A 144,179-nucleotide genomic window follows, 5' to 3' on the forward strand; every position below is an offset into this window, starting at 1 on the left:
CCTACAATATAAAACGCCAAATTTCCATGCAAAATAATTGTACCGCTTTCAGCACCTAAAATCCGACATAATCATACTGCCAGGGAGGTTAAGGAAATGACTTGGTGCATGGTCATGCTGAAAACAGAAGGACCTTCCCCAAACTGTTGCCCCAAGGCTGGTAGGGCACAATTTCCTAAAATTACTTTGTATGTATTACCATTACCAGTACCTTTCCCTGTATACTACTGAACTCAGTAGTTTGGAGAGATGCCTACATACTCTTGACCATATAGTAGGTATGATGACAGATCTTCACATACCTTTGAACGTATAGGGATTGATTTACCAATAGCAAACAGGCTGTTTTTTTGCAAGGAAAGTTGAACTTTGCAAGATAATATGCCTCAGAGCTTAGTGAATGCGGTGAATCACTGCTGACTTCTTTCATCCAAACAAGTGCAAACAAGAATACAATTTATTTTTTTCTACCTTGCACGTAATGGGGTATTCTTTGCCAAGTGAAATTTCACCACATTGCCTATGCTCTGGGGAAAATTTCCTTACAACTTCCTTTTGAAAAGTGAACAAAATATTTACCTTTATTAAATCAACCCCATAGTGTAAGTGTAGCCAAGTCTCTGACCTCTGACTTCTCACTTAACTGTAGCCTCCCTTTCATGTAAACCCAACACTAACCCTCAAAATACTATTTACCTTGGGAACGTCCTGCAGCTACAGAAAGATACCTTAGCTTTGTAATATACTGTACATGCACTGGTGTGAAGATGGGAAAACCCAGTAAATGCAAACAAATCAAAATATAGAACCCCCCCCAATGCCAAAAAAGTTGGGGTGCTGTGTAAAATCTACAAATAGAATGCAATGATTAAGGCCCCTTTCACACGGACGGTTGTTCTGCAGCAGTTTAGCATGTTTATTTATTTTTTTCTGTGAAATTCAAGACTCCAGGCACAGCTGCATTTGTACAGTGCAATTACCTGCGTTTATATGCGTTTCTGTGCAGTTGCGTTCAGCTGCAGTTATCTAATATAGTCGTTCCCATAGCAACCCTTTTTTTTTTTTTGGTCCCTTGAATCCCTTCTCACGCTGCTATCCGCAGTTGACACAAAAGACTGCAATTACCTGTGGTTATGTGCATATAGCTGCGCTACATCACACCTGGAGCCATTCAATTCTATTTTTTTTTTATTCGCACTGAACCGCATGTAACAAAATTGCAGCTAAACGCTGTGTGTGAATGGAACCATAGGAAAGCATTGTGTGCTTTTAGCTGTGGTAGAAAACTAGAAAATCCGCAGCTAAAAGCACCATTCTATCTGTCCGTGTGTAAGGGGCCTTACAAATCTCATAAACCCATGTTATTCATAATAGAAAATAGAACACATATCAAATGTTTAAACTGAGAAAATGTACCATTTTAGGAAAAAGAATAAGGTCATTTTGAAATTGATGGCAGCAACACATCTCAAAAAAGTAGGGACAAGGCAACAAAAAGCTGGCAAATACAACCCTGATTCCAAAAAAGTTATGATAGGGCCATGTTTACCACAGTGTAGCATCTTCTCTTCTTTTAACATCTGGGAACTGAGGAGACCAGTTAATTGAGTTTTGGGAGGGGAATGTTGTCCTTTCTTGGCTCCTGTTGCTCTAAAACCTGGATATATCTTTCAGCATTGCTGGTGCCTTTCCAGACGTGTAAGCTGCCCATTCTATATGCACTAATACACCCCCATACCATCAGAGATGCTTTTGAGTGCTGATCCCTCTCCTCCTTAGTGCAGAGGACGTGACGTCCATAGTTGCCAAAAAAGAATGTTGAATTTCGATTCATCTGACCACAGAAAGTTTTCCAGTTTGTAGCAGACCATTTTAAATGAACTTTGGCCCGGAGAAGACAGCAGCATTTCTGGCCCATGATCAGATATGGCTTATACTTTGCACAACAGTGTTTTAACTTGCATTTTTGGATGGTACAGCGCGCTGTGTTCACAGACATTGATTATTTAACATTTGTTTTATTTTTTTCTTTATTTAAACTTATTTCTATCATAAGGCAGCTAACAAGCCCTCTATGTAGTAACAGGTCCATGAAGACATGGGTAAGCGAGTTTGGGGTGGAGGAACTTGACTGGCTTGCACCTCAACCCGATAGAAAACTTTTGTGATGAATTAGAGAGGAGACTGCGAGCCAGGCCTTCTCATCCACATCAGTGCCCGACCCCACAAATGTGCTTCTGGAAGAATGGTCAAACCTTCCCATAGACACACTCCTAAACCTTGTGGACAGCCTTCCCAGAAGAGCTGAAGCTGTTATAGCTGCAAAGGATGGGCCAGCTCAATATTGAACCTTATGGGGTAAGACTGGGATTCTAATAAAAGTTCATGTGCGTGTAAAGGCCCAATACTTTTGGTAATATAGTGTGCATACAACTAGGGCTGAAACAACTAATGGACATGATAGATTATAAAAATAGTTGTCAACTACTTTCATTGATTAGTTGGCCTGCATAGAGAATGCATTATTTATTTACATATCAGGAAACACAGTGCAGCACAAATACAGCTGAGTACACCATCCATACATGTCAGTAAGTGCCTGAGAACTTGTGAATGTATGAGGAGCAATGCTTCGTGGGACATGTAGTCCTAGGCAGGAAAAGGAAGTGATTTAAAGTGAGTCGAAGGGCAGACTTTTTTTTTTACCAAAGCATTAAGGCCTCTTTCACACTGACGTCCCGTTCAGGCCCGCCTGTCAGTTTTTCAGGCGGACCTGAACGGGTGTTCCATAGAGGTCTATGGAGCGTCGGATGTCAGCGGTGACATGTCCGCTGACATCCGACCCGCTCCGATCCGCAAAAGTGTAACGGAGGAAAAAGCTATTTTTCCATCCGTCTGCGGATCGGATCGGGTGACGACGGGCACTGCGGTCCGTCGTCATCCGATCTCCCATAGGGGAGAGCGGCGCTGTGACAGGTCCGTCCCTGCGCAGTGTGCAGAGACGGTCCTGTCATCTCCCTGCTCAGCGGGGATCGGCGGAGTGATCCCCGCTGAGCAAACGGACATCCACGGGGCGGATCAGAACTGATCCGCCCCGTGTGAAAGGACCCTTAGGTAAAAAAAAAAACTTCTGAGACCAGCGCCCCCAACCCACTCAAGCAAGGAATCGCCTGCAGCATGCTTAGTGGTGTAGCGTGCTAGCACTGTACAGCATTACAGGCCTCCTCCTCACACGAGTGTCAAGAGCTCTGTGTGCGCCATAACAGGTCTCCTCAGACAACCGTCCAGAGCACTGTGTGCATCGTAATGGGTCTCCTCAGATGATCCTCCAGAACATGATTGCACCATTACAGGCCTATTCAGAGGACCGTACAGAGCACAATGTGTGCCATTACAGACCTCCTCAGACCACTTTCCAGAGAACTGTGTGCATTACAGACCTCCTCATGCCATCCAGAGAGCATTGTGCAGTATTACAGGCCTCGTCAGACCATCCGCCATTACAGGCCTCCTAAGACAACCATCCAGAGCATTGTGTGTGCCATCACAGGCCTCCTCAGAGGGCCTTCCAGAGCACTGTGCAGCATTACAGGCTTCCTCACACCATCAAGGGAGCACTATGTGCATTACAGGCCTCAGACTATCCAGAGAGCACTGGGTGTGCTATTACAGGCCTCCTTAGACCACCGTAAAGAGCACTGTGTGCGCCATTACAGGCCTCTTCAGACGGCCATCCAGAGCACTATGTGCATTATATTACAGGCCTCCTCAGATCACCATCCAGAGCACTGTGTGCGCAATTACAGGCCTCCTCAGACGACCGTCCAGAGCAAGATTTGCGCCATTACAGTATAATTGCCAACATTGTAAAAAAATGTATAGGGACCCTTGTTTGTCTGTAGGTGGAGTCTTATTATAATTAGGGGGTGGAGCATCTGTTTTTAGGCGTGATGCAGCAGGGAAAGATAGTCAGTGCAAAGAATGGGCGTGGCTTAAACTAACTGGTGGGGGTGGCTTGAGTCTGAGATAAACAAGGGATGGAGGGAGAAAGAAAGAGGGAAGGAAGGAAAGAAAGAGGGGTGGAGGGAGAGCAGGCCCAGATCCTACACCACAATAGAAGTTTGCGTATTTCCGAAAATTTTACAATCGGCAGATAAAGATACTCCAAACACCAAACGCCGCTGGGGAGACGTGCGGACTGGCCCTTCTCCCTGGAGTCCTTTCAGCTGCTGGAGAAAAGAAAGGTTGGCTGTGCTCACTTTATCATGCTGTTGGGGATCTGGGCCAACTGCCCAGCATCCCTGGGGTATACAGATGGAGACTGCATCTTTTGTTAGTTGAGGGCAGAGGTCAGCAGCACTCGGCCCTGTTGCCAGCCCTTCTGCTGGGTTGCTGGCATCATTCTGGGGTGCCATCTGCTGCTAGGAAGGAAAGTCGGCTGCTTGACCTCCCTTACCCTCATCTGGCTGCTGGGACGACATGTCTCTGGTACTGTCTCCCAGGTGCATGGATCGAAAGACCACCGCCTTCTCACCCTGGGCCTCTGGAACTGCTACAAGTATAAGGCAGAGGTCTTGGACCATCTGTCCAGTTGTTAGCGCTCCAGGTGGCTGAAGCTGCTCTTGGTCCTGGGCAGAGGGTAGCTCTGTTGTTAGCACGTTAGCTTTGGAGACGGCAATCTCTGGAGTTTCCACTGCCGATTCTCTGGCATGCTGCTGAACACGTTATAGCAGTTACCTGTATGCAAATTTCCAGATACTGTTCCTTACTTAGCAAATAGACCAGATCAGGTTTAAGCTGAGACCCCTGCAAGAGCGAGCCTGCCTCTCTGTATTCTCGAAGGTCCTCAAAGGTAGGTTCCCTTTCATTGCCAAACACAAAACGATCTGTAAGGCTCTCCTACAGCAATCTAGGGCCGCCAAAGCCATATCCCTCCGGAGAGCATTCTGTTGTCTCCCCTAAATATCCCTGTTCTGCGTGCCATTGCAGAGCCCGATAATGATTGTCCAGCTCTATCTCCTGCTGGACCAGCTTGTCCAACTCAGTCACCCATTGCTCCTAGGGTCGCTCTCCCAGGAATGCCACCCCCAATGCCCGCTGGTCACTGGCCCATTGCTCTGGGGTTGGAAAGCACTTACCCTGTTGCATACCAGCGACCTGGAGGGCTCCAATCCAGTCCTACCTGAATCTGCTGCCTGAACTCCAGGTATTCATCTGCAGATACAGTCCTGGTGTATCCTGAAATGATGATCCGCAGCAGCCCTGTGACCTCTGATGCCAGATCCATATCTCCGCTGAGGTGACCAAAGTATGCCGTCCTGATCTTAGATCCAGTTGGAGGTTTGGATGCCCCAGACTGCAGGAAACATCCCACTGCTTGCTACCAATGTAATGAAAGGTCCCACACTTGAGTGCTTTTGTCATATACCACTTCCTCACAGTCTGAATATAGAGATCAGATATTCCAAACCATTGACAACCACAAACTAGGCAGTACTCGTTTGCTTGCTCAACATGAACTGTTTATTGAAACGCAGGTATTCCTTGGGACAATCCCCCCCCCATCTTTGAATCCCTCCCTCCTCACAGCAAACACACTTGCACAGCCCATAATACCCAAGGCAGACAGACACAATAGAACAATGGAATACAGCCACACCCCAAACGACACCAGCAAAGAGTACACAACAAAATACTAATATATATATATATATATATATATATATATATATATATATACACATACACATACACAGATATACAGGGCTGCCATCGGGAGGGGGGTACAGCTGATACACATGCACCGGACCCGACTTTTGGAGGGGCCCGGGGCCTAGCGGAAACCATTAAGCGTGCAGGAGAGAGGAGCTGAAGGAGGAATAGTACAGGAGAGGCGTAGTAGGCTAAGCACAGTAAGCTGGCAGGGCTGGGACTTGGGAGATGTTATGAGAGAGGGACTTAACAGCCTTTCAGTTGCTCATTGGCTGAAGAGGCGGTGGGAGGCAGGCTGCTCTGCCTCCTTCTGCGCCAATAGGTACACAGGATGCACTGTCCATCACTGCAGAGCCTCATGCTTCTTGTGTTGGTGGGAGGGAGAGAATTCCTCTGAAAAGAAGCTGCTGTTCCAGAGATCGAGGTAAGTGAAAAAAAAATATAAAAAGTGTTTCACCTAAGTGGCTAGAAGACATTGTATATGCACAGCCTCTGCTCCCCTGTTAATATCAATCACTGTATTACCAGCCCTAGGCTGTCCTTTTAGCAGAGTGAGAGTAACTTCACACGTGCAGCATAGGTGTCAGCTTATGTCACCATGTTAAAAGGACAGCAATATGGGTAGTATTACAGTAACTATTATTAGTCCAGGTTCACTAAACTAGCCACTGCTCTGAAAAGCAATCCATGCGGATTGCTTTTCAGGCCCCATTCCACATGAGTGGTCTGATTGGGTCCTCCTTTCTGTTTTTGAGGCAACCTGATCGGACCACCCATTGTTCTCTATGGATCAACAGATTTAAATGGAAATTTGTCCGTTTACACCTGCCTACCACCAATCTGATCTGGCAAAAAGAAAAGATGCAAGGCCTCCATTCCCCTCCATCTGGCCGGATCAGGCAGCATGAGTGTACACAGACCTGCCAGTTGCCCGCTCAGCTCAGCAAGGGATCCACGGACAGTTTCCCTGCAGAAAAAAAACTGGATTGACCCGTGGGAAGATTGCAGCAAGAGTGCAGATAAGGCCAGCCATAGACTCTTTGAATCTCGGTCTGTTTAGAAGATACTGGCCAAGATTCAAACTATGTATGGGCAGGCTGAATGTACCCAAGTTAATCAAACGATCAACTTGGAGTACAACCAGCCTGTCATATTTTACATACAATTATTACTAGTGGCTACAAGAGCTTCTAGCGATAATTACTGTGTTCTCCTGATAGAGGTGGTTTTCTGGCCCCCCACCAAGAGAATACAATGGCTCCACAGCAGGGATTCCCCCATCAACACTGTTGATAGGGGAAATTAAGCAATTTACCTGCAACCTGTGGGACACAGATAGAAGGGAAAAAAAACGAATGGGGTTTTAACTATTTCATAATTTGGCTAAAATGGGAAAAAAAAGGTGCTTGCTGTATATATACTTTAGGATTATACATAAACAAGAACATCTAACAGGGTTATGTCATTGCATGAAATTTCCCCTAACTTTCTGTCTTGATGTCACCAGAACAGGAAGTGGTGGAATCTCACTGTGGGGATATAGCCAAATATTATTTTTAATATATATATATATATATATATATATATATATATATATATATATATATATATATATATATAATTAAAGGATTAGCATCAAATGTAGAGCTTGAAGGACACTGGCACTCGCTGGTTCTTCTTTTTAAGGGCTTTGTTTGCCCATTTTATTATTAAAAGAAAGTCCATTATATTTTTTGGGGGATATTTATCATAGCAAAAAGTATATTGCGTTTCTTTTGTCGCTCTTTTTTTTGTTTATAGTGTAAAAAATAAAAACCGCAGAGGTTATCGAATACCACCAAAAGAAATCTCTGTCTGTGGGGGGGAAAAAAAAGTAAATTTTTTGGGGTACAGCGTCGCATGACCGCGCAATTGTCAGTTAAAGTGCCGCAGTGCGGAATTGCAAAAAGTGTTCTGGTCAGGAAGGGGGTAAAATCTTCCGGGGCTGAAGTGGTTAACTGTGTCCGCACACAATTTTTTGTGTCCGCATGTTCTTGTGCCAGCTGGCCCGGGGGGTGTTGCGTACCAGCTCATTATGCCTTTGTGTTGCAGGTTGTTTTGTGGTTTTACATCCACTTTAAAGTTGGGTGCCCCCTAAAAAAATTTTTTGTAAAAGTCAGCAGCTACAAATACGGCAGCTGCTGACTTTTAATAATCGAACACTTACCTGTTCCAGGGTCCAGCGATGCGGGGGAACGAAGCCTCCCCTCGTGGCACCGGCATTCTTACTGTGGGCACCCGGCTGTGGCTTCACAGCCGGGCACCCACTGCGCATCGACGAGCAGCAGCGGGCGCCGTGATATGCCGCACGGTCATCTGGGACATGTGACAGGTCCCAGATGACTGTGCGGCGTGAGGGGAAGTGATGTCACCAGCCTGGGCACTGAAGAAGTCAGACTATGAGGGACCCCCTAGCAACAGGCATTTAGAGGTGAGTAAAAAAAACAAAAAAATTTCCAATTATGTTTTTTTATTTTTTTATGAATTTTCAGCTTAATTTTTTTTGCACCCCCCAATTCCGTACCGTAAACTGCCCCTCTTCCGAGCGCCACCAAATCCTCCGCATTACCGCTAAATAGCCACCAGAGGGCGCGGGCGGGCAGTCGTGAAGTGGGCGGTGCTTGTCGTGACGTCAGGGGAGGACGTAGAGGAAGGGTGTCCAGGACGTGGAAGTGGAGTGTTCAGAGACCGGGAGGAGGGAAGCGGCGGCCTGGAGTGAGCGGCGTGTGGAGGAGCGGGGGAGGTGAGCCGGGAAAGGGGGTGCGGGGACGTCTCCTGGTGCTGTGTGTGTATTGGAGGAATGGGAGTCCCTATGCTGGGATTTGTAGTGCCATGGGGGGGGGGGAGGGGGAGAGAAGGGGCCCGGTCTGGGCTGTACAGACCCCCCCCCCCCCCACACACACATACAATGGGGGAGTCATATGAGGTGAAGGAAGCCTGTGCTGTAAGGGGGGAGGGGAGACCTCCTTCTACAAATGCTGGTTCCCTGGCTCTCCTTATGACTGGTATGTGTGAGCTGTGGCCCTGGAACAAGCATGCAGCAAGTGAAGGCAGAATACATCCCCTGCACACTTATTCCGGGTCACCCGCTCCAATACTGGCATTGGATGCATGAGACTGCCAGGCAGCCGGCATTGTACAGCCAGCAGAGGGGGCCGCTGTGCTTCCTGTGCCCCCAGAACCCCCGACTGCTGACTGTGTGTATGTGTATGTGTGTGTGTGTGTGTGTGTGTATATATATATATATTCTGCATGATTCTGGCCAAAATGAGAATCAGTTTTTTTTTTTGCTTAGAATAAAAAGATCACTATTCTCACAGCGTAGAATCTTTCACATTATACAAAAAAAAATAAAAAAAAATTGGGCTAACTTTACTGTTTATTTTTTAAATTTTTTTGTAAGTGTAAATCTTTCCCCAAAAAATTGCATTTGAAAGACCGCTGCACAAATACAGTGTGACATAAAATATTGCAACAACCACCATTTTATTCTCTAGGGTCTCTACTAAAAAAAAAAAAATTAAATTTATTTTTATTTATATATATTCTAAAAAATAGATATATTCTACAAAATTACTTAGAACCCCCCCTCAAAAAAAAAAATATATATATTTATATATAATATGTGTGTGTGTTCTAAGTAATTTTCTAGCAAAAAACAAACAAACTATTTTTAACTTGGAAACCAACATGTCAGAAAAAGGTTTAGACCCCTTTCACACCACACCGCACCTTGCGTCGGCAATAAAACGCCGCTATTTTTAGCGGCGTTTTGCCGTCGGATTTGCGGCGCATTTCGGCCGCTAGCGGGGCACTTTTACCCCCCGCTAGCGGCCGCGAAAGGGTTAAAACCGCCGGCAATACGCCGCAATAGCGGCGTTTTGCCGGCGGTATTACAGCGCTGCCCCATTGATTTCAATGGGCAGCAGCGGTGGAGGAGCGGTAAACACACCGCTCCTTCACCGCTCCAAAGAAGCTGCTAGCAGGGCTTTTTTCTGACGTCCTGCCAGCGCACCGCTGTAGTGTGAAAGCCCTCAGGGCGTTTTGCAGGCGCCATTTCTAACGCTATAGCGCCTGCAAAACACCCTGGTGTAAAAGGGGTCTTAGTGTTTAAGTGGTTAAACTTCCCTCATTTACACGCCAAAGTGTATTCCTTTGATCTAAAAGCGGTTCTTCACCCTAAAGGGGAAGTTCCGCTACTATTATCCCTCCCCCCCTCCGGTGCCACAATCGGCACCTTTCGGGGGGGAGGGGGGTGCAGTTACCTGGATAATCCAGGTATCTGCACCCACTTCCGGCCAGACCGCCGCATGGCTCCGCCCACCCCCACATGGCTCCCCCCCCTGTTGTGTTATGGGAAACGCACAGTTCCCAGAGACACAGCGGGGGACCATAAGAGAAGCGCAGCGCAACTCGCGCATGCGCAGTAGGGAACCGGGCAGTGAAGCCCTCATGCTTCACTTCCCGATTCCCTGACAGAGGATGGCGGCGGTGGCTGCAGCGAGACGAGCGATCGCTCGTTATCTGCCGCCGACATCGCTGGAACCTGGGACAGGTAAGTGTGATATTATTAAGGCTGGGTTCACACTGCTGCGGGGGGGAGATCCGGATGTGATTCTCACCGCAAATCACATCCGATCTCCGTAGTGATGCGAGTTCAGCCATACAGATAGTATGGCTGAATTCGCATCGCTCCCGCAGCAAACTCGCACGGGACCCTTTTTTTGGTCTGCAACAGAATCGGATCGCATGGGGGTTCACACCATGCGATCCGATTCCTGTGCGAGTCGGCAGATCGCACTGCGATATGCGGACGGATCTGGGGGTGTCATTAACATATCATTGACACTCCCAGCCGTCCGCATAGGGCAGTGTGAACTGCAGGCGGGAGTAATGCGATGCGGGAAAACGCCGCAGATTTGCGGCGTGAACCCGGCCTTAAAGTCAGCAGCTGCAATATTAGTAGCTGCTGGCTTTTAATATTTTTTTTTTAGGTGCAGCTCCTCTTAAAGGACATATTGTTACAATGGTAATACTTAAGTTCTACTGCAAAAGAATGTTGTGATTCTTGGCAAACTTTTTTTTACTAGTTATGTCGGCGATCAGCGATTTTTGTGACTGCAACATTAAGGTGGACACGTCGGACAATTTTAGGGACCATTGTCATTTATACAGCAATCGGTGCTATACAAATGCATCGATTCCTGTGTAAATGACACTGGCAGTGAAGAGAGTTAACCACTAGGCGGCAGTGTGGGGGTTAAGTGTGCCCTGGGGAGTGATTCTGTGTGTGGGGGGGGGCTGTGTGTGACACATCACTGATCTCTGCTCCCAATCACAGGGAGATATGCTCACTGTCCTGTCACTAGGCAGAGCGGGGAGATGCTTGTTTACATCAGCATCTCCCTGTTCTTCCTCACTGTGAGACAATTGCGGGTATCCCCACAGACATAGAGTCTGTGGGACCCGCGATCCGACTCACAGAGGTCCTGGCTGGCGATGGCATGGCAGCAAATTTAAAGGGACGTACAGGTACGCCCATTTGCCCAGCCGTGCCATTCTGCTGACGCACATCGGCGTACGCCAGTTGGGAACTGGTTAATCACGCAGCTCATATATAGGTGTTTTAGCACTATAAATAGTACCTGTAAAGTGGCCAAAACTGCCTCCCATTCTCTACAATGAGTGCTTTCACACTGGGGCGGTGCGCTTCAAGCAGCATCTTTGGGGCGGCTTGGGGAGCGCTCTACACAGCGCTCCAAAAACGCCCCGCCCATTGCAATGAAGGGACAGCTCTTCCGAAGTGCCACAACACTGGAGTTTTTAACCCCTTCTTTGGGGGTTAAAAGTGCCCCGCTAGTGGCAAAAAATGCACCACTAAAACGAGCCGCTCTTTCAGTGTGAAAGCAGCCTTAAAGTAGTACTAGAAGCGTGCTCTGTATTTATAACACTTGTAATATATTCAACTGTTGCATTTTAAATCGCCCCATTCCCGTCAGCAGGACAACATACCCCGTGATTGTTTGTATGAGTGTAGAGCAATCCTGATCCACCTGCCTATAATGCAGATTCGTGTCCATGTTGAGGTGGATCCATAGAGACCCTTTTAGTGAACAAAGTCGCCACAAAATTGGATGTCAGCTTTGGGAATAATCCGTATCGATCTCTAGAAGAGCGGATGAGCGGCTGCGATATGAATGTACAGAACACGTGGAATGAGAGCTTTTGATCTGGGTTTAGAAGCACATTGCTTGACGTGTCTTTTGGACATTTATTTAACCACTTGAGACCCGCGCTATAGCCGAATGACGGCTACAGCGCGGATCTCCTTTGCCGGGACTACGTCTATTGACGTCGTCCTGTGCACGAGCGGCCTGCGTGCCCCCTGAGGGGCGCGCGCTCTGTGATCGGCGAGTCTATGAGACTCGCCTGATCACCGATCCGACCCCTTATCACGTGATCAGCTGTCAGCCAATGACAGCTGATCATGTGATATAACGGAGCCGGTAATCGGCTATTATTCCTCCTCGCGCTGACAGCGCGAGGAGAAAAAAAAAGAGCCGATCACCGGCGGCTGTGATCGGGACATCAGTCCCAATCACGGCCAGCCCTGCCAGTGCCCACCTGCCCCCTTATCACTAAACATCATTAAAAAATAAGTGCCCCCCATCAGTGCCACCCAGCAGTGCCCACAATCTGCCTCAACAAAGGTGCTGCACCTCAGTGCCACATATCAGTGTCATCTACCAGTGCCCATCAGTGCCCAGCAGTGCCACCTATCAGAGCCACCTATCAGTGCCCATCAGTCCCATCTATCAGTGGTACCTATCAGTGCCACCCATCCGTGCCATCTTATCTGTGCCCATCTTTGCCCATCAGTACCGCCTTATCTGTGCCCATCGGTGCCGCCTTATCTGTGCCCATCGGTGCCGCCTTAACTATGCCTATCAGTGCCCACCAGTGCAGCCTATCAGTGCCCACCAGTGCAGCCTATCAGTGCCGCCTCATCAGCGCACTTCAATGAAGGAGAAAAATGACCTGTTTGCAAAATTATATAACAAACTATTAAACATGATTTTTTTTTGCATCTTTTTTTGTTTGTTTAGCAAAAAATAAAACTCCGAGCTGTAATTAAATACCACCAAAAGAAAGCTCTATTTGTGGGGAAAAAAATGATAAAATTTTCATTTGGGTACAGTGTTGTATGCCCGCGCAATTGTCATTCAAAATGCATCAGCGCTGAAAATTGGTCTGGGACTGAGGGGGGTTTAAGTGCCCAGTAAGCAAGTGGTTAAAAACATTATGGGGAGGAATTCACTAAAACTGGAACAGATAAAATTCTGAAGCAACTGTGCATAGGAACCAGTCTGCTTCAAATCTCAGCTGCTTCCATTGAGTTTTAAAGATGAAAGCTAGAAGCTGATTGGTTGCCATACAAAACTGCTGCAGGTTCTGTTCTGTTCCAGTCTAATGCTGGCCATACACTATACGAAAAAATCGGCCGAACCCATTTTCGAAAAAACGAACATTCGGCAGTGATCACAAATGGTAATGCCGTCATGTAATGACCGATAAATCGTTCAGTGGATATAAATGAATGCATTTTTTGTTTATTTTTTTACATATACCCAGTGCAGACAGTTCAGACGGGAAACACATTAACCTTTCAATTTATCGTTCATTCAGCAGAAAATTTACAAACTTGTCCTTCGTTTTTTTTATCGGCTCAAAAACGTCCCACAGATTATCGATTTTATGAACATTACCAGGGGTTGACAAATTTGCTTTGAATTTAGGAGCCAGTTAAAAAAGTTAGGAGCCAGTTTTTTTTTTTTTTCAGCTCCCGGGGTAAGGCCACTGATTTTCACCCCCTATCCCTAACTCACAATGGAGCACCCAGTCAATAACTCCATTGAAACGCTGTTACATCAGGGGTATGGGCTGACCAGAAAGAGTAAGGCTGGCAACAGATGGAACTGGCTGGCACTGGCAGGTGGCACTGGTTGCCACTGGAAGGCACGTGGAACTGCCAGATGGCACTGACAGGTGACACTAGTTGGCATTGGCAGGTGACACTGGTTTGGCACTGGCAGGTGGCACTATTGGCACTGGCAGGTGGCCCTGGTTGGTGATGGCAGGTGGCCTTGGTTGGTGATGGCAGGTGGCCCTGGTTGGCGATGGCACTAGTTGTCACTGGCAGATGGCACTGATTGGCGGTGGCACTGGTTGGTGTTGGCAGGTGGCACTGATTGGCGGTGGCATTGGTAGGTGGTGGTAGGTGGCACTGGTTGGCGGTGGCACTGGTTGGCGGTGGCACTGACTGGCGGTGACAGGTGGCACTGGCACTGGGTGGTGGCACTGGGTGGTGGTTGCAGGTGGTATTGATTGGCAGTGGCACTGGTTGGCACTAGCAGGTGGCACTGATTTGCGGTGGCAGATGGCACTGGTTGCCGCTGGCAGCTGGCACTGATTGGTGGTGGCACTGGCAGGTGCCACTGGTTGGCACTGTCACTGATTGGCGGTGGCAGGTGGCACTGATTGGCGGTGGCACTGGTTGGTGGCCGGTGGCACTGGTTGGTGGTGGCAGGTGGTATTGATTGGCGGTGGCGCTGGCAGGTGGCACTGGCAGGTGGCACTGGTTGGCGCTGGCAGGTGGCACTGGTTGGCACTGGCACTGGTTGGTTGCAGGTGGTATTGATTGGAGGTGGCACTGGTTGGCACTGATTGGTGGCACTGATTGGCACTGGCAGGTTTCACACGGAGCACTCTGTTACATTTCAGTAACAGAGGAGCTGGCGGGACCCTGACGGGTGTGAAACTGACAAGTAACAGAGAGGTGGATATGTCAGATTTCAGCCTGATGTCGGGGTGCGCAGGACCCGGCCGGGGTGGGCGGGACTCAGCAGCTATCAAACACCAGCCAACGATTGGGCTGCTTAAGAAAAGGGGCGGGCCATATACACGTGGCGGCCCACCCAGATCCCATTGGCTGGTGTTTGATAGCTTGCTGGGTCCCGCCCCCCCGACATCAAGCTGACAGATCCTCCTCTCTCCATTGTCAGTTTCACACACAGCGCGGCGCTGCAGAGTGTGAAGGAGGGAGGAGGATGGCAGTCCGTGTTAATGCTGCTGCATTGGCGACCTGGCGCCTGGGGTTTGTCGAGCCCTGAACATTACCTGGCCGAAGAACGAACCAACGGTCTAAATTACAGAATTTCGGCCGATTTAGTGAATCCCCCCCCCCCCCCTATATGTCATCTGAGTGAAAGGGGCTTCTCTGTACAATATGGGTGCGGAATGTGCCAACTCTACATGTGAAGGGGGCAGGGGCGGACTGACCCGAGGGCCCGTACCACTAGGGGGCCCCATCAGGGTTGCCAGCCTCAGTAAAAACAGGGACAGTATGTAAAAATGTTTTGTTTTTTGTTTGTAGCTGTCCCACCTCTCCAGTACCTTCTCAGCCAATAGAAACATGTCTGTGTATACTGTGTGATTGTGTACAGTGTGTTTGTGTATACTGTGTGATTGTGTACAGTGTGTTTGTGTATACTGTGTGGCCCCATAATCTCTGATTGCCCGGGGGCCCCATGAGTTGTCAGTCCACCCCTGGGGGGGGGGGGGGGGGTAGCTGTGCCCTCTATCACTGGAAGAGCAGGTGGAGAATGGAGTGTGTGATGACAACTTATATTTTCTGCTATCTACCAATTTTAGTTTATTCCATTAGCGTCTCCCCCAGGTTCCTTCATAAGGTGCGACGTTGTCCTCAGTTCTGTTATCTGCACAGTGAATGCCTCTGAGCTCTGCTTCTTCTGTTTCTTACTGACAGCAGGCTCTGTTGTGATTTAAAGCAGGCATGTTAGACAAAACTCTACTACTAATAATACACCCTAAATAAAGACAGATCAGCAATTTATAGCTCATGCCGCTCACTAGATGTAATGAGTCCTTTTAGTTCCCCATGTTGGGAATATCTTGATTGGTTCTCAGTAGTTCCTAACCGTCGGATCCTCTTATAGCCAAAGGCAGCAGAGGCAGGCAAAGACCTCCTGAGGGATCTGATAAAGGAGAAGTGTCGTATAGTAACCAATTATGCCGAACTTACAAAGGCAATAAGCCAACGTTTGTCCCTGAAGTATAAAATGATTACGGCACCTTTACTCTCCTTGCAGAGCAACTTCCTGGACCTCGCTGAGCTCTAATCACTACCTGAACCGCATGGGGCTCTGTTCAAGCAATTGAAATCCTGTAATGACTGAGAAGTAAAGTCGGTATGGTGTTATCACGTGGATATAGCTGGTGGCATATTTATGCAGACATGTTATAGCAGTGGTCATCAACCCTGTCCTCAGGGCCCACTAACAGGCCAGGTTTTATGTATTACCTTGGGGAGATGCAGACTGGAATACTACAATCACTGAGCAGCAAATGATATCACCTGTGATGTATTTCAGTTATCTCACAAACCCGACCTGTTAGTTGGCCCTGAGGACAGGGTTGATGACCACTGTGTTAAAAGATAAGTTCACCTTTTGTAACATGTTACACCCATATTCAGGCTACAAATGCACCAGCCCCTGCACCCTTTACACTGCGGCCCGTCTTCACCTGATCTCCCATAGGGGAGAGCGGTGCTGTGACAGGTCCGTCCCTGCGCAGTGTGCAGAGACAGACCTGTCATCTTCCTGCTCAGTGGAGATCACTCTGGCGATCCCCGCCTGAGCAAGCGGATATCCACGGGGCGGATCAGCACTGATCCACCCCATGTAAAAGGACCCTTACAATGATCTTCAGTAGCTTTGAAATCTCCTGCCAAGCGGCTGCACTGCTTCATTGTGAACATAGGAAGCTGTTCGCTTGGCATGGGTGCCAGTTTAGGAACACTTTGCATTTTCTTAAAGGGTTAGCTCACCTTTACAAAAATACTGCCTATGCAGGCAAGTGGCGTTTGTAGGTAAAAACGCTGTGCAGCTCTGACTAAAGTTGAATAGTTACATAGTAGGTGAGGTTGAAAAAGACACAAGTCTATCAAGTCCAAACTATGGGTGTGATTGTATGTCAGTATTACATTGTATATCCCTGTATGTTGTGGTCGTTCAAGTGCTTCTCTAATAGTTTCTTGAAACTATCAATGCCCCCCAGTGAGACCACCGCCTGTGGAAGGGAATTCCACATCCTTGCCGCTCTTACAGTAAAGAACCCTCTATGTAGTTTAAGGTTAAACCTCTTTTCTTCTAATTTTAATGAGTAGCCACGTGTCTTGTTAAACTCCCTTTTGCAAAAAAGTTTTATCCCTATTCTGGGGTCACCAGTACGGTATTTGTATATTGAAATCATATCCCCTCTCAAGCGTCTCTTCTCCAGAGAAAATAAGTTCAGAGCTTGCAAACTTTCCTCATAACAAATATCCTCCATAGTGTGCTTGCTATAGGTGTAAGCCATTTACATACCTTCCAAAGCCTGTCTAGAATACACCGAGGATGTTGCCAAGTGAGGCCTAGTCATTACTGCTCACCTCCACCATCACAGATCTGAGCTTTTTCTGTGATTCAAACCCTCTCACATGCTCTTTCTCTCCCCTGATGCAGTACCTCTGAGCTCAGCGTTTAAGAGCTCACTCTTGTGACGGAGGAGGTGAGCAGCGATGACTAGGCCTCACTTCACAACATACTGGGAGTATTACAGTTAGGCTTCAGGAGGTATGTAAATGGTCTATACCAGTGGTCCTCAAACTGCGGCCTGGGGGTCCAGATGTGGCCCTTTGCTTGTCTTTATCTGGCCCTTGGGACATTATTTCACCAACTGACACAATGATGGAGCACCATTCCCCCTATTGACACCATCAGTGGTGCACGGCTCTCACGGTTCTTCTCATTGATATCACCTATGGGACGCACTATTCCTCCCATTAAAACTGATGGGGCATTTTGTACTCCCACTGGCGAAAGTTCGGTCCCGCTAAAGCTTGTAGGACAGTAAACTGGCCCTTTGCTTAGAAAGTTTGGAGACCCTGGTCTATACCCATAGCAAAGGCATTATTCTACTGTAGTCAAAGCTGCAGTAGTTTTTTTATTTACATTAATTTATTTTAGGTGCAAAGTATTCTCTGAATGGTGCTTATGTCAAGCGAGCAACTTTCTTTAACCACTTACAGACCGGACCATTTTGCTGGTCAAAGACCAGACTACTTTTTGCGATTCGGCACTGCGTCTATTTAACTGACAATTGCGCGGTCGTGCGACGTGGCTCCCAAACAAAATTGACGTCCTTTTTTCCCCACAAATAGAGCTTTCTTTTGGTGGTATTTGATCACCCCTGCGGTTTTTATTTTTTGCGCTATAAACAAAAATAGAGCGACAATTTTGAAAAAAAAACGCATTATTTTTAACTTTTTGTTATAATAAATATCCCCCAAAAATATATAAAAAAACCTTTTATTCCCTCAGTTTAGGCCGATACATATTCTTCTACATATTTTTGGTAAAAAAAAATCGCAATAAGCGATTATTGATTGGTTTGCGCAAAAGTTATAGCGTTTACAAAATAGGGATAGTTTTATAGCATTTTTATTAATAATTTTTTATTATTATTTTTTTTTACTAGTAATGGCGGCGATCAGCGATTTTTATTGTGACTGCAACATTGTGGGGGACCCATCGGACATTTTTTGACACATTTTTGGGACCATTGTCATTTATACAGTAATCACTGCTATATAAATGCAGTGATTCCTGTGTAAATGACACTGGCAGTGAAGGGGTTAACCAGGGGTGGCAGTGTAGGGGTTAAGTGTTCCTAGGGGTGTGTTACTAACTGTGGGGGGGGGGGGGGGGTGGGCTTTCATTTAGTGAACACTGATCTCTGCTCCAATCACATGAAGCAGAGATCAGCGTCACTAGTTGCTAGGCAGAATGGAGAAATGCTGTTTACACAGCATTTCCTCCATTCAGCCGTCCCGTGAGACGATCGCGGGGATGCCCGCGGCGATCAAGTCCGCGGGTCCCGCGACCGGACTCACGGGGGTCCCGACCAGCACGGGAGCGCGGCGGCGCGCTCCCGATGGCAGGACGGCATTGAAGATTGGACGTACCTGTACGCCAATATGCCTGCCCGTGCCATTCTTTCGACGTACATCGTCGTGCGCTGGTCGGGAACCGGTTAAGCAAACGTGCACCCACTTAGCATGGGAGACCCGAAAGCCAGTGGCAATCAGTGTAGTCGCTGTGTCTACTGTGTTGTTTTCTAGCTTTTCCATAACAATTCAGCTTTAACCACTTCCCGACCGGCGCACGCCGATGTACGTCGGCAGAAGGGTATGGACAGGTAAATAGGGGCACAGGTACGTACCCGCGATCGTCTCATGGGGAGATGCTAAAGTAAACAAGCATCTCCCCGTTCTGCCTAGCAACAGTGTCACTGATCTCTGCTCCCTGTGATTGGAGCACAGATCAGTGATGGGTAAAACACAGCCACGCCCTTAGGACACACTTAACCCCTACACTGCCCCCTAGTGGCTAACCTCTTCACTGCCAGTGTCATTTACACAGGAATCGGTGCATTTGTATAGTACTGATCGCTGTATAAATGACTACGGTCCCAAAGATGTGTCAAAAATGTCCGATGTGTCCGCCATAATTTCGCAGTCACATCGCCGCCATTACTAGTAAAAAAATAAATAAAAAATTAATAAAAATGCCATAACACTATCCCCTATTTTGTAATTCAGTTCCACATCCCCCCCCTCCCCCCAAAAAAGGGGGTAGTCCTCTCTTCCCTTCCCATCGCCCCCTCCACTCACCTTATCCCATCCTCTCTGCCACCCCCAAGAAATCACATTATTCAATCTCTATTGAAAAGCGCTCCCATTTTCTAAATTTTTCCCTAGATTCCTCCTTTCTATTTTTAACTATGTGTATCCATCTTTCAGCCTCCATTATCCTATCCACTTCTTTCTTCCATTTTATCAAAGTTGGTTGTGTGGTCTGTCTTCATAATCTGGGTATTAATAGTTTTGCCGCGTTTAATAAATATGGTCTTATACGGTACTATCCTTGTATGTTCTAGCTGATGTCATTGTCCCGGGGAATAAGAAGTTTAGGGGCGTTAGTTCTATTGTTTCAGGGGATAACCTTTCTGCTATAATGAATATCCCCCATTATAGCAAAAAGTAAAAAATAATCCTTTTTTTTTTTTTTAAACTGTCGCTTTTTTTTGTTCATAAAAACCGCAAAAAACAAAACAAAACCTCAGGGGTGATCAAATACCACCAAAAGAAAGCTCTACTTGTGGGGGGAAAAAAAGACGTAAATTTTGTTTGGGAGCCACGTCGCACGACTGCGCAATTGTCAAAGCGACGCAGTGCCGAATTCGCAAAAAGTGGTCTGGTCATTGGCCAGCAAAATGGTTCCGTCTGAAAGTGGTTAAAAATATAAATAGGGGGGGACTTTAGAAGTGTATTATCTGTGTCTTCTCCTCAAAGATAGTGAGACAGTTTAAGGAGATGCAGTCCGTGTGATTGGTTGAAAGGTGCATAAACTATATTTACTATTTGTCTCAAAACTATCCCGTATATGTTCATTTGTAAGGCTTCTATTTTAACATTTGCATGACATTCTGCTTTCTGTCCCCAGGCTGCTGGCACGGATCGGATAAAGCAATCAGACGAGGTGTGACCTACATACGCCACCATGTACTGCTTACAGTGGCTGCTTCCTGTCCTTCTGATTCCGAAGCCACTGAATCCAGCGCTTTGGTTCAGTCACTCAATGTTTATGGGATTCTACTTACTGAGCTTCTTATTGGAGAGGAAACCATGCACCATCTGCGCCTTGGTCTTTCTGGGTGCCCTCTTTCTCATTTGCTACAGCTGCTGGGGCAACTGCTTTTTGTATCACTGCAGCGGCAGCCAGCTGCCAGACTCTGCCAATGACCCCGCTGTGGTTGGCACCTAGAGGGAGTACACCCCACCCTGTTCCATGGATTGCTGCTTTTTGCCAAGTACGTGACACAGCTTGCACAAGTTTGTTTCTTGAAGATGAAACCGGTATATCAGGGACACCGTGTTTAAGTAAAGAAGACAGTTTGGTGCAATGGATACCCTCGTTCCCTGATACCATGCAGCTACAAATGGGCATAGACATTTTCCATTGCCATTCCCTGGCCTTGTGGTGCCGGGGGGCTTTTATTTGTTTGTATTATGGAGACATTGCCCCTCCACGTATCGGTTTTCTTCAAAACCATGCCTCCACATTCTGTCTGTCCCCTGTCATGGCTAATGGGCACGTTTTTCTGCTACCCTTCAGACTAGGTCAAACATTGTGCTGATCCTCAAATCTTTGGTATTAATGAGATGATTTGGTTATACTTTTTTTTTTTTTTTTTTTTGTTAACGAGAACAAGACGACAAATGGCGATATCGCCGCAGTATGTGCAATCAAGTGAACCTGTTTGCTACAAACAATAGATGGTATTTGTGGTCAAATCTACTATTCAGCTGATGGCTGCACTTACAGCTAATTATATTGCTAAGGCATACTGCTTCAGACCACAATGGTTGCTTTTGCCACTAATGGGCACAGATTCAATAGTTTTAGTTTTTTTTTAATGGCAAGAAGACATTCTTGATTCTGAAGTCTCAATGTTAAAGCGTCCTGCTGTTTGATCTCTTGTACTTTTTGGAAAGGAGGTAGTCTAACAGGCTGTGTGGACCTGCATTATACAATTTTCTTGTACAACTTTCCTTTAGACTTACCAAAACCATATAATATGAGGTCAAACCTAAACACTTTCAATTTGTCTACATTTAGGCAGGCCCTTGCACTACATAGTTGAAGATAAATCTAAAGAAAATTGCATAAGAAAATTGTATTGTGTATAGCCAGCTTAAGGTTCCCCGTCTCTGTTTCCAGAGATTTTATTCTTTGTGTTTGGAAGAAACAAATAAAGCTTTATTATCATTTATATTTGTAAAATTTGCAATTTTTTTTTCCACTGCTCAAGTTTAAAGTATAGGTAAAACTCCAACACTAAGGGGTAGGTTTACAAAAACGGGTGCACTCAGATTCTGGTGCAGCTGTGCATGATAGCCAATCAGCTTCTAACCTCAGCTTGTTCAGTTAATCTTTGGCAATAAAACCTGGAAGCTGATTGGTTCCTATGCAGAATTAAGCCTAAGGCGTCTTTCACACGGCTGATCCGTTCAGGTCCGCCTGTCAGTTTTTCAGGCGGACCTGAATGGAAGCTCCATAGAGCTCTATGGAGTGTCGGATATCAGCGGTGACATGTCCGCTGACATCCGACCCGAAAAAGTGTGACCGAGGAAAAACCTATTTTTCCATCAGTCATTGGATCGGGTGAAGACCGACTCTATGGTCCGTCATCACCCAATCTCCCATAGGGGAGAGCGGTGCTGTGACAGGTCCGTCCCTGCGCAGTGTGCAGAGACAGACCTGTCCTCTGCCTGCTCAGCGGGGATCGTCGGAGCGATCCCCGCTGAGCAAGAGGATATCCACGGGGCGGAAGGACCCTAATTTTGCACTCTCCAGCTTTAGTAAATACATCTAAGCCCAGGTTTACATTGAGGGCAGGTTTGAAATCGCACAAGTTCAGCCCAGCATTTCAGTCTGACTTCAGGGGCGATTTGACAGACATCTGTTGCGGGTTCCTGCACAGATGTCTATTGAAATCGCCCCTACTGTTGGGAATCGTACGCAAAGTCAACACACTGATTCGGATGGTGCCATTGGAGGCAATAGGGTCCGATTTGGAATGTCAAATCGGCCCAATGTAAAGGTGAACTCGATCCCACATAATCTTTACCATAGTATTGTCATTTTTAAAGTCCTTTTTTTGGTATTTTTAACTCTTCAGCTTTTATTAAAATTATTCCTGATGACCCCGCGATAAAGGTCCTTGTTCAGGCACAGCTCTCCATCTCTAAACTATGCTCCTGTATTGTCACCCTGTCGCACGCTCTTCCGTCAGGGACTACAGGTCACTATCAAGAAAATCCACTCAGAACTATGCAGACATGGCTGTAATACCACCGGAAGTGGCTACAAAGATCCTGCAGGAAATCGGCAACACCGAGTTATAAGAAAGAATCAAAAAGGTCAAAACTAGTATGTAAACATGAAGTCCAGGTATGGTATATTTTTACATACCCTGTTTCCCCTAAAATAAGACCTAGCGTGAGTGTCGGTGATGGCTGCAATTATAAGCCCCACCCTCTTTCCCTGAAAATAAGCCCTACCCTGAGAATAAGACATAGAAGGACTTTAACTAGGGCTTATTTGGGGGGTAGGGCTTATATTGCAGCCATCGTCGACAATCACGCTAGGTCTTATTTTAGGGGAAACAGGGTAGTTGCATTGGTCCAATGTTACTATTTATATACCATTTTCTAAATTAATGCAAAAACATTCTCTGAATTGCTGATTGTGATGATATTTCCTGCACAATGTTCCTTATAATCCCTTTTAGCTGCTGAGTGATATATTTCAAGCAGTTCTCTTTCAATTTTGAGGATTATGGATTATAGCTAGTGAAAACTCAAAATTAGAATATTACACAAGACCAATAAAAATAAAGGATTTTTAATACAGAAATGTTGGCTTACCGAAAAGTATGCCCATGTACACTATAGTATGCAGTCTATACTTGGTCGGGGCTCAGTTAGCATGACATAACTGCATCAATGCATATGGTATGAAGGCGATCAGCCTGTGGCACTGCTGAGGTGTTATAGAAGCCCAGGTTGCTTTGATAGCGGCCTTCACGTCGTTTGCAGTGTTGGGTCTGGTATCTCTCATCTTCCTCTTGACAATACCCCACAGATTCTCTATGGGGTTTAGGGTCAGGTGAGTTTGCTGGCCAATCAAGCACATTGATACCATGATCATTAAACCTGGAATTAGTACTTTTGGCAGCGGGGGAAGGTGACAAGACCTGCTGTGAGTGCTTACTGTCCATAGAGCATCCCTTTTTTTTTTTTTCTTTAAGCCCGTGATTGCACTGTATAGCATGCTGCGACCAGCTCATTACAAGGAATAGGTCGGTGATCACGTTGTTATAGTAACACACGGATCCTATAACAGCCATGAGATGCTTTGCCTATTTGCTGTCTTTCCTATCGTGTCACAATCACATAGTGCTGAATTGCAACAACAAAGCAGTGGGAGACTACTCTCTACAAACAAACAGTGTTTTGCTGCATCTCTGTTTTCTTATCTACAAAAATCCAAAGGGTCATTCACCTTTGCGCCACAATTATACGTGCGTTTGCAGTCAATAGGTTTGGCAGGCTGAAGTTGTCTTTTTAAAAGTAGTATATTGGTTAGCGAGTGCATCTAAATGTACGCTTTAGCAGTGATGGCAAACCTTTGGCACCCCAGATGTTTTGGAACTACATTTCCCATGATGCTCATGCACTCTGCAGTGTAGGGGAGCATCATGGGAAATGTAGTTCCAAAACACCTAGGGTGCCAAGGTTCCCCATCACTGCTGTAGGGTATATGCACATGGGGTGTATGATTTTATACAGGATCTGACATGAAAACTTGACCATATGCAGGTATCATTTGTGCTAATGCTACATGCCTACAGCACAAATGTACCCTATCTGCTAAGATGCATGCAACTCCTGCTGCCTAGTGTCCCTTGGTTACTAGGAGGCAGGCAGCCCATCATCCTTAGTATTCAGGACGAATAGCATACATCTTTGCTAAAAGTATGTAAAGCAGGGGTGTCAAACTCAATTTGATCATGGTCCACATCTGCATCTATGGTTGCCCACATGGCTGGTTGCGCTGTGTACAGAGTTCAGGCCGTGCACAACTCCAACCCAACTATACCCCCTCCCCCCTGGTTGGAGCGCTGGAGGAGGTGATCTTTCATGTTCTGGCTGCAAAACTGGGTGCAAGGGTCACCTGACAAGGCCTGGTGCGCTGGATTTAGCCCGCAGGCCTAGTGTTTGAGAATATATAAAGTTTAAACACAAATACAGTCCATAGCCAGGACTGTAGATTCAGATTTTAAGCTCCAGATTTGCTTTGCACATGAGCCATTACCATAACATACAACTGCATTACACAAGTGCACGAGTCCTAAGAATTATTGGAGGTAAAAAAAAAAATGGTAAAAAGTAGTGAAAACAAACACAAAGTAGCATTGAAGGGTTTGTAAGGCTAATCGCTAAAAGCTCATGTGAGCGTGAACATTTTCAATATTGATAAATCTGCAGCTTTCCTTTAAATACATGGTGATCCTGCCATAAAGGTCTTGTTCAGGTACTTCCTGCAACAGAGTAACTCTGTCCGTGCCTTCCAGTTGTGCTCCTGTATTGCGATTTTCAGACAAAAATTCTAGTGCAGTCTATGTGTCACTATCAGGAAACCCATCCCTTTGATAAGACGTGCAGCTATTATTATGGATGTAGATAAGAAGAAGTAGTGGCAGGAAATCAGCAGCATTGACATGCAACAAATGATGACAAAAAAAAAAAAAAAAAAAGTAGAGTAAATACTAGTTACTTATTGAAAGAAGGAGTCAACTGTTCATGACACACAGTGCTTTAGCAAACAATGGGGGGTTATGAAAGGCAAATCCACTTTGCACTACAAGTGCACTTTGAACTGCAGTCGCTGTAAATCTGAGGGGGTAGATCTGAAATGAGGGGAAGCTCTGCTGATTTTATAATCCAATCACGTGCAAACTAAAATGCTGTTTGTTTTCCTTACATGTCTCTCGGCTCTACAGCAGCTGCACTTCCAAGTGCACTTGCATTGCAAAGTGGATTTGCCTTTAGTAAATAACCCCCAATGTCATTCGGGTTGGGTTTTCATCATCCCATGCAGATGTCAGCGCCGCAGGGCCATGCCTAAGTTTACAAACTGCACCATAAAGCTGATGTGTAAGTATCTTAATCATACAGCACAGGCTGTATATTCCTGGACCATGGGTTATAGGCCGATATTTTCCAGGGACTGGACACTGGCACTACGCATGTGATTTCACCATTGCTAAAGTGAGGGAATCCCCAGAGGGGTCTGGGTCCTATCCGCAAAGTAAACACTGAGGGTTGCCGATCCAGAAACCATTGGATAGCCCATGGCACTAAGAAAACTTCTATCAAGATCTGACTGCTTAAGAAAATAAAAAAGGAATGGTTAAAGGGGGACTGCTTTGCTCATTGGAGACAAAATATCACATATGTGCCTATTCAGTTTATGCCCAGCAGACACGGGCAGCTCCCCATCAACTCTATGGGCAGCTGGGTGTAAGAGCGGACTCTGCTGTTTCTTTATACCTCTGATATGGTCCACTAAAAGGGAAAAAGGGCAGTCTTTTTTTTTTTTTTTTGGACCTGGACAGACCCAAGAGTAAGCGGGTGCAACTGGACACGGAAACATTTACATCCGCCGGTCCATGAACCTTCCCTAGTCAAGTTCACCTATCCGTTTCTCAGGCGACCCTGATCAGAAGGTCCATGGAGCCCTACGGCGCAGCCAATGTAAATGCCTGTTCAAAAGGGACCTAAGAACACTAGCAAAAAACTGGGGTCTTACAGAGTGGGTGGGGCCATGATTGCCCTGCCCTAGGGGTATCCCATCACCGGAAGGTAGCCTGCTATGGCCTATGACTTCAAGTCCTGTGTCCTGCACTGTACCATTAAGATTAAAGTTTTGGCTATACACACACTCGGTGAAATCAAACTGAAAATTCCCTGCAAGAGAAGAAATACTTTCTGGTAGCTGGCATGTTGAATCTTATTTCTCTTACCAAAGATCTGGGCCCTGCTGTTATTCGATCCTTCCTTGTATGTGGGATAGTGCCTCTTCTGTTAGGTGCCGTGCTTTCTCCTCCCCATCCCTGTATCCTCTAGTAATCTAGGGCTCTGAGGGAGAAACCTGCAGGGAACTTTCAGTTTGCTTTAGTTAGATAAAGGGCATGGTTGATTTAAGGGGAAACTGTCCAGGAAAAAAAAAAAAAAAAGTATCATTGCATTTTTTTTTTTTTTCATCATCTGACAGTCACCTGATCTGGTGGTTTCTCGAACCCATCCTTCTATAGTCAGGATGAATATGCCCAGCAGGTGACCCCCCCCCCCCCCTTAATGAACAGCAGAAATGAATACACACTGATTATGCAAAATCTTCATATTAACACTTCATATTAAAAAGTGTTAAAAGATCATTTAAAATGTATTTTTTTTACTTAAGCATTAGAAGATTAAAAAACTTCACAACAGAATGCCGCAGCCACAAAGGAGAGTGGGTGTGATCAGCACAGGGCCAATCAGCACCATCCAGACAGATGGGCAGGGGTCCTGCAGCCTCGAGAGCAGCCTCCTACAAGCTTTAACCAGACACTGATAAAAGTCACAAGACTGCTATATACTGCTGATGAGAAATGATATTTAGCAGTTTATATTTGCTAAAATAATTGCATTTCCGTGTACTGTGGGAGACTAGATATAGTGAATGCAGGCTCCTATGTTTAGTAACATATTAAGTAGAAAAGGGATGATAACCACTGAGGTTTTTTTTACCCTGTGTGGTTTTCACTGGGGAGATTCACCCTCTTAACCCCAGCTGAGCACATATACCTGGCAGCACAGCAGTGAGCTTTAATGCCAACCTGCCATATATCCCTACAGATGGTGCCTCTTGTTTGTGCTGGAAGCATGCTCACCCAGCAATGTGGCCGCATTGTCACAGACTGCTCCTGGTCTCGATTTATGAGCAGGAGTCGGTGGGGTGGGGTGTGTTCCCAACCAGGTGATCGCTACGATAGCCTCCAGCGTTAGGAACCTTTAACCACTTCCCACCCGGCCAATGCATCTATACGGCCGGGTGGGAGCCGTCTACTCCTGATAGGACGTTCCTGAACGTCATTCAGAAGTAGCGGGATCGTGCCCGCGTCACCCGGACACGGCACATCTGAGATCGGCAGGAGGGCTCTGTGATTGGCCCTCCTGATCACATGACGGCCGTGTCCAATCACGGCCGTCATGTGATGTAAACACCCGGCCAATGCATCTATACGGCCGGGTGGGAGCCGTCTACTCCTGATAGGACGTTCCTGAACGTCATTCAGAAGTAGCGGGATCGTGCCCGCGTCACCCGGACACGGCACATCTGAGATCGGCAGGAGGGCTCTGTGATTGGCCCTCCTGATCACATGACGGCCGTGTCCAATCACGGCCGTCATGTGATGTAAACAAACAGCCGGTTGCTAGGCAATCGGCTCTCCTCTCCGCACACGGAAGTCATCGCTGAGGAGAGGAGAGCAGAACGCTGCAGCCGGCTGATGATCAGTGAGTATGGGCTGCTTTTTACAGCTTTTTACTCACTGATCATCAGTCTAGTGTCAACACACAACACACCACACAGTACAAACACAGTCCCCACATATGTCCCCAAATAATAAAAACACATGTCCCTAATAATAAAAACATGTCCCCCACATATGTCCCACTAAAATCACATGTCCCAATGATTATCTGCACACATATGTACGTGATCACCTGCACACATATGTACATGATCATTTGCGTACATATGTCCGTGATCACACAAACCAATTATTATACAGTTAACGGAATTTTTTTTACCAAAAACATGTAGCACATTACATTTTGGCTTAAATTTATGACAAAATTTGATTTTATTGGATTTCTTTTTAAATAGAAAATATTGTTTTTTTTCCAAATTTCCGCTTTTTTTGCGCTTATATCGCAAAAAATAAAAAACGGAGTCGTGAATAAATAACACCAAAATAAAGCTCTATTTGTGCGAACAAAATGATAATTTCATTTGGGTACAGTGTAGCATGACCGCGCAATTGTCACTGAAAGCGCGAGAGCGATGAAAGCTGAAAATTGGGCTGGGAAGGAAGGGGGTGAAAGTGCCCTGTATTGTAGTGGTTAAAGAGTTAAAAGAGAGCGACTTATTTTTTTTTTTAAGTGTCATTGGACCAGAAGGCGAGGCACAATCTTCCAGGGGCACATGAACTTAAAAAAAAAAAAAATTCTCCAGTGGAGTACAGGTGGAAAAAAATAAATAAATTTTTTTAGCTATAGATACACTTGAAATTTATTAACAAAAAGTGCTGCATGCTTTTACCACTAGGTGGAGCCAAACTTCTCATTAACCTGTACTCTGTATTTGAAACCGAACTCCAGTACACACTAATCAAAGTAATTGTGCGACCGCCAAAAAACACATTAAATGGATTTCTAAAGTAATATAATATCAGCCTCTTGTTATCCCTTGTACAGAAAAAAAAAAAAAACAAAGGGCAGCACTACAAGCCAAGCGAGTGTGGGCGATGACAGGAGAAATGATGAAAAGTGGAAAGAACAAAGAGATGACGTCATACAATAGTGGCTGCTCCTTCATTGTCCAACCAGCATGCTGGAGGTGTACCAGGAGCTGCTTTAGCTTCAAGTCCCAGGCATGACCATTTCACGTGTGTGTGTGTGTGTGTGTGTGTGTGTGTGTGTGTGTGTGTGTGTGTGTGTTAACAAGTTAAGCATTTTTCATTCTGTTCAAACGCTTGAGTGAGCCGTTAGCCTGGAGTTGAGCTTTACTGTTATTCCCAAAAGCATGCATTCTACGTAGACGCAATTTCACAGAAGAAATAAAAAAACACAGAGCCACATATCCGCCTCTCATCTTTATTCACCGTACCATTTTTCATTAATTTATTGCTACGGAGATATAAGCAGAGGTGCCAGTGTTTGTGTTAACAAGGTAAACCGACCATTTTATCCCCTTTTCTCAGAGGGCAGTTAAAGGGGTGCCCCGTCCAGCTTTATATGTCACATGATTTGCCCATAAAAACTGCCTCCAAAAAGCATAATTGAAAGACACTTCATATTGTAGAGCCGAGATTTTTATCTTTCTTTTTTTTTTTTTGTATTTCGTTGTTGGACAGCCCATAACTAGAGGAGCACCCAACAGCTGCACCTTGGAGCCCGTTATCTATAGAACATTCTACATGGACAACCCATTAAATAATACAAGATCAGCCCTACATATCTAGGTTCATCACCTGCTTTAAAGTAGAAATGTGGCCAGGCTTTGGACATTAAAGTATTTAGAAGATTCTTAAGACACAGCAAAATTAGCGTTAAATCAAGTCCCCACTGACATCTACAGCAGCAGGCACTGTGAAGCAAATCATCCTCAAGGTTCACAGCACCAATGTCGGTTTTCTCAGCAACTCTGCTAATCCCTCCCCCACCCAGTGACTTGGCAGTATTACAGCCTTCTAATCCCTGATGCTCCAATAGAGAAGCGGGAGCTTTTAAGTGAACAACTTGAAGGATTTTTGCGGTGAACGCCGTAGCAAAAAGCATTACAGGGCAATGGGTTATCATAAGCCAGTGAGTGCTGGTTTTGAAGCTCATTAGCTGTAGGTTAACTCCTTGCTGATGCCTCCTGGTGACCATTTAACTAGATCTGAACACCAAGAGGTGGCGCTCCAGCTCATGTGACCACTGTTATTGTACGTCACCTGATCAGGAGCCCGTCCCACTGGACCCAGATCATTAAACGATGGCCTCTCTCCACAAGAGAAGAGCCCCAAGAACACATACACTATGTGGCAGCACCCGCTATGCTGCCATATATATGCATTGCGCCAATGAGAATCGGTCAAGGATCTATAAATACTTCTATGTTCATATCCTGGTCACAGGTCCACATTAAAGAGGAGATCTGATCATAAAGTTATGAAGTACCTATTGAACTTCCTTATCAAATGACCCTTTAAATGGGTTTTGGAAAAACCTCAGATACTATAGACAGATCTGTAACACAGTCCTACATACAGTGTATTTAGATAAGCAGTCACAATACAAAGTTTTGCCCTTTGCATGGTATATAACCACTAGGAAAGAAAAAAAACATTTTTTTTTATATATATACAAATTCATTTATACGTTCCATTGGCACCATAACATGAGATCTTAATATTTACTTTGTATCTAACCCAAATCAACTGCCACCTACAGCAGCACCAGGGTGGGTTAACCCAGTACCAGGGCAGGTGCAGAAATATACTGTCCAACGTTCTATGATTGGCAACACAATTTTGACACCATCCCATCCCTGAGAAATATTTAGGATTTTACCCCTCCCATTCTGGCAGTGTTGCCAGTGGTATTAAACAGGACCAGGCATTACCCTCCTATACAGTCACTCCGAAATGCATTTGTACCATTATCAAAAACCCTACTGAAAATATTTAACCAAAGTGGACAACTGTCCCTTGTTGGCAACGTTTATGAACTGTAGCGTCAAGTGTTAAAAGATGTACACATGTTAGGTCTATTATGAGGGGTGTCCTGGCGGCAGTGGAAAATTAGAATTCTGACGTACCTATATGCTCCATATCTTTGAGTACAGTGCAGGAGTGGATTCTTAGACCATGGCTTATATACAACTATCCTCAGATGGACACTGACAAGAGCTCTGCCCCTGTGTATCTATACAACACCTGCCCTCTCTGTTTTGGAAAGCAATAAGGAGAGTGCAAGAAAAAGAAGGATGGGGAACCTGTACTTCAAAATATAGAATTTACAGGTACTTCAACATTTCTGTCATCTTAAAAGTACAGTACAGACTATGGGATGTCTTCAAGCAATAATTTGAGGGGTGGGCATCAAACAAACAGCAATAAACACACAGGAAAAACAATAAGGCCGCGTACACACGGGCGGACTGTTCGCTCAACTTTGTCCGCTGAACAGTGTTTGGGCGGACAGTCCGCTCGTGTGTGGGCTTTCAGCGGACAGTTTCAGCGGACAGTCTGCTGAACAAAGTTTTTCGGAAATTCCGAAAAACTGTCCGCTGAAACTTTGTTTCAGCGAACCGTCCCCTCGTGTGTAGGCTTGTTCGTCAAACTAAGTTCCGCGCATGCTCAGAAAGGATTTACACGCCGAAGTTTGCATTGCAGTGTATAGGACGTCGTATTTTTCGTCCCGTCATACGTGCCATTCACGTCATCGCGCACGGTTTCAGCGGACTGTTCGTTCGTCGTGTGTGGGCAAGTCCGTCCATGCTAATTTTGAGCGGACTGTCCGCTGAAACTGTTTGACGGACAAAGTTGAGCGAACAGTCCCCGCGTGTGTACGCGGCCTAAGAATCAACAGAACTGAAAAGAATTGACAGTAGAAGCAGATTAGTAGAGGTTCAAACAGCCACCTGTCAAAAAAACTTTTTTGAAAACGTGGATGGAGAAAGAGATGGTGTCCCTGCAAACTGAGAAAAAACAAAAAAAAAACAGATGCTTGATGCCGAAAAAAAGGCCAAAAACCCCATCATCTTTGGGAGAACCGGCAAAGGTATGGAAGGAGTGCGTTGTTTCCTGAGCGCAGCACTACAAAAAAATAAAAAAAAAGGTGCAAGAGAAGAGAGGAATCCTATAGAGCAGCCTTTCTCAACCTTTTCAACACAGAGGAACCCTTGAAATAGTTCTCTGGTGTCGGAGAACCCCTGCTAAAAATTAGAAATCTACAACTCATGATACATTAGTGTGATGGTCAGTGGGAAGAATGGTCCTTACACTTTTGGTCATTGGGAAGAATTACCTCCTTACAGGTAGCTAAAAAGATCAATGGTGTCAGTGGAAACTTATCTGAGAGGCAGAAATTGCCCAATGCTGAAGGAACCCCTAGCTACCTCTGGAGGAACCCTGATTGAGAATCAATGCTATAGAGAGTTCACCTCATGAAAATACTGATATGCCTTCAAGGCAGGACATGGAGAAGAAGAATGATGTCCCCACAGAAAGAGCACCAGGGCTTCCAAGATACATTATCCCCATGCAGCGTTAGGGAAAAAAAATAAAAAGGGGCAGCAAAGGCAGAACTATAGCTGCCAAGGGTAAGGGAGTGAAGAAGGCTCAGCTCTGATTGGGTACCACCACCTGAAGAAGGCCCCAGAGAGACACATAAGGTTGCAGCAGGGGACGAAGAGGAGCCATGTCTTGTAAAGAAGAGTGGACAAGAGCCAAGGTTTTAGGAAGAAAATATACAAGTTCGAACCAAAACCTCCAGGGTGTCAATGGCAAGAAGTTTGGCGATTCCAAAACAGAAGTTGCAGGATGAGGAACGGAAGCAAGTTCTAAGAGAGGGCTTCCGAGCATTATACTAGGCAAGAATTACCACACATAATAAGTTGCAGAGTATATGGGGGGGGGGGGGGGGGGGGATTACCTGCTCAGCAATCTGCTACACATGTTGTGCGTCTGTGAGGGAGTCCAAATCAGCGGGAGGGATTGGTGTCGGGATAAGACCTTGCTTCAGAACAGAGGAAAAGCTATAAACCTGAAAGGGGTTTCTTCAGGTCCTGCAACAGGAATCTTGCTAATTTTCCCACGTGCTCACACTCCAAGTGCCATCGCTCAGTCAGGATATTCAGTTGTGGAGTACTCACAAGAAAGATGCGGATTGAGGGGGGTTCAGCATGTCTGGCGTGAATGAATGGCAATAACCCTGGTGCTAACCAAGTTCCTGCGGCTCGGTCTCAGAGGTGTCTCAGGCGACAGCAAACGATCAGCTTGGGTTTGTAGAAGAGAGCAGCTGGAAGTGCACAGTTAGGAGGCTTATAAGCACTACATTCACTAGCCAGAGAGGAACCCAGTAGTGGGATGGAAGAAAATGGGTGAATGCTAGAACATTGCCTAAAAGAGTCAAGCAAGACAATGAACGCTAGGGGCAATACACTTAGCTTACCCCATAACCTGTGCCTTCAAACGTACATGTGTGCTCGGCCCTGCGGTGCGCCTTGTAGGATAAAAGCAAATAATTTAGTGTGTACTACAAATCCCAGTAATGAGCCAAGAAGACATATAGAGCCAGGAACTGGTATGTAAAAAGGTACAGGGAAACCCTGTCTTTCCATGTCGCTGGTGCTATGCAGAGTTCACCCCCTCCCCTTGCAGTGGGCAAACCCCTGAGGGGGCCTTTATGCCATAAAAATGGATCACGGTTCCGGACCTGCATAGCATCCTGCTAACTCACCTGTGCCAAGGTGAGCACCAAAATTCAGAACCCAGTGCCTGAAGCAAGCATTTTAGGCGGGCCCAGCTGCTGCACGGTGCAAGGACGATTTCATTGGTCAGTCTTGTAAATGTCCCTTAAGTCGCTGGGTGAGCAGGACCTTTTTTTTTTTTTACTGAATCAGAGGACAGTCCGGTGTTCTATGGGTAGCAAATGAGTACAGGGGATAACTGATCTGGAAACCGCTAGTGAGCCATGAGGTAATAGGCAGTCATTTCTTGTCAGAAAGGTCAAAAGGAGGAGAGAGAACAGGTGAGAAAATCTGCCACATGAGACGGGCTCCATCACCTATATCAGGGATATGCAATTAACGCAAGTCCCATAAGGCATAGCAAGATTCTGACAGCCACAAGCACGACACCCAGAGGCATGATGGGACTTGTAGTTCTGCAACAGCTGGAGGTCTGCTAATTGCATATCCCTGACCTATATAGACACCAGGAAAAAAAAAATGGAGCCTCACAAAGTGGGCAGGGATACTGTTAAAATACAGATGTTAACATCGGTGTGAACAAGGCCCACAAGGCTGCAACCCGTTAACATCTCCTGCATGTAAACATGTCTTTTATGGAGAACTATTAAACCTTGAAGATTTTAAAGACCAAGTAAGGAGTTGTGGATTGCTTTTTCCTAATACTATGCTTGCAGCTTTGTGACTGCTTATCCTGCACCCGACTGCTCAAGGATATCTCTCCAATTTTATTTGGGTTGTAGCAGTAGAACTTTGCTGTATGACCCAGCAAAGCTTTTGCCAGTGCCCAATTACCTGAAGGTAACATAACCCGTGGTCGATGAACAAACTCCTGTGTCCTGTCCATTTAAGATAGCTGATTTATTTGCATTTTACAACTGATTTTAATGCAAAAATCCAGGAAGACCAAAGATTTTCAAATGCTTGCCTGGAGTTCCGGCTTACGCCCTTTCCCAGTTTCTCCTGGGCTAAGGAAACGGCACTTGTAAATCTGCACCATCACTCTTTTGTAATCATTATAGAGTCGGTTTGGACATTTGTATAAGAGTCAAAAAAATAAAATAAAAATTGGGTTAGTTTAGAGCAACAGATTTCATCCGTCACTCTTGTAGTGGAGACTAAATTGTCCAAGGAGTGTTTACTAAGCAGACTTTTTTTGGGCTGAATCCGGTGACAATCCGGTTATCTATTGGGCAGCATAGGACAGCCCAGAATTAGTGGTAAAAGCCACTGACTAGCCTTGTCCTATACCTGCTTTTTTTGGCACATCTTCCACAGCTTTAAAATAAACTGACCCAGGACACACTTGTAAGGCGAATGCAACATGAATGCAAGTCCAAATGTCCCCATAAGCCTATAACCAGTTCAAAAAAATTAAGCTTGGGGCTCTTTTTGGTTTCTGTAAGTAACAGAGACCCAATCCTTTCAGACACATTAATGCTCAAGTCAACCAAATAATTTTTTTTTGTTCTGGACAGAGTAATGCCGCGTACACGCGAGCGGACTGTATGGCGTACTTAGTCCGTCATACAATCCGACGGACAGTCCGTCATACTTTCGACTGAACGGACTTGACCACACACGGATGCACAAACAGTCCGTCGAAAGCTTGCGCGATGACGTGTACAGCACGTACGACGGGACTAGAAATAGGAAGTCGAATACACAGCAAAGCACCCTTCCGCCGTGTAAATCCTTTCTGGGCATGCGCCATTCTTAGTCCGTCGAACTAGCCTACTGACGAGCGGATTGTCCGCTGAAACCAAAGTACGACGGACAGAATTTCGAAAAATCCGAAATACTTAGTACGCCAGACTGCACGCTGAAAAAGTCAGCTGAAGCCCACACACGAGCGGACTGTCCGCTGAAATGTGTTTTGACGGACTAAGTACGCCATACAGTCCGCCCGTGTGTACGCGGCATAAGGCAGGGTTGCAACCTCTATCAGGTTTTACTTTCATGCAGAGTTCCCAGTGGGGAGATATTCCTTCGCTTCCTGTTGGGACAGGAAAGCTTTCCAGCAAGGAGACAGACTTTTCTGCAAAATGAACAAGAACCTCCATCAGTTACTGCGGTCTGTGCCATCCTGTCCCAAGTGAAGCGAAGGTTCCACCAACCAGGTCATAGACAGCAATACACATTAGACAGAAGTTTTTTATTCTTCCCACTCTATCCAAAACTTAAAAAAAAAGTGTTGGTTGGAGTTGGTCTTTAATGCATGATGAACTATTAAAAATTGAGGTTTACTTGAGAAGAGTCCATTTTGTCATCGGAATCACCCATTGGCTTCTTACTCCAGCAGTGCGGTCTGCCACAATGTTTTATAATCACACAAAAGACACCAGGAAGAGCGAATACAAGATAATTCATCCCATAAAATCTCCACCAATAACCAATATATCAGGGTTGGATGTAACACGTAGTTCAGAGTTTTATTGCTCTCCCGTAACCTACTTGACTTTTTTTATGTAAATATTAATTTTGTTTTCTGTGCCTTCTGCTGCAAAATCCACTCAAAAGGGAATATCTTTGAGACTAAAGTAAATAAAATGTAAAAGGATAACTGTGGTTATGTACAGTAATCCTTCAACTCCCCTCCCCCTCTACCCAACACAACTGCAAAGTCTTACAGCTTTCTGTCCACATTCATGGCAGATACTCACTGTGCATCCCCATGGGAAGCTATATAGCCACCCCTCCAAGCTCTCTCAGCTGGTCCCATACTACTCTGTGCATGTGCTGAAAAATCCCATTCATTTCTATGGAAAGGCCATCAATGCATCCCAATGACAGACATCCTCTCCTTAGAAATTAAAAGTATCTGCAGAGAATCAGGACCAGCAATAAGAGTCTACAAAGGCAGATGTGCAGTTTTCTGTGTGTGCCGCAAAGCGTAGATTTGGCTGAAGCGTGGACAAGAAAGTAGAAGGCTATGGGGTTGTGCTAGGGAGGGGCTTCAAGTACAGTTATCCAACAAAGTTCTTGACAACTCCTGCACAGGATGCAATATTACAACTGTCATACCGTAGATCAGGATGCTATAGGGGGAACAGTCAGTGTCAGGCCATACATAAAGAGTTTGTGATGGTACAAAGTATCTAGGTAAAGTCTAATCTTTTCTTTATATAAAAAGACAGGTCCTCTACATCATGAGGAAGGCAGATGGGGGTGGAAGACAAGTGGGACTTTGGCCCTCAGGAAGAGGTCTATAGAGTTCTGGAAGACCCCAAAAACCACCCACAGCTGAACATACAAAACACAGAATTTGCAATCATCCAAAAAGTCTGACGTTTTCAACTGCTAGAAGTCCAAGAAAAAGACAGACGAAGGAGTGGTATTTCCTCCTGCGCAAATGTACAAAGTAGTATTTTTCAGACAAACAGGTGAATTGAGATTGGTCAACATACTGACAGCCAGTTTCTGATTTGTGGATAAAAAGGAAAAAAAAAAAAAAAAGGAATAGGTGTACTTATAAAAGGATTCAGCAGGCAACATTTTTCAGGAGCAGCAGATGTCGATCTGGGACCAGAATGCAATGGATGTCAGGCAACGTCTACTGTGGAATCATGGAGGCAGAACACTGAAGGAGAAAGCGTTTTTTTCTTGTATGGTCACCAGGTTGGACCAAGAATTCCCACTTCAACCTATAGCTCAAAAAGAGCTAAAAGCCTGCAGAGGATCTGGAAAGTATTGCATCTGTGTCTGACATCTCAGGGGCTGTAAAACAGTTACCTAGAGATCACTGTGTAAGCTCCGATTGTCTTCCCTAGAGGTTGTCCCCAGGTTGGTATTGGGGCTCGGTGGCAGTGAAATAGTCTTCTAAGAACGCCTGTAGGTATTCAAACGTTGGTCGCTCTTCTGGGTCTTTTCGCCAACACTGCAACATCAGGTCATGGAGGGATTCAGGGCAGTCAGGAGGGCAGGGCATTCGATACCCACGCTCCACTTGGTCCAGGACCTCTCGATTCACCATCCCTGTGGGGCGGAGCAAATTAGATGTAAGGAAAAGCAGATGGGCAAAGGCATCCTTCAGTGGCTACACATTAAACATCATAAAAACATAGGTTAAGACACTGTCACTTTGGCCTTTCTGGCCATTACAGATACCCTTTTTTTATTATCTTCTCAGATTTTTAGAAATATATATACATATACATATACATACACATACACATACACATACACATACACATACACATACACATACACATACACATACACACACACATAAGAATGAAGCGCCACACATAGCATCATCAGGTGTATGCAGATAGGAGCATATGTGGAAGCAGCACAAAATACGCACAGCATTTACAGTAGACAAGTATTGTGGAAACGCACCTGGACAGTAAGAAGAGGCCTATTAGCTATTCCACAAGTAATTACAACATAACAGTAACAATTACGGAGCAAGGGAACATCACCTCTATCTGGTTAGACCAAATTGCCTCAAATTTGCGTGAGGCATTATGTAGGTGATAATGTATGGTTTTCAAACGTTAAATTTTTTCCATTTCTGATATCTATTCATTCACAGTGCGAGTGTTGCAGACACCAATCAGGAAGCAATTAAAGGGATATTAAATAAATGTATTCATGATTTATATTTTTTATATACATAATTTTTCCCTTTTTTGTGTCTAAAATTGCCTTTAAAATCCCATTTGAGGTTTTCTATTTTTAAATATACTTAAAATGTATACTCTGTATAAATATAATATATGCTAATAAAATAGGGCGTGATGGACCACAAGGTCTTTTTCTGCCATCACTCTTCTTGGCTTCTACATATTTTCTATATCCAATCTCAGGTTATACTGACCAGGATATGGCACTCTTCCTTTAGTGGTCAGTTCTGTTAGAAGAATTCCAAATGACCAGACATCTGATTTAATAGTGAATCGTCCATACAGGGCAGCTTCTGGAGCAGTCCATTTAATAGGAAACTTGGCACCTAATAGAGAGAAATGTGTACATATATTTTTACAATGAGATGTTGTAGTTATTGCTAGTTACCTGTCATGTATTCAGCTATCGAAAGGGGATGCATTCTCAACACAGTGACTTACAGGCAAATTATTATTATATAGGATTTATATAGCGCCAACAGTTTACGCAGCGATTTATAATATAAAAGGGAGACAATACAGTTATAATACAATAAAATACAATACAAGAGGATTAAGAGGGCCCTACTCAGAAGAGCTTACAATCTAATCGGGTAAAATTATCTATGCAGGGCAAAGCAATAGGTTGCCTCTCTCTCCCACGTAACACATACTCCCCTTTTCTCTACTACCGTGCCGTTCAGCTGCCAGGATAAATGAAGGCCAAGGGTAAGGTGCAAGTCCGTCTAGTCAAAGCTTACACAGGGTTGAGGACTCTCTCGCTGCCCTCATGTTAGAGCTGTCTCAATCACCATGCACCAGTGCTTTTACACAAGAGGAAGAAAATAGTCATATCAACCTCTACAACTGGATGTCAAGGGGACGGGGTGGGGGTCTTTGATCCTGGCAAAGAGCGGTGAGGGAGGGGAATGAAAAATTATTATAGGAGTAATCCCCCCACCATTAAAGCAAATCTGTGAGCAGGTCTGACAGCTGCCATATCAGTTCACTTTATTTGTAGGCTCCATTTCTCAGACAATGGTTGTGCCTTACTTTTCCTCAGATGGCAGTCAAGAGGCTAAAGCTGGCCATAGACAGTTGGTTGTGTACAAGCAATCTGTTGGATTTTTCTGGTGGCTACTGTAGTCAGTGTGTTCACAATGAACACAATGGGGGTTATTTTCAAAAAACAAATCCACTTTTCACTGCAAGTGCACTTGGAAGTGGAGTCGCTCTAAATCTAAGGGGTAGATCTGAAATGAGGGGAAGCTCTGCTGATTTTATCATCCAATGCAAGATAAAATGCTGTTTATTTTCCTTGCATGTCTCCCTCAGATCTACAGCGACTTTACTTCCAAGTGCACTTTCAGTGCAAAGTGGATTTTCCTTTAGTAAATAACCCCCAATGTCTCTGCGAGAGGGAATCCCCCATCAACAATGACTGGGTTGATGGCGGACTTGAGTGTCTATAGCCAGCTTTATTGACTAATGAAATACAGACAACCACTATAGGAAGAAATACAAATCTGTACATGTAAACCAATCAGTGCACTAATGTACAGCAAGCATTTAAAAACAGGGAAGTGAATTTCACATTTCTTCATGCGGACGGATATGGAGGTAGACTGGCCCGAAAGACTACTATGGGGCTTTACTGCACAGGACACAGGGGACTTGTGGTGCAAGATGTGAACAATTTCCCGTGCAAGTAAAAGATGCATCTCTGGGTAGAAGGGGGAACAATTAGGGCACCTACCGGGATAAGTGTGCTTTCTATAAAAGTGCAAATATCTGTTGAGGACAGAAATATGGGGAATTTGCCACTGGCCAGTTCATATCTATAACAGTTCCAGGGCTATCATCTTGATAAAAAAATAACAAGCTAGTGAGTCACTGGCCTGGAATAAGGCTGCTGGTAATGACTTCAAATATTCCAGACTTCACTGGTTGCATGCTTTTTTAAATGACCCAAAGCAAGGAAGCAGGATGACCCCCTGAGGACTGTACTTTAAAAACCACGTCAACCCCTCCCTACACTTTTTCTTTTGCAGTCTGGTATTGGCTGGGGTCAAAGCTTAGAAGAGGTAGGCAACCTCAGCCCTCCAGCTGTTTTGAAACTACAAGTCCCATGAGACATTGCAAGACCCTGACAATCACGGGCATCACTCCTAGAGGCAGAGGCATGATGGGATTTGTAGTTTCACCACAGCTGGAGGGCCAAGGTTGCCTACCCCCAGCTTAGAGGGAATAGTGATATCACTCCTAGGTCACATGACATGCCTCAGGCCTAGAGATTTGCTACTTTGTCTGGGCATTGCACGGCATCATGAGAGGGGGGTTACATGCTCCCCACATCTGGAAGCATTGGGTATTGTGCAGTAGCAGGGGGTGGGCCTTACACAAGTCCTGTCATGTCACCCTGACTAGACAAAGTGACAGGGTCTCCTAAATGCACAGACTCCAAAAAATAAGGCAAAATATCTGCTCAGTAAAAGCAGCCTAGAGTTTCACTTTAAGAAAAGAGTATACATGGTGTTTTTGTAAATCTAGTTTAGAATGCTGGGTAAACAGAAAAACAGCTGGTACAGCATAATGATATGGAGCAGCCCCGGTATATAATTAAGTGGCATATGTGTATAATTATGAGCAAACCGCTGTGGATGGTGATTCAGAGATCGTGGACATACCTTGTCTTGCTGTGTATTCATTATCTTCTATCAGACGAGCCAGTCCAAAGTCGGCGACCTTACATACCAGGTTCTCGCCTACGAGGATATTGGCAGCTCTGAGGTCACGATGTACGTAGTTCATCCGCTCTACATACGCCATTCCGGAGGAAATCTACCATAAAGAAAAGCCAAGTGATGACCTATACATTGAAACTATTTTTGAAAAGCTCAGACTAACTGAAAACGTCAAACTGGCTGTCTAGTTTACCCTACACCAACCCTTTAAAATAAAATTAAAGCCCAACTCCAGGCAAAAAATACAAATAAAAAAAAATTCCCATGCAGTAGGAATGTGCCTGCAATGCATGGGTCAATTGCTGCTTTTATCCAGGGGTGCACAGAAAGCTTATACTCGCCTGATCCTCTGCTCCAGCGACAACTGGTGCTCCCCCATGATCCAGTGGTGGATTGCTCCCAATGTTCCCACGTCCAGAGTAGAACTATGGGCTTGATGGTGTCAGGAACAGCCCACTGCAAAAAACCCAGGTCCCTGCCGGAGCTGCAGGGACCTGGGAGGGAAAAAAAAAAAAGGTATCTGCCTTCTCCAATCCACTGAACAAAAACAGTACACAGCCCAACTGCAAGGGAAAAAACTTATTGTTTGCTTGGAGTTGGGCTTTAACATTGAACATCTGGCAAATGCCTGGTTAAATGGCAGTTGGCATGCTGAGGAAGTCATGTCCACTGACGTAACGCGTACAGGTAGGGGGGGAGCCACGCTGTGGCGTCATCCAGCCATTTTGACTGAAGTTTGCTGTCATTGCACACAAAAGTGACGTTTTATTTTGTAAGTGCTTTTAAGCTATCGATTATTAAAGTGGTTGTAAAGTGATTTTTTTTTAAATAAAAATAACAGGTTATACAGCCTGGATTCTCCTCTTCTCAGGTCACTCTTCTGCTCTCCTGGCCCTTAGCTCCTGGTGAGTACCCCCACAGCAAGCAGTTTGCTATGGGTGCACCTGTGCCGAGTCACAGCTCCCTGTGTTTATTCAGGCACGGAGCCGTGACCCTGCCCCGCCCCCTTTCTCTCCTGATTAGCTGACTGACAGCAGCGGGAGGAGCCAATTGCGCCGCTGCTGTGTCTCAGCCAATCAGGAGAGAGAGAGAGTCCCGGGACAGCTGAGGCACTTGCAGATAATCGCTGGATAGATATGGGCTCAGGTAAGTATTGGGGGGTTGCTAATGCATTAAGATAAACAAACCTGACTTTACAACCACTTTAAACATACATTACATACAGAGAAGTAATATTTATTTTCTTTTAGCTTCTACATATAGCCCAGCTGTATACACAGTTGGGAAGAGTGTGCAGATCCCTTCTTATTCTGGTATTTAACCCCAAAAGGGGAAGTAGTGCTTTTTGACCCTTATTGAGCTATAGGTTGCACTACACATGATCGGATTTTTTACATGCCGCGTACACACGATCGGATTTTCCAACAACAAAACCGTGGATTTTTGTTTGAAGGAAGCTGGCTCAAAACGTGTCTTGCATGCACACTGTCACACAAATGTTGGCCAAAAATTACAAAACGTGGAGTACACGGTGACGTACAACACATATGACGAGCCGAGAAAAATGAAGTTCAATAGCCAGTGCAGCTCCTCCTGCTTGATTCAGAAAATGCGTGAACTTGTGTGATGGACTTGTGTACACATGATCAGACTTTCCAACAAGTTTTGTTGGTGGAAAATTTGAGACCCTGCTATCAAGCATTTGTTGGCGGAAATTCCGCAAATGTTCCATGGGGCATACACACAGTCGGACTTTCCGACAACAAGCTCACAATGAACATTTCCCCGTCTAAAAATCCGACCGTGTGTACGTACGTGGCTTAATACGGGCATATATTCACCAATTGAGAGTGTGGTGAGATCACTGTCAGTGTTTTGCTTGCAACCTATTTTATTTTGCAGTTTACAATTTTGTGATCACATTGCATTATAATTGTGCCAATTAAATCCCCATGTTTTATCTCTCGCATGATTGCAATAATTTAATTTCAATGATTCAGCCCTCCTGGAGGAGTCTTTAAATGCTACATGTCTTATTTAAAAGTGGTTCTCACTAAACTATCGACTTTGTTATGATCAAACAAATATTCACAAGGATATATGAAGAAGATGTACACAGCCTATTTACTGGCACAGACCAGGCTTGCTGTATTTCAAAGACCTTACTGCAAATCCCAGCACTTAGGCTTCACATTGCATTACATACAGAGGACTGGGGACCATATGTTCAGCTAACATTTCTTGTGACAACTATAGACCACCATACCTACTGAAATTCAGATTTTACCAAAGTCCACTTAAATAAAAAAGGTAATCAGACGTACCTGTGCAGCCATATCTACAAGCTGTGGAAGTCGGAGGTAGCTGCCCATATCACTTTTTAGATAGTCCAAAAGACTGCCTGTGTGGGGAAACAGAAGAAGACACACTAAGACATTGATGAAGAAAGGGAAAACAGATGTATGGGTCCCACCGATGCCTTTAGTTTCACACTCAGACACTTGTTGGTAGGTTAAAAAAAATTCTGGTAACAAGCAAAACCAATTTATTTTAGCCTGATAAACAGAAAGCTCTAAAGTGAAAATTCCCTATGTTGCAGGGAACATCTAGAAGTGTTAATTGTGCCTAAGCAGTACCCGGAGAAATCTACCTTTATCTTGAATTCTTCCTGAAAAATAATAGCACGCTTCCTGATTACAATCTCCTTTCAATTTACCAAAACTATATAATAGGACGATATACCTTCAATCCAATCACTCTGTATCCAATCAGTTAGTACCCTGAATTACACTGATTGATTGTAGCTTTTAAAGGAGACTGTACAATCAGATTGTATAGCGTACGGTAACCTTTACAGGCTTCCGCGGATACACTTTTCCTGTTTTCAATGCAACAGCTCTGTTCCACATTGGCTGTTATGTGATCACTCAGCTCCAGCACACTCTGCCAAAGGAAAGATCTATGCAAGAAGATGGCAAGGTACCAATCGATTGATCGGTAGAGGAAAACACCGGCTTTGTATTCAGGGAGAACAGTGCTCACTGACAATGTCTGCATGTAACTACAGAGGTGGGCAGGAGGGGAAGGGCAGGTGCAGGATGTGTGAATGAGGTCAATTCTTGAACTACTTCCTGTTAACAGTTGTCCTGTCCCAAATACCAGGAGGAATAGCAGAAAAGAATGGAGGAGAAACTGGAGGCTGGAGGTTAAAGCCTGCCCTAGAATATAGAAAAGGTTTTTCTTTTCTGAAATAAAGGTACATTAAGGCTGGGCTCACACATATGCAAATTGGATGAGTTTTTAACCACATCCAATTCTATAACATGTGAATGTGACCGGCTTTCAATTGAGCCAGTTCACAAATGTGCTGGGCTGCCACGGTGAGGTTTTTAAAAGGGTAGTGTTCATTTTTTGGTCGGTTCAGGTGCAAATTCGGGTGAAAATTAGCACCCGAACTGGTGAACAGAAAAGCACCGGACTGCAAACCGCAGTCGCATACGTGTAAACCGAGCCAACATTTTTTTTAAGGCCAAATTGGGTTTCTAAAAATATGCATAAATACAGACCCACCTAAGTTATAAACAGTATTTCAGCATTAACAGCGCTCTAATCCATTAATCAAATAGATATGTGCCAAAAACAAATATACACCAAACATTAGTGCAATTAAAAATTCATAAAAAAGTCCAAAAGGTTAGATCAAAGTTCATAAGAGTGAAGTGCTCCAGAAGCCATCAGGTTAATAGGAAATCCTCAGAGAGAATACACACCACACCATGCAGGTAAAGAAGACCTCGTGCTCAGTGTGAGAACCGGCGCCCCCCCCCCCCCTTTGCTTATGCACTTACCCCTAAGGGGTTAATCTCAGACACTGCAAATGTTTCACTGTGTGTTGCTCACAAACTGCACTCATCCGCCCGTCAGAGGAATATCCAACCCGGAGCTCTGCTCACACCAGGATTAACCCCTTAGGGGTAAGTGCATAAGCAAAAGGAGGGCTCACACTGAGCACGAGGTCTTCTTTACCTGCATGGTGTGGTGTGTATTCTCTCTGAGGATTTCCTATTAACCTGATGGCTTCTGGAGCACTTCACTATTCTTATGAACTTTGATCTAACCTTTTGGACTTTTTATGAATTTTTAATTGAACTTATGTTTAGTGTATATTTGTTTTTGGCACATATCTATTTGATTAATGGATTAGAGCGCTGTTAATGCTGGAATACTGTTTATAACTTAGGTTGGGACTGTATTTATGCAGATTTTTAGAGTTGATGTATGATTTATAACAGCAGCTACTTGTGCAGATAGAGTGCAAGTCCATTTGTGCGCTAGGATCAGCATTACAATTCTATTGTGTTACTGATAATTTCTTTTGGTAATAGATATCTCCTTAATTTATTTTTGATTATCAAAGGAAAACTACCACAATGATAGTGTAAAGAGGTTAATATAATTATATATATATATATATATATATATATATATATATATATATATATATATATATATATATATATATATATATATATATATATATATATATATATATATACATATACATATACATACACATACATACATATATATACATACATACATACATATATACATACACACACACACACAATATATATATATATTATATATACATACATACATATACACACACACACACACACGTACATTTCTTGCTATTACCATAACCCAACACCAAAGAACCCCAAAAAAAAAAATAATAATAATATTAATAATGTCTTTACTGCGACTAATACTCCTATTCCTGGCAAGCACAAAGATACCCCGTTTCCCCGAAAATAAGATCTAGCATGATTGTCAGTGTTGGCTGCAATATAAGCCCTACCCTTCAAATAAGCTCTACCCTGTTTCCACGAAAATAAGCCCTACCCTGCAAATAAGACCTCCTATTTGGGGGGTAGCGCTTATATTGCAGCCATCACCGACAATCACGCTAGGTCTTATTTTCGGGGAAACAGGGTACCCAAGAATTCTGCATGCTCTGGACCTGTAATGGGAGTCCCCGAGCATCGTACAGACAGGGGTGCTCCCTCACCATCCGGCTTAAGGTCTCAGTATCAAAAGAGAAGCAATCTACTCCATCTTGTTTAGTACTGCTGACCAAAATGGACTTTAGGTCATTTCCTGGTGGGGAGGGTAACTGTACATGCAAGCAGAAAAATGTGAGTTTCAATGCTTTTCTATGGGGAAAAAAAAATAAAAATTCTTCATAAATTCACGAATCTGCCTGATTTGAACAAAAGTAGCTCCAAATTTTTTTGGAGCTTCAGGTGTTTTGTAGTGCAGAAGTGATCACCATAGAGATGCATTGATTTTTTTTTTTTTTCTCCCTGAGCATTTGAGCTTCAAGCTTCGTACTAAAGAAAGCTCAGGTGTGAATGGGGCCTGTGTATTTGCATACTACATTGGCAAAAAAACAAACCAAATCTGGCACACGGGATAGGATTGGCATTGACTCACTAGGCACTGTATAAATTACTTGTACAGAGGAGTAAAGAGGGTGGTGATCACCAAGTACAGAAAGACAAATGGCCCTTCTGCATTTTACCGACATAAAAAAAAAAAAAAAAAAACACACACACAACATTTTGGTGGGTCTGGGTACCCACTGCAAAGATTTTCCATTAGGTAAAAAGGGAAATCTACCCAATGGGGGTCACCAACTACAGAAAAATATAAATAAATTAAAATATGCAGCAAAAGCAACATACTAATGGTTAAAGAGTTCAAACATGCAAAAATCGAGTCCTGATGAATGGGGGGGGGGGGGGGGGGGTGTACTGGAGCCTCAAAAATGCACTGGCTGTTTAAATTTTTCCCAATATGAAGTAATGAAGGCTTATTTGGATTCCATGACCATTGGTTTGGCACTCATTACATCTTTTATCTTTGGATCTCTCAGTTAGCAGCACCCTGGTTCACAAGAGCAGCCTCGCCAGAGCTAGTGAGCTATACACACCGGACTGACTTTTCACAATCATAAGACATAAAGGAAAATCTGATGCTTCGAAGACTAGTGCCGCGTACACACGAGCGGACTGTATGGCGTACTTAGTCCGTCATACAATCCGACGGACAGTCCGTCATACTTTCGACTGAACGGACTTGACCACACACGGATGCACAAACAGTCCGTCGAAAGCTTGCGCGATGACGTGTACAGCACGTACGACGGGACTAGAAATAGGAAGTCCAATACACAGCAAAGCACCCTTCCGCCTTGTAAATCCTTTCTGAGCATGCGCCATTCTTAGTCCGTCGAACTAGCCTACTGACGAGCGGATTGTCCGCTGAAACCAAAGTACGACGGACAGAATTTCGAAAAATCCGAAATACTTAGTACGCCAGACTGCACGCTGAAAAAGTCCGCTGAAGCCCACACACGAGCGGACTGTCCGCTGAAATGTGTTTCGACGGACTAAGTACGCCATACAGTCCGCCCGTGTGTACGCGGCATAAGAAAGAAGGTTTTGGCTAGACTTGGGTTTTTATTTTCAGTTTTAACTGGAACATTGCTTTAATTGTATAAACAGTCTATGTGGAACTACAGACAGAAATGGAGGTGAAAGTGATCTGTAAAGACATGAATAAATAATATAAATCCACTAGTGTGGCTGAGGGCTCTACAATAAGTTATAAACCATACGTATGTGCCTTTCAGGCTTACCTCTGTTCATGTACTCTGTCACAATATAGATGGGCTCTTCGGACACCACTGCATACAACTGGACAAGTTTCTCATGACGGAGTTTCTTCATGACCTGTGCCTCCTGCAGAAAGGCCTCTGGGGACATAGTGCCTGGTTTTAGGGTTTTAATGGCCACCCGTGTAGTGCCATTCCATGTACCTAGAAATAATTGAGAGAAAAGATTACAAAAACCCCTATAACCTTCCTCTTCTTGGTAGGTCAATCCATACTTCTGCGATATGAATGTATGACCAGGTCTTCCTGACATTTATAATTCATGGTTTATTACAGGCCGTTTTGTCTTTCCATCCTTGTTCATGGGCACCAATAGCCCAGATCCAGAGATGTTTCTTAGCCCTTTAACATTACCAAAGATGTTCTACATGTATGGCGCTGTAGCATGCATGGTTGTATACACGAATAGTCACTTCAGTGAAGTTATGGAAGATGTGGTATACATAGAGAATACTTACCCATCCAGACCTCCCCAAAGCAGCCTTGTCCCAGCTTGAGCTCAAGGCGTAATGAGTCTCTAGGAATTTCCCAGGCATCCTTTGCCAAACCTTGAGTCTGTGGCTTGGACGTGGGACACACAGTGGTCAGCCGGTGACACAAACCATCTGCATGCTCTGGGGAGAAAACAGAGAAAACCTGTTAAGGAGGGGTATGAAAGTGTTTTTTTGCTAAATGAAAAAGCCATTTAATATATGTAGGTAAAATCTCTTCCAATCGGTAGTTTCTGGCCTCATGCACAAATACCTCTTGGACTTATTTGCAAAGAGTGAAGACCTGCCATCTTGTTCAGAAATTATAGAAGTTTTAAAGAGTATGTGATGCCACAACTTTTTTTCTCTTTGTTTTGTATACAGCAAGGATGAGTTAGAACCTCTGTCAGAGCTTAACTGCTTTCCGAGTCTCCATCAGAGAATTTTACCCTAGTTTATGGTCTCGCTAACATTTTACCAGACAGGATGTCAGGAGAAATGTTCAACAGCAACACACACAGAAATGAAAATGCTTTTCTTCACGAAAAGTAGGAGAAGGCTAGAACTCCTATTGGACTTGTATTTCCATCTTTGTCCTTTTTGCAGATTTTTCCTTTCTTCCCATCTGGTGAAAGAAGAACTGGAAGCGAGAGTAAACCTTTATAGTGGTGGTCTCCAAACTGTGGCCCAATGGCAGGATGAAGCCCTTTGCTAGCCTAGATCGGACCTTGGGAAACTATTCCTCCCAATGACACCAACAGTGGGGCATAACTCCTGCCATGGACACTAATGATGGGGCACGATTCCTCCCCCTACTGACCACCAACTTCGAGGCTATGTATTTTCTCACGGATGTTGGGCCATGGACATTTTCCACCTCCCACTGGCCACAATCCAGCCCCCCCCCAGAGTCTTAAGGACAGTAAACTGGCCCTTTGTGTGAAAAGTTTGGAGTCCCCTGCTCTATAGCAGAAGAACATAAACCCTGCAGAAGTTTGAACCTTTCCCACTCTAACCAAAACCAGAAACGTTTTTAGCCGGACATACATTTTGCCTTAGTACCATGAAAATGCAACATTTTGCGTTAAGGTAGAACTAAAAGGCAACAGTCGTCTTTCTCCCCCCCCCCCCCCCATTTTAGATAGAGTAAGGGAGGTAACCCTTGTCAGTTTTTCTTGGCCATCTGGGGCGATTTCCCTTCACTTGTCCCATAGCCAAACAAGGTAGCAAGAGGAAATCCCTCCAAAGTAAGGGATTTCAGGGTGACATCAGGGTAACAAGGACTAGTGTCCCCACTGGAAGATTTCTCCTCGATTACTGTGCTGTGTCAACCCAAATTTGGGGATTTTCCTTTACTTTAATTTTCAATGTTGATGACAGTAAACAGGACAAATAAAGAGGGTGAATCTCCCAAACAGGGGCACAGACAGTAACAAAAACTAACTTACTCCCCCCCTCTACATTATCCATAAAGAGACAGTTTGCTTTTAGTTACACTTTAAATTCTGCTTCAAAAATACCAGTCCACTTCCTGAAACTACTGCCCAGGCACTCCTTTTTCTGCAGCCTCATATGTAAATATGCAGTGCCATCATCCAAGGCACTGCTGGTTTCAGAAGATTTAGAGTGAGATTTGGTAATATCACTTTTGTTCTGATGAATGTTCTTCTTGCTCTCCTGGACAGCAAGTTGCACCTGAGGACCTACAGTACAAGTTTATCCCAGCATCTGCTTAATATGAACGTGTGCTTCCTCTAACACGCCTGCTGCTGCTTGCTCATTACTCCCACTAGTCCTCATGAGGAGGCAAAGCCCTCGATCAGAATGGCCCCCTCCACAGAGACACATATTGGAATAAGGCATGGTAACCTAGCAGACATTGAATCCCGTTAGCCTATTCCAGGCAAAGCTAGAGGAAAATAAAAATAGGAATGCTCCGATAGCCTACACATTTATTGAGAGTAAGCAATCCTACGCTAGCTTTTCAATTTTGGGTTTAGATACATTTAAAAATCTTGCGCTCATTTTTGCCTTAACAACACCAATATTTAACCTACTGATGGCATTATATGGGCTAATTGAAAACCCAATGGCAGGGACTTCTCTTTTATATCACCATTGCTGTGACTTTGACATTGAATTTGTGCTTGGGAGCCGATTATAATTAAGCTTGCTAGCAAATATGACATGAATAAGGCATCTTAAGACATAAAAAAGGTAAAATAATGGTTTTGCATCAATCCTTTTTGTCTTTTTGCATCAATATTTAACATCTTTTTAAAGCGTTTTTTTTTTCTGTTTCAATATTTTTCACATGTTTCACAAAAAAGGTAACCAAAAGTGTTCACAAAGAACACGTACAGTATAAAATACATGCTAAAAGGATGGATATCCGAACATTTTTAGACAAGTATGACACCTGCAATAGGCGCGCTTCCCAATAGAGATCTTTGCTGGCCATATAGTTTGCATTATCTATGTCTTCATGAGCCCCCGTACTCGATTATTCCAAATGCAACATTGCCAAAATGCATCTCAATCACCATATACCGTCAGCGAGAGTACCTCTACCTTTTACTAACTCAAAGTAAATGTCAACTTATGATTCTTAGTAGATTGAATCACTGTATACTTTAAAGAAGGGGGTCTATATCTCCATAGAGAGTGTACCCCATCCCTCGTCACGCTGAAATCAGACGCCATACTACAAGGGAATAATCCCCATTCAGGGTTGTTAGAGACTAGGCCAGAAGACCCAGGAAAGAAGGAAAGGGAGAAAAAAGGGAAAAAAAAAAAAAAAAAAACAGAAAGGAAGGAAAGGAAAGGAAAGGAAAGGAAAGGAAAGGAAAGAAAGAAAGAAAGAAAGAAAGAAAGAAAGAAAGAAAGAAAGAAAGAAAGAAAGAAAGAAAGAAAGAAAGAAAGAAAGAAAGAAAGAAAGAAAGAAAGAAAGAAAGAAAGAAAGAAAGAAAGAAAGAAAGAAAAGAAAAGAAAAGAAAGAACCCCGCGCTCCGAATCACACAGCCCGAGGCCAGTCTAATCGGGGATAGATCTAGGACAGTGATGGCGAACCTTGGCACTCCTGATGTTTTGGAACTACATTTCCCATGATGGTCATGCACTCTGCAGTGTAGCTGAGCATCATGGGAAATATAGTTCCAAAACATCTGGAGTGCCAAGGTTCGCCATCACCGATCTAGGATCTCCAGTCAGATACCTGACCCATGGGTCCCAGACTTTCTTGAACATCTTCATTCTATTAGTTAAGATCGCTGTCAGGCCGCGTACACACGTGGGGACTGTTCGCTCAACTTTGTCCCCTGAACAGTGTTTCGGCGGACAGTCCGCTCGTGTGTGGGCTTCAGCGGACAGTTTCAGCGGACAGTCTGACGAACAAAGTTTTTCGGAAATTCCGTAAAACTGTCCGCTGAAACTTGGTTTGAGCGGACAGTCCGCCCGTGTGTAGGCTTGTTCGTCAAACTAAGTTCCGCGCATGCTCAGAAAGGATTTACACGCCGAAGGTTGCATTGCAGTGTATAGGACGTCGTATTTCTAGTCCCGTCGTACGTGCCGTTCACGTCATCGCGCAAGTTTCAGCGGACTGTTCGTTCGTCGTGTGTGGCCAAGTCCGTCCATGCTCATTTTGAGCGGACTGTCCGCTCAAACTGTTTGACGAACAAAGTTGGGCGAACAGTCCCCACGTGTGTATGCGGCCTCACTCTCATTAAGCATAATCCAGGAAAGTTTGTGCTTGAGCTGTTTAAAAATGCACTACGGCCGATATAAATATAAATGTTATGAGGAGTCTCTGGGATTTCGACACTGTCTCTACCTTGCAGCCTAGCAAGTGCCCGTCTCGGAGAAGTGTTTTTTTTTTTTTTTTAAATCTGATGTTTTAGATCAGTTTTTATATGGACTAATCGAGATAGAGATATTATATAGCTCTATCTATTCACCAGCTAATAACCAATCACAATTTTTTGTGGAATCTGGTATGCAATGATCAAGGGTCCACCAGCCCTTCCGTGATTTGTTTCACTCGTTTTATTGTGAACACGGCATCACAAAGGTCAGAATAGACAACAGTTTGGAGCCTTGCAGGGTGCTTCCTCACAATGATGTGATTAGGTCTTTGTGCCGCCATGAGGAAGGGACCCCTGCAAGGATTGACCTACAGTATGTGATGTTACTAATGTCACCAATATGGCAGGAGAGCTGGCGACATCCTTATTCTTGATTTAAATCTCACATGGCACCATTCAATCACAAAAAATACAAGCACCCACATACAATACTGATCTCACACTGTAGGGAGCGTGGCTCGAACACGAACTGTATGGCTTGTAATGACGACACATACAGAGTGAGAAAGTCAGCTCCCGAAGCCCCTAAAACACGTCCCAACTTTAACACCCTTTCTGCCTTCTGAAGTGCTTCCTTTGTCCTCATTCCGGTGCTGGGACACTTGTATATGCAGGGCCAGCGTGAAAAACAGCTGCTTCCTGAGCACTTCAAAGGAAACACGAGACCGTGAAATGGTCTTCCAAATCCTTTTAGCCTCTCCAACAGCATCACTGTAGAAAAGACAACACATGGTCATCTAATCACTCCGTCTGCTGTCCAGTCTTGCCACACATGGCATGTGTCTTTACTAGCACAGCAAGTGAATGGAGTATTTTTGGGGCAAAGTTTATGGGTAATTTGTCAGTTACTCAGAGATTCAACACAAACAAATACATTTGCTAATAAAATAACTGGCTCCAGGTGGTTAAACTGTGTAGCTAAACCCTTAGGCTGCATTCACACCATATTAGTGAGTAAACATAACACAAAACACACACAAAAATAAAAAAAATAAAATAACACACAACATGTCACGCTTGCGGTGCCATTCTTTGTTAATTAAACTCACAGTTAAAAACTGAGCAAAGCTTGAAGCTAGCTCTTAAAATGTGCATGAGCCAATTGGCCATGGGGTGACCTAAACGTAGCGAAACGATGCGCAAAAAAACAAAACAAAAAAAACCCCACATGTAAAAAGATTCACCTATCAGAGACCGCTTAACATGCGCTGAAGTTTAATCCTTTATGCTTCTAAAGCTCATTAAACAGCTATTAATGTTAATATCTATATGGAATGTGTAGGCCTAAAGTGGACAAAAAAAGCCTAACAAAATCTATTCTTAAAAATTTTCCCTTGCCCCTCCTCAAAAAAATAAATAAAAATGGATGTTGGTACTTCTGCAGGGGAGAGGAGGGAGCACCGATAATGGCTGGGCGACGCCCCATCTCCCGAAATTGCGAGCCGTTTACTGCTCCTTGAGCAGGACCAGCAGGATCACATGACCAGAGTGAAGCGGATTAAAAATAGGTAAACTGCAGATTTTTTTTTTTTTTTTTTTTTTTTAAACAGGTTAGATAGATAGGAGGAAAGGGAGGGAACATTTTTAAGAATAGTTAGACCTAAGCACTACAGTTCAAATCCCAACCAAGCGCCTATGGGTATATGCATGGAGTCTGCACGTTCTCCCTGCACTTGTGTGCAATTCCTCTGGGGACATTGCTTTTCTCCAACACTCTCAAAGATAGGTTGGTAGGCCAATTGGCTGCCTTTCTAAATTGGCCCTAGTATGTGTATGTATGACTGCAAAGTAGGGATCTTAAATGGCAAGCACCTTGAGGGCAGGGACTAATTTAAATCTACAAAAATAAATTTATTATATACATACATACATACACACACACACCTCTGCAAAAAATTGTCAGCACTATATAAATAACCAACATCAGTACTGCACAGTAAGGGGACATTTCATTACTAAACTAGTGCAATGGCACTACACCACAACTGGCACCTTGCAACTGCAGGTGCATAAACAGTTTGGAACACAAATATTATATACATTGTACACAGACTTGAGTCCCTATGACCTACAAATTTAACATTACCAAAGTCCTTAAGAAGCGAAAGCCCAAATCCCCTGAAATGTGTTGGCTTTGGTTTATACCCTTCAGCAGGGGTCTCCAAACTTTCATACAAAGCGCCAGTTTACAGTTCAGACTTTAAGGGAAGCTGTGGCCAGTGAGTAGAAAATGCCCTGGCATCAGTGGGTGTAAATAACACCTCAGGCTTGATGGCAAGAGGGTTTAAAAAAAAAAAAAGTTAGATAGCATCTGTGATCAGTGGGAGGACTAGTGCCCCACCATTGATATAAATTGAAGGAATAGTGTCCGATTGTGTCAGCGGGAAGAATAGTGCCTGATAACTGGTGGAATGCCCTGTACACACAATCGCACATTCCGACAACAAAATCCATGTTTTTTCCCCGATGGATGTTGGCTCAAACTTGTCTTGCATACACACAGTCACACAAATGTTGCTGGAAATTATGAACGTCAAGAATGCGGTAACGTACGACGAGCCGAGAAAATTGAAGTTCAATAGCCAGTGCGGCTCAGTGCGTCGGAATTGTGTACACACAATCGGAGTTTCCGACAATGGATTTTATTCTCTGAAAATTTGAGATCCAGATTTTTGCTAGATCCAGATCTCAAAATTTTATCTGTCGGAAATTCAGACAGAAAATGTCCAATGGAGCCTACACACGGTCGCAATTTCCGACAACAAGCTCCCAGCAAACATTTGTTGTTGGAAATTCCGACCGTGTGTACGCGGCATTAGTGTGGGAAATGGTCCCCCATAAATGGTGTCAGTGGAAGGGATAGTCCTCATCATTGGTGTCAGTTGGAAGAATAGTGCCCCATTGTTGGGGTCATAAAAAAAAAAAAAAAAAAATATAGTGCCCCAAAGTTGAAGTCAGCGAAAAAAGTAGTGCCCCAAAGTTGGACTCAATGGGAGAAAAAGTGCCCCAAGAATCAGCTGAAGCCAAGCAAAGAGCTGCATCTGGCCCCTGGGCCACAGTTTGGAGACCACTGTCATACAATCATAACGTGATTATAGTTCTCCAACCAGCTGGAGTCTCCAAGACTTTCCATTGATGTACAACATTCCTCACCACCTTCTCCAGATTTTGATACCAATGTCAGATGGAAGTTGACGGGCAGATTCTGCTAAATGCTTCCAAGCCTGAAAAGTAAAAACGAATGCAGCCACCACATTTAGGAACTGGTAAGCTGCAGGTATTACTTTATTTTTGCTATTTGCATGGGTTTCTTTCCACAACTAGTACAGGATTCTTTGATCTGCTTCCATTCAGACTATCCCTTGTATGGCTATACAAGAGGCATTTAGATGGAAAGCTCCTTCAGGGCAGGGACTTATGTGAATATTACTATGCATTCTGTAAAGCTGAGTATAATGATATGGCAGTGTAGATTAAAAAAATAAATAAATAATTTAAAATCAAGATGTTTATTGCTCTATCATTGATGGACTTAATCTTCCTAACAGTTGTTCTCTACTGCTGTCTCTGTCAAAGGCTGAGAGACTTTTGACTCCATAAGCTTCCACCTCCAAAGCCAGAAAATGGCTGACACGTTCCGCCCCCACCCCTCTGGTCTTTTATCCTGGAAAATTCAATCCCTTTTGCTCCTACATAAATTGCAAGTAATGCCATCACCCTCATGGATCTTACTGCTGTAATAGGCCACCAGCTGCTGGAGGTTGCTGAACTGAGTCCGAGATGTGATGTAGAATCCGCCACTGTCCAGCTTGCGAATCTTATAATGTTTGACGTTCAGTCCACGGTTGGGATCGTAGTCTGATACAGACAGGCAATAAGCACCTGGAAGATGACAAAGAAAATAATACATTTATAGGCTTGATACTGTATGCATCCTTAATTTAAACAATATTAAGATAAATCATCATTGAGCTTTTTTTTTTTATTAAATTAGAAATATAGGCCAAAAGGTTTTCATTTATTTTTTTCCATTTTGGATAGAAAAAGAGGGTTATAATCTGCCAGATTTTTCACCATATGTGCCCCACTGTGGAGATTTCCCTTCACTTCCTGCCCTATAGTCAAACAGGAAGTGAGAGGAAATCCCTGCAAGTTAAGAGAATCCCTCTGGGAACTCCCAGGTCATCAGAACTAGTGGCCCCATTGGAAGATTTCCCATCTATTACTTTTCTGGTGACAACCCAAAGTTTCGGATTTTCTTTTTCTTTCATTTCACTTTCAATGATTATAGTAAACAGGACAAAAGGGGCAAATTTCCTTAAAACGGTCAGACAGAGCGCAATAAAAAACGGACAAGTGCTCTAATCCATCTCCAGTTTTGCCTTTAGTGATTAATGTGACAGATTTTGAAGTGTCTGAAGCCAAGTCCAGATTTGCCAGCATTAGAAGAGACTCCGCGTTTTCCAGTTCAGCTGTATTTGATCCCCATAGATAGCCTAGCCAATATGAGAACCACCGATTTAAAGGAATGCGATTCCTCCATTTGCTTAAACAAGGTGGTTGGAGGAACCTCTCCCTTGCTTTGCTACTCTATTCTGACAGTGGGGACTCCACAGTCAGAACACATTGATCAGCACAGCAGCCAACTGGCTGCAGCCACTGATCCAATGAAAATTTTTCAACATTCTCATTCAATAGAAGTCAAACAGGAACAGGCATAGATGGACCAAAATTCAGACAGACCCTGCTGAACTGGCTGGGTTTCAATCCATCTATGGTCAGCTTTCTTGGACTTTCTACAGTTTTACTAACCTTCTAAATCCTTCTCCTGTTATGTTCTCTCTTCTATTTCTTTTAGGTAGTGAAGATATAACAATCATACAAAGGGCCCCTTGTGGGCCACTCTAAAGCGGACCACACTATACAATCTGATTGTACAATCTCCTTTTACATCTACCATCCACTCAACCAACAAATTAAATTCAAGATACTAACAGTAAATTACAAAGCCATCCACAACCTGGCCCCCAGCTACATCACCAACCTGGTCTCAAAATACCAAAATAATTGTCCTCTTCGCTACTCCCAAGACCTCCTCATGCCATGCCCACCTCCAGGACTTCATCCGAGCCTCTCCCATCCTCTGGAACTCTCTACCTCAATCTGTCTCTTACTTTGTCTACTCTTAGATGATCCCTGAAAACTCATCTCTTTAGAGAAGCCCATCTGGCCCCCACCTAACAACTGTATATTTTCTCCATCAGCACATACCCCACAGTTATCCCCTCTTGTATCGCTTGACCTCCCGATAGACTTTTTGGCTTAAAAGCGAAACGCTGTGTGGCAGAAAACGAACACTGCACATCATCCTGAACACCAGCGGCTGCTCCTGCAATTGCAGCCCCCCCCCCCATAAACAGGAGCCGCCGCTGGTGTTCAGGGTGATGTGCAGTGTTAGTTTTGTCGCACATAGCGTTTCGCTTTTAAGCCAAAAAGTTCAATTTTGGTCTCATCTGACCAGAGCACCTTCTTCCACATGTTTGCTGTGTGCCCCTCATGGCTTCTCACAAACTGCAAACGGGACTTCTTATGGCCTATTTTCAACAATGACTTTATTCTTACCCCTCCTCCATAAGGGCCAGATCTGTGGAGAGCACAACTATTAGTTGTCCTGTGGACAGATTGTCCCACCTGACAGTTGCCCAGCCTGTCAGTTTAGGTGAACGGCCATGTCTTGGTAGGTTTGCAGTTGTGCCATACCCTCCATTTTCGAATGATGGATTGAACAATGCTCCGTGAGATGTTCAAAGCTTGGGATATTTTTATCTAACCTAATCCTGCTATAAACTTCTCCACAATGTTATCCATGACCTGTCTGGCGAGTTCCTTGGCCTTCATGATGCTGTTTGTTCACTCAAGTTCTCTAACAAACTTCTGAGGGATTCACAGAACAGCTGTATTTATACAGAGATTCAAATTACACACAGGCAGACTATTTACTATTTAGGTGACTCTTCTGTAAAGGGCAGATTTGTGAAGAGCACCACTAAGTTGTCCTGTGGACAGATTCTCCCACCTGAGCTGAGGATCTCTGCAGCTCCTCCAGAGTTACCATGGGGCTCTTGGCCGCCTAGACTGTGCTGTCCTTCGCTACAGCGCAAACCGACTGGCTGGTCCCGGCCAATGATTTATGTCCGGAACCTGCCAATTGGCTCAGCAAATGACAGAAGAGAGCCCTGTGTAGCTAAATACAGGGCTCTTTACTGCAAAGCGAAACGTAAAAACCGGCGCATCGCAGTAAAAAAACACCACACAGCAGATACTACACACAGTAAATATTTTTAAGCACACAGTTAACCCCTTGATTGCCCCTGATGTTAACCCCTTCCCAGCCAGTGTCATTAGTACAGTGACCTGCATGCCGTTCCTTCAGAGCGCATGCGCTGGCGACGTCACTGGCCAACTCACAAGTAAATATCTTCTGTATCTAACTGTGTACGTTTACTGTACCTATAGGCAAGCATTATTATAGGCCTACCTATAGGTAAAAAATCAAACCATGTGAGTTTACGACTGGCCCTTTAATAACAGTGCTGCATAAGGGAATACCTTACAACTGAACAAAATATATATATAAAAAAAAATTTTTCTAAATACTAAAAGCAGCTTGTCGTGTGTTTTGTATGCTGATTTGTGGAGTATCATGAGATTGCTATAGTAGGTACTGTATTTTATTTTCAAATTTTTGGGGAGTTTAGAGTACAGGCAGTCCTCAGGTTACAAACAAGATAGGGTCTGTAGGTTTGTTCTTAAAGCGGTAGTAAACCCGCAATTTTTTTTTTTTTTTTTTTTTTTTTTTTTTTTTTAATACCTGCAAAGCAAAAGGCATAATGAGCTAGTATGCACCGCATACTAGCTCATTATGAAATACTTACCTTAGAACGAGGCCCCGACATCTGGCCCGATCCACGCCGAGGGAGCTGACATGTTCCCTCGGCGTGTCTTCCGGGTATCGCGGCTCCGGCGCTGTGAGTGGCCGGGGCCGCGACATCGTCACTCCCGCGCGTGCGCGCGGGAGATTTCATTCCGGCCGGCCACTGCCGGATTTTCAGGCCGAGAATCCCCTTGTGTGCATGCGCCGCTGCAGTCAGCGCCGCATACCGAGGGGAATATCTCCTAAACTGTACAGGTTTAGGAGATATTTTTTTACCTACAGGTAAGCCTTATTATAGGCTTTCCTGTAGGTAAAAGTTAAAAAATTGAGTATACAACCACTTTAAAGTGATTGTAATGGTTAGTTTAAAAAAACTATCATATTTAACTCCATTGTGCAGCTTGTCTTGCAAGGTCTCTCCCCGGGTGGTGGGGGTGGGGTTACCTTGTGGGCGCGCTCCCTAGTCCAGCATTCAGCGTCCATAGAGGCCAAATGAGGACTCTGCCCCGCCCCCCACGCCATTGGATTTGATTGACAGCAGCACAGCAGCAGGAGCCCATGGCTGCACTGCTATAAATCTATCCAATCAAGAGCAAAGAACTCCGGGCAGAGAGACAGCATGTCACCGTGGGTCAAGTTCTAGGGCTCAGGTAAGTAAAAGAGGGGTGCTGTTTTTTTTTTCCTCACACCTTAATGCAGGGGTCTCAAACTGGCGGCCCTCCAGCAGTTGCGAAACTACAAGACCCATGAGAGATTGCAAGGCTGACAGTTACAAGCATAGCTCCCACAGGCAGAGGCATGATGGGACTTGTAGTTTCAACTGGAGGGCCACAAGTTTGAGACCCCAGCCTCAATGCCCAGGATGGATGAAGGTGAAAAAACACGTACCTTTACAACCCCTATAAGTTGAATTTGTTTGCAAGTCAGAACAGGTAAATTTTTTAAGTGTAGCTCAAGCCAAAAAAGTAATTTTTACATTTTTTGGATAGCATAGAGAAGGGTTAACACCCCTGTAACATTTGTTTTGCTGTCTGTGCCCCTGTTCAGAAGATTTCGCCTCACTTTCTGTCCCAATGACAATGGGATTTAGAAAATTTGGGGTTGTCGTGGAAACAAGGATTGGTGATAAATCTTCTGTGGAGACACCTTTCCCCCATGACAACTCTTATGCCCCGTACACGCGGTCGGACTTTCGGACGGAAAAACGTGCGATCAGATCTTGTTGTCGGAAAATTCAATCGTGTGGGGGCTCCATCTGACTTTTTCCATCAGAATTTCCAACACAAAGTTTGAGAGCTGGATCTAAAATTTTCCGGCAACAAAATCCGATCGTGTGTAGACAATTCCGACGGAAAAAAGTGCCACACATGCTCAGAATAAATTACGAGACTAAAGCTATTGGCTACTGCCCTCTTTATAATCGCGTCGTACGTGTTGTACGTCGCCGCGATCAGAACGATCTGATTTTACGACAACTTTGGGCCAAAATCAGTGTGAAAAAATCTGACAGATTTTGTAGTTGGAATGTCCGACCGTGTGTATGGGGAATTACAGGAGTGAATTTCCCTTCCTAGGGGGAGATTTCCTCTCACTTCCTGTTGTCTCCCTCCGTTTGTAACCCACCTGTACAAGGACACCAACATGCAATAAATGGGAGAACACAGAAGGATAGATAGATAGATAAATATAATATAATATAATATAATATATATCTAATTTTAATAAAAATAAAAAGCAGGAAGTGCATTATGGGTGAGGCAGGTCTGCTTTGTTTGTACAAAAAGAGCATCACGCTGAGGTAACCGCTTCAGACAGAGCTGGAGGCAACAAAGTGACAGAGGAATGAAATAAACAGGCCTGTTTGAAAATATGAGGAGAAATTAGACTTCGCAAAGGAATAGCCGCCGGCTCCGGGGCCTGCCTGTGGCTTCCATTACTGCGGAATGAAAAGAAACGCATCAGGACGGGGAGAGACTACACACAGCATCCATCCTCCCAGCTCCACACACAAGAGGAGCCCTGAGGCCTCCGGCACACACACATCACTTCTGGTTGCTACGGGTTACACGAATATTTATCTCACTGACCCACTTATTGCTGCTGCTCCCCCTCCTCCCCGAAATGTTTCCCCCCTTCCCCCCCTCCCTCCACTGCCAAAGGCGGCCTGACTGAGGGGGGGGGGGGGGGGGGGGAAATGTATGGTGAGAAGCAGAACGCGAGAACAGAGAATCTATACACAGACACACAGTGTTCCCTCACTATCTCTACACACCATGTGTGGCCTCCATACTACAAAACTCCCAGGATTCTGCTTCTGTCACAAAGGCTTATTCTATAAGGCAACGAAAGAGGAGCGATGACGTGCAAAGTGACGCAATCAGAGACCATCTCCACATTTATGTGTTTAAAGTGGTGTTACACCCACAGAAAAAAAAAAAAAAAAAAAAAAAAAAAAAGGCTTAAAATTCTTTAAAAAAAAAAAAAGAATTTAATAAAAATCATTTGGAAAAAAAAAAAAAAAAAAAAATGTAACTCACCTCTAACTGCCTGTTGCTAGGGGGTCCCTTGTAGTCTACCTCCTTCAGTACCTGGGCTGGTGACTTCACTTCCCCTCGGCGCAGGAAGGGCGCCCCTTCGCTCCTGTCAGTCATCTGGGACACGTGGCAGGTCCCAGATGACTGCGCGGCCAATTACGGCGCCACTCGCGCAGTGGGTGCCCACAGTTGCAATGCCGGCGCTGCCGAGAGGAGGGGGGAGACGAGCGGGCTTCATTCACCCGCATCGCTGAACCCTGGGACAGGTAAGTGTCCGATTATTAAAAGTCAGTAGCTGCAGGATTTGTAGCTGCTGACTTTAATTTTTTTTTTTATCTTTTTAGGGGAAACTCCTCTTTAAAAGTGGAATTTTAGTCAGAAAATTAAAGCCCCATACACACCATCAGTTTTTTTGCTGAGTTTTTCCTTTAGGTTTACCAAAACCATGTAGTGCAAGGGCCTGTCTGATTGCATACAAACTGAAACTCCCAAGGTCTCCATATTATATGGTTTTGGTAAATCTGAAGGAAAAACTGATAGTGTGTATGGGGCTTAAAGGGATTGTAAAGTTTTTTTGTTTGTTTTGCTTTTTAAATAACAAACATGTTATACTTACCTCCACTGTGCAGCTCGTTTTGCACAGAGTGGCCCCGAACCTGCTCTTCTGGGGTCCCTTGGCGGCTGTCTCGGCTTCCTCCTGCAGATACTTCTCACGTTCATGTGAGCTCCCTCGCATGGTGAGAAGCACCTGCGGGCGTGCTCCCGTGATACAGCCGGTGTCCCATCATACATGGTCCCCCATCGATAGTGTCCGCTGTGTACTGCGCATGCGCAGTACACACAGATTCCGAAAACACCCCGAGGATGAACGGCTCCTGCGCCATGAGTCCAGGTTCTAGCCCCACCATCCAAGTGGACGTAGAGAAGGAATATAAAAGAGCAGAGCGCATCGAAGCCGAAGAACCGCCCTCTAATTTTCCCAACCCTATGTCCGCTTGGATGGTGGGGCTGCCACCTGCACTCACAGCGCAGGCACCGTTCATCTTCGAAAATTTTCCGAAGCTTCTTCTGCCCCGTACTGCGCATGCACAGTACGGGGCGGACACCATATGATGGCAGGACACTACCTGCCAAAACACCGGCGGCTATAGCCGCTCGCTGTATCACACGGCCTCGCCCCCCGGCGCTCAGCGTCAGTGGATGTGATTGACAGCAGCGCGGGCCAATGGCTGCGCTGCTTTCCATCCATCCACTCCAGCCAATCAGCGGCCAGGCTGAGTGGTGAAGGACGTCGGGGGCGAGCGTGGGATTTTCGAGGGGTCAGGTAAGTAAAAACGGGAGGACTGGGGGCGCAGGCAGTGTCAGATGTTTTTTCACCTTAATGCATAGAATGCATTAAGGTGAAAAAACATTTACCTTTACAACCCCTTTAAGTCTTGCTAGATCACGTCAGACTGGCCCACTTTTACAAGCATAGCTATGTACGGTCCAAAAATGCAGTAATACCCTGCTCTGCACATGCTCAGTTGCTCCATTTTAGGCACTGCTGAATTTGTAGAAGCCGATCTGTCGACAGCCTTAGAGCCCTTCTACACTGAAAGCGGCGGTATTTTTTAGCGCTGCTTTACCGTCGTTTTAGAGGTGCTTTTCGGCCGCTAGCATTCAAAAAAGGGTTAACATCACCCACAAAACACCGCTGCAGTGGCGGTTTGCCGGCGCTGCCCATTTAAATCAATCAGTGGGCAAGGGTGCTATAGGAGCAGTGTATTCACCGATCCTATAGCGCTGCAAAGCAGCTGCTTGCAGGACCTTTTGTGACGCACTGCCAGCGCAGCGCCCCAGTGTGAAAGCACTCGGGCTTTCACACTGGGTTTGCAGCTGAGGCTTTTTTCAGGCCCTTTGCAGGTGTTAAAGCGCCTGAAAAATGCCTTCAGTGTGAAAGAGGTCTTAAAGTGAAGTTCCACCCAAAAATGGAACTTCCGCTTTAACCACTTCCCGACCGGCGCACGCCGATGTAAGTCAGCAGAATGGCCCAGACAGGCAAATGGGCGTACCTGTACGTCCCTTTAAATTTGCCACCGTGCCATTGCGTGCGCACACCGACTCGAGTGCCACGGGGATACATCTCACAAGGAGGAAGAATAGGGATATGCTAATGTAAACAAGCATCTCCCCGTTCTGCCTAGTGACAGTGTCACTGATCTCTGCTCCCTGTCATCGGGAGCAGAGATCAGTGACGTGTCACACACAACCATGCCCTCCCCACAGTTAGAAATACGCCCAAGGACACACTTAACCCCTACACTGCCACCTAGTGGTCAACCACTACACAGGAATCAGTGCATTTGTATAGCACTGATTGCTGTATAAAAAAAAAAATCCCAAAAATGTCCGCTATATCCGCCATAAAAAAAAAAAAGAAAAAAAAAGCTGATCGCCGCCATTTCTAGTATAAAAAAAAAAAAAATAAAAAATAAAAATATTTAAAAAGCCACAAAACTATCCCTTTTTTGTAAACACTATAACTTTTGCGCAAACCAAACGTTTATTTTTTTACCAAAAATATGTAGAAAAATACATATCGTCCTAAACTGAGGAAAAACAAAAATGTGTTTTTTATATATATTTTTGGGGGATATTAATTATAGCAAAATGTTAAATAATTATGCGTTTTTTTCAAAATTGTCGCTCTTTTTTGTTTATTGCGCAAAAAATTAAAAAACCGCAGTTATCAGCTACCACCAAAAGAAAGCTGTATTTGTAGGGCGGAGGGGGGGGGGGAACGTCAATTTTGTTTGGGAGCCACATCGCACGACCGCGCAATTGTCAGTTAAATCGACGCAGTGCCGAATCGCAAAAAGTTGCTTGGTCTTTGGCCAGAAAAATGGTCCAGGGCTTAAGCGGTTAAGTGATGGTGACCCCCTGACATGCCACGTCAATTTTTTTTGGGGTGTCCACAGTTAGAATGCCAGCGCCGCAGAGAGGAGGGGGAGAGGAGCAGGGCTTTGTGCGCCCACATCGCTGGACAGGTAAGGGTCCAATTATAAAAAAAAAAAAAAAGTCAACAGCTACACTTTTTGAAGCTGCTGACTTTTCACTTTTTTTTTTCCCCGGCGGAACTCTGCTTTAAAAAGTAGTTGTAAACTTCAATCTTTGACTTGTACCTATAGATGAGCCTTATTGTAGGCCTACCTATAGGTACTGTAAAAATCTCATGAACGTGCACCGTTATATAGGAGATATTTACCATATATGCAGCCGATAACATCACCGGCACATGCACTCTAATGCCCCATACACACGGTCGGATTTTCCGATGGAAAATGTTCGATGGGAGCTTTTTGTCGGAAATTCTGACTGTGTGTAGGCTCCATCTGACATTTTCAAATCGGAATTTCCATCACACAAAATTTGAGATCTGGAGCTCAAATTTTCCGACAGCAAAATCTGTTGTTGGAAATTCCGATCGTGTGTACACAATCCCGACACAGAAAGTTCCACGCATGCTCACAATCAAGTAAAAGAGCCGCACTGGCTACTGAACTTCATTTTCCTCGGCTCATCGTACGTGTTGTACGTCGCCTCGTTCTTGACGTTCGCAATTTCCGACCAACTTTGTGTAACCGTGTGTATGCAAGACAAGTTTGAGACAACAGCTATCAGAAAAAAAATCCATGGATTTTGTTGTCGGAATGTCCAATCGTGTGTACGGGCTGCATTCACACCAGAGCGTTTCAAAGTCACGCATTTTTACCGCAATTTTGTACAGGTCACCAATGTAAAAAACTGAAAACCTGTAATCTGCCCCAAAGAAGCTTGTGTTCTTTTTTGAGTTTAGGGTGTTTTTCTTCAAGTGGCAAAACGCTCAGACGTGAACAGGTGCCAGTGAAATGAATGGGATTTTGATTGTTGGGCGTTTTTCTGGCGTTTTATCAGCTGAAAACACTCAGGCGTGAATGCAGCCTGAAGGAACGGCCACCCAGGCCGCTCCTTCTGAATCCTCTGCTGTAAATGGTGGCTCCCTGCGGGTGCGACATAATCGCGACTCAGGTCAGTCACACAGATGGAGTCCGCAGACCTGGAAGGAAGACTGGTGAAGATAGAGGTGGCCTCCAGTGATGACAGCTTAGTTTTCAGGTACATTTCACATAATGTGCTAGTATGCGATGCATACTAGCACATTATAGATTTACACATTGCAGGTTTAGAAATAAAAAAAACAACAAACAAAAAAAACAAAGCAGTTTACAAACACTTTAAATACTTCCTGCCCAAGGCATGTCATATGATGTCATGAACTTTGAGTGCGGATATCTGAAAGATGATCTCTGGATGATGCCTGTAGCTGCAGGCATCATCCAGAGATGATCTTTTTCAGCCGGAAATTTTGTGCACCGCAAGAACAATCCTAGCGGCAGTTCAGCCACTTGATCATCCTTAAAGGTGGAGGGAGGGGACATCGCTGCTTCTCCATGCTCGCCTCCTGCGATTGGCCGTCGGAAATTTACCATAGAGATTTCTGGTGACCAGATGGTCCCCAGTCCTCTCTATGACCCTTTGAGGCCCGGGAGCGAGGTTATGACATCACTTCCGGCCCAGCGGAAGTAAAAAAAGCCAAGGACGCAGCTGGAAAAGCCGAGAGAGTTTATTTTTATATCTCAGCCTTTCCAGCCTGAAGGAGAGATGACCCCCACATCTCTCCATAAAGAGGACCTGTCATGCAGTATTCCTATTACAAGGGATGTTTACATTCTTTGTAATAGGAATAAAAAAGTAATGACATTTTTTTAAAAATAGAAAAGTTTAAAAATAAACATAAAAGAATAAAAAATAAAAATTTAAAGCGTCCCCAGCGTGCTCGTGCACAGAAGCGAACGCTTACATAAGTCGCACCCACATATGTAAACAGCATTCAAATCACACATTTGAGGCATCATTGCATGTGTTGGAGCAAAAGCAACAATTCTAGCCCAAGACCAACTCTGTAAATATAAACATGTAACCAGTAAAAAAAAAAAAAAAAAAGGGTTTAAAATGTCGCCTATGGAGATTTTTAGGTATTGAAGTTTAGCGCCATTCCATGAATGTGCGCAATTTTAAAGCATGACATATATTAGGTACCCATTTACTCGGTGTAACATCATATTTCATATTATACAAAAAAAATTGAGGTAACTTTACTGTTTTTTTTTTTAATTCAGGAAACAAAAAAACAAAAAAAAAAAAAAATTTTTACATGCAGGAGCGAAGTGCCAGAATTGGCCTGAATGGGAAGTGGTTAAAAGGGAATTAAACCCTCCTCCATCTTTTACAGCCTAGGAAGCTGCTGTTTGATCAGCATCTGCCATGATGCTTCACATGTGATCAGTTAGGATACCAGACATTTGGTTTGACAGTTTAGTTGAGGACAAACAAATGTGACTGGAATGCCAGGATTGCTAACCATTTTCTTAAACCGCTAAATTGATGGGTTTTAGCTGTAATTTTATGATTTACTGCTGCTCAGGGGCTCTGGGCTAATTTTACAGCACATGCCAATATTGGTAGCATAATTATTAATGTGGAATTTAGGTTCCTTGCTAAAGAACATTTTTTTTTTTAATCAAATGGTTATAGGCAAAGTTCCAATTTAAAGCAGTATTAAAACCAAAAAACAATCACGGACTATATTGTATCCAATCCTCAATATGGTGGCTGCATTGGTTTTCTTTTTTTAGGCCTCCCCCCCCCCCCTTTATTTTTACCCAATGAGCCTGCACCGAGTCTGGGGAGAGTGTGCTAAAGCAGAACTAAACTCAGTTTAACGGTTTTAAAAAACAAAGTTACATTCCCGGCATACTGAGAATGCACTGGTCACATTTAAATTGCGCCCTCAACCATTTTTGGGCTTAACAGTGGAACTTTACCTACAACAATTTGATAAAAAAAAGAATGTTCTTTAGCAAGGAACACAAATTCCACATGAATAATTATGCTACCAAAATGGGTGTGTGCTGTAAATTGCCTCCAGGATTGCTCCCGATTCCTCTTGCTGAAGGCTGCCCTTTTGCTGAAGCCCAGAGCCCCTGAACAGCAGTAACTCATAAAATGAAACTAAACCCATCAATTTAACGGTGTCAAAAAACAGTTACATTCCTGGAATACTGGGATTCAGCTGTCACATTTGTTTGTATCCTCAAACTGTCAAACCATCAAATGGCTGGTGTCATAACTAAAATTACATGTGCAGCACCATGGCAGTTGCAAATCAAACAGAGGCAAAGAAGGCAGCTTCCTCAGCTGAAAAGGATAGGAGGGTTTAGTTCCACTGATCTTCTGAACCAGTCGAATTTCTGTACGTGTATACCAGCCTTTAGATGCACAAATGGAAGCTAAACTCCAGCTCACCCTTCATAAGCAGTTACAGCAACAAATTTTTTTTGTCCCTTTTGGGATAAAGGTTTTACATTAACAAAAGCTGAACATTGTAAGCACCCCTGTCAGTATTAAATGGTTTTTCTCGACCCACTGTGTCACTTTTGCTGGACAGATTGATCCGTTAACCACTTAAGGACCGAGCCTCATTTTGAGATTTGGTGTTTACAGGTTTAAAACAGGTTTGTGCTAGAAAGTTACTTAGAACCCCCAAACAAATATATTTTTTTCCCCAACACCTTAGAGAATAAAAATGGCGGTCGTTTCAATACTTTGTCACACCATATTTGCGCAGCGTATTTACAAGCGCAGTTTTGGAATAAATACACTTTTTTAATAAAAAAAAAAAAAAAAAAAAAACACAGTAAATTTAGCTCAAATTTTTTTATATTGTGAAAGATGTTGTTACGCCAAGAAAATTGATACCCAACATGTCAGGCTTCAAAATTGCACCCGCTCGTGGAATGGCGACAAACTTTTACCATTAAAAATCTCCATAGGCAAGGTTTAAAAAAAAAAAAAAAAAATTCTACAGGTTGCATGTTTTGAATTACAGAGGATGTTTAGGACTGGAATTATGGCTTTCGCTCCAACGATCGTGGCGATACCTGACATGTGTGGTTTTGGACACAGTTTGCATATGCGGGCACTACTCATGTATTTGTTCACTTCTGCACAGGATGGGGCGCGTTAAAAAAAAATAAAAAATTCTATTTTTTAGACTGTTAAATAAGTAATTGTGCCATTTTTATTCCTATTACAAGGAATGTAGATATGCCTTGTAATAGTTTTCACATTGCTTCTGCCCTGCAATTGTATGGAGATGGTGGGGGTGTTGGGGTTTGAGGTTTTGTAGTGGGAACACCGCTTTAAGAGGGAAAAAAAAAATAAAAAAAAAAAAAAAACCACACGGCACTGAACATTTGGGGGATAACTGACGGGGTGGTCAGGTGGTTGTACAGAAGTCAATTGACTTCTGTACAACCAGGGTGCTCAAAAATGCAGCCAGTCCCTGCTGAACCGACCAAATTTCAATCCAGGTATGGCCGGCTTTAAATTGTACGGATCTCCCTGGCTGTGCAGTGTGGCATAGGTGTATAAACTTCAAGACTGAATTATATACCATTTGGCAGCTTAAAAAACTGTTCACCTTCTGTATGTAATTCAAATGTGTTAAGTCATTTACCTGGAGATCCATTTACAGTAATTCTGGATGTAATGTCCCATGACAGGTAAAAAAAATTAAAAAAATTAAATAAAAAAGTCCTTCTCACCTTTGGTGGTCTCACTCTCTCTCACTAGGAAAGTCCCTCGTGGGTTCTCTTGGTTCAGCAATAATCGCTCAGATTCCCTGCGTGTGATCTTCCCAAAATACCACCTGTGGAAGGCAGAGAGGACAGTGAACTTTAGTAAGCACATACAATTGCACGCGAGTATTACAACTGCACAAAAAGTCAAATAAAACAACTCCCTGGACATGACTGGGTTAAAAATTCTTGCTGGACTTTACAATGATCTTCACCAGTGATCCAGCTACTGCACTACCTTGCTTTCTTCATTATGCATATACTCACATACAAATCAGTGACTCCTAAATATTTTTTTGGTAAAAAAATAAAAAAAGCCAGTTTTTTATTTTATGTATAAATCAAACTATGCCAAGCTACCCTGTGCCAGCAGCATACTGGAGATCGAGATCACTGTGCTTACACGAAAAGAGTACAGTACAGCCATCTGACAAGGACCCATACACAGTGCTGCAGACAAAAATGATCAACCTCCACGACCAATGTTATGGATTGGAGCACTGTGCGGGGGGGAGATCCAAACCACTGCCATGTGTGAGAGCAGAGGTCCAGATCTCCAATACAAGGGGAGCTTCATATAGTTCACTGATGAACATTCCCTAAAAATGCTCATAAACTTTTCTTTTACGTTTTCAAAACAGATTTTCTGTCATTTGAAGATAACAAAAAGACATTCTATACAATAGCCTCGTACAAACGACGAAATAATATTGGAAGAATCGTCATCTTTTTTTTGCACGCTAGTCTCATGTATCTTAAAACTAAACTTAAGATTCTTGTAAGACAGAATACAACTTCAGATGTGACTTATTGTATTCTTTTGTTTCTGAGCATGCACGGTCTTAGTCACGCAATTTTTTCCATACAAATATTATCAGGCCTTGAAGAGTTTGTTTTGAATCTAGGAGCCAGCTTAATAAAAAAACTAAAAAAATAAATTAGGAACCAGTTCTTTAAATTAGCTGCCTCCCACCCAAAACTGCATGTCTGGGGTATTGGCAATAGGAATTTCTAACGCCTGGTGCCAAACAAAAAAAAGACCAAAAATAAATTTTTTTTTTTAGTAAGTTATAACATTTTGCAAATAATTAAATTTTTCTCCTTCACTGATGGGCACCGATGAGACTGCACTGGTGGGCACTGATGGGTTGCCACTGATATGCGATCACCGGTGGTAAGCAAAGGGCGCCAGATAAAGCCTGCAACCGCAACCCTAGTACCCAGCTGTCAAACTAGGAAGGAGATGTCGATGGTGGGCAGGCAGTAAAAGCGGGCAAGAGAAGCCCTCAGTCAGAATGGCAGGTGCGCCGCACTCATCACAACCCCGCTCACCAGAGGACAACGATGGTTCCCACAAATGAGTGCTGTATCACACTCCAGCAGGCTGCAAAACCGCGGCCTCAACTACTACTGGCCAGTTTGACCTATTAGTCAGCAAGCGCCACATGGGGATCCAGACCGATGCATAGCCCAAGCGCCAAGATGCAATTTCCAGTTGCCATGGTGACCTGGGATTTGTCATGCCCCACGAACACTGTACTAATTTCACAAAAATCGTTTATCATACAAGAAACATTTTTCCCCGCTTGTCCTTTCAGATATTTTTGTATGAACTAGCGTGATGGGCTTTGGAAAGCTGTGTCCCAACAATCAGATTATCGAATGACCACTCTGCATACGTTTTTTCATCCGATATTCTCATTGCGTGTACGGGCCCAAGGTCAACATCACTCATTTAACATCCTTAGGTAAAAATAAATTTTGCTACAACCCATGTGTCATAGTACTCACTCTTCAGCCTGAATGGAGTCGGAAGGAGCCACGTAGTTGCTTGGAATGTACCCGGTCTGCCCAGAGCTGAGAGATCGCGCTAACCACCAGTCACCTTCCCTGTGGATGTAAACAATGACAATATATTACTCACAGGATACCTGTCCTCGATATGCCATGAAACCAAAGCTCCAGCGATTGCATACACACGTCATCACACATTCCACTGTTGTAAGCAAGTACATACCTGATATCTGGCCTCCTACAATGCAGCATGTGAGAGAGAAACACACAGGATCAGGCATGATAACAGGGAAGAAAAGTGAGATTGTAAGAGAGCTGGAGCAAGAAAGACAGACAGACAGACAGACAGCTCAGCACGATAAAGAGAAATCGGGGGGCCAAGATCACAATGGAAATTCATGATCTTTGGTCTCATTTTTTTAGGATAATCCTCCAAACTGAAAATGCCCCCCCCCCTTTGATCTGTATTAGCGATTAACCAATGGAATCTTGTATGCACGTTAACCTATTTACTGCAAACGGGCATGTTTAAAGTAACTCACCCAATTCTAAGGCTGGCTACAAACTGATTCTTCCATCTATACAAGCGAGGTGGATAGAGGAATTCCCCACCACCGGGAGATTGTATTCTGACAGTGGGGAAAGAGGCTTTCCAACTGTTCAAAGAAGTCAATCATTAGATCGACTTCTGTTGAGTGGGGGTGGCCACACATAGATCGAAATTCAGTCGGCCCCTGCTGTGCTGGCTGAATAATAATTAGCGGCACTTTCAACTCCCATTAATTCATCTATGGCCAGCTTAAAGTGGTTTTAAAGGCTCAAGGGTTTTTTTTACCTTCATGCATGAAGGTAGAGCTGCACGATTAATAATTATCTAGATCGTTGCGATCTTGACAAAGTATTTCCTGATTCTTTCTATGCAGAGAATTCTCTCCGCTCTGATAAAGCCAACAGCAGTCAAAAGAAAGGGGGGGGGGGGGAATAATACACTGGCATTCTGCCAAGAATTACAACATTCTTTAGCAGTGGAACATAAGTATAAAACATTGCAACAATGTGTCCTTTAGATCAAAGAAATACACTTTGGTGTGTAAATGAAGGAAGTTGAACCATTTAAAGTGGTGTTGCCACCAAAAAATTAAAAGCTGCTTAAAGTTCATAAAAAATAAAAAAAAATAAAAGAATTGGCAAAAAAAATTTTTTTACTCACCTCTAAATACCTGTTGCTAGGGGGTCCCTCGTAGTCTGCCTTCTTCCTTGCCCGGGCTGGTGACATGACTTCCCCTCGCGCCGCACATTCACCTGGGACCTGTGACGTGTCCCAGGTGACTGTACAGCCTATCACGGCACCCTGCGCCGCATGCGCAGTGGGTGCCCAGCTGTGAAGCCACATCTGGGTGCCCACAGTACGCATTACGGCGCAGCGAGCGGAGAACGAGGGGGGGGGGGCTTCGTTCCCCCGCATCGCTGGACCCTGGGGCAGGTAAGTGTCCGATTATTAAAAGCCAGCAGCTGCAGTATTTGTAGCTGCTGACTTAATTTTTTTTTTGAGGGGGTACCCCACTTTAAACACTAAACCTTTTTCTGACATTTATTGGTTTCGAGTTAAAATCATTTATTGTGCTAGAAAATTATTTAGAACCCCAAAACTCTCCCTCTCTCCTAGAGAATAAGATAGCGGTTGTTACAATATTTTATGTCACACTGTATTTGTGCAGCAGTCATTCAAATTTTTTGGGAAAAAATATAAAATTTGAATGAATATTAAAAAAAGTTCAGTTAGCCCAATTATTTTTTTGTATAATCTGAAAGATTTGACACTGCGAGAATCGTGATCTTTTTATTCCAAGCAAAAAAAATAGTGATTCTCATTTTGGCCAGAATCGTGCAGCCTACTAGCCCCTTCCAGATCCAGCAATGTGCACAAGAGCAGTGGCTATGTATTCTGCTATATATTTTTGGGAAAAAAATCCATTTCAAAAGCATATATTGATTGGTTTGCGCAAACATTATAGTGTCTACTATTGGATATTTTTATGGAATTTTGTATTTTTTTTTTTACTAGTAATGGCGCCGATCAGCGATTTTTATCAGGACTGCGACATTGCAGCAGACAAATCCGACATCTGACGCTTGACACTTTTTTTTGGGAACCAGTAACAGATCAGTGCTAACAAAAATGCATGTTATGGTACTGGCAGGGAAGGGGGTTAACCCCAGGGGCAATAAGGGGTTAAAGTGTGTTCCCTGAGAGTGTCCAACTGTGTGGGGGATGGACTGACAACACAGAGATCCATGTTCCTACTTAGCAGGAACACAAGATCTCCATGTTGTCCCCGTCAAAACGGCGGCCTGCCTTGCTTACATAGGCAGATCCCCATTCTGCCTCTGTGTGCAATGATTGTGGGTGGACCTGCTGACTGGCTCCCCCATTGACCAATTGGTGCGTGCACATACGGGCTGGTGCACGAAAAGACGTAGAGGAATATTGCGCGGCGGGTGGTTTTAAACCTCAGAAATGAAATCTAAACAAAGCCTACCACTCTATAGTGTGTACTTGTCTAAATTAAGAGCACCAAGTGTGATTTCAGTCTACTGCTTTGTTGCTCTTTCCCGACACCAAGAGAAAATAGGGTGACGGGAGGGATCTCCAGCTGATTGACAGCCCCTGTTCCTGTGTGCGGTGTGAAGGGGGGGGGGGGGGGTAGTCCCTTCCCTCCAATCAGCTCTCAGAGCTCTGCCGTCTAATTTCAGCTCTCCGTCCCAATTCTTCTAAAAGCTCAGATAAGCTGTATGAATTCTGCACTTTGAACAGATGTAGAGAAGAAAAGACTGCAGATAAATAGGGACCACTTATGTAAGAGGATTTGTTTCATCTCTGTATCACCAGAGGACAACCATGTTAATTGCAGGCTGGTTTGTTCTGGAATCTGATCATTAAGCAGAAAGTAAAAAAAAAAAAAAAAAAAAAAAAAAAAAAAAGCGTATATATGGGCTAACTCACGTGTTGTTGACGATTTGTAGTCTGTCCCCCTTTTTGAACGATAAGTCTGTTTCTGTGCGAGACTCATAATCATAAAGAGCGACAAAGGTGGTGACTCCCCCTAAAGAGACAGAAAGTAAAATCATGTAAATTTGAGGACATGTGCTTCATATAAGATTAGGTGAAGATGCTTAGATTCCAGCTCCAGCCAAAACAAATTTTTGTTACACTACGGAAAGGTTAACCTCTGTTAAGGTTTTATACCGTCTAACATTTTTCTGCACTTCCTATCATATTGAACATACAGGAAGTGGGGAGATTTCCCCAATGGGGACACAGACAGCAATAAAAAAAAAAAAAAAAAAAAGAAGAAGAAGAGCAGAAAGCAGCACAGGCACGTTACTGATGAAACATCAGCTGGGTGGAGAATGAGCAGGCGTAGCTGCGTGCTAGCGGACGTGGCGCATGCGTAGGACACAGGAGGATACACAGGATTCTAAAGGATTGGCAGGGAGGAAGGTGTGGACCAACCAATCGATAATGAAAATCGGCAACGATTTTCATTATCGATAATATTGGTTAATCGTTTCAGCCCTAGCACAGAGTTCTTTCTTCTTCACTTTGGTCCTGTACATGTGCTTTCTTGAGCAGGGGAACCTTGCGGGCGCTGCAGGATTTCAGTCCTTCACGGTGTAGGTGTAGTGTGTTACCAATTGTTTTCTTGGAGACTATGGTCTCAGCTGCCTTGCGATCATTGACAAGATTCTTCCTTGTAGTTCTGGGCTGATTCCTCACCGTTCTCATGATCACTGAAACTCCAGGGAGGTGAGATCTTCCATGGATCTCTCGGGCAGAGAGATATTGACAGTTATTTTGTGTTTCTTCCATTTGCGAATAATCCCACCAACTGTTGTCACCCTCCTCACCAAGCTGCTTGGCGATGGTCTTGTAGCCCATTCCAGCCTTGTGTAGGTCTACAATCTTGTCCAACATCCTTGGACAGCTATTTGGTGTTGGCCATAGTGACGAGATTGGAATGTGATTGATTGCTTCTGTGGACAGGTGTCTTTTAGAAAAGGTAACAAGCTAAGATTAGGAGCACTCCCTTTAAGAGAGTGCTCCTAATCTCAGCTTGTTAACTGTATAGAAGACACCTGGGAGACAGAAATCTTGCTGATTGATAGGGGATCAAATACTTATTTCACTCGTTAAAATGCAAATCAATTTATATCTTCTTAGAAATGCATTTTTCTGGATATTTTTTGTTGTTATTCTGTCTCTCACTGTTAATATAAACCCATCATTAAAATAATAGATTAAATAATTATTAATAGATTGATAATTTCTTTGTCAGTGGACAAATGTACAAAATCAGCAGGGAATCAAATACTTTTTGTCCTCTCACTGTATACACAAATGTATTGCCTTTCATTACAAGGTGATCGTTTATAATTACTTTAAAGTCTGGAGCCAAAAAACGCACTGTGCTGGGTGAAAAAAAGTCCTTGCATCTTTCTTAAAAATAAATAACATAGTAGTGGAAACTGTACAGATGTAACCGTGACCCATAGGAATGAATGTTAAAGTGGTTGTATAGTCTATTTTTTAACTTTGACCTACAGACCTATAATAAGGCTTACCTGTAGGTTTAAAAAAAAAAAAAAAAAAAAAAAGAAGAAGAAGGAGGAGGAGCTCTCGAGATATTCCCCATGCATGCGCACAGGGGACTCTGGGCTGAAAGCCCGGGAAAATGCCGGAAAGAAGTCTCCTGCACGCATGCGCGGGAGTGATGACATCACAGCTCTGGCCACTCACAGCGCCGGAGCCACGATGCCCGGAAGACACGCCAAGGCAACAGGTCATCTCCCTCGGCGTGGACCAGGTGAGTCACCGACGCCTCGTTGTAAGGTAAGCATTTCATAATGAGTTAGTATGCGGTGCATACTAGCTCATTATGCCTTTTGCCTTACAGGGGGTATTAAAAAAAAAAAAAAAAAAAAAGTCCGCCGGTATACAACCACTTTAAATGGACTGTAGTGCGTTTCTGCAGATCGAAAAATGCATAGGCTGGATTCACACCTATGCATTTTTAGTGCATTTTGCAGATTTACCCTACAGAACGTGTTCCATAGGAAACCATGTTAAATGAACTGTAATGCTAATCTGCAAAATGCACTAAAAACGCACATAGGTGTGAATCCAGCCTAAAAGCAAAAAAAAAAAAAAAAAACAAGGAAGCAGTAAAAGGACAAGCTGGTAAAAGTTCTGAATTGCACCCAACTTACTTTAGCAAAACAACAGCTTTGTGCCATAAACACGCTCATGCCCATGTACTAACCTGCCAGCGGTCCAGTCCTCTGCGGAGAGGTGATGGTATCCGAAAAGTTGACCCCTCCGAACAGTGTGTGATCGCAGTTGCCCCCAAACGGCTGATTGGCGGGTCGATGGGATTCCAGGCTCTTGCTGGGGGTCTGAGAAGCAGACAGCGAAGGGAAAGGTGTGTGGGACCCCTCAGCGATATCCAGACTGCGGCTCCGCTGGCCGGCTTCCCTCGGCTTGCTCTTCGTACCGCCCATCTGTGCGTAGGACAAAAAAAGAAGGTGTGCGTCAGTATCAGACAGGTCGGCACAACATTATAGGTGCAGGAATGTGTTAATAGACCCGACAAGCCTGGAGTTCTGCAGGTTAATTCACTTAATAGAACTTATGAAGGGAGGTTGGGGGGGGGGGGGTGCAGGGGTCTTGCGGACCCCCAAATGAGGTCACGACCTGCCAGCTGAATGAAGCGAAATGTAAGAAATTCCCTCCCAGCTCTCAAAAGGAGAAATGTGGAGGTGGGGGGAGACTTAATTGGATGTCTTGGAATGTGCTGTGACGGCAAAACATGGGAGGGGAGAGGAATAAAAAAAGCGGGGGGGGGGGTTGGCATGGGAAGGAGAAGAGCCAGAGGAGGAATGAAGGAACAACAGGTGGTAAAACAGACGTGATCGGGGAGCAGAATGGAAAGGAACAGAGACGTATTCAGTGTCCGGGAGCAGCAATAAAACGCTGGACACCATGTCTGCAAGAGGAGGTCAATGCTAATAGAGCTGGGGGGATGAGAAACTGAGATGGCATGCATGCCCGGCCAACTCCAACTACCGCTAACTTGCTGCGATTACCCAGCATGCACCAGTGTCAACAATAGAAACAAAAGGCATCGATTTCTTAACACTTAAAGACCCCGTCACCAGAACATCTTCCCATAAGATGATACACTATATTACCAAAAGTATTGGGACACCTTCCTTTACATGAACTTTAACGGCATCCCAGTCTAAAGCCCCATACACACACATCAGATTTTCTGCAAATTTTTGTCTTCAGATTTACCAAAAACCACGTAGTGCAAGGGCCTGCCTGATTGCATCCAAATCAAAACTAATGCCCCGTACACGCGATCGGATTCTCCGACAACAAAAATGTTCGATGTGAGCTTGTTGATGGAAAGTCTGACCGTATGTATGCTTCATAGAACATTTGTTGTTGGAATTTCCGCCAACAAATGTTTGAGAGCAGGTTCTCAAATTTTCCCAACAACAAAACCTGTCGTGGGAAATTCCGATCGTGTGTACACAAGCCCGATGCACAAAAGTTCCACGCATCGCTCGGAATCAGGCAGAAGAGCTGCACTGGCTACTGAACTTCATTTTTCTCAGCTCATCGTACATCACCGCGTTCTTGACGTTCGGAATTTCCGACATTTGTGTGAGCGTGTGTATGCAAGACAAGCTTGAGCCGGCATCCTACGAAAAAAATAAAAATAAAATGGATCTTGTTGTCGGAAAATTCTATCGTGTGTACGGAGCATTAAGGTTTGACCTCATTATATGGTTTTGGCAACTCTGAAGCCAAAAATCTGCAGAAAATCTAATAGTGTGTATGGGGTCTTAGTCCATAGGGTTCAATATTGAGTTGGCTGACCCTTTGCAGCTATAACAGCTTCAACTCTTCTCGGAAGGCCGTCCACAATGTTTAGTAGTGTGTCTATGGGAATGTTTAACCATTCTTCCAGAAGTGCATTTGGGAGGTCAGGCACTGATGTGGATGAAAAAGCCTGGCTTGTGGTCTCCACTCCAATTCATCCCAAAGGTCTTCTATTGGGTTGGGTCAGGACTCTGTGCAGGCCAGTCAAGTTGCTCCAAACTCGCTCATCCACGTCTTTATGGACCTTGCTTGGTGCACTGGTGCGCAGTCATGTTGGAACAGGAAGGGGCCATCCCCAAACTGTTCCCACAAAGTTGGGAGTATGAAATTGTCCAGAATGTCTTGGTATGCTGACACCTTAAGAGTTCCCTTCACTGGAACTAAGAGGCCAAACCCAACCCCTGAAAAAACAACCCCACTTATACCCCCTCCACCAAATGATTTGGACCAGTGCACAAAGCAAGGTCCATAAAGACATGGATGAGCGAGTTTAGGGTGGAGGAACTGGACTGTCCCGTCCTCAACCTGATAGAACACCTCTGGGATGATGAATTAGAGCGGAGGGTCCTGCACTTTTTTTGTGCGGATGCAGGGAAATTTGAGCCATACAAATGAATGACACAAAGCACACTGCACAGACATTGCATGTGATTGGAATATGAATGCAGTGCGATTCCAACCCAAATCACGTGTGGTGTCCCGCACCGCATATACTGTATGTGAACCCAGCCTTAAAGTATAACTGAATGCATCATTTTGTTTTCCTTTTGCACAGAGTGGAGATGGAGTACAACACCTGTCAGGTTTTTATTTGCTGTATGTGCCCCCCCATTTGGCTTGATCATCATTGAAAGTAAAAAAAAAAAAAAAAAAAAAAATCACAAATTCTGGGTTGTCACCAGAAAAGTAACAGAGGAGAAATCTTCCAATGGGGGCACTATTTCAGGTGGCCGGGGGGGGGTCCTCAAGGGATTCCCATAATTTGCAGGGCTTTTCTCTCACTTCCTGTTTTCACTATGGAACAGGAAGTGAAGGCAAATCTCCCCAATGAGACACAGATGGCAAAAATAAACCTAACAGGGGTTATAACCCCTCCTTTACACTATTCAAAAATGGAGAAAAAAAATAAATAAAAATTAAAATCTGCCTATAGTACTATTTGAAATCAATTTTCATAAACAATGGCCATAGCTGGATCAAAACGTAGCCGGTCCTTGCTGACCCAGCCAAATGATGATCCATCTATGGCCATATAAAGCATTTAAAATACTTTTTTTTGTGCTTTTACCTGCAAGGTTTTATATCGTCACATGATCAGAAACCGGTCCTACCAGCTACACCATGAGAGGTCGGTGACCTTTCGATTTTTGTGCCGCCCAGCGATATACACGTATATGTCGAGTGGCTGTAAAAGGGTTAAAGCCGATCTGTATTGATTGCACAGCCAACACAGCGATTGGCCCAGCATGGAGTGAGTCACATATAGGGACTATTTATATCCCTAAGAACCAGGAATTTCCTTCAGCTTCCAGTCTCAGTCATGTTAAATCTGAACTCCGTGCAAAGGGCTAAATACACAGATGAAATGCACACACGGGAGCAAAAGGATTTGTATTTCTGTCCATCCAGTCCTGAGATTTATACCAATCTGTCATATAGCACAGCTCAGGTCTAGCAAGTGGAGAGGTACCTGATTATTTCTGTGCTGCAGTTTCACTTTCACTTGCGACTGGACAGTATGGCCCCTCTCACACCGAGGCGTTTTTCAGGCGCTACAGCGCTAAAAATAGCGCCTGTAAAAAACTAGGCCCTTTCACTCCAGTGTGAAAGCCGGGGGGGGGGGCGCTTTCACACTGGAGCGGTGCGCTGGCAGGACGGTGAAAAAAGTCCTGCTAGCCGCATCTCTGGAGCAGTGAAGGAGCGGTGTATTCACCGCTCATACCCATTGAAATAAATGGGGCAGCACGGCTATACCGCCGGCAAAGCGCCACTGCAGCGGCGCTTTTAAACCTTTTTTGGCCGCTAGCGGGGGTTCAAACTGCTGCTGAAACCACGGTAAAGTGGCGCTTCACCACCGACGCCCGCACCGCTCCAGTGTGAAAGGGGCCTAAGTAGCAGACCAATGGAGCTTCCTCCGTCACTCCCCTTATCAGTATGGATCCCTGCACTGCAGGACACCTGTGGTGCTTCTCCACCCGAGCTCTGCTGTATGGAGCTGCGAGATGCTGGTATCAACTCAAAAGTCAGGTACTTAAAAAGTGGTGGTAAACCCCCTACATATACCCAGTGAAGCGCCTGGCCTCAGGTAATACACAGATGAAGCAAATCCTACTACAAAAAAAATAAAAAAATAAAAATAAAATTAAATTATACTGCGCCAGTGTCACGTCACATTCGGCTACCTATCACATTTTGCTACCCGCTGGAGTGCGCCGCCATATGCGTTCCAACACAGGGCCGCTCGCCACCCTTTAGGCACGGCCTTGCTTTGCATTCTTATAATCGAACGCTATGTCCACTTGGATGGTGGGGCTTGAACCTGGACTCAGGGGTGGAACGCATATGGCGGCGTCGCAAATGCGCAGTCCAGCGGGTAGCCAAATGTGATGGGTCGCCATATGTGACGAAACACCGGCACTCAAAATATTAAGCTGCTGACACTACAATAGAACCGGTTGCATAACTAAATGTGATATAAAGTGCAACAATAAGATCTGTGCACAAATGAAAGCGTAAAAATATAAAAATAAAATAACTGACACCAATTCTAAAAGTGTAAATCATACAAACATGATACTGATAAAAAAAAAAAAAGTGATCATCAATAAATGAGAACATCCATAACATGATGAATCAGAAAAATTCCAACAAAAGGGAAAAAAAAAAAAATAATAAAAAAAAAAAAATAAAATAAAAAAAAAAAAAAAAAAACAGTTCACTTTGGATTCAAACTTCTACTAGAAATTCGATGTGCTTGTGAAGAGTGGAAATTGACACTGAATGTGGAGCCACCAAACACAATGAGTGGGTACTCTTCCCAGATCCAATGGGCAGAGAACCAAAGAAGATAGGGCACGGGGGGCTGGGCAGGCACGGCGGGGACCGGCATAGATGGAATGCAGCCACTCCAACTCAGAGTCCAAAAAAAAAAAAAAACCAAGGTTCAACCAGACACATATGACTTGGAGGGAAAAATGCCAACATGGCACAAAATCCATAACAAAATGATTTTATTGAATAAGTAACGCACTTATATTGATATGAATGGATGGATACAGACACTGTATATATGTGATCACAAAAGGAAGATCATGAGGAGCGCGTACCCCGGATGATGTCTTTTCCGAAAATCGTACGGGAAATACCGCTTTCGAAGCGATCGTACGATAATCGGATCGTTAGTACAGAGCTTTCGAGAGCCGATTCGAACAGTTCATCCGATAGTATTCTATCGGACGTGCACGGAAAAATGTTTTCGTACGATGCCAGATCGTACGATTTTCGTGTAATCAGTACAGCCATCGTTCGAAAATGCAATACAAATGCATTACAACACATGACATCACTTCCGAATTTTTTTTTTGTCGTGCGGGAATTTTCGTGACTTTAGTAAACTCATCAGATTCGATCTGAGATTAGCATGCAATAAAAAAACCGGACGATCATTCGTCCGATAATCTCATCGTGTGTATGGGGCATTAGAGGACGAAACGTTCGGACGTATTGTGCTGGCTCCATGTTATCGCGCTACAGTGCCTGTATCCATCCATACTGATGTAAGTGCATTACTTTGTGCTCATAACTAAGACAAGTACACACTATAGATGGGTATTCTTTGTTCATATTTCATGTCTGAAGTTTACAATCACTTTAAACTTCCTGCATTAAAAAATAAAATAAAAATATGATGTTCCAACATGACTGCACACCAGTGCACAAAAAGGTCCATAAAGACATGGATGAGGGAGTTTGGGGTGGAGGAACTTGACTGGCCTGCACAGAGTCCTGACCTCAAGCCAGTGCCCACAAATGAGCACCGACTGGCACCATTATATAACATGCGACATCAGTGATGCCCAGCAATGCCACCCATTCGTGACCATCCATGCCCATCAGTGCCACCTCATTGGTGCCAATCAGTGCAGCCATATCAGTGTCTGTCATTGAAGAAGAAAAACGCCCTTATTTACAAAAAATTTTAACAGAAACAAAGAAATATCCTCAAATATTTCGGTCTTTTTTTTATTTGTTGCGCAAAAAAATAAAAACCGGCAGAGGTTATCAAATCCCACCAAAAGAAAGTTCTATTTGAAGGAACAAAATAATAAAAAAATAGTTTGGGTACAGTGTTGTATGACCGTGCAATTTTCATTCAAATTGAAACAGCTCTGAAAGCTGAAAATTGGCCTGGGCAGGAAGGTGTCTAAGTGCCTGGCATTGAAGTGGTTAAAGTGTTACTAAACCCCAAACAGTAAAATCAGTGTGTATATGTAGTAAAGCATGCTCGTTATACTCACTGTGGAACCAAAGGGGTTAAACCTCTGCATTGTGTAAAAAGCCTGTTTGATCATGTCTTCTCTGATCCTCCCCTTCTTTTACTGTCCCCAATTCCTCTACTGATAAAACAGAGCCTTGGGGGCACTCTACACATGCTCATTTTGGTGTGTATTGCTAAAGAGTTTGGGTTTTCTTAGGAGGGTGCATGTGATCAGAACAGGGCCAATCAGCACTGTCCAGACAGAAAGCCAAGGGTCATGCAGCCTCATAACAGGAGAGCAGAAACCCCTCTTACAAGCTTTAGCCAGACACTGATAGAAGTCACAAGACTGCTATATACTGCTGATGAGAAAAGGTATTTAGCAGTTTATTTTTACTAAAATAATTGCATTTCCATGTGCTGTGTACTGTGGGAGACCAGATATAGGGAATGCAGGGTCCTGGGTTTAGTAACACCAAGTCCCGACCTCTACATGATTTCACCTGTCTGTTTTTTCCCTCTATTCCCCTCCCCCCGACACAGACAAGTCACGGATCACCACAAAAGCCACAAGAATGAGGAAGCAGACCATGTAACTGCTGATTACAGGCTGGTGATGGGAGGGCAGACAGCGGGGCAGTCAGAGTCCGGGCACAAAAACATGACGTCATCATAAACATCAGGAAGAATTCTAAAGTAGGTAAAGAGTATGAAGAAGATCTCGGTGTTGCGAGAATTCAGGAAGTTTACTCAGAACGACATTCCACAGACAGGTAGAGTCCTGCAACTCCAATCAGTACTTATCTATAAAATGTTTATATGAAAAAAAAAAAAAAAAAAATTATATAAAGATCCACCAAAAAGCAACAACAGCAGTTACAGTGTAAAGTAAACCTGTCAAACCAAGGCAATTATATGATGGAAAAATGCAAAAGCAAAAAAATAAAAAAATAAAGTTACAGAAAGTGAAAACAGCACACCAAAACAATGACTGGATTCAGAAAAATAAGGCTCAATTTACTAACACACAATGCTTATAAGACCAGGACCGATTCCCAACCGCCCACCACAAATATACCGTAGCAGAGCATACCAAGTACTTCATCTGACACTTCCGAGAAGCACAAAACGGGAGCCCAACGGCAGGTACTGGAGGATCCAATGCTCGCCGGCACCTGCCGATTGTACAGTAGAGACCCTCAGAATGGCGATCTGCCTATGTAAACAAGGCAGATTGCTGTTCTGTCAGTAGGGAAGGCAAAGCAGGAAGACAGATCTTTGCCTTTCTCATAGTAAAAGCACCTCCCACACAGCGTAAAAGCACAGGCTAGGCACGCAGTTAACCCTTTGATTACCGCCAATGTTAAGACCTTCCCAGCCAGTGCCCTTAGTACAGTGACCCTGCAACTTTTTCCATCATTGATCTCTGCTACAAGTCGCTGATCACTAACATTACTAGTAAACAAAAAAAAATAAAAAATTATATAATAATAATAAATATATATATATATATATATATATATATATATATATATATATATATATATATATATATATATATCCATCCCATAGTTTTTAGATGCTATAACTTTTGTGCAAACCAATCAATATATACTCTTGTTGGGATTTTTTATTTTTAATCAAAAATATAACACACACATATATATATATATATATATATATATATATATTACACACATACATATACACACACACACTTTATGAATTTATGGGTACAGGAAAAAAAAAACCCAGATATGAGCATGCTGGTACTCAAGTGGTTAATATATATTGTAGGGCGAGACAGTGGCATTTCCCTTTATTATGTAATATGCCCATCAGATGATGGCTAGCTCTGACTGTTCTAATGACAAGTCCTGGAGCCACCCTGCTATAATTGGGAGCGGGAGGAAGGCTGGCATGTAAGATAACTACAGTAAGGAAACCAGCACCATGGCTCCACAGTTAGCACATTAGTGGACAAACAAGTTGAGAATGGAAACCCTGCAGTACACTACCACCAAGTCCTGGATGGCCACGCCAACCCTTTACTTCCCAACTATACCCCAAATAAAAGGACTCCATGAATAATAATGTTTCTCCCCCATGTAGTGGGGGGCTGTGCCTGCACTGCATGGGTTAACTGCTAGTCTTATCTAGGGGCACACCAAAAGGGCTATACTTACCCAATCCTTCGATCGCTTGAAAAACCGCCCTCCCCCATTGTCCAGCAGTGGACTGTCCCTGCCGTCCTCATGTCCAAAGCTGGTCTATGGGCGTGAGGACATCAGGAAAAGTCCATTCACCCAACAGCTAGTAGCAGTTACATCATCGCTGGCATGGCAATAATGGTGCATTACACCTTTGGCAAAGAACAGAGTCATCCAAAGAGGTAAAAACCACTATGGGGATCACCATGCACCAGGAATCTCCCTCATCAGGCTAGGGCCACACCGGTCAGAAAAGAGACGTCCTGGAAATGAGGACATATTGATAATATTGAGACAACTGTCCTGCTACCTAGTCTGGCCTGACCATCATTCACATTCCAAACATGAAAATAACGCAATGGCACCACTGGAATAAAGGGCTCACACCAGCATGGCAGGTCTACGTTGGGCACCGTTTTGTATTCTGTAAAACTATCCATGGACATAACATGGGGGGGGGGTCTGAGTACAAGTTTAAGTGAAGGGAGTTTAACAAGACACATGGCCACTCATTAAAATGAGAAGAAAAGAGGTTTAACCTTAAACTACGTAGAGGGTTCTTTCCTGTAAGAGCAGCAAGGGTGTGGAATTCCCTTCCACAGGTGGTGGTCTCAGTGAGGAGCATCGATAGTTTCAAGAAACTATTAGATAAGCACCTGAATGACCGCAACATACAGGGATATACAATGTAATACTGACATATAATCACACACATAGGTTGGACTTGATGGACTTGTGTCTTTTCAACCTCACCTACTATGTAACTATGGGTTTTTTGCTAAACAATTAGTTAGACACAAATATATATTTTAAGCAGAGACCTTAGAGAATAAAATTTAAATTTTTTTATGTCACACGCTTTTTGCACAGCGTTTTTTTCAAGCGCAATTTTTTTGGGGAAAAAAAAAAACATTTTAATGAATTAAAAAAAAATAAAAAATAAACAACCCACAAACATTCTAGCTCAATTTTTTTGAAAAAATATGAAAAGATGTTACCCCAAGCAGACAGATAGCAAACATTGTGCATGCTCATGGAATGGCACTTCTGGTTTACTGGCTGGTCGCTCGGGTCTCCCGGTGGGACAGAAGAGCCTGAGAGAGAGCTGTGGAAAGTGGCGGGAGGGCATTCCCTTCCCGCTGCTTGTAATAGCAAATCGAACAGCTAGTAAGTCGCTTTGATTGCTATAACAAGAGAGCCGACCGCTGGCTCTAAAAAATTATACCAGGGCGATGCCCGGTACAACCATCAAAAGCAGACAGTGGGCGGTAAATACATTCCTGCATGTCTGCAATTCCATTTGTTGCTAATGACACCCCAAATGCAGGAAGCAATACTTGAGCTTCCTTGCTACATTTGTCACATGTAGGGCAGCCTGTTGGAATGAATGGGCTGCTCCATGCAACCTACATACAGTGCCTTGAAAAAGTATTCATACCCCTTGAAATTTTCCACATTTTGTTATGTTTCAACCAAAATCGTAAATGTATTTAATCGGGATTTTATGTGATAGACCAACACAGAGTGGCACATAATTGTGAAATGGAAGAAAAAATGATAAATGGTTTTCAATTTTTTTTTTTTTACAAATAAAAATTGTGAAAAGTGTGGGGTGCATTTGTATTCAGCCCTCTTTAATCTGATACCCCTAAGAGCCGGTCCACACAGGGGCAGCACGACTTGCAGCGCGACTCAGAGGCGACCTGCACACGACTTCAGCGGCAGCTTGAAAAATGACTTCTGTATAGAAGTCAATGCAAGTCGCCTGAAGTCGCCCCAAAAGTAGTACAGGAACCTTTTTCTAAGTTGGAGCGACTTGAGTTGCTCCTATTAGAATGGTTCTATTGTACAGAATGGAGCATGCCCCTGTGTGACTCGGGTCCAACTAAAATCTAGTGGAACCAATTGCCTTCAGAAGTCATCTAATTAGTAAATAGATTCCACCTGTGTATAATTTAATCTCAGTATACATATAGCTGTTCTGTGAAGTCCTCTGAGGTTTCTTAGAGAACCTTAGTGAACAATCATCATAAAAAGGCCAAAGAACACTCCAGACAGGTGAAGAATAAAAGTTGGAGCATTTTAAAGCAAAGTTAGGCTATAAAAAAAAAAAAAGAACATCTCACAGAGCACTGTGCAATCCATCATCTGATAAGAGTATGGCATAACTGCAAACCTACCAAGGAATTTTGTGTGTCAGAATTGCTACAGACAATTGAAACTTCTTCCGTCTGAAAAATTGAGAACATGCCCTCAAACTTTTGCTGGCGGAAATTCAGCAAGTAAAATGCCGATGGAGCATACACACGGTCTGGTTTCCGACATAAAGCTCTCATCAGTCTTTTGCTGGCCGAATTTTCAATCGAGTGTACACGACATTAGAGTCTGCAAAAGACTTGAGATTGGGGCGGAGATTCATCTTCCAGCAGGACAAGGACCCAAAACATACAGCCAGAGAATGGTTTAGATCAAAGCATATTCATGTGTTAGAATGGCCCAGTCAAAGTCCAGACCTAAATCCAATTGAGAATCTGTGGCAAGACTTGAAAAATTGCTATTCACAGACGCTATCCATCCAATCTGACAGAGCTTGAGCTATATTGCAAAGAAGAATGGGCAGAAATGTCACTCTCTAGATGTGCAAAGCTGGTAGAGATATCCCCAAAAAGACTTACAGCTGTAATTGCAGAGAAAATGAGGTTCTACAAAGTATTGACTCTGGGGGGCGCTATACAAAATGCACGCCACACTTTTCACATGTTTGTAAAAAGTTGTGAAAACCCATTTATCATTTTCCTTCCACTTCACAATTATGTGCCACCTTGTGTTGATCTATCACATAAAATCCCAATAAAAATACATTTACGTATTTGGTTGTAACATGACAAAATGTGGAAATTTTCAAGGGGTGTGAATACTTTTTCAAGGCACTGTATGTACAAGTGACACGCTACGTATTGTGAATGGGGCTTATACAACAGCTGGATCTGGCAAAGGACATCTTACGTCTTCGGGCTCCTATACCCCAAGCTGAATATTGAAGACGGGCTTCCTGCTATGGGTTAATGCTACACGGTTATTTGCATTACATTATACATTAACCAAATATACTGTATATAGTACAGCACACGTGTGCACCCACTGAGCTCACCGCCTGTGTACACAGCGCCATTCACACGCAATCTATTCAGCTTGGTTTCTGTGCCTACAATTAAATATATATGTTCTGAAAAACTATCCATGGTGTTCGGATAACACTGACCAGGCATTTAAAATGTTGTTTCTGATGATTTTGGGGGGGGCACAGCAGCTGACCGTTCCTTGAAGCTCATCAGCTGAGATCACGTGACCATATATGTCGAGGTATAATGGTCACAAGACCTACTGCAGTAGGAGCTGGGAGCAGCGTTTTATGGAAAAGACGTGCAGTGATAAGTCTTTGAGTTTATTATTATTTTTTATGGGGGGGGGGGGGGGTGTGGATTACCCATCCCTTTCCGGTTTTGGCAAGAATCCAACTTAAAGAACCTCATTGGCCTTGGGCTACCTGTACCATTAAAAAAAAAAAAAAAAAAAAAATTCAGCATTACTGAACTGCTGCTATTTTCACACTCCATTGGTTGACTTAATAAAGGCGCGCTCACACCAGAAACTGCACATTTTTTGCATGCGCGATGACGTGCCTTTGATACGTGCTGTTCCATGCATTTTCCCCAACCTTACATTTCCTTTGAGGTCACTTCTGTCTTCTTTGGGCTTTTATGTGCACTCCGTTGCATTCTCGTGTGTTTCTGTGCATCTGCAGAGTGGAAAAATGCAGCTTGCTGTACTTTTATTTTTTCCCTCCCCCGCAGCGCTGCAACAGTGCAAACTTTGCCCATAGGATAACCTGGATTTTGGACTGTTTATGCAGTTGAAGTGCAGTCAAAAATGCATCCCACTGCATCTGGGCACAAAAACACATTCGTTCCCTGTAATACTATGGACCCCATGTCTGCAGGCTGTTGCTTAAAGCGGAGTTCGACTAAATAAACAAAAATGTAAGCAGCTACAAATACTGCAGCTGCTGACTTTTAATAATCGGAAACTTATCTGTCCCAGGGTCCAGCGATGCGGGGGAATGAAGACTCGACCCTCTCACCCTCCTCTCTGCGGTGCAGGCACAGTCACTGTGGGCACCTAATTGTAGCTTCCCCACCCGGGGGAACGCACTGTGCAAGCACGAGACGCACGCTGTGACTGGCCGGGCAATCATCTGGGACCTGTGACATGTCACAGATGATTGCCGAGGGGGGGGGGGAAGGTGATCTCCCTTTCTGGTGCCATAGGAGGAAGTGGGAGCTGGGACTAAAAAAAAAAAAATATATATATATATATATCTCAGGGGGTCAGCTTGCCTTAGAGAGCAAGTTCCATTTTTGGACGGAACTCCGCTTTAAAACGCAAGGATATCCAAACTACGGCCCTCCAGCTGTTGCTGAACTACACATCCCATGAGGCATTGTAAAACTGACATTCACAGACATAACTAGGCATAATGGGAATTGGAGTTCCTGAACAACTGGAGAGCTGTAGCTTGGAAACCCCTGGAAAGTGTTACTAAAACCAGGACCCGGCATTCACTATATCAGTACACAGAACATGGAAATGCAATTATTTTACTAAATATAAACTGCTAAATACCTTTTCTCATTAGCAGTATATAGCAGTCTTGTGACTTCTATCAGTATCTAGTTAAAGATAAAGCTTGTAGGAGGAGTTTTCATTCTCCTCTGATTGTCCCAATGATGCAGGACCCCTGATGCTTTGTCTGGACAGTGCCCATTGGCCCTGTGCTGATTGCATGCACTCTCCCAAGAGAGAAAAAAAAATTTAAAAAAACACACACACACACACACACACACACACACACACACACACACACACACACACACACACACACACACACACACCTCTCTAGCAATACACACCAAACTGAGCATGTGCATCTTGTCCCCAAGGCTCTGTTCTATCAGCAGCTGGTTTGGAATCAGTGGAAGAAGGGGAGGATCAAAGAAGACACGATGCAGAGGATTAACTTAGGTTCCCCAGTGAGTATAACAGGCAAGCATTACTGCATATACACACTGATTTTGTGGTTGTGGGTTTAGCAACACTTTAATATACAAGATGCTTCCTGCTTGACAATGAATACAGCCCAGAGCGGAAAACTTCTGGTGCCGCAGGGGCTAAGAGTGGGGAGGGCTTGTGCTGACTATCTGCCCCCTCGGCCAATGGACAAAACTCAAACTAAAAATTGTCCCCATAAGGCAATGCGTTCTGCTCTAGCTCTGGATCAGCAAGGGGCACTGCTGGACCTCTACCAAGAGACCACTGCTTCCACACAGAAAGCTAGGGTCCCGCTCTGCAGCATGCCGACAGGAGGTAGGCTTTCCTATTCAGGCAAGGTGGATAGACAAACAGCACTTGTCCTTCATAAAGCTATGATGTTCAAGTGTTACTAAACTCACAACAGTAAAATCACTCTGCATATGCAGTAAAGCATGCTTGCTATACTTACTGTGGAACCTAAGGGGTTAATTCTCTATTTGTTAAAACGGCAGTTTCATCCATCTTCTCTGATCCTCCCCTTCTTCCAGTATCCCCAATCTGCTGATAGAGCAGAGCCTTGGGGGCCAGCTGCACCTGCTCCGTTTGGTGTATATGGCTAGAGTTTTGGGGTAAGTGCATGTGATCAGCACAGGGCCAATCAGCACTGTCCAGAGGGTCAGGGGTCCTGCAGCCTCATATGACAGTCAGAGAATGAAAACTCCTCCTACAAAAAAAAAAAAAACTTTAACCCGACATTGATAGAAGCCACAAGACTGAGAAAAGGAGTATTTGGCGGTTTATATTTACAAAAAAAACTATTGCATTTCCATGTTCTGTGGGAGACCAGATATAGGGAATGCAGGTTCCTGGGTTTAGTAACACTTTATGTAAAAAAACTGCTACTCTGAGCAGTATCTGACAGCATAAGAAAATTATTGTTTACATGAAACGGCAGCCTGCAGGACATGAAACCATTACAGGGTTTAGTGGCGATTCTCCTCCTCCCAAAAAAAGGAAAAAAATAAATAAAAAAAAAGAAGGGGGAGGAAAAAAAAAGGAAAGGAAAGAGGAAAGGGAAAAAAAGGAGAGGAGGAAAGAAAGAGGAAAGGGAAAAAAAAAAAAAAAAAAACGAAACAGGAAAAAATAATCAATAAAGAAAAAAATAAAAAAATAAAAAAAAGAAAAGTGCATATCAGCTTTAAAATTGCAGATAAAAATAAAATAAAAATCTGAATCTGAAAGACGTTTCTATAAAAAGAATGGTGAAACATGATTGGCTACGCTTAATGTTGACTCCAAATTCGTGTTTATTTTCTAGCCTTCGGAATTCAGTGAATCAGCCCCTATTACTCCAACTACAAAGAATTCAAAGTGTGTTTGAATGATCCAGAAGTTGGTCACAATGACTTCAAAAGGCCGTTCTGCTATTGATGAAGGTGGTGACACATGAAGGTGTCATGCTGAGGTGTGAGCCTGAGTCACAGGACCATCCTTCCTCCTTTCCTCCCGATTTGTCAGCACACACACACACACACACACACACACACACACACACACACACACACTGCTCGGCTTATCCCTGTGAGCTGGCATGGTATCGTGGGAGAAAAAGACTACGCATCCAAATTCCAAATCAAACACTCACGTTGGAGAGCGTGCATCAATAAAATACTGCAGTGTTATTACAGTGCTTAGAAAGTGAGAGGCTTTCCAAGTAATCCCTCCAGACAAACACAGAAGGTTACACGCTAGAGCGGAGGAGGTGGTGAGATTTAAAGGGTAACTCCACTTTCAATAAAATAAATATATAAAAGAAAGAAAAACAATAAATATAGCACATTTCATTGCAATACTAATCATATTGTAATGCAATGTTAATAAAAATGACCTTTCCTTTTCAATCTGCAGCCACTAACTTTCTGAGAATGCATTGCAATATGGCTACCTGGAGCTGTTCTGTATACTGACCACTCCCCAGAAACATTTCCTGCTTGTGTGATTGGCTCACCAATTTTACCAGAAGTCTGCCTGAGATACAAGTCAGATTTCAGGCATCCCCTGCAACAAAAGTAATCTTTGGAGAGATACTTTCAATAGGAAAACATGTCTAAAGGGATGCAGGCCGTGCAGCTTTCACATACGTTTGCAAACGTGTGCTAACTAAACCCCCTGTTTTTAACAGACTGTTGAACAGGGTCATTTGGTTGGTTAGCAGACTGGTTGGCAAGTTGAGCTATGGAATGTTCTGTTTTTGTCTGGCTAAGATGTAAGTCAGATTTCAGGCATCCCCTGTAACAAAAAATTTCATTTTTGGTGTAATACGTCCAGTAGGAACACGTCTAAAGGGATGCAGGCCTAGCAGATTTCCTCATTAGTGCCCTGCAGCTGCACAGCTGACAATTATGAAACCTCTCCCAGACCCACTATGCCCAACACACACATGGATTTCTTTAGAATACAAAAAAGGTAGGAATCCGCAAAATTTGTTATAATCCTTGCAATGTACATAGATAAACCACAGGGGAATGTTTTTCTCAAAAGTGGGAGTTACCCTTTAATGATGTGCAAAGAATATAATATATATATTTTTTTTCTTTGTGTGTGATATATATATATATAATCACACACATACATACATACAAGTATTGAGGATGGGGGGGGGGGGGGATGTAGAATGCATGAAGGTAAAAGAAAAAAAAAAAAAAAAAAAAAAAAGAACCTTGTGCCTTTACAATCACTTTAATGTGAACCTGTCCAGCTGCCTGTGCAGTTTGTTGGCCATTGCTCTGAGGAATATTCTGCATGTCTAGCCCCTTTCGGCGGTTCCTTCTGCGGACCCCTACATTGCTAGACACTAGAGCTGCACAATTAATCGTCAAGAATAGTTATCGTAATCTTGACTAAAGTGTTTCACAATTCTTTCTATGCAAAGAATTCTCTCTGCTCTTCTGAAGCCACAGCCATCAAAAGAAAGGAAGAGAAAAACTGGGCAGTCTGCCAAGAATCAAAACATTCTTTATAGGTTGAACTCAATTATAAACATTGTAACAATTTGTCAATGGAAAAGACTGTGTGTAAGGCCTCTTTCACACTGATGTCCCGTTCAGGCCCGCCAGTCAGTTTTTCAGGCGGACCTGAACGGGTGCTCCATAGAGGTCTATGGAGCGTCGGATGTCAGCGGTGACATGTCCGCTGACATCCGACCCGCTCCGATCCGAAAAAGTGTAACGGAGGAAAAAGCTATTTTTCCATCCGTCTGCGGATCGGATGACGACGGGCACTGCGGTCCGTCGTCATCCGATCTCCCATAGGGGAGAGCGGCGCTGTGACAGGTCCGTCCCTGCGCAGTGTGCAGAGACGGAGCTGTCATCTCCCTGCTCAGCGGGGATCGGCGGAGTGATCCCCGCTGAGCAGACGGATATCCACGGGGCGGATCAGAACTGATCCGCCCCGTGTGAAAGGACCCTTAGTGAAAAAAGTTTAACCACTTTAGGCTGGGTTCACACTGCAGCGGCTACGAGAACCGGATGCGATTCGCACCGCACTGCAGTGCAAATCACATCCGATCTCTGTACAGATAGTATGGCTGAATTCGCATCGCACCCGCCGCAAACTCGCACAGGACCCTTTTTTGTCCGCAGCAGAATCGGATCGCATGGGTGTTCACACCATGTGATCCGATTCCTGTCCGAGTTTGCAGATCGCACTGCGATATGCGAACTGATCTGGGGGTGTCATTAACGTTTCACTGACACTCCCAGCAGTTCGCATAGGGCAGTGTGAACTGCCGGCGGGAGGCATGCGATGCGGGAACCCGCCGCGGATTCACGACGTTCCCGCATCGCTTCAGTGTGAACCCAGCCTAAATGCTAAACCTTTTTCTGGCATTTGTTGGTTTCAAGTTAATAATTTTTATTTTTTTTCCTAGAAAATTACTTAGAACCCCCAAACACACACACACACACACACACTTTTAGTAGAGAATAAAATGGCGGTTGTTGCATTATTTTATGCCACACTGTATTTGCGTGGAGCTCTACTAGACACAGACATGACAAAGGAGCCACCAGAAAGAATCACTGATCAGGAAGGTACTAAGCATCTGACAGAACCGGAAGTGTCAGATGCAGAAAACGGTTGGCAGCGGTAGAGACGGATCTCAGTGGTGCAGTAGGCCGGTGTTACCCCTTTTGTCTCCATATGAAAGGTTTACATTGGAACAGGACAGTTTCCAACAGGCCTTACAAGGCCAACTATGGGTATAGGATTGGGTATATGGGATTGTATGATTATTATTATTTTTTTTATGGTTGCACTAGATGGACTTATGAAAGTTTGGGCTTTTTTTTTTTTTTTTTTTTTTGGAGCACCATCATGGTGAAGGAAGTAGTATTGAAGGCAGAAGGAGCTTCCTACGCAACTCCGATGGTGCTCTACTTCCAGTTGGGTTCTTACACACTGACAATTATGATTGCTTTTCTCAAGAAAAAGTTATGCAGGCCAGGAACCAATAAAAGGTAGCTGGATGCTTTGTAAAAATAGCAAAATAAAGGAGGTTATTGACTTCCTGGCATGAAGAGAGAGCGTATTTATTAACTCTGTTCAAAAGAAAAGCCATTCACAAGCTACAGGGCAAGATAAAAGGCAAGTTTCTCTCATAAAGAACCCAGTGAATACAGAAATTCCTAACTCAGAAATTATAGGAAAGGACCTGCAATTAGTCATGGATTCCTTTGTAATCTGTATTTCAGGCACAAAGCAACTCGGACTCTCGCAACCTTTTTACCCTAGAGCATTGGTCTCCAAACTGCGGCCCCAGGGCCAGGTGCAGCCCTTTGCATGCCTTAATCTGGCCCTTGGGAATTCCTGCTACAGATATGAAGCGCTGTTCCTCCTACTGATACGGATGATGGGGCACTGTTCCTCCCACTGACGCCAATGAGGGGGCACTATCCCTGCCACTGAAACCCAACAATGGGGCATTATTCCTCTAACTAAATACCTTTTATGGGGCACTATTCCACCTCCTACTGACTACCAGAACTGTAGTTTTTTTGTCACAGTCCCAGGAAAAAAGAAATAATGCAATATATCCCCTATTTTATTACCAAAAATATGTAGAAGAATACATATCGTAAACTGATGAAAACTTTTTTTTTTAAGAGAGAGAGAGAGAGAGAGAGAGAGAGAGAGAGAGAGAGAGAGAGAGAGAGATTATTTATTTTCCCCCCAAATTGTCAGTCTTTTTTGTTTATAGCAGCAAAAAAGGGAAAAAAAAAAAAATCCACACATCTATTTTGTTTGGGTACAGCGTCGCACGATCACGCAATTGTCAGTTAAAGCATTGCAGTGCCGTACCGCAAAAAAATTGGCTGGCCATTCAGGGGGCAAATCCTTCTGCTCCTTAAGTGGTTAAATGCATACACTATTCACAGACTGTTTTTCCTGCCAGAAGATTGCAAATTCTGTTCAACCAGTCTTATGATCCAGGTACCCCTGCTACACAGCACGGTCAGTTCCTACAATTCCTAAAACCTTTTTGAAGTATTAAATGCAGTTGAACACACCCTGGTCTTAAAATGCAACCAAAAAGGTTTTTTTTTTTTTTTTTTTTTATTATAACCCCCCTGCACGGTTTTATTTTTTGCCATCTGTATCCCATTGGGGAGATTTCCATTCACTTCCTGTCCCACAGTTGCAACAAAGTGAACTGAAAACCCCATCTAACGTGAGGGGTTCCCTGGTTGTCACCAGAACAAGTGTCCCCATTGGAAGATACGTACCCCACTTTTCCTGTTCTGGGGACAACCCAAAATTTAGAATTTTCTTTTACTTTCAATGGTAAACCGGACAAGTAGAAAGAGAGGAATCTCCCTAATGGGGGCACAGACAGCAACACAAACTGACTGAGTTCTAATCCCCCTCCACTCACGGAAACTTAAAATAAGGACGACAGATTTCCCTCATCCATACATTCGAGGTGGAGGGGGAAATCGTCCCGCTGCGCTTTTGTATTCTGACAGCGAGCCTCTGCCACCATCACAATACACCAATCAAAGCAGGAGCTGAGCAAACAAAGATTTACCAGCAGTCTCATTCAGGAAGAGTCAATCGTTAGATCCCCTCCTCTTGAATGGGAATGGCAATAGATGGATAGAAATTCAGCCAGTCCCTGCTGAACCAGCCAAATTGTGACCCATCTACAGCCAGCTTAAATAGTAGTGAATATTAGTAAAATATAAAATGGTGTATACAGGTAATGCACTTCAGCCACAATGGCCTTAGTGCTATGTGTAAGGCCATAATGTACGAAACGCTCTAGCTGTATACACCGTATTTTGCATGTAGCTAATAAAAATGTGAATTTTGGAGTACACAGAGTTGCCGGCTAATATTCATTATTATGCAAGAGTAAGAGAATTGCAAATCCCAGTCAGGAGCACCGGTCTTCAGCTGCAGTAAAGCTTGGGTATTGTATCCAATGACTTTATGGCCAGCTTAAAGTGGGAGTAAACTCCCATGGTTGATTGTTACCTATAATAAGGTTTACCTATCAGGTTCAGTAAATTTCTCCTAAACGTGCACAGTTTAAGAGAGTTACTTGTGGATGGGCTGGTGACATATACCGGTGCACGAGCTCCGTCGGAATGGCATGCCCGTGCCGTTCCTTTAGAGTGCTGTGCCATGACTAGCGGCTCCTGCATAAATGCATGGGATTAACATTATTGCGGCGTGGCCAGAGGAAGCAAACCCAGAAGGAAGACGGGTGAAGACGGTGGTGGCCCATACATTGTTGGCGCACGGGTGCCCATCCCTGCCACTGCCTCCCTATCCATTCACCCGCCCCTGTCAGGATGCTGAGTGCATAGACTCCTATAGCGGGGGTGGGCGGGGGTGTTTTATTGAAGAACCCAATTAGAGCCAGAGGTTCTAATAGGCCTCAAAAAAGGGCGGGCTTGGGGCACAGAGAGGGAGCCCCCCGAACCCACCCAAGTGTGTCACCATAGAAAATAAATTTTCACAATTTTCCCACTGCAGTGCCTCCCCGACAATCGGGAGGCAGGTCAGTGAGACCCTCACAGTCGATCCGACTGGATGCCCATTGCTTTAGCGGAAGAGGAGACACAGAGTGGATGAAGCATGAGGAGCTGACACAACAGACCGCACTGGAAGCGACACAGGGGGAGGGGACACAATAGACTAGTAAGTGATGGCTCTCCTGGCGGGGGGGTGTAGGAGGGAGACAACTACTATCATTACCGTATCTGTGATGCTGAGCGGTATACTCCGTCCTGCGATTCTGGGGCTCTATACTCCTGACACTATGGGTGGAAGCAAGAGGAATACATAGAACGGGATTTTATTAAGGGGTGGGGGGCTTATGAGAAGTGGGATGGGTCAAATGGGGAGGGGTCTGGTGCCCCCCCATCCTTAACCTTCCCCACCTGCCACTGGGTTAAGATGGAAGCCCTGTCAGTGGTAATAGCATGTCATTGGAGAGCTTTGTTTTAAAGGTAAGGTTCACATAATGTGCTAGTGGCGGTTTACTACCGCTTTAAGAGCCACTCAGGCCTGTGATTGGAAAATAAAGGACAAGTAGCACACTGATAAGACTATCGCCCCCTCTCTTCCTCCAAGAAAGCGAAATGGACAGCCCTTGCACACTGCGATGGAGCCCTCATTCAATTGGAGGGTTGATGCACAGGGAACAGAAGACCAATATCATTACAGATTTTTCTGCATAAAAAAAAAATTTAATGTATCCAAAAAAACCTTCCTGAAATTCAGCTTAAAGGGAACCGGTCAGAAAGGGAAACTTCTTCTGGGTAAGAAGTCTCAAACTCTGCTATTCTCCGATTCCTGAGTTAGACGGGTTCCTAGGTTCTGTAGTAAAGCCGAACAAGCCCAGATTTTAGTTTTGGGACGATACAAATATGTTGTTAACCTTCCACAAAGGTTGATATACTACCACCTCCACCCACCACAACAATCACGTGGGAGGTTCTCCAAAGTTTACAACCTTCTGCACAACCTGGAGGCAAATTCCAAGGTCTTCCTGTCTGAAAACGGACAGGTGCCTGCTCTACAGCATAACTGTTGGTGTTTGGAACATGACAGGGTCACTTTAAAACTTACTATAGATTTGCTTTCAATGCCAGTCGGACAAATTGGAAAAACCTCAGCTGACCGAATGCAACAGTAAACGAGGTTAACAAAAAAATGAGAAATCTGTCTGGAAAGCCATGTGACAGTTAATCAGAGTGAGAGAATAAATCATTCTTCCACAGCCGTTCTCAGTTCTCATTATCCGTCTGGAGGAACCTCAAGGACTGATAAAAATCTGCTTGTGTATTGTTCGGACGGACATATGCCAGCCACATACAAACCATTCATTGATCATAGGCGGTGGTGGTTTCCAATGACCTTGCATTCAAAAACAACTTTGACACAGCGAAGTACAAGCTCAGGTTTGGTTGCAGTGGATTTTTGGAAAGGCCCATCTGTACTTTTTAATCACTTCCATGACCAGGCCTTTTTTTTTTGGCGATACGGCACTGCGTTATTTTAAATGGACGCATAAGACCCCCAAAAAAACGTAGTTCCTTTTTTCCCCACAAATATAGCTTTTTGGGTGGTATTTGACCACCTATGCGGTTTTTATTTTGTGCGCTAAGAAGAAAAAAAAATATATATATATATATATATAAACATTTTTTTATTAATAATAATAATCATTTTATCCTGCTGCTCTGCGACTCCCTCCTGTCCATGTCCCCAATGCAGCTGGGAATTTTGCAGAGCATTGTTGGCAGCTCTGCACATGCTCAGTTTTCAGCGACTTTCTATTAGGAGCATTTCCTCCCCATCACATCTGAGTAGCCCATGTGACTAGAGAGTCACACGTGTGTGTATACACCAGGGGTAGGCAACCCCCGGCACTGGTGCCGCAAGTGGCATACAAAGCCTCTTCTGTGGGCACTCAACTCCCTCCCCATGAGCAGAGCAGCGCAGGGAAGTGTCAGTGAGATACTAATGCATGCCAATTTCAGAATTGCCCACACCGCACTGATGGGGAGGCACTGCGCCCCCACACATTGTAAAAGATGGGAAACGTTGTTTGGGTCTAGAGCTTTGCTGTTGCCGCGATTGTCAGATTTGTGATGGGGGAAGAGATTCCCTGTTTCCACTCGCTTGGTTGCCACTACCAATCTCAGAAAGAAGGGATTTCAATGACTGAGAAAACGAAAAAAGAGCAGGGGGGGGGGGGGGGGGGGTTACAGAGGTGGGGCAGTTGAGCAGCGGGGGGAGGGGAGTATAGACGTGCAGGGGGTAAAGTAATTAAACAGATTTTGGGGGGGGGGGGAATTGGGGCTGATCTGAGGCGTGAGAGCGCAGGGTGTTAATTTCTCACTAGTAAAGTAGTTAGCAGTATCTACTTCATAAAAAGTCCTTTTCGTGATCGAGAGTGTGAAGTTGACTTGTCTGGCTGACTGATTTTGATTGACAGCCGCGGGAGCCAGTGGCGCCGCTGCGGTTTCTCAGCCAATCAGAAGTGTCCCCGATGGCTTAGACATTCGTGGACATCATTGGAGAGAGATGGGGCTCAGGTAAATAATTAGGGGGTGCTGGGGAGGCTGCCCCACACAAGTTTTTATCTTAACCGCTTCCGCACCGCCCCACGTACATTTACTGTGGCAGGGCGGCCCGGGTGCGCAAAATCACGTACCTGTATGTGATTTAGGGGACGGGCGAGTCACTCCTGCTGTGGTTGAACACAGCGGGAACAAATCAGCGGGTCCAGTGGCCACCGCAACCTGCCAATCGAGACAAATCAGTAGTCTGCCTGTGTAAAACAAGGCAAAAGGTGGATTTGTAAGGAAGGGAAAGATCTTGTGATTCAGCCAAGCTGAATCACGGATCTCTTTTCCTTCAGTGTGACACTGCCCCACAGTTAGAAAACACCTCCCTAGGAAACATTTAACCCTTTGAATGTCCATGGTGTTAACCCCTTCCCTGCCAGTGCCATTTATACAGTAATCAGTGCATTTTTATAGCACTGATCACTGTATTGGGGTCACTGGTTCCCAGAAAGTGTCACTCAGTGTCAGATTTGTCCGCTGCAATGTCACAGTCCCAAAAAAAAAAAAAAAAAAAAAAAAACCCCCTACACACCCCGCCACCATTACCAGTAAAAAATAAAAATTAAATAAAAGTCCCTAAATCTATTCTATACCGTAGTTTGTAGATGCTATAACTTTTGAACAAATCAAACAATATATGCTTATTGGAATTCTTTTTTGTTTTTTATTAAAAATCTATTTTATTTTTGTACAATGTCACACAACCACGCAATCGTTAAAGTGACGCAGTGTCATATCACAAGGGGGGAGTGTGTACTTTTTTTAGTGGGACTTCCTGTCCTGCTTCCTATTTTGACTTCCTATACAACTCCTCCTCTCGCCCTTGGTGGCCCCTCCCAGCCAGCATCTTCTGGGACACAACTCAGGTCCCAGATCAACTGGCCAATAGGAGAGAGCAGCAAGGCTCATGCATGTGCAGTGCACGCCCAGCTGTGAAGCCGTAAGCTGTCACAGCCGGGTACCCACAGTTACCATTACGGCGCCAAGGAGCCTCCAGGCAGCCACATCGCCGGACCGTGGGGCAGATAAGTGTCTGTTTATTAAAAGTCAGCAGCTATGCTTTTTGTAGCCGCTGACTTAAACTAAAAAAATGGGTGGAACTCCGCTTTAACATGTGTCTTATTAGTGGAATGTTTTTTTTTTTTTTTTTTATTTGCGTCTTAAAGATTCCACTAATGGAAATAGGAACTGGAGAGTGTGCGTAAAATCTAGAAATAAAAAAATAAAAAAAACACACACACACGTAAAAAGGCAATCCCCAATAAGAAAGTTCCTTGCATGCTCATTTCCCCACTCTTTATATACAAATGTATCCCACATTACGCCCCATGTTCACATCGGGGTGATTTTGACATGTCAAATCGCCTGGCTACAGCCCCGCAAAGTCGAGCGTCGCACCGATTTCCAAAAGTAGTTCCTGCACTACTTTTGGCGACTTTGGGGGCGATTTCAGTAAACGTCTGTGCAGATGTCTCTGAAATTGCTCCCGAAGTCGGACTGAAGTCACACGACTTCAAACCTGCATCAGCGTGAACCCAGGCTTAATATTCATAATGGTTGACATACCTTAATAATACACTCCTTACTAATGTTGATGCCAATTCAGAATATTAATTACATACACTGTACTAAAAATTTATTGACGTGTAGCAAAGGATGGAAGAATTAAATAAAAACCACACACTTTCATAGGAACTTAACCTTACTTCTAAATGGCAAAAGCATAAAATAAAAAAGGATTTAATATACTGTGCTTAACCATATAAGTAGGAAAAAGGCAAATACCGCCCAATCTACAGTGCCTTGCGAAAGTATTCGGCCCCCTTGAACTTTTCAACCTTTTGCCACATTTCAGGCTTCAAAGATATAAAATTTTAATTTTTTGTGAAGAATTACCAACAAGTGGGACACAATTGTGAAGTGGAATGAAATCTATTGGATATTTTAAACTTTTTTAGCAAATAAAAAACTAAAAAAAAAATGGTGCGTGCAAAATTATTCGGCCCCTTTACTTTCAGTGCAGCAAACTCACTCCAGAAGTTCAGCGAGGATCTCTGAATGATCCAATGCTGTCCTAAATGACTGATGGTGATAAATAGAATCCACCTGTGTGTAATCAAGTCTCTGTATAAATGCACCTGCTCTGTGATAGTCTCAGGGTTCTGTTGAAAGCGCAGAGAGCATCATGAAGACCAAGGAACACACCAGGCAGGTCCGTAATACTGTTGTGGAGAAGTTTAAAGCCGGATTTGGATACAAAAAGATTTCCCAAGCTTTACACATCCCAAGGAGCACTGTGGAAGCGATCATTTTGAAATGGAAGGAGTATCAGACCACTGCAAATCTACCAAGACCTGGCTGTCCCTCTAAACTTTCAGCTCAGACAAGGAGAAGACTGATCAGAGATGCAGCCAAGAGGCCCATGATCACTCTGGATGAACTGCAGAGAACTACAGCTGAGGTGGGAGAGTCTGTCCATAGGACAACAATCAGTCGTACACTGCACAAATCTGGCCTTTATGGAAGAGTGGCAAGAAGAAAGCCATTTCTCAAAGATATCCATAAAAAGTCTCGTCTAAAGTTTGCCACAAGCCACCTGGGAGACACACCAAACATGTGGAAGAAGGTGCTCTGGTCAGATGAAACCAAAATCAAACTTTTTGCCGCAATGCAAAACGATATGTTTGGCGTAAAAGCAACACAGCTCATCACCCTCAACACACCATCCCCACTGTCAAACATGGTGGTGGCAGCATCATGGTTTGGGCCTGCTTTTCTTCAGCAGGGACAGGGAAGATGGTTAAAATTGAGGGGAAGATGGATGCAGCCAAATACAGGACCATTCTGGATGAAAACCTGTTGGAGTCTGCAAAAGACCTGAAACTGGGACGGAGATTTATCTTCCAACAAGACAATCATCCCAAACATACAGCAAAATCTACAAAGGAATGGTTCACAAATAAACGTATCCAGGTGTTAGAATGGCCAAGTCAAAGTCCAGACCTGAATCCAATCGAGAATCTGTAGAAAGAGCTGAAAACTGCTGTTCACAAATGCTCTCCATCCAACCTCACTGAGCTCGAGCTGTTTTGCAAAGAAGAATGGGCAAGAATTTCAGTCTCTTGATGTGCAAAACTGATAGAGACATACCCCAAACGACTTGCAGCTGTAATCGCAGCAAAAGGTGGCTCTACAAAGTATTAACGCAAGGGGCCGAATAATTTTGCACGCCCCACTTTTCATTTTTTTTTTTTATTAGTTAACCACTTGTCGACCGCCGCACGACGATGTACGTCGACAGAATGGCACGGGCAGGCATAAGAGCTTACATGTACGTCCTTCCCTGCCCGCCGGGGCCCGATCGGGCCCCCGCCCGGTGCCTGCGGCGGTCGGTATTCGTTCGGGAGCGATCCCGGACGAGGGGACGGCCATTCATTCATGGCCACCCCCTCGCGATCGCTCCCGACGAATGAAAATGTCCCGTGACATCACTTCCTCTCCTGTAATGTAAACACAGGAGAGGAAGTGATGTATTCTCTCCTCCGTGTCGGTATTTTTCGTTCCGGCACCGAGGAGAGAGCATCGGTGAGTTGCACAAGCACTACACTACACAGTAGAACATGCCAGGCACACTCACACCCCCCCTTTACCCCCCGATCACCCCCAATTACCCCTGCCCCCCCAGTCACAGTGACACCAATTGCTTTTTTTTTTTTTTGCATTGGCGTCATTTGTGACTGTAATAACTGTTAGGGCAGTTAGGGTTAGCCCCCTTTAGTTCTAATGTGCCCCCCTAACCCCCCCAATAAAGGTTTAACCCCGTGATCACCCCCCCGTCGCCAGTGTCACTAAGGCTGGGTTCACATTGCAGCGGTTTATGAGAACGATGTGATTCGCACCGCACTGCAGTGCAAATCACATCCGATCTCTGTGCGATTCGAGTTCAGCCATACAGATAGTATGGCTGAATTCGTGTCGCACCCGCCGCACAGTCGCACGGGACCCTTTTTTTGGCCCGCAGCAGAATCGGATCGCATGGGTGTTCACACCATGCGATCCGAGTTTGCAGATCGCACTGCGATATGCGAACTGATCTGGGGGTGTCAGTAACATTTCACTGACACTCCCAGCAGTTCGCATAGGGCAGTGTGAACTGCCGCCGGGAGGCATGTGATGCGGGAACCCGCCGCGCATTCGTGGCGTTCCCACATCACTCCAGTGTGAACCCAGCCTAATAAGCGATCGTTTTTCTGATCGCTGTATTAGTGTCACAGGTGACGCTAGTTAGGCAGGTAGGTATTTAGGTTCGCCGCAGCTTTTTATAGAGCCAGGGACCCCCATATACTACCGCATAAAGCCCCCTGATTGCCCCCTAGTTAACCCTTTCACCAGTGATCACCATATAACTGTTACAGGTGACGCTGGTTGGTTAGTTATTTTTTTATAGTTTCAGGGCACCCGCCCTTTTATTACCTAGTCTCACTAGTGTACCCCTAAATTTAGGGGTGTCTACTTTTCAAAATGGGGTCATTTGGGGGGGGGGGGGGGGTTTGTGCCATCTTGGCATTTTATGGCCTTCAAAACTGTAACGCCCTTAGAAAGCCTGAAGGCGGTGCTTGGTTTTCGGGGCCCCGTACGCGGCTAGGCTCCCAAAAAATCCCACATATGTGGTATCCCCGTACTCAGGAGAAGCAGCAGAATTTATTTTGGGGTGTCATTTCACATATGCCCATAGCATGTGTGAGCAATATATCATTTAGTGACAACCTTTGTGTAAAAAAAAAAAAAAAAAATTATTTTTTGTCATTATTCAATCGCTTGAGGCAAAAAAATAAAATATTCAATGGGCTCAACATGCCACTTATCAATTTCCTTAGGGTGTCTACTTTCCAAAATGGGGTCATTTGGGGGGTTTTGTACTGCCCCTGCCATTTTAGCACCTCAAGAAATGAGATAGGCAGTCGTAAACTAAAAGCTGCGTAAATTCCAGAAAACGTACCTTAGTTTGTAGATGTGACAACTTTTGCGCAAACCAATAAATATACAATATTGACTTTTTTTTTTACCAAAGACATGTGGCTGAATACATTTTGGCCTAAATGTATGACTAAAATTGAGTTTATTGGATTTTTCTAATAACAAAAAGTAGAAAATATCATTTTTTTTCAAAATTTGCGGTCTTTTTACGTTTATATCGCAAAAAATAAAAATCGCAGAGGCAATCAAATACCATCAAAAGAAAGCTCTATTTGTGGGAAGAAAAGGACGCAAATTTTGTTTGGGTACAACATTGCATGACCGCGCAATTACCAGTTAAAGCAGCGCAGTGCCAAATTGTAAAAAGACCTCTGGTCATTGACCAGCAAAATGGTCCGGTCTGAAAGTGGTTAAAAAAAAGTTTCAAAAATCCAATAGATTTCGTTCCACTTCACAAGTGTCCCACTTGTTGGTGATTCTTCACAAAAAATAAAATTTGATATCTTTATGTTTGAAGCCTGAAATGTGGCAAAAGGTTGAAAAGTTCAAGGGGGCCGAATACTTTCGCAAGGCACTGTATATGGTCTATATCCATCCCAAAAAAAGAAAGCCAATTCTCCACTCAGCGATAGTCATAGTCCTTATGTGCAGCAATCTATGTCTAATCATAGAGCTCAACTCTACCATTAGGTAGCAATTTATCATAAAATCAGACAACACCCTCACCCAATTATTGACTATGGAGTTGATGTCCCACTCCATGCTGAGACCCCGAGGCAGATAATGCTTTAAAGAGGAGGTCCATGCCGCCCCCCCAAAAAATATATGGACACTTACCTGACCAGAAAGCCCGTGATGTCGGCACCCCAGCTGATTCCTGGTAAGGGAACCCCTTTTGTGCTTTCTAATTGGCCCAACGGCAGAGGGAGGCCAAATGTCCAAGAGACGACGATGCCTCCGGAAGTGGGGAACAGGTCCTCCTTCCCCTCCTGAAATGTGCCAAAACATGGCAGCGAAGCGGGAGAGATGAATAAGCGGAAGTTCCACTTTTGGGTGGAACTCCCACTTTAAGTAAAAAATCCACTGGGTCTCAGACTGGAGATCTGCCTTTTCATATTGCTCCCTCACCAATGGGAAGTGTATTTTTCTATCCCTATCTCATCTAATGTGGAGGGGCTTCTCTGATGGCATCGTAAAAAATTTTTTATATCAGTACTTAAACCTTGTGTAAACCCTTTCCAATTTTGTATAGGGGGGGGGGGGGTCCGTATGTTTGAAAGGACCCTAAAAGGCTCTGTTCACACTTGTCATGCAACTTTGGACATCAAAAGAGCATGATAAGTCGTTCCGTATTTTTTTTAATGACAACCAATCATATACGTGCAGCTGCAGTGACTTCATAGTTCATGCATTTTGGTCTGACTTTCATGCAACTTGAGGACTATGGACTTCAATCTTTGCCTTCAAAAGTTGCACCTGAATGTTATGCAATGCAACAGCATTATTACTGGTCAAACCCAAAATTCGCATCCAAGTTGCCCCCAAAGTCAGTGCAACTTTGGAGTCTTATAAGTGTGAATGGAGCCCAAAGGGAGCCCAGAACCCATTTTTTGGATTTTACTGCCCTCTATTCCTGTCCCAATGACCACAGAATAAGTCAAAATGTCCCCAACTGTCAGACAGCTTCCCCAATAGGGAAACAGACAAGTTTAAACTTATCCTCATTCTTTCTGAAAGAAAAAAAAGTTATGGTTGGAATTCTACTGTAAATATCACTTTTATGCTTCTAGACTGAAGCCAGTTGGCTACAGGTCTATAATGCTGGCACCATATCAAAGAATATGGCTTGCAGGTTTACACCTGGGGTTAATATGTGCAAAGGATTAGTGGTTATTCCCCCCCCCCCCCAAAAAGTAACCAAAATACATTTTAGAATTTAATTAGTGAACTATGTCTAATCTCTGTCCCCCGATGCACTTTGCTGTATCTAAGGACTATATCAGCTCACACTTAACGCAATCGGCAATTCTAAGCAAGAACATTTTTTGTTCAATGACGACGCTATAGGCAATTATAGGGCATTAATGGCAATTTTCTCCAAATAGCAAATTGAAGCTAAAAATAGCAACGTTTACTCAATCCTCAGAGTAATAGTGGCAGAACACAAGCGTGGCATTTCATGTGGTTAGTATGTTGGGCCTCTGGCACAGATTTTGGCAAAAGAAAAGAACGCCATTACTACACGCATTTTCTGCACCTTTAAGGAATTCCATACACTAGGGTCACATATGCAAGGTTTCTCGTCCCCACCCCCTTTCCTGGCCGGCCGGGTAGCTCGGAAAAGGGTCTGGATCTGGGGGGCCCCCATGCTGTTTTTTTCGCGTAGGGGGTTCCCCTTCGAGAGCATACCAGGCCCTTAGGGTCTGGTATGGATTCTGAGGGGGACCCACGCCGTTTTTTTTTTTTTAATTTGGCGTGGAGTTCCCCCTTGAGAGCTCATTCTCTGATCGGCCACGCCAAAAGTCGCCTGGCCTGGGGCGACTTAAAAGCGTGTTGTAAGTCGCCCCAAGTCGTGTGCAAGTCATGTTGAAATCGTGTCCAAGTTGCCTCCAAAAGTCGTGTCGAAAGTCGTGTTGCCTCTGTGTGAACTGGCTCTAACACTGAGAACTGAGCGATCTAACACCACCGATTGCTCTGTTCTCAGAGCTCCCAAAAGCTGCTGACCATCAGTCACCGGCTGTCTGCTCTCCCAGCTCCCCCGTCCCATCCTGCTCACTGGTGCGCTGGGCTGTGGAGGGGGCAGCAGCAGAAGTCTCAGGTTCTCACCGGTAGGCCGAGCCGGGTGCTGGTCCAAGCATGTGGGTGGATCCTAAATTCATTGTTGCAATCTTGCGAGCCTGGACCAACTCGGACGTCAGCAGACTTCAGCAGGAACGAGCTCCACAGAAGAAGTACAGCCAAACTAGCCTTGGCTGTACTTCAAACCCCTTCATGCCTAAGCCTTTTTCTGACATTTGTTGATTAAAATTAAAAATCCACGTTTCCTATAGGACCCTAAAATTCCTCCTTTGCACTTAAAAGCATTCAAAAACACAGAGCTTGGCAGTTTTGAATGCTGTCATTTTTTTCAATTTGGTGCCTTTAAGTCTTCTGTAAACCGCTAGTGATGTCATAACATCATTGTCATCTGTGCAATCCGCTCTGGAAATATGTGAACCGGAGCCGGTCACAATCTCCTGTCATGCGAAGTGGATGTGGCGAAACTCGCATCCAATTCGCAAAAGTGAGAACCCAGCCTCCGGGTTACTAGATCAGAGACCTGATTGAAGCCAATTTCAGCTTCGCTTGGGTCTCCAGCCAGCCAGCGGACGTTCCAGCTGGTCGATCGGAGCTTCCCGTGGGATGCTAGAGCCCAGGGGAGCCGCAGTAGAAGAGGAGGGGGGGGGGTGGATGATGGGGTAAGTAAAAGTGCTTTTGTGATTCCTATACCAAAAACGTGCATTTAACCTTGAACTACGGGGGGAAACCTCACTATAATGGGAGAACTTTTCCCATTTCCTTGCAGTTCAGCTGACCCATTGTGAAGATTGCTTTCTATAGAATAACACAATAATCCATCTCATCCGTCTTCCCCCATGAAAAACAGACAGGTTAAAGACCTGGTGACCAACCTTCAGCCCACACAAGGCAATTTGTGCATCCCTCAGGGCCCCTGCAGACACTAAATTTATGTCCCCCTCTGAGTGCCCCTTTCGCGGGTCTGCAGACCCCGACCATCTCCTGCATGTCCGCAGTTTCTGTTACTCTCTTTATGTAGAGACACTGACTGACTGACTGACTGACTGACTGACTGACTATCTCTTGTATTAATGTCCAGTCTCATGCCCATAGTCTTTATGTCCTCTTGTGTTTCTGCTGTCTGAATTTTATGTGCCGCCCTCTGGTTACGTTGGGGGTTGCACATGCGCCACCTCCATCAAGAAAGTTGATTTTAAGGCTTGGGGTGGATATCTGTAGCTATTACAGACTTTGTAATCCTTGATAAGACTGACATTTTTTCCAAGCTTCCTCTTCCATGTGTTGGTTCTTGTATTCAATATTGGGATTTGCAGATAAACCAGTAGAGGAAGCTCCAGGGTCAATAACTTTCTTGCTTTCACCAACCGTTGAGATAAGATGCACACTGAGCAAACATGCTACAGGAACTCATTACAGATCCACTTCTCAGTCTTCACAATGCTATAAATGAACTGAAAACCCAACAGAGAGAGCAAGTGCCCCCAACCCCCCCCCCCCCACCCCCCCACCCTCCCGATACAACGGCAGGAGGAGAGAGCCGAGAACTCGTGTCCAGGGTTGTCCTCCTGACACATAAGAAGTGACTGGGCAATTCAGCCTACTAGCAAATATCAGTTTAATGCGGACCGACATGGGTGAAAGCCCCCTCCCAACTCCTCTACCAAGTACCTGAACACTGGAAACCGAAGATTTCCAGAGACACATTATGCAAAAAAAATAATAATAAAAAAAAAAAAAAAAACCACAAAAGCCAAACTGCTTAATACACTAAGATATAGAGCGATATATAGATAAAAATCTGATTTTAATAAAAAGAAAAATCCTCCTTTATCAAAATGTATTTTAATAAAATGCTTTTGGAGGTAAAAATCCATCTAAAAGATTGTTTTCTATTTAAAGCAGAGGCTACCTAAATAAAAAAAAAAAAAAAAAACAACAAAACACAATAATCTAAAAAAAAAAAAAAAAAAAGGACCTGAAACCGCTGTTGCTAGGCAGTCTTCCTAATCTGACTCTTCCTATTTCACGGCGTTTCCTCCTCTTCAGTGAGCGGCCCCATTGCCTTCTGGGACATGTGTGTGTCCCAGAAAACAACGGGGCCATTCACAAAGCGCCGCACGACTCGCGCAGTAGGAAACTGACAGTGAAGCTGCACTGCATGTTTCCCTTCGTTAAGATGGATGCGCCGGCAGCCCATCCAGTGGATGGATTGGCCTTGAGTCGGCCGACATTGCGGGATCACTGGACAGGTAAGTGTCCTTCTTAAAAGTCAGCAGCTAGCTACAGTGTTTGTAGCTGCTGACTTAAAGTGGTTGTATACTCTCTTTTTTTACTATTACCTACAGGAAAGCCTATAATAAGGCTTACCTGTAGGTAAAAAAAAAAAAAATAATATCTCCTAAACCTGTACGGTTTAGGAGATATTCCCCTTGGTATGCGCCGCTGACTGCAGCGGCGCATGCGCACAAGGGGATTCTCGGCTGAAAGTCTGTCAGTGGCCGACCGGCCGGGATGAAATCTCCCGCGCATGCGCGGGAGTGACGATATCGCGGCTCCGGCCACTCACAGCACCGGAGCCGGGATACCCGGAAGAATCGCCGAGGGAACATGTCAGTGTGGATCGGGACAGATGTCGGGGCCTCGTTCTAAGGTATTTCATAATGAGCTAGTATGCGGTGCATACTAGCTCATTATGCCTTTTGCTTTGCAGGTGGTAAAAAAAATATATATATATATATATATATATATATATATATATATATATATATATATATATATATATAAACACACACACAAGCGGGTTTACTACCACTTTAAAAAAAATAAAAAATCTTGGTTGCAACGCCCCTTTAAGATACAGTAATAATTTAGCTTATTCAGCATGAATTGGAGCTTAGTTATGCAACATGAGGCTGTATATTCTCCAATATTTCGATTTTTGGTAAACCCATTCAATGAATCCAAGCTCAGATAACATGCACTGGCAATGTTATCATTTTAATTAATTAAAAGAATTTGAGTAATTCCCCAACTATGCACGATTAACCTAAAAATCGCAGGTCAGAGATGACAGTTGCGCTTTAAAAATTGTGATTTAAATCAAATCCAGCTATTTTCAGCTTCAATTTGCTATTTGAAGAAAATGGCCATTAATGCCTTATAATTGCCTATGAGCAATATTGAACAAAAAATAAATAAATAAATAAATAAAAAAAAAAGGTCTTGCTTAGAATTGCCGATTGCGTTAAGCGTGAGCTGATATAGTCCTTAGATACAGCAAAGTGCATCGGGGGACAGAGATTCGACATAGTTTACTAATTAAATTCCAAAATTTATTTTGGTTACTTTTTTGGGGGGGGAGTAAAAAACAATCCTTTGAACATATTAACCCCAGGGGTAAATCTGCATGCCATATCCTTATTTTGATATGGTGCCGGCATTATAGATCTGTAGCCAACTGGCTTCAAGTCTAGGAGCATTAAAGTGATATTTACAGTAGAATTCCAACCCAAAAACTTTTTTTTTTTTTTATTAATTTCGGAAAGAATGGATACAAGTTTAAACTCTGTCTGTTTCCCTATTGGGAAGAGTTGTTTTTTCCCGTTCTTAGAACAGGAAATGAGCAGACTCTCTTCAATGGAGACACAGACCAAAATGAAAGCGCTTAGTAGACTGGGAAAAGGTGGTGATATCTAAAGCTGTCTGATAGTTGGGGACATTTTCTTGACTTCTTCTGTCCTCATTGGGACAGGAAGAGAGGGCAAAGCCAGTAAAATCCTAAGAGGTTCTGAGCTCCCCTTTGGGCTCCATTCACACTTATAAGACTCCAAAGTTGCACTGACTTTGGGGTGCAACGTTGATACAGAGAAATTATATATATATATATATATATATATATATATATATATATATATATATATATATATATATATATATATATATATATATATATATATATATATATATATATATATATATATATATACACACACACACACACACACTTTTTCCCCCCTCTAACATGCATGCAGGAATAGATTTGGAGAGATATACAAGTGTTCATATTTTAGTTTTCAATAGTTTTTTTTTTTTTCAGCAAAACAAAATAGAGATTTGGCATTGAGCTCAACAGTACATAGCTTACATATGCAAAACACAGGCATTGAAATCGCGAGCCCTCCACCCCTTATAAACTGGGGCCGGGTATTGGCTTATTATCAACCTATATATAGTTTGATACACAGTTTTGATTGGTTTTAGCCCGTTAGGAGGCTGGATACCCGTGTTGGGCCTCTTGAAGTGCCAATATTTTAAAAGTCAGCAGCTGCAGTATTTGTAGCTGCTGACTTAATAAAAAAAAAAAAAAAAAACACACGACAGAACTATTGCTTTAAGATGCCTTCTCCCCAAATGGTGATCCGCATGGTGAAATTTATTGGTGTGAATGAGTACTACAGCACCACGTCCTGTGCTATTAAAGGTCATTCACACCAACGTGTGGAGACTTGTGTTTTTTCTGCATCTGATTAACACAGGTCCTTGCAAGGCCACATACAACAAATTTGTGACAATTCAACAAGGTTAAAAAATAAATAAAAATTTAAATAAAAATAAATAAAAGCAAATTTTAGAGAAACACAAAAATGTTGAGCCTCTGATTGAAGGCCCTGAAAAGAACCAGGCCGGGGTCTGTTAGGCTGGGGATCAGGGTGGATCTGATTAAGGCTGGGTCCACACTGAAGCGATGTGGGAACGCTGCGAATCCGCGGCGGGTTCCCGCATCGCATGCCTCCCGCCGGCAGTTCACACTGCCCTATGCGGACTGCTGGGAGTGTCAGTGAAACGTTAATGACACCCCCAGATCAGTTCGCATATTGCAGTGCGATCTGCAAACTCTGACAGGAATCGGATCGCATGGTGTGAACACCCATGCGATCCGATTCTGCTGCGGACCAAAAAAAGGGTCCCGTACGAGTTTGGGGCGGGTGTGATGCGAATTCAGCCATACTATCTGTATGGCTGAACTCGCATCGCTACGGAGATCGGATGTGATTTGCACTGCAGTGCGGTGCGAATCACATCCGGTTCTCGTAGCCGCTCCAGTGTGAACCCAGCCTTAAAGCACAAGTAAAAAGCCTCGATTTAAATCATCATTTTTAAAGAGAAACTGTCATTTCTGTCCCGCAGTGGCTCCTCCTCTGACCCCCTGTTGACGCCCCGACAGTCCCATTCACTTTGCTGGGACGGCTGGTGATGAGCAGTGGACACAACAAGGTGAGGGACGTGGCGGCAGCAGGTGAGTGGATGCCCACTAACAGGCGCTGCCATGATGGATCTGAAATGACAGGTGCTCTTTAAATGTAAGTACTTCTTTTACTGGTAGTTAGAATCTTTAAAATTTGCAAACAAAATGAAGGTTTCCCCATTTAGAATAATAAGCTGTCAGGTTAGTAAGGCAGCGATATCAGAACTGATTCACTCAATTGTAGGTGCACATAGATATGCAAAACAATGGAATAAAAAGGAATATTCCTGAACTTTGTTTTATCTCATGGTGAAATTGTGTGAATGCATCAATGCAGAGCAGGTAATCTCAGCTGGCAGAGCTTGGATTCACTGAATGAGTTTACCAAAACCGTAAATCTTGCTGAATATACAGCCTCATGCTACATAACTAAACTCCATTTCATGCTGAATAAACAAAATTAATAATGTATCTGTAGAAAAGCATGTAATGCTTTTTTTTTGCAGCACTTTGTGTTTTTTTAATTAGTCAAACAACAAACTGGCCAAAAAAATAAAAAAAGCAACTCACGGAAAAATCGTGGACAAAAATCAAGACACACGGCAGAAAGGAAACTGCATAGGTGTGCGTCGAACCTTATGCTGGCCACACGGATCAATTTTCAGAGGAGAATATTCAGATGAAAAATCTTTTCGTTGAATGAAAGTGTTTGAAATTCTCACTTGCTTTTAGGGCCAGTTCACACCAGACGCAGTTCCGTTCAGTACCAATCGCCTTTTTCTGCACTAAAAATGCATGCACAGCGTTTTCCATGTATTCCAATGGCTCTAGTTCACACCATGCAGTCAGTTTCTGCACCAGAAACTGACCGGCACTGACTGTATTGGTGCAGAAAAAAAACTGAACTGCACAGAACTGCATGGAATTGCGGCTGGTGTGAACTGGTCCTTAAAACGAATGGAATTTCGGAACGAAAAACCACATACACTGAAGATCCCTTTGCTTTGACCAAGAAGTTAGGTATCCCCGTGGCGATAGAGTCCACGGGACCCGCGACCCGACTCATGGAGGTCCTGACCGACGCACGGCTACCTCTTAAAGGGCAACATACAGGTACATGAGTCTGCCTGTACTTGCCCTTCTGCCAACATATATCGGCGCGAGGTGGTCGGCAAGCGGTTAACTAAATTATACACCACACTAAAGGTTATTAACCGATTAATCGAAACACTAATCGGCCAACTAATCGATTATGAAATTAAGTTTGTTGCAGCTCTACATCCATGTCTTTATGGACTTTGCTTTGCACACTGGTGCGCAGTCATGTTGGAACAGGAAGGGGCCATCCCCAAACTGTTCCCACAAAGTTGGGAGCATGAAATTGTCCAAAATGTTTTGGTATGCTGACGCCTTAAGAGTTCCCTTCACTGGAACTAAGGGGCCAAACCCAACCCCTGAAAAACAACCCCCCCACCATAATCCCCCCTCCACCAAATGATTTGGACCAGTCCACTAACGCCTCGTTTCCAATGAGCGCATCAATTCGGTACGCTATGCTATTTTGAGCGTTTCCATTATGAAAGCGGCCCATACAACTGAACCATACGGCACCATTCAGGGTCCCGCTTCAGATGTGGGCCCATAGAAAAATGCGTACGGTACTGTTAGCCCTTGTACACACAGTCGAACATTCCGACAGAAAATGTCCGATCGAACCGTGTTATTGGATAATCCGACCGTGTGTGGGCCTCATCTGACTTTTTCCGTCGTAATGTCCAACCAACAAAGTTTGAGAGCTGGATATAAAATTTTCTGACAACAAGATCCGATCGGACTTTGTCCAATCGTTTGTAGAGAATTCCAAATTGGACAAAGTGCTACGCATGCTCAGATCAAAGCTATCGGCTACTAGCCTGAACGTAGTCCCATCGTAACTCAACAAACGTCATCATGTTCCGAACGATCGGATTTTCCGACAACTTGTCCCACCGTGTGTATTCAACACCAGTTTTGGACAAAATCCGTCGAAAAAAAATAAAAGATCAGACGGATTTTGTTGTTGGAATTTCTGACCGTGTGTACATGGGCTTAAGATGGAGCTGCTGGCATCACACAATACATTCCACTGATTGACAGACAGAAAAAACGTCAAAGGCATTTTTTCTAAACCCCGTATGGCCCCTTGTGGTCCGACTTGCAGTGGAAACCTGAATGGACCAGACCATTCCAACACTTCCAAACTGTACCGACCCGAACCGTTCCGCTCAGTGGGAAACGAGGCAAAGGCAAGGTCCATAAAGACATGGGTGAGCGAGTTGGGATGGATGAACTTGACTGGCCTACACAGAGTCCTGACTTCAACCCCATAGAAGTCCTTTGGGGTGAATTAGCGCGGAGACTGCGAGCCATGCCTTCTTGTCCAGCCTGACCTCACAAATGCGCTTCTGGAAGAATGGTCAAACATTCCCATAGACACTCCTAAACCTTGTGGACAGCCTTCCCAGAAGAGTTAAAGCTGTTATTGCTGCAAAGGGTGGGCCAACTCAATATTTAACCCTACGGACTAAGACTGGGGTGTCATTAAAGTGCATGTAAAGGCAGGTGTCCCAATACTTTTGGTAATATAGTGCATTTTAATGGCAGTTTTTGTACCTAGAGCTCAATTTTAATGAGGAGCCGTTTCCAGTCATCCAGAAAAGCCACAACAGATCCAGCTGTATGGCATCGGGCAGAAGGGACTCTACAGATCTCCCCGTCTATGAGCAGCCAAACTGCACAACAGATTTAGTCATCCAATAACGTTTTCAAAGCAGCGGTGTTGAAGTAAAGCCCTCATAAGGCATGGAAGCAGCAAAACCGGAGATTACTATGCGATTCTTCAGAAGGTGCAGCAGGCCAGAACATGCCTGCAACCAGGAGTGAAGAGGTGAGGGGGAGGTGGGGAGGTGGTACACCGAATATTTTGGCCTAGATAATGTTCACAGACCTGAACGAGGTATGCGGGAGATCCGCAGCACACGGCTGGGAAGCGATGTCCAGCTAGAGACTTCTGTAGAGTGTTAGCTCTTGTCCACAAAAAGAAGAAGTTGGGAATTCGCATTAAATAAACAGCTCCTTGATGACACTACATAGACATACATTGCTTAATATTGCAGATCTACAACTTCCAGCATGCTTATCTTTGGCAAGCTGGGACTCATTAAAAAGGCAGATATACGCATTCCGAGTGCAGAGAAAGATACAAAACGCGGTGAATAATTCGCGATAACAATTTAATGATCAGGTACAGCCCAAGTCATTTGTTTTAAGCAAAAGTAACCCCCAAAAATATAATGATGCTTATTAATTCTTAGATGTGGAGCCTCCTTCGTTTTATTTTTTTCAAAGAATGCAATTTATTTATTTATTTTTCCTAAAAAAGTAAGGGAAAGAATCATACGCCCCATCCTCGTCCCTGCTGTACCTACCAACCTGATGAGCAGTCAGTGCCTACACAGCCTTAGGATTTGAAATCCAAGCTCTTCATCCCCTTCTTTCTGCAGGGCTTCTGGGACGGATCAGAGTGCTTCCGATTGGCTGGCACATTACTCATTTGACCAACCAGAAGTGTTCTAATCAATCCTGGAAGCCATGCAAAAAGAAGAGGAGGACGAAGATTGGGGGATTTCAAATCTCCAGACCGCTGCACAGAAGATGACAACTCATCACCCACAGAGATAAGTAGAGCATGGATCGGGAGGGGGGCGACAGTTCATCACCCACGGAGGTCAGTACAGTAATGATTGGGGGGAGGGGAGTGAAACACCAACGGAGATCAGTACAGTAAGGATCAAAGGGGGGGGGGGGGGGTGGAACACCCACGGGAGGTCAGTACAGTAATGATTGGGGGGAGGGGGTGTAGAACACCCACAGAGGTCAGTACAGTAGGGATCAAAGGGGGGGGGGGGTGGAACACCCACGGGAGGTCAGTACAGTAATGATTGGGGGGAGGGGGTGTAGAACACCCACAGAGGTCAGTACAGTAGGGCTCAGGGGGGGGGTGTAGAACACCCACAGAGGTCAGTACAGTAGGGCTCAAGGGGGTGTGTAGAATACCCACGGGAGGTCAGTACAGTAGGGATCAAGGGGGGTGTCGAATACCCACGGGAGGTCAGTACAGTAGGGATCAAGGGGGGTGTCGAATACCCACGGGAGGTCAGTACAGTAGGGATCAAGGGGGGTGTCGAATACCCACGGGAGGTCAGTACAGTAGGGATCAAGGGGGGGTGTCGAATACCCACGGGAGGTCAGTACAGTAGGGATCAGGGGGAGGGTGGAACACCCACAGAGGTCAGTACAGTAGGGATTGGAGGATGGAACACCCACGTAGGTGAGGTGAGTAGGGATGGGGGGGGGGGGGGGATTTTGTACAGTGTTAGTTCACCTTAAGGGCGCTTGTAAATATTTCTCCCCAGCAGAACAACAGCTTCAAAAACGTGCCTAAGCTACATTTTTGCAACGCATTTAGAGCCAGTTCACACCATATGTAGTTGAGTGCGTTTTTTGTTCTGCATCTTAAAAATGCATGGAAAGTAGGTTATATGGTTTCCAATGGCATAGTTCAAACTGGTGCAGTCAGTGCCAATAAAAAAGTAGAACATGCTGCATTTTTCCTTGATTGGCCTGCAGGAAAACGCATTGGAATGCACCAAAACGCGCACTGGACCCTATCATACAGAGAAAAAAATAAAATAAAAAACACAGATCTGGAGTGCTTTCTTTGTGATGTGAACCGGCCCAGGCACATTTAGGTGCGTCAACAGCTTGGCAATTTTTTTTTTAAATTTCATTGGACAGAATATTAATTCTTTGGAAAAAAACGCTCAGGTTCATTTAGCCGCATTTAGGCACGCTGGGTATTTTTTCTGCCCAAACACTTCTTTCTTGAACACACAAGCAATGGAATTTTTTTCCGGCCCCCAAACGCATACATGTGTGTGGATCCTCCCCCCCCCCCGGTTGAACAGATAATAAAACACTTTCCTAAATGTATATTTAACAACCAAATGAGAGCGAAAAGGGAAAAGCGTTTAATTGTCACCTGGATCCTTCCTAGAGTGACAACGCTCACTCACTGCACTGTATCTAGGGAGGAGCAGAGTTGTCACCCTTCATCTCTGCTGATCTGAACTACAAATTCTTCACCTATTTCCATTACATAGGGAGGAGGTGTTTTGTAGTTCTCAGGAGATAGCTGGGGAAAGCTGATAGCATTGTTGAGTGTATCAGTTTAGGGGACGGGAAAATCATAAAGAAACTGAAATTCTAAAACAGATATTCCTCTGTACTTGCTGAAAAGGCGAATAATGCCCATCACCACATCCAGACTGATAAGCTGCAATATATAAAATGTTTGATCTGGGGGGGGGGGGGGGGGGATTTAGAGATAACATTTAAAAACTACAGCAAGACACACTTTACTGCTAAGAAGATATCACACTGCAACAGATGTTTACAAATGGGATCCTTTGTTGTGTTTGAAACATAAACGCGTTAAAAGTCAAGATAATAGCGTGCAAATTGAAGGAAAGATGGGACGAAAAAGGGACAAGGGACGAAAAAGGGACGAAAAAGGGACGAAAAAGGGACGAAAAAGGGACGAAAAAGGGACGAAAAAGGGACGAAAAAGGGACGAAAAAGGGACGAAAAAGGGACGAAAAAAGGGAGAAGGGACGAAAAAAGAGAGAAGGGAAGGGACGAAAAAGGAGAAGGGAAGGGAGAAGGGAAGGGACGAAAAGGGAGAAGGGAAGGAAGGGACGAAAAGGGAGAAGGGAAGGAAGGGACAAAAAGGGAGAAGGGAAGGGACGAAAAGGGAGAAGGGAAGGGACGAAAAGGGAGAAGGGAAGGGACGAAAGGGACGAAAAGGGAGAAGGGAAGGGACGAAAGGGACGAAAAGGGAGAAGGGAAGGGACGAAAGGGACGAAAAGGGAGAAGGGAAGGGACGAAAGGGACGAAAAGGGAGAAGGGAAGGGACGAAAGGGACGAAAAGGGAGAAGGGAAGGGACGAAAGGGACGAAAAGGGAGAAGGGAAGGGACGAAAGGGACGAAAAGGGAGAAGGGAAGGGACGAAAGGGACGAAAAGGGAGAAAGGAAGGGACGAAAGGGACGAAAAGGGAGAAAGGAAGGGACGAAAGGGACGAAAAGGGAGAAAGGAAGGGACGAAAGGGACGAAAAGGGAGAAGGGAAGGGAGAATGGAAGGGACGAAAAGGGAGAAGGGAAGGGAGAATGGAAGGGACGAAAAGGGAGAAGGGAAGGGACGAAAGGGACGAAAAGGGAGAAGGGACGAAAGGGACGAAAAGGGAGAAGGGACGAAAAGGGAGAAGGGACGAAAAGGGAGAAGGGACGAAAAGGGAGAAGGGACGAAAAGGGAGAAGGGACGAAAGGGGAGAAGGGACGAAAGGGGAGAAGGGACGAAAGGGGAGAAGGGACGAAAGGGGAGAAGGGACGAAAGGGGAAAAGGGAGAAGGGACGGGACGAAAGGGAAAGAAGGGATGAGGAAAAAAAAGACAGGAAGGGATGAAAAAGGGATAAAAAAAAAAAAAAAAAGTAAGGAAGGATGAAAAGTAGAAGACGGGAAGGGATGAAAAGAAGGGAAGGGATAAAAAAATAAAAATAAAAAAAAGAAGGGGGAAGAAGGAGGGGGGGGGGATGAAGGGATGAAAAGGGAAAATACATGTAGAAAGATTTGGATTGAAGAAAAGACAAGAAGGGAAGGCAAGGTGAAGAGAAGAAAAAGAAGAAATGGAAAAAGAAAAGGGAGAACATCTGGAATCTGATTTGCCATTAGAATCCTGAGATTGTGTCTGGAAGTCTTTCCTGTAAGTTGTGCGTTGTGATAGATACAGACACACCGGTATATACCTTGTACACACACACACACACACTGTATACAGACACACCGGTATATACCTTGTACACACACACACTGTATACAGACACACCGGTATATACCTTGTACACACACACACACTGTATACAGACACACCGGTATATACCTTGTACACACACACACTGTATACAGACACACCGGTATATACACTGTACACAGACACACACATGACTCCCGGGATGCTGTGTGCGGGTTTCCCCTCCTGTCAGTAGGGATCCTGTGTAGACGGAGGGATGTGGAGATCACAATGAGGATCCTGTGTGGATGGGATGTGGTTGGTGGATGGGATCCGATCTCTCCCCACACACACACACATCTCTATGGACATGACATGAAGACCTCCAGGATGGATGATATGGAGGCGCCGTGTGATGAGGGGGGTGCGGGCCATTCAGGTAATGAGGGGGAAGGCGGACACGGATCGCTGTACCCCCCTCCCCCCGCCGGTGCTCACCTTGTCCGGTCCCACAATGGGGTGTCTCCCGGTGTCCTATTCCCCGGAGACCCCCCTCACACAGAGGGGGGGGGGATGGCGGTGTTCGGGAGGTCCGTACCCCCCGGGTACCGGCTCAATTTCCCCGCGCAGCCCCCCCGATGCCCCGGGCCGAGAAGTTTGCCTTTCCTTGGATTGAGGTTCACGCCCGGCCGGCGACTGCTCCCTCCTCCCCACAGTCTGCGCTGAGCCCTCCCCCTCTGTAGGCGTGCGTATACTAGTGCCCGCCCCCCGCGTCTGACTCAGCCCGGGAGACGCCTATGTGAGTGTCACTCACTGTCTAGTCCCTCCCCCTAGGGCGTGTAGGTGGCAGGGGCCCGCCCCCAAGTGTCTGGCTGAGATCGGGAGACGCCCACGTGTTGTCAGTCATTGTCTGGGCCCGCCCCCGTCACGTGTACACACCCCCATAGATGGGAGAGTCGGTGTGTGTAATCAGGGGATGAATGGAAATCCAGACTAATCATTGTGTAGTGGAACATGGGCCTTGCATGCTGCTGCTGCAGATCTCTACAGGCACTCCACTGATGACTGCAGGACACATTTCCTGATGGTGACCACAGTGCACAGTGGATTCCTGCATACCATCTATGGAAGTGTCCCACGTGACAGGGTGACAACGCAGGGGCACAATTTGGAGACAAGGGCAGAGCGTTGTCACCCTCTAACAGGAAGTGGATCTTCATGGCAGGACCACCCAGCTTTATTTTTGCCAACCGCTTAAATAAAGGTGCGTCGTGTTTTTGACATTACATAGCGCCCCTCTTTTTTTTCATTAGGCAGCCGGCTTCCCAATAAAAGTGATCCCAGCAGCGGATTGGCCACAAGATCACTTTTATAGGCAGTGGTAGAGGTTACCCCCCCGCGCCTCTTCCCGGTCATTGCCGAGCTTACAGGAGCCATCTGGTAGTCCTGGAACCGATCGCGGTGGGCGGCTCTTTAACCGCATCAATACCGAGGACTTTCGCCCCCTTTCTTCACAGACCAATTTTCAGCTTTCAGCGCTCTCTCACTTTCAATGACAATTGCGCGGTCATGCTACACTGCACCCAAATGAATTATTTTTTTTTTTGTTCACACAAATAGAGCTTTATTTTGGTGGTGTTTATTCACGACTTGCAATATAAGCGAAAAAAGAGTGGAAATTAAAAAAAAAAACAATATTTTCTTCTTTCTATTTGAAAAGAAATCCAATAAAATCGAATTTTGTCGTAAATTTAAGCCAAAATGTATTCTGCTACATGTTTTTGGTAAAAAAAAATTCCGTTAAGTGTATAATAATTGGTTTGTGTGATCACAGACATATGTATGCAGATAATCATTGGGACATGTGATTTTAGTGGGACATATGTGGGGGACATGTGTTTTTATTATTTGGGGACATTTGTGTTTTACACTGTGGTGACACTAGACTGATGATCATTGAGTAAAAAAAGCTCATACTCACTGATCACCAGCCGGCTGCAGCGATCCGCTCTCCTCTCCTCAAACAGAAGGTGTCAGTGAGGAGAGGAGAGCCGACTGCCTAGCAACCGGCTCTGTGTTTACATCACATGACAGCTGTGATTGGACACGTCCATCATGTGATCAGGAGGGCCAATCACAGAGCCCTCCTGCTGATCGGAGATGCGCCGTGACCGGGTGGCATAAGCGGATCCGGATCGCGTCACTGCGCATGCCCGCCTGCGCGCGATCCCCCTCCTTCTGAGGGACATTCCTGAACGTCCACTCAGAAGGAGAGAGCGCCCACCCGGGCGTTTATGTACATTGGCCTACCCACCCCCAATAAAAAGTCAGCAGTTACACATACTGTAGCTGCTGACTTTTAATAATAGGAAACTTACCCCGCCCTGGGAGCCCGCGATGGACCCATAAAAAAAAATTGCTAAAAAAGTTGAGATATAGCTAGACCGTCATGGCATACCACATCCATAATGTGCAAAAGAAAAAGGAAAGAATAGAAATATAGGACTTTAATGGTTGCCATTCATAACCCCAAAATCAAAGAAATTAGTGCCAAGATATAAAAAAGGCAAAGGTTTATTAACAACAATCAGTTTAAATTAATTCTATGAAACCGTGCAAAATACACTATATTACCAAAAGTATTGGGACGCCTGCCTTTACATGAACTTTACTGGCATCCCAGTCTTAGTCTGTAGGGTTCAATATTGAGTTGGCCCACCTTTTGCACCTATAATGGCTTCAACTCTTCTGGGAAGGCTGTCCACAAGGTTTAGGAGTGGGTCTATGAGAATGTTTGACCATTCTTCCAAAAGCACATTTGTGAGGTCAGGTACTTATGTTGGATGAGAAGGCCTGGCTTGCAGTCTCGATCTAATTCACCCCAAAGATGTTCTATTGGGTTGGGTCAGGACTCTGTGCAGGCCAGTCAAGTTCCTCCACCTCAAACTCACGCATCCATGTCTTTATGGACCTTGCTTTGTGAACTGGTGAGCAGTCATGTTGGAACAGGAAGGGGTCATCTCCAAACTGTTCCCACAGAGTTAGGAGCATGAAATTGTCCAAAATGTCTAGGTATGCTGATGCCTTAAGAGTTTCCTTCACTGGAACTAAGGGGCCAAGCCCAACCCCTGAAAAACAACCCCACACCATAATCCCCCCTCCACCAAATGATTTGGACCAATGCACAAAGCAAGGTCCATAATGACATGGATGAGCGAGTTTGGGGTGGAGGAACTTGTCTGGCCTGCACAGAGTCCTGACCTCATCCCAATAGTACACCTTTGGGGTGAATTAGAGCAGAGACTGTGAGCAGGCTTTCTTGTCCACATCAATGCCTGACCACACATATGCACTTCTGGAAGAATGGTCAAACATTCCCATAGACACACTCCTAAACCTTGTGGACAGCTTTCCCAGAAGAGTTGAAGCTGTTATAGCTGCAAAGGGTGGGCCAACTCAATATTGAACCCTACGGACTAAGACTGGGATGCAATTAAAGTTCATGTACATGTAAAGGCAGACGTCACAATACTTTTGACAATGTAGTGTATGTACATCTGTAAATACTGCATTTTTCATCTAGATATAAAGCAAAAGTCTGCATATACAGACATAAACTGAGACCTGAATGTATCAGCCCTGTATACTTGTATTATATACGATGATGATGGTGATAACAGGAATCTTCCATCTGTAGGGATGACTATAGGAATCAGTTGATAATACTCAATGAGGATCACTACGTGTTTCGCCAATATGCTTCTTCAGGGGATCCTATTGGTACTAAAAGATGCTTTACAATTACCTTATGTTATTTTACATAATTGCAAAAACCAGACAAAAGAAAAAAAAGCTGATCACTGGCTTATTTGCAAGGGACATCGGTCCCGAAGAGGAAGAGGCAATTATGCCTCCTCTGTGCCCACCAGTACCCCCTGCCAGTGCCCACGGTGCCTACCAGTGCCACCTATCAATGCCCACCAGTGGTGCGAATCAGTGCCACCTAGCAGTGCTGCCCATCAATTTCTCAGCTTCTTCTTTACATTTCCTTTGTTTTGGGGCTCATAGACCTCTCACTGGGAACATACCGGAATCCTGAGACTGCCGAGCATAGGATAGCCCGAATCACCCCACCGAGCATCGAGAGCGATCTTACTCTGCGCAGGGACAATCATTCCCCGCAGGCATTCATTCCAGTCTGATCCCCCCAATGGAGGAAGCTCAGCAACCACACAGATATGAGTACACCATTGCAATTTACCTTTACCGTATATTTTATCCAATTATCTGCTGAACTACTACACCTTAAGGAACTCTTCCAAAGTTCCCAACTGTCCCTGATTTCGAGGGACTGTCCCTGATTTAGAACAATGTCCCTCTGTCCCTCTTTCCCCCTCATTTGTCCCTCATTTTGGTCTGATCTATATAGTTGTATATAAAATTAACTTTCTATCTTTCAAAAATTGTTTCCTAGGGCTAAAACTTTCATCTAAATTATAAATTGCTGCATTTGTAAATGTTAAAAGTCAATATAAAGGAATAGGAGTGGCAAAAAAAGTCCTTGTGGATTTAATTAACCTTTTTTTGGGTTAATTCTCCTTTAAGGGGGTGTAGCGGGGGGCGTGTCCTATGGCTACATACGTTTGCAAAAACGTATATGTAGCCATAGGACACGCCCCCTGCTAGGTGTCCCTCATTCCCATCTCAAAATGTTGGGGTGTATGCTCTCCCGCGGCCTCCGTCTCTTTTTTCTTTCTTATCTTTGAAGGTGCCTCAGTTAACACAGGTGTGAACCAGGTCTAAAGCCTAGTACACTCGATGAGATTATCTGACGAATGATTGTGTTTTTTTTTTGTTTTGTTTTTTGGATGGTAGTCTTCATATCGAAAACCAATAGGTTAAAGTACGAAAATTCTCGTATGTGAGACTAAAAATTCGGAAGTGATGTCATCTAAAAATGAAAATCGTATGATCTGGTATCGCACAAGAAATATTTTCGTGTTTATCGTACAATCGCTTCAAAGACCGATATTTTCTATATGATAATCGAATCGTTGTGTATTAGGCTGCTTTCACACTGAAAGCGCCGGTCATTATCGTTAAAGCGCCACTCGTTTTAGCAGGGCTTTACCGCTGTTTAAGCAGCACTTTTTGGCCACTAGCAGGGTGCTTTTAACCCAAAAGAAGGGCTTAAAAGCGCCCATGTTGAGGCGCATCCGAAGTGCCATTCATTTCAATGGGCTGGGCGATTTGGGAGTGCTGTATACAGCGCTCCCAAACCGCCCCAAAGATGCTGCTTGCAGGACTTTTCCTAACGTCCCGCAAGCGCACCACCCCAGTGTAAAGTCACACTGCCGCCCATTCATTTCAGTTTTCAGGCGCTATTTAGAGGCTATTTCTGGCGCTAAAACACCTGAAAGCTACCTCATTGTGAAAGGGGTCTTATGCCCCGTACACACGGTTGGATTTTCCAATGGAAAATGTTCATTGGGAGCTTGTTGTCGGAAATTCCGACCATGTAGTCGGCTCCATTGGACATTTTTCATCGGAATTTCAGTCACACAAAATTTGAGATCATGTGTACACAATTCTGACGCACAAAGTTCCACGCATGCTCAGAATCAAGCAGAAGAGCCTCACCGGCTATTGAACTTAATTTTTCTCGGTTCGTCGCACATGTTATACGTCACCGCATTCTTGATGTTTGCAATTTCCAACCAACTTTGTGTGACTGTGTGTATGCAAGATAAGTTTGAGCCAACATCCGTCGAAAAAAAATCCATGGATTTTGTTATCGGAATGTCCGATCGTGTGTACGGGGTATAAGGCTTTAATGGTGTAAATAATTTCAGGACGAATTATATTTTAAAGTGGGGTTCCACCGTCTTTTTTTTTTTTTGAGGGGGGTTAATTGCAAGAAGTACGTTTTCAAATTTTTGTACTTACTTTTTTTTTCTTCTAATGCTCCTGCTGCCGTTTTTCAGTATTCGAAAGACTTTATAAAAAAAACGTCTCCTGACGTTTTCCATTTTGCCTGTGGGCATGTGAAGCCCACAGGCATTGTCTTCCGGGACACTGTGCTGCTAATGTCCCAGCATGCACCGCCCGTATAATCTCCGACCTGGGCCTGGGCGCCGCACAGGCTCCTGGGAAATTGAAAAAACGATCCCAGGAGCTAGTGCGGCCAACAGGAAGCGCTGACCTGCTGCTGAAGCCCCGCCCATATCCGCAGCAGCACCGCCCCTTTCCAGAATCTCCAGGACCAGGAAATTTAAAAAAAGAATAAAACACAAGATGACAGCAGCAAGGTAAGGGGGATATCCAGCAATTAGACAACAAGATAATCCTATAGGCATAGGAGTAGGAATTCGGGTGGAGCTCCGCTTTAATAACTCCATTGTGATGCAGTGCAGCATAGGTGTGCATAGCCTATTGCATTAGTGTGTGCACCCCAAAGCTCAAACACATATGCATGTGTGCATGTGTATATATATATATATATATATATATATATATATATATATATATATATATACCGACGGTGTCAGTAGGGAAACGGACAGACGTTGTCAGTAGAGCGACGGACGGACGTTGCCAGTAGAGCGACGGACGGACGTTGTCAGTAGAGCTACCGACGGACAGTGTCAGTAGAGCGACGGACGGACGTTGTCAGTAGAGCGACGGACGGACGTTGTCAGTAGAGCTACCGACGGACGGTGTCAGTAGGGCGACGGACGGACGTTGTCAGTAGAGCTACCGACGGACGTTGTCAGTAGAGCGACCGACGGACGGTGTCAGTAGAGCGACGGACGGACGGTATCAGTAGAGCGACGGACGGACGGTGTCAGTAGAGCGACGGACGGACGGTGTCAGTAGAGCAATGGACAGACGGTGTCAGTAGAGCAATGTCAGTAGAGCAATGGACGGACGGTGTCAGTAGAGCCACGGACGGACGTGTCAGTAGAGAGACAGACGGACGGTGTCAGTAGAGCGACGGACAGACATTGTCAGTAGAGCAATAGTCGGACATTGTCAGTAGAGCAATGGACGGACGGCGTCAGTAGAGCAATGTTAGTAGAGCAATGGACGGACAGTGTCAGTAGAGCAATGAACGGACGGTGTCAGTAGAGCAATGGAAGGACTGTGTCAGTAGAGCAATGGACAGACGTTGTCAGTAGAGAAATGGACGGACTGTGTCAGTAGAGCAATGGACTGACGATGTCAGTAGAGCAATGGAAGGACTGTGTCAGTAGAGCAATGGACTGATGATGTCAGTAGAGCAATGGACGGATGGTGTCAGTAGAGCAATGGACGGATGGTGTCAGTAGAGCAATGGACAGACGTTGTCAGTAGAGAAATGGATGGACTGTGTCAGTAGAGCAATGGACTGATGATGTCAGTAGAGCAATGGACGGATGGTGTCAGTAGAGCAATGGACGGATGGTGTCAGTAGAGCAATGGACGGATGGTGTCAGTAGAGCAATGGACGGATGGTGTCAGTAGAGCAATGGACGGATGGTGTCAGTAGAGCAATGGACGGATGGTGTCAGTAGAGCAATGGACGGATGGTGTCAGTAGAGCAATAGACGGATGGTGTCAGTAGAGCAATGGACGGATGGTGTCAGTAGAGCAATGGACGGATAGTGTCAGTAGAGCAATGGACGGATGGTGTCAGTAGAGCAATGGACGGATGGTGTCAGTAGAGCAATGGACGGATGGTGTCAGTAGAGCAATGGACGGATGGTGTCAGTAGAGCAATGGACGGATGGTGTCAGTAGAGCAATGGACAGACGGTGTCAGTAGAGCAATGGACGGATGGTGTCAGTAGAGCAATGGACGGATGGTGTCAGTAGAGCAATAGATGGATGGTGTCAGTAGAGCAATGGACGGATGGTGTCAGTAGAGCAATGGATGGATGGTGTCAGTAGAGCAATGGACGGATGGTGTCAGTAGAGCAATGGACAGACGGTGTCAGTAGAGCAATGGACGGATGGTGTCAGTAGAGCAATGGACGGATGGTGTCAGTAGAGCAATGGACGGATGGTGTCAGTAGAGCAATAGATGGACGGTGTCAGTAGAGCAATGGACAGACGGTGTCAGTAGAGCAATGGACGGATGGTGTCAGTAGAGCAATAGACGGATGGTGTCAGTAGAGCAATGGACGGATGGTGTCAGTAGAGCAATGGACGGATGGTGTCAGTAGAGCAATAGATGGACGGTGTCAGTAGAGCAATGGACGGATGGTGTCAGTAGAGCAATGGACGGATGGTGTCAGTAGAGCAATGGACGGATGGTGTCAGTAGAGCAATAGATGGACGGTGTCAGTAGAGCAATGGACGGATGGTGTCAGTAGAGCAATGGACGGATGGTGTCAGTAGAGCAATAGATGGACGGTGTCAGTAGAGCAATGGACAGACCGTGTCAGTAGAGCAATGGATGGTGTCATAAGGGCAGAAATTGGTGTCAGTAGGGCAGTGGATGGTGTCAGTGGCTTTTATTTTTATTATTTTATTTTTTTATAAAAGTTGCTGATGCTGACCCCTGTGTATCCACACCTAAGGCATTTTTTTTTTGTATGGACTATCTCGGTACTTGGTAATGAATAACAAATAATAGGTAATAAAAAATATATATAATGTTTAATAAGGACAAAAAATATACACAGACAATAAATCTTTAAAATGGTATACACCACAGTTAACAAGCTACTGAAGGGCTCCCCCGTAGAGTTTCTGCTGAAGAGGGGTGTACATGATTTCCTCTACCGGTTTTGCGGCAAACCGCTTCTTCAGGAGGATAGACTATAGAGTAGATAATATATTTTGGCAAAGCATAATCAACAAAGCAAACAAATATAAATATAAAAGAAAGTTTACACTCAATATTGAACTAAGGAGACCTGCTCACCCACACGGATTGAAACAGCAGACCACAGGACCCATCAGTTCCCCCCGGGGTCTATACGGGGGATTGTAATTAACAGACTGATTAAAAAATATTGCTAGGGTTAAAGAGGAAGTAAACCCTTCCAAACAACTTGGACCTACAGGTAAGCCTAGATTAAGGCTTACCTGTAGGTCCAAGCAATATCTCCTAAACCTATATGGTTTAGGAGATATTTGCCCGAAAATGGGCACCGCTGTCTACGGCGCATGCGCCGTAGACAGCGGCGCGCAGGCGCACTAAATGCGGCAAATCCATGAATGGATTTGCCTAATTTGTCGACTCCCGTGCGCATGCGCGGGAGTGACGTCATCGCGGCTTCGCCGAGTGGCAGCGGCGGAGCTGCGAGACGCGACTCCCGTGCGCATGCGCGGGAGTGACGTCATCGCGGCTTCGCCGCTGTGATTCGTCGGAGCTGCGAGACGCCACCAGCAACATGGATGCGGCGGACTACAGGGATCAGCGGCGACTTCGCTGGCTCCTGTGTCAGGTAAGTGACACATAATGAGCTACTATGCGATGCATAGTAGTCCATTATGCTTTACCTTTGCAGGGAAAAAAAGAGGAAGTAAACCCATCAGGGTTTACTTCCTCTTTAAGATTATATTGTAGAGAAATTTAGTACACACACAGGTGTGACCAGATGGCGAAAAAACCGAATCAGTGGTGTCGTGAAAAGAGGGGGGGAGGAAATAGCAAGGGCATAAGAATTAGAAACCAAGCTAGAAATACGTAAGGAATAAACAGTAAAGGTATGCCAATGGGGAGAGGTGGGGGGGGGGGGGGCGAAGGTAGAAAGGGATGAACGGGATGGGGGGTGAAGGAAAGTGCAATAGAGAAAGAAAATTAGAAAGGGATGAACTATCAAGGGCACACCTGGCATAATATCCTCTTAGCACGCTTATGTGGTGCAGAGTCATATGCGATGAGGTATGTTGCAGTTAATGTATGCATTTTTACACAATGCACTGTAGCCCTTGCAAAAAAACAAACAAAAAAAAAACAACTTGTGTATGGGAGTGGTGCCTTGTATATTCCAAGTGGTGCCTTACTCTAATACAAGGGAGACGCTTCCATATAATACATACTAAAAACACACCACAAAGGAAATATGCATCTGCTGCAGCTCTCAGTTTGGAACAGTTTCAATTCATTAGATGTGCAAAATTGATAAATAATTATCATATTTGTACGTCCAATTAATGGAAACTGTTCCAAATTGGTAATCGCAGCAGATGCATATTTCCTTTGTGGTGTGTTTTTTTTGTATGCACTGTAACCCAAGGGCACCCAGAAAGCAATGTTTTCCCACGCGCCCCTGCGTTGAGCCTGCGCCGATCTATACAGATTGATGGGGTGTGAATGAGCCCCCAAATGTCATGTTGTGTTTGGCATCTTTGCTGAATCAGATGTAAGACAACTTCATTATCCGTCACCCAATGCACCCCTCCCTCCCTGTCTGTCTGTCTGCCTCTCCTCCATTCTATTCCTCTCCCAGTGTTGTCTCTTCCTATCAGATCTGCGGTGTGTAGCTCTTCTTTATGTGCGCTGCCCCTCCTTGGTTTGCACTTCTCCCCCCCCCCCCCCTTTGTGCATCCATCCCCGGCCATCCTCCTCCCAGCCTATGTATGCCTCCTCTCCCTCCCCTCATCTCCTGCCCAGTCTCTTTTTCCTGCTCCTCTCATTCTTTCCTGGTGAATAGAAGTGTTGATTCATTGAATGTTACACATCCGCCTGGTAGGCATACACATGGAGGCGTCTGATGCATGGCGCTCATTGTGAAATCACCGTATTCAGGGGGATGGAGATGAAGCTGTAGTAGGAGGATTACCATCCAAAATAGCAGAGAGATTCATCAGACCACGGAGGAATGAAATGGCAAAGAACAAAAGATGAGTTCCCTTGTTACCAGTGGGTGAGGGTTGGAGGTACGGTTGCCACCTCATCCCTTTAAACCCAAACTCATATGAATTACACAGGTTCTGAGGCTGATTTAATGCAGATAAGGCACCAAGTTAGTTTAAATACCACCTTAATCGCTTGCCGACCAGCGCACGACGATATACGTTGGCACAATGGCACAGCTGCACAAATGGGCGTACAGGTACGTCCCCTTTAAGACGTGGCATTGTGGGCGTGCCCACCTGCCGCGTACTCTGTGACCACGCCTGCGGGTCCCACGGACTCGATGTCCACCGGTGTCCCGCAATCGTGTCACGGAGTGGCAGAACGGGAAGATGCCTATGTAAACAAGGCATTTCCCCATTCTACCTAGTGACATGACAGGGATCTACTGCTCCCTGTCAACGGGAGGAGTGATCGCTGTCATGTCTGTGGTAGCCCACCCCCTCCCCCACAGTTAGAATCACCCCCCAGGATACACTTAACCCCTTGATCACCCCATAGTGTTCAACCCCTTCCCTGCCAGTGTCATTTATACAGTAATCAGTGCCTTTTTATAGCACTGATCGTTGTATAAATGACAATGGTCCCAAAATAGTGTCAAAAGTGTCCGATGTGTCTGCCATAATGTCGCAGTCATGATAAAAATCTCAGATTGTCGCCAATACTAATAAAATAAAATAAAATGACATGAAACTATTTTGTAGACGCTATAACTTTTGCCCAAACCAATCAATATACGCTTATTGCGATTTTTTTTTTACCAAAAATATGTAGAAGAATACATATGCCGAATATGTATTCTTCTACATATTTTTGGTAAAAAATAAAATTGCAATAAGCGTATATTGATTGGTTTGCGCAAAAGTTATAGCGTCTACGAAATAGTTTTATGTCATTTTCTTTTTTTTTTTTTTATTAGTAATGGTGACAATCTGCAATTTTTATCATGACTGCTACATTATGGCAGACACTTTTGACACTATTTTGGGACCATTGTCATTGACTGCTACATTATGGCGGACACATCGGACACTTTTCACAGATCAAAAACATTTTTTTAGATATATTTTTTGAGGATATTTATTATAGCAAAAAGTAAAAAATATTGAATTTTTTTCAAAATTGTTGCTCTTTTTTTGCTTATAGCGCAAAAAATAAAAAACGCAGAGGTGATCAAATACCACCAAAAGAAAACTCTATTTGTGGGGAAAAAAAATCGTCAATTTTGTTTGGGTGCAAAATTCGCACGACCGCGCAATTGTCAGTTAAAGCGACCCAGTGCCGTTTCACAAAAAGTGCTCTGGTCAGGAAGGGGGTAAATTCTTCCAGGGCTGAAGTGGTTAATCAGCCACAGGTCCTGTGTAATTACTATGTGTTCAGGTTTAAAGGGATGAGGTGGCAACCCTAGTTGGAGCCAAAACGCCACCATAGGAAAGACCAAATCATTTTTCTGATCAGATCTGAATTCAGAAATGGTGAGTGGCTGCTCAATCCGCAACACTGGCATCAATCACCATTATACAACAGAGATGAGCTTGGGTGTCCTCTCAACCCAGGTTTTGCCCAATTGCGCACTTTTTTTTTTTACTCCAGTGATCTGCGCCTGCGTCATTCCAGATGCCCAGCCCACCTCTTTGTTTACATGAGCAGGCGGGAATGACCCCCACCTACGGATCACTAGAGTTAAAAAAGGAATGAAAGTTTGGCTAGACCTGAGTTTGGAAGACAGCTAAGCTTATCTCTATACAAGTAAAAGTTTTCTATTGCTTTAAAACTAAGCGTTGGTTATAAAAATACATTTAGCCCTTGTTCACATTGGTGCTCTATGACATGTCAAATCGCATGTCCAATCACCGGCAATTGCCGCCAATGGCACTGTCTTAATTGGTGCGATGCTGCATTTGAGGCACCGCACCGAATTCTAAAGGTAGTTTCTGTACTACTTTTTGTGATTTTGGGGTGCGATTTCCATTGACATTTGTGCAGAAACCTGCACAGATGTCTGTGAAATTGCCGCCAGGACTGACATGTAGGCTTCATTCCTGCAGCTCAGTGTGAACCAGGGCTTAAACTGCTTGTAAACCCTGTTACACCACTTTTACCTACAGGTAAGCCTATAATAATGCTTACCTGTAGGTACCCTGAATATCTCCTAAACTTGCACAGTGTAGGAGATATTTGGTATATTCGCTTCTGCAGACGTCATCGGTGCATGTGCACTGAAGAAACGGACCATTGATGTCTAATTTTTACAGAGAAAGGGGCTGAGGACCGATTCATCAGTCCCTTTCTCTGTAGCCTCAGCTGTACATAATGAATGAACAGGAATAGCAAAGCTTCCCGGTAATTCACAAACTGAGGCATAGGTAATACTATGCCTCAGCTATAAATTAATTAAAAAATTAAATAAAAGGAAAAACAGAGTCAATGATCGGCACTGATTACTGATCCGTATTCATTAGAACAAGGAAGGGGCCATTAAATGACACATTTACCGGGTTCTTCCCCACTCCCCATCCTGACAGATCCTCACAGAAACTGGCGGAAGAAGGGAGGGGAAAAGCGCTTTGGGAGGGCTAGGGAAGGACACAGCAGCCTCGGGGCTGAGGGACAGGCATAGGGAGGCGGCGGGAGCAGCATGTGGAGGAGCCGATGCCCTCCATTTTCCTCCTGCAGCCGTTAATTGTCTGTGGGAGAGAGGGGAGGGTTCAGCGGCTACATGGAGGAATCAGTTTCTCTACATGCCGCTGCCACCCGCCCTCCTATCCAGGTGTATGGGGGGGCTTTCCTGTGGCATTGTGAGCATTAACATCTCCCTCACTGAAGGGTGTCTGGTGGATACTGGAAGGAGGCATCTGGTGATCCTGTGAATACTGACCCCGGAGCTCAGGGTCCTGTTTCCTTTGGGTGGAAAAACCAGTGGCAGTTCTGACTGTGAGGACTCAGTTCTGCCATCTATACTTGTGGACTGCTCGGGAGAAGCTTAGCAAAGTAGAATATCCTCCAACAAATATTCATTAAATTTGGAGTATAACACCCTACACCTTGTCCAAGTTCTTCAACAATAATTCCGCGTACACGCGACCGGACTTTCTGGCAGAATAGGCCCGAAGGAATCATTCCGTCGGATAGTCCGATCGTGTGTGGGATAGTATGATCGTTTTTCTTTAAAAAATTCAGACGGACCTAGAAATAGAACATGTTTCAAATCTGTCCGACGGAATCAAGTCCTATCGGGAAAACCGTTCGTCTGTATGCTGGTCCGACGGACTAAATACGACGCCAGGGCGGCTATTGGCTACTGGCTATTGAACTTCCTTTTTTAGTCCCATCGTACGTCATCACATTCAAAACGAACGGACTTTAGTCTGTTCACATGTGGGCAAGTCCGTTCATTCGGAAGTCTGTCGAAAGTCCGTCGGGAAGGCCGTCGGACCTTTTCTGCCGGAAGGTCCGGTCGTGTGTACGCGGCATGAGGATCCTAAAAAAGACATCCTCTAGACTGATTACTGAGCCAGAGTGAGTGAACTGTTGTTGTGTGCCTGGCTGCCTCTGTGCTAATCTTGGGAAACACCCGATTAACAACTTCTAGCCCAGCCTATTGTCACATGGTGGGTGGGCGGGACATTCGCCGTTCGGGTGGATGTCATATGACATCCTCCTGAAATACGCCTAATTCGCGCCCCCACGGGCTGTGCTGCGGCATGATCTGTCACTAGTTGTATCCACTCGACACAGCCGATGACTGATCAGCGTACCGGCCGGCTGCAAGTACCATGTGATCGCTGTGACCAATAACAGCAGATCACATGACAATTGTGAACAATGAATGGCTTTGATTCATACCATTCATTGTGTACAATTGTGCTGGTAGCTGTGATTGGTCACAGCTATCACATGGTACAGACAGGGCCAATCACAGCTAATCGCAGCTATACATACTAAATTAATCAATTTCATTCAGTAAAAATGGTTGCTTATACCAGTGAAATTCACTGGTATAAGCAATCATAATATGTAAAAAAAAAAGTTCTATGGTAACACTGTTGCTCTGGTCACAGTGTGTTAAAAAAGAAATCCCCAAAAAATGGAAAACAAATGTAAAACAAATATTATTTTTTTATTTTTTTTACATACTGTCACCAGTCAGTGTCCCTGATCACCATCACACCTGTTATATGATGACGCTGTACTGCACTGGTGACAGTGTGTAAAAAAATAAAATAAAATAAATTGTGAAAACATTTTAATTCATTTTTTAATTTTCCAACAACTTGTGACAAAAAATTACAGCTTCAAAAAAACTTGCCATGCCTCTTACTAAATACCTTGGACTGTCTGCTTTCCAAAAAGGGTAATTTGAAGGATATTTGTAATGTCCTGGGGATTTGGGGCCTCAAGAAATGAGATAGGCCATCAGTACATATCAATTGATATATACTGTGTGTGTATATATATATATATATATATATATATGCACACACATATATATATATACATACATACACACACAGTATATATAAATTGATATGTACTGATGGCCTATATATATATATATATATATATATATACACACACACACACACACACACACACCATAGTTTGTGGACTCTTTCCTACAGACTAAATAATATACAATGATTTGGGTTATTTTCACCAAAGAATATTGTTTGGCCTAAATTCATGAAGAAAGATTATTTATTTGCAAGATTTTATAACAGAAATGTAAAAAAAGAAAAATGTCTTCATAATTTGTTTTTTTTTTCAAAATTTTATTTTTTTCGTTTATTTAGCTAATAGAAAACCCAGTGGTGATTTTAATGCCACCAATTGTGTTAAAAAAAAAGATAAAAATGTAATATGTGTACAGTGTTACATGACCGCGCAATTGTCATTCAAAGTGTGACGCAGCGACAGCGTTGAAAGCTGAAAAATTGGCCTGAGCAAGAAGGGGGGTAAAAGTGCCCGATATTGAAATGGTTAAATTGCAGCAGCTCCTTCTGAGGTAGCGCTACACTTCTATCCGCACATGGATTGAAATTAGGCCGGTTCCTCTATGGCCAGCTTTACACGGGCAGCCTGCATGCAGCACCTGGCGCCTCGAACTGCAGACTACGGGCCTCGGCGCCCACCTTAATGAGGCCTAAAACTGAAGCCTCACAGTTGGGTAGACTTTGTACAACACACATAAATAGCCAATACTTAACTACGTAAAGATTGAGATTCCAGCTATTGTCCCATGGTTGGCTGTTAAAAGATATAAGTACTGGTTACTATTGGATTAGGGTTGCTATGAGTAGGCAGCTACAGAATACAATGTCTATTGAAAGAATGTGGTCACACACACAGATTTCATTTTTTCCTAGATGAAAAAAGTCCCTGAAAAAGAAAGGGAAGTATAATATCTGTACTTCCCCAATGAAAACACACGACGGAATTATTAATCACATGTATGACATTTAAAACTAGGAAGTGTCAGTACTCGTCCTCACATTCTGTCATTGTATAGACATGAACTATTCCAAACAAGACCGCCAGGAATGTCGCTGTTCATAGAACCATCGGATTTCGTAACCGTAACATTTTATACATTCCGGTTTCCAAGGCAGGGCAGATTGTGCTCTGGGGGCAGATATAGACAGCCTTTAATGATATATGTAAACCCATAGCTCCCAACTGTCCCTGATTTGGAGCAATGTCCCTCTGTCCCTCATTCCTCCTCATTTGTCCCTCATTTTTGGTCTGATCCATATAGTTGTATATAAAATGCACTTTTTATCTATCAAAAAGTATTTCCCAGTGCTAAACCTTTCATTCAAATTCTAAATGGCCGCATTTGTAAATTTGAAAAGCCAATATAAAGGAATAGCAGTGGCAAAAAAAGCACTTTAATTAACCTTTTTTTGTTATTTCCCCTTTAAGGGGGCATGGCAGGGGGCGTGTCCTAGGCCTACATACGTTTGCTAGTAGGTGTCCCTCATTCCCATCTCAAAATGTTGGGAGGTATGGAAAACCCAATCACTAAAATCTCATATCACATTTGTTATGCCCTGTACACACTTCGACGAGAAAATCCGTCAAATTTTTTCCGATGGATTTTGAACTTGTCTTGCATACACACGGTTGCACAAAGGTGTCGGAAAATCCGATCGTTCTGAACACAGTGACGTACAACACGTACGACAGGACTATAAACGGCCCAGTAGCCAATAGCTTTCGTCCCGTAATTTATTCTGAGCATGCGTGGCACTTTGTCCATCGGAATTGTCTACACACGATCGGAATTTAAACGATTGGATTTTGTTGTCGGAAAATTTTAGATCCAGCTCTCAAACTTTGTGTGTCGGAAATTCCGATGGAAAAAGTCAGATGGAGCCCACACACGATCGGATTTTCCGACAACAAGATCCAATCGCACATTTCCCGTCGGAAAGTCCGACCGCCTGTATGGGGCATTAAGCTGACTAGACGGGCAATTTGTTTCGTAACGAATCGAAATTCGGCCAAATTTTGACTTTTTTCGGACATTTGGATGCATCAATAAAAAAATAAGGAATTTCAACTAATACAAAAAAAAATTATAGTGGATATAACAAATGAATTCGACATAATTCGCTAATTCGTTAAAGATCTAATAAAACAATAGGTCAACTCTTATGCCCCGTATGCACGATCGGAAATTCCATCAGCAAAAGACCGGTGAGGGCTTTTGGTTGGAAAATGCGACTGTGTGTACGCTCCATCAGACTTTTGCTGGCGGAATTATCTCCGCTGATTGGGAGCGGAGCAAGCGCCGCCGACATAAACAAAGCCAAGTGTACTCGGATAGTCTCGGCTCCTCTCACAGTCCTGCGCACGTGACTGTGAGCGCAGCCGAGACTAGCTGAGTGTATGTCGGCAGTGCTTGCTCCGCTCCGCTCACACACGCCCAGTCCCGCCCCTATGATGGACATAACACTGGGCGTGACTGTGAACGGAGCAAGCACCGCCGACATACACAAAGCTGAGTACACTCGTCTAGTCTCGGCTCCACTCACAGTCACGTTGGCGGGACTGCGAGAGGAGCCGAGACTAGCCGAGTACACTTGGCTTTGTTTATGTTGGCGGCGCTCGCTCCGCTCCCAATCAGCACCCACGATTTTTCCGTGATTTTAAGGGGAAAAAAGTGTGTGTTATACGCCAATAAATACGGTAATACGAAACAAATTATAGCGGATATAACGAATGAATTCGAAATTCAGTATAAGGAATATTGACACTACAGAAATAACGAATTATCCAAAAACAAATTAACGTAACATAACGAATATAACAGAACAAAATTATGTATTTTACGAACAGAGCCGTCTTTAATATTGATTGGACCATGGACAAAAATCTTCTTGCCCCCCACCCCCATTCAATTTCACTCTCCACCTGCTCTATGAAATACAATAAATAGCAGATAGACTTAAAATTGGTTTACTGTATCGGATCAGGCAGTAATTGTAATTGGTTGCCAGCGGTTACAGCATATCATTACTGCTTACTGACTTGTTGCTAGAGGTTACAGCACAAATTACGGCTCACTCATTAGTTGCTAGAGGTTACAGCAAATGATTTCTGCTTGTTAATTGGTTGCTAGAGATTACTGTACAGTATTACTGCTCACTGATTGGTTGTTAGAGGTTACAGCACATCATCTCCTTACTGCAGGGGAGCATGATATACATATAAATGCCACCACTATTTACATATGAATGCCGGTTATTTACATGTAAACGCAGGGTCTGTAGGTGAGTAATCTGTACACAACAATAGGGCAGAGCTGGGCAGCATTAGTACCATCACTTCACACTGAGATATCGGGACACAGCACAGGACTAAAACTTCTAGGGACAAGGGAATTTAAACTGAGATAGTTGGCAAGTATGAGGCAGCTGCTTTGTGTCTCACAACAATGACAGGGCCCAGGGCAGCTGCCCCTTTTGCCCTGCCTTAAAGACGGCCCTGATTACGAATGACATCGAACCGAAACTAAACAAAATTTTCCGTTGTGCACAAGTCTAAAGCTGACTATAGGCGGTTCAAAATCTGTCAGATTCAGCAAGGACTGGCCGAATTTTGACCAGTGTTTGGCCGTCCCTGTTCAACAGAAGGCGATTGTCAGATTAACCGCTTGCTGACCTGCTGTCATTATACTGCGGCAGGTTGGCACGGCTGCGCAAACTGCCGTAGGTGTACGTCGGCCGCTTTAAGAGCTATAGGGGGGCGTCACCGGAGGCGATGTGCTTAGCTGGCGCCTGCGATGTCCACTGGTGACCTGCGATCAGAGAACCAGAATAGGGGTCTGTCAATGTAAACAGACAGATCCCTTTTCTGTCAGGGAAGTAGAGAGTAGAGAGAAGTAGAAGTAGAGAGAGAGAGATCTGCTGTTCCTAGTGATCGGGAACAGTGATCTTTCTCTACTCCCAGTCAGTACATTGCCCCCACAGTTAGAAACGCCTCCCTAGGGAACACTTAACCCCTTGATCGCCCCCCTAGTGTTAACCCCTTCCCTGCCAGTGTCATTTATACAGTAATCAGTGGCTATTTTTTTTAGCTCTGATCGCTGTATAAATGTCAGTGGTCCCAAAAAAGTGTCAAAAGTGTCTGATCTGTCCACCACAATGTCGCAGTCCCACAAAAAATTGCTGATCACCGCCATTACTGGTAATAAAATGCCATAAATCTATCCCCTATTTTGTAGACGCTATAAATTTTTGCGCAAACCAATCAATATACTTGCTAGATTGTAATCTCTAACGAGCAGGGCTCTCTGATTCCCCCCTGTATTGAATTGTATTGTAATTGTACTGTCTACCCGAAGGTTGTAAAGAGCTGCGCAAACTGTCGGCGCTATATAAATCCTGTATAATGATAATAATATACGCTTATTATAATTTTTTTTAGCAAAAAATATGTAGAAGAATACATATTATTATATTATTATTATTACACAGGTTTTATATAGCGCCAACAGTTTGCGCAGCGCTTTGCAACATGAGGGCAGACAGTACAATTTCATTACAATTTGGTACAAGAGGAATCAGAGGGCCCTGCTCGTTAGAGCTTACAATCTAAAGAGGAAGAGTCAATTAATACAAAATGTAAATATATTGGCCAAAAAGATGAAGAAATTAAGCTGATGAAGAAATTTGTTTTTTTTTAATTACATTTTTGGGATATTTATTATAGCAAAAAGTCAAAAATATTGTTTTTTTTTTCAAAATTGTCGCTCTTTTTTTGTTTATAGCACAAAAAATAGAAAACCGCAGAGGTGATGAAATACCACCAAAAAGCTCTATTTGTGGGAAAAAAAATACATATTTTTCGTTTAGGTGCAAGGCCGCACAATTGCCAGTTAAAGCGACGCCTTGCCGTATTGCAAAAAATGGCCTGGTCATTAAGGGGGTAAATCCTTCCAGGGCTAAAGTGGTTAAGAATCGGCTGCAGCCACTGATACTGGTCTAAAAATTTTGGGAAATTATCGACCTCCAATAAAATGTGCTAATTCTTACATATTTTGATTAGATGAATTAGAACATAAAGGTGATGGTTGGCTGCAGTTTTTAATATATTTCACAGTAGAGATTTATACACAGGCGAGTATATTTGCCTAAAAGGAAGGGAGGGAGGTGTCTGATGATCATGATGCCTCGTAACTTCTCAACAAAGTATGGTAGAACAATGAAAATTGTGCCACATGGGAGTGTATAAATTTATCTTCATTTTGAGACTGAAAATTATTGTAATTAACCATTTCAGCCCAAAAGATTTGGCTGCTGAATGACCGGGCCATTTTTTGCGATTTGCCACTGCGTTGCTTTAACTGACAATTGCGCGGACGTGCGACGTTACACCCAAAAAAAATTGACATCCTTTTTTTCTCACAAATAGAGCTTTCTTTTAAAAGTATTTGATCGCCTCTGCATTTTTTTATTTTTTGCGCTATAAACAAAAAAAGAGTGACTATTCTGAAAAAAAAAAAAAACACAATATTTTGTACTTTTTGCTATAATAAATATCCCCATTTAAAAAAAAAAAAAAAAAGCAAATTTTTTTCTCAGTTTAGGCCGATATGTATTCTTCTACATATTTTTGGTTTAAAAAGCATATATTGATTCATTTGCGCAAAAGTTATAACATCTACAAAATAGGGGATAGATTTAACTGTGACATTGTGGAGGACACATCGGACACTTTTGACACATTTTTGGGACCATTGGCATTTATACAGTACTATAAAAATGCACTGATTCCTGTAAAAATGTCACTGGAAGGGAAGGGGTTAACACTAGGGGGCGATCAAGGGGTTAAGTGTGTTCCCTGTGTGTGTTCTAACTGTAGGGGAAGGGACTGACTACAGGAAGTGACAGATCGTGGTTCCTAGCTATTAGGAACACATGATCTGTCACTCCTCTAAGAACAGAACAGGGAGTTGTCTGTTTACACACACACGTCCCCATTCTGCCTCTCAAGTTTGCAATCGCTCGTGGCCGGCGGTCATCACATCCGTCGGCCACGAGCATCAGCGCCCCCGTAGTGCAGCGGGGAACGGGCGCACGCCTACGGCCTTGCACCTGCTGTCCCGATCCCGTGAGCCAACGTATAGCTACAACGGTCCGATGGATCGTGCCGACCTGCCGCCGTAAAATGACGGCGGCTGGTCAGCAAGTGGTTAACACTGAGCTGCAGGAATTAAGCTGTGTGCGTTCAGCTGAACTCGCACTATTTCACTCCCGCATGTCAGTCCCGATTTTGGCCGCGATTTCAGAGACATGCACAGATGTCAATGTAAACCGCAGCCTTACACTGCAGCGGTTTATGAGAACGGATGTGATTCGCACCGCACTGCAGAGTTTAGCCATCCAGATAGTATGGCTGAATTCGCATCGCACACAGCCCAAACTCGCACAGGACCCTTTTTTTGGTCCGCAGCAGAATCGGATCGCATGGGTGTTCACACCATGCGATCCGATTCCTGTCCGAGTTTGCAGATCGCACTGGGATATGCGAACTGATCTGGGGGTGTCATTAACGTTTCACTGACACTCCCAGCAGTTCGCATAGGGCAGTGTGAACTGCCGCCGGGAGGTATGCGATGCGGGAACCCGCCGCGGATTCGCGGCGTTCCCGCATCGCTGCAATGTGAACCGAGCCTTAAATCGCAAAAAGTAGTACAGAAACGACTTTTTGAAATCGGTGCAGCGCCGCCGATTTGCCATGTCAAATCGCATGTCAAAACGCTCCAGTGTGAACCAGGGCTTATTGTTCTTTTATTGCAAGGTACATTTCTCTGGGTCAGATCTACGTATCGTACAGTTACATCTGGTGGCTTGTGAAAGTGTCATTGCCTAACATTTCCAAGGAACAGTTGTGTGATATTTTCTCTCAGAAGCCAAGATGCCTTGAAACTGTGTAAACAACGCAGATAACTTCTGCTACATTTGTGGAAAGGTTACATTTGCATCTCAAATGTGAAGAATGTCGGCAGTGGTAGAAAAGGCATACCGCCTATATGTTGGATGCAAAATAGGGGATCAGGACAAGAGTTGGGCCCCTCATTATGGTTGCATCACATGTGAAACTTATCGGCGTCATTGGCTAAACAAGAATGAAATGAACAGAAAGTTTGGTTATTGGTACCAATAAAAATATACATTTATAATGATTGGTGTGGCACCATTCTCAATGCTTTATCACATTTTGCAGAAAAAGTTATGGAGCATAATTGCACAATCCCTTTGTAATGTTGAATTATTTTGATGCAATTTTGACCTGAAGCTGTTTCAGCTTTAATACTCAGGACTTAATTTTCCTTTATTAGGCTGCTTTCACACTGGGGCGGTATTCAGGCGTTACAGCGCTAAAAATAGTGCCTGTGTAGCGCCTGAAAAAAACCGGCCCCTTGCATCTTTGGAGCGGTGAAGGAGCGGTGTATTCACCGCTCCTAAACCGCTCCTACCCATTGAAATCAATGGGACACCGCGGCAATACCGCCGGCAAAGCGCCGCTGCAGCGGCGCTTTGCAGGCGGGTTTAACCCTTTTTCGGCCGCTAGCGGGGGTTAAAACCACCCCGCTAGCGCCCGTAGACCGCCGCTAAAACGACGGTAAAGCGCCGCTAAAAATAGCGGCACTTTACCGCCAACGCCGCTCCCGCTGCAGTGTGAAAGCAGTCTTAGTGACACAGTTCTGGTAAAAATTTAACTACCCCATTTTTTTTTTCGCTCCATAAGACGCACCTAGGTTTTAGAAGAGGAAAACAAGACAAAAAATATTCTGAACCAAATGGTGTACTAAAATATTTACCAGTGCCCATGAAATGCAGCCTGACCATTGCGCATAAATGCAACCTGACCATTGCGCATAAATTCAACCTGACCATTGCCATAAATGCAACCTGACCATTGCACATGAATGCAGTCTCTCTTTGCCCACCACTGCAGCCTCTTTGCCCACCACTGCAGCCTTTCTGCCCACCAATTGCAGCCTCTATGTGCCCTGTGCCCACCAAATGCAGCCTCTGTGTCCATTGTAGCCTCTCTGCCCACTAATTGCAGTCTCTATGTGCCCACCATTGCATCATCTTTGCCCACCAATTGCAGCCTCTGTGCCCATTGCAGCCTCTGTGCCCATTAATGTAAGCCTCTGGATAACACAGCGCTCTCCTCCCTCTGTCCTGTGGCACTCGTATTTCACGGAGCTGGGTCTATGTGGAAGGTCCCGCCCTAGACCAGGGGGGGGGGGGGGTAGGAATACTGATTCAATGTATTATCAAACGAGCCAGTCTGGGGGGGGGGGGGGGGCAGGACCTTGTACACAGACCCAGTTCCGTGACATACGAGCACCGGAGGACAGAGGGAGGAGAGCGCTGTAGTCGCCGGTAGGACAGTCCGGCCCTCCTCACAGGGGCTTCAGATGTCTGTCCTCCACTCTCCTGCCTCTCTTCTGATGGTGGTGGTGAGGGGGGGGGGGATGTTGCCATCGGTGGCTGGGGGGGTGTTGCCATCGGCGGTAGGGGGTGGTGCCTAGCATGCATTCCCTCCATAAGACGCAGAGACATTTTCTACCCATATTTCTGGGGGAAAAAAGTGAGTCTTATGGTGCGGAAAATACAGTACTTTCATTCCTGAGGTTTTCTCCTTGTAGACCAGTGTGATCAGCGTATTCTGACAGTACTGGGTCCCGCTGTCAGTCCTGACAGCAGGATTCTGGATGGAGAATTTTGTTGGAATATATGGCCAGCTGTTGGCTGGGATCACACTATTCCAGTCAAGTGCATTGAATTATTGTACTTTTTTTTTTTATTGTGCATTGTGTTAAGTCAGCCCATTCAAACGAATAGGCTGACAATGCACCAAAATGTCCAAAAAAATGGACATGACCCATTTTTTTTTTTTTTACAATTGTTGTTTTCACAAAGATAATAATTAACCACTTCCCACCCAAGCCAATTCTGACATTTCTCTCCTAGATAATTCATAATTTATTTTTGCTAGAAAATGACATAAAACCCCAAAACATTATATATGTTTTTTTTTTATGTTTTAGCAAAGACCCTAGTGAATACAATGACGGTCGTTGCAACTTTTTATCTTGCACGGTATTTGTGCAGCAATTTTTCAAACACCTTTTTTTTGGGGGGGAAAAAACGGAAAATTTATGTCAAATACTTACCGTAATTTTCCTTTCCTGATGGACTCCATGGCAGCCTACGTGTGGGTTTAGTCCCGCCTCCATTACCCTATAGGACGACACTCCCATAAATCTTTGCTCCCTGCCACAGGCCGTGTTCGGTAACTATCCTACTCCAGCCATTTGGGAGGGAACTCCTGCTGCCA

At 44.3% G+C, this 144,179-nt stretch overlaps 2 protein-coding genes across 4 annotated transcripts; one reads left to right on the plus strand and one right to left on the minus strand.

Moving 5' to 3' along the window:
• The first annotated feature begins 5,998 nt into the window (after window positions 1–5,998).
• BLCAP (BLCAP apoptosis inducing factor) lies at window positions 5,999–21,708 on the plus strand. 2 transcript variants are annotated; one of them, XM_077459053.1, is made up of 2 exons: window positions 5,999–6,136; window positions 20,379–21,708. In XM_077459053.1, the coding sequence occupies exon 2, from the start codon at window positions 20,436–20,438 to the stop codon at window positions 20,697–20,699; it is 264 nt and encodes an 87-aa protein (XP_077315179.1). In that variant the 5' UTR covers window positions 5,999–6,136; window positions 20,379–20,435; the 3' UTR covers window positions 20,700–21,708. The 2 variants fall into 2 exon arrangements, with proteins under 2 accessions (XP_077315179.1, XP_077315178.1); XM_077459052.1 differs by lacking the exon at window positions 5,999–6,136 and adding an exon at window positions 8,368–8,494.
• Window positions 21,709–29,411: 7,703 nt separating this feature from the next.
• SRC (SRC proto-oncogene, non-receptor tyrosine kinase) lies at window positions 29,412–120,176 on the minus strand. 2 transcript variants are annotated; one of them, XM_077459055.1, is made up of 13 exons: window positions 119,967–120,176; window positions 76,516–76,753; window positions 74,199–74,298; window positions 71,418–71,432; window positions 71,192–71,290; window positions 69,368–69,471; window positions 55,944–56,093; window positions 48,340–48,495; window positions 47,846–48,025; window positions 43,464–43,540; window positions 41,083–41,236; window positions 38,611–38,742; window positions 29,412–37,763 (listed from the first exon to the last, which is right to left on the minus strand). In XM_077459055.1, the coding sequence occupies exons 2-13, from the start codon at window positions 76,751–76,753 to the stop codon at window positions 37,555–37,557; spliced, it is 1,614 nt and encodes a 537-aa protein (XP_077315181.1). In that variant the 5' UTR covers window positions 119,967–120,176; the 3' UTR covers window positions 29,412–37,554. The 2 variants fall into 2 exon arrangements, with proteins under 2 accessions (XP_077315181.1, XP_077315182.1); XM_077459056.1 differs by lacking the exon at window positions 71,418–71,432.
• Window positions 120,177–144,179: the final 24,003 nt, after the last annotated feature.

Source organism: Lithobates pipiens, unplaced genomic scaffold (assembly GCF_037356315.1).
Source record: "Lithobates pipiens isolate NorthernLeopardFrog02 unplaced genomic scaffold, aLitPip1_a1.2 Scaffold_28, whole genome shotgun sequence".
In the NCBI taxonomy this organism is placed as follows: Eukaryota; Metazoa; Chordata; class Amphibia; order Anura; family Ranidae; genus Lithobates; species Lithobates pipiens.

What these genes read in the sequence shown, in the direction of transcription:
- SRC (XM_077459055.1), bottom strand. Translation starts at nt 76,753, where the DNA reads ATGGGCGGTACGAAGAGCAAGCCGAGGGAAGCCGGCCAGCGGAGCCGC. An exon ending in GCTGGTGGCCTATTACAGCA is followed by an intron (nt 48,496 to 55,943) that starts GTAAGATCCATG and finishes TTTTCTCCCCAG; the next exon opens with AGCATGCAGATGGTTTGTGT. An exon ending in TTGTAGATATGGCTGCACAG is followed by an intron (nt 41,237 to 43,463) that starts GTACGTCTGATT and finishes TCTTTATGGTAG; the next exon opens with ATTTCCTCCGGAATGGCGTA.
- BLCAP (XM_077459053.1), top strand. Translation starts at nt 20,436, where the DNA reads ATGTACTGCTTACAGTGGCTGCTTCCTGTCCTTCTGATTCCGAAGCCA.